This window comes from Canis lupus, chromosome 1, assembly GCF_011100685.1.
Source record: "Canis lupus familiaris isolate Mischka breed German Shepherd chromosome 1, alternate assembly UU_Cfam_GSD_1.0, whole genome shotgun sequence".
In the NCBI taxonomy this organism is placed as follows: domain Eukaryota; kingdom Metazoa; phylum Chordata; class Mammalia; order Carnivora; family Canidae; genus Canis; species Canis lupus.
This window is the reverse complement of record NC_049222.1, coordinates 70,586,094-70,729,947: the sequence shown is the minus strand read 5'-3', so window position 1 is coordinate 70,729,947 and position 143,854 is coordinate 70,586,094. Positions and strand designations below refer to the sequence as shown.

Here is a 143,854-nt window from a genome sequence, read left to right as displayed (position 1 = left end):
TTTGTTGAAAATTAGTTGACCATAGACTTGAGGGCCCATTTCTGGGTTCTCTGTTCTGTTCCATTGATCTATGTGTCTGTTTTTGTGCCAGTACCACACTGCCTTGATGACCACAGCTTTGTAGTACAACTTGAAATCAGGCATCGTGATGGCCACGCATTGGTTTTCTTTTTTAATATTCCTCTGGCTATTCAGGGTCTTTTCTGATTCCACACAAATATCAAGATCATTTGCTCCAAGTCTCTGAAGAAAGTCCATGGTATTTTGATAGGTATTGCATTAAACGTGTAAATTGCCCTGGGTAGCATAGACATGTTCACAATATTAATTCTTCCAATCCATGAGCATGGAATATTTTTCCATCTCTTTGTGTCTTCCTCAATTTCTTTCAGAAGTGTTCTGTAGTTTTTAGGGTATAGATCTTTGACCTCTTTGGTTAGGTTTATTCCTAACCTTTCCTTTGGTTAGGTTTATTCCAAAAATCTTATGATTTTTGGTGCAATTGTCAATGGCATTGACTCCTTAATTTCTCTCTCTTCAGTCTCATTGTTAGTGTATAGAAATGCCACTGACTTCTGGGCATTGGTTTTGTATCCTGCCACACTGCCGAATTGCTGTATGAGTTCTAGCAATCTTGGGGTGGAGTCTTCTGGGTTTTCTATGTACAGTATCATGTCATAGGCGAAGAGGGAGAGTTTGACTTCTTCTTTGCCAATTTGAATGCCTTTGATTTCTTTTTGTTGTCTGACTGGTGAGCCTAGGACTTCTAGTACTATGTTGAGTAATATTGGTGAGAGTGGACATCCCTGTCTTGTTCCTGATCTTAGGGGAAAGCCTCCCAGTGTTTCTCCATTGAGAATGATATTTGCGGGATCCCTGGGTGGCTCAGTGGTTTGGCGCCTGCCTTTGGCCCAGGGCACGATCCTGAAGTCCCAGGATCGAGTCCCGCGTCGGGCTCCTGGCATGGAGCCTGGTTTTCCCTCCTTCTGTGTTTCTGCCTCTGTGTGTGTGTGTGTTTCTATCATGAATAATAAATAAATCTTTAAAAAAAGAGAATGATATTTGCTGTGGGCTTTTCGTAGATGGCTTTTAAGATGCTGAGGAATGTTCCCTCTATCCCTACACTCTCAAGAGTTTTGATCAGGAATGGATGCTGTATTTTGTTAAATGCTTTCTCTGCATCTATTGAGAGGATCACATGGTTCTTGTTTTTCTCTTGATGTGATCTATCACGTTGATTGTTTTATGAGTGTTGAACCAGCCTTGCATCCCGGGGATAAATCCCACTTGGTCAAGGTGAATAGTCTTCTTAATGTACTGTTGGATCCTATTAGCTAGTATCTTGTTGAGAATTTTTGCATCTGTGTTCATCAGGGATATTGGTCTATAATTCTCCTTTTTGGTGGGGTCTTTGGTTTCAGAAACAAGTGGATGGTGGCCTCATAAAATGAGTTTGGAAGTATTCCATCCCTTTCTATCTTTTGGAACAGCTTTAGTAGAATAGGTATGATTTCTTCTTTAAATGTTTGATAGAATTCCCCTGGGACGCCATCTGGCCCTGGACTTTTGTGTCTTGGGAGGTTTTTGATTACTGCTTAAATTTCCTCCCTGGTTATCAGCCTGTTCAGGTTTTCTATTTCTTCCTGCTCCAGTTTGGTAGTTTGTGGTTTTCCAGAAATGCATCCATTTCTTCTAGATTGCCTAATTTGTTGGCATATAGCTGCCTATAACCCGTTTTTAAAATCATTTGGATTTCCTTGGTATTGGTTGTGATTTGTCCTGTTTCATTCATGATTTTATTAATTTGAGTCTTTTCTCTTTTCTTTTTAATAAGGCTGGCTAATGGTTTACTATTGTATTAATTCTTACAAAAAAACCAACTCCTGGTGTTGTTGATCTGGTCTACAGTTCTTCTGGTCTCTATTTCATTGAGTTCTGCTGGGATCTTTATTATTTCTCTTCTTCTGCTTGGTGTAGGTTTTACTTGCTGTTCTTCCTGCAGTTCCTTTAGGTGCAAGGTTAGTTTGTGCATTTGATTTTTTTTCAGTTTTTGAGGGAGACTTCCATTGTGATGTATTTCCCTCTTAGGATCACTTTTGGTGTATCCCAAAGATTTTGAACAGTTGTGCTTTCATTTTCATTAGTTTCCATGAGTCTTTTTAATTATTCTCTAATTGCCTGGCTGACCCATTCATCTTTTAGTAAAATGCTCTTTAACCTCCATGTGTTTGAGTTTCTTCCAAACTTCTTCTTGGGATTGAGTTCTAGTTTCAAAGCATCGTGGTCTGAAAATATGCCGGGGACAATCCCAATCTTTTGGTATTTGTTGAGACCTGATTTGTGACCCATTATGTGGTCTATTCTGGAGAAAGTTCCATGTGCACTTGAGAAGAATGTGTATTCGGTTGCTTTCGGATGGAAAGTTCTGTATATATCTGTGAAATCCCTCTGGTCCAGTGTATCATTCAAGGCCCTTGTTTCTTTGGTGATGTTGTGTTTAGAAAATCTGTCATTTGCAGAAAGTGCCATGTTGAAGTCTCCTACTGTTAGTGTATTATTTTTTTTATTTTTTTATTTTTTTAAATTTTTATTTATTCATGATAGTCACAGAGAGAGAGAGAGAGGCAGAGACATAGGCAGAGGGAGAAGCAGGCTCCATGCACCGGGAGCCTGACGTGGGATTCGATCCCGGATCTCCAGGATCGCGCCCTGGGCCAAAGGCAGGTGCCAAACCGCTGCGCCACCCAGGGATCCCCTGTAGTGTATTATTATCTAAGTATCTCTTTGGTTATGAATTGATTGATATACTTGGCAGCTCCCATATTAGGGGCATAAATATTCATGATTGTTAGGATTTCTTGTTGGATAGACCCTTTAAATATGATATAGTGTCCCTCTTCATCTATTACTACAGTTTTGGGGATAAACTTTTATTTATCTAATATGAAGATTGCTACCCCAGCTTTCTTTTTTTTTTCCCCAGCTTTCTTTTGAATAAAGAAAGACCCATTCTTTCTTTTTCAGGCCAGAGGTGTCCTTATGTCTAAAATAAGTCTCTTGTAGACAGCTAATAGATGGGTCTTGTTTTTTTATCCTGTTGAAACCCTGTGTCTTTGGTGGGATCATTTAACCCATGCATGTTCAGAGTAACTATTGAAAGATATGAATTTATTGTCATTGTAATACCTATTCAGTCCCTGTTTTTGTGGATTATTTGTTTGGGCTTCCTCTTTCTTTTACAGGATCCCCCTTAATATTTCTTGCAGAGTTGGTTTGGTGGTCACATATTCTTTGGTTTCAGTTTCTGCTTATCTTGGAAGCTGTTTATCTCTCGGAAAGATGTATATTAAAATACCTCACATACATATTGCATATATGTAATTGAAAAATAACAATTAGAGAAGGCCAATGTAGCAATATGTTAAGGGTTTCTACCTCTAGTATATGGGTATGTGCCTTTTACTATTTTCTCCTTTTCTGCATGCTTGGGAGTTTTGTATTATGCAACTTATAAAGGGAAGATTTTGAACTGTTTTTTCAAAAGTGTGCCTTTTAACTCAGAGCTGCCAAGAGAAGAAAAAATACATATCAAATAACAAAACTAAAACAGTAACAAGTTTGATGTATTTTATTTAAGGAAAAACAAACCATAGAGCACTGTTCTTAGGGATTTTGGGCAAGAGCGAATTTTATTAATTGAGATTTCCTTATAAGACAAAGGTAAGTTTCCTTATGAAGGTAAAGTCAGCTAGCTAAAGCTGAGTGTTATAAGCATACATTAGGTGTCTTTGACAATGGGATGAGTACCATGAGATCAGGCAGACTTAGGTTTAGATCTGTGACTTGGGCTCCCATTTTGTGGGTACCAGTATACAATTGACTTCATCACATGTAAACAGCTTTTGTGAAGAAAACAGTAAAATGTAACAAATACCAGGAAACGGAGCCTATCATTAACATAAAAGAATAGTATTTGTGTTCCTCAGAGTTTATCTTTGGGGAAAAAAAGAAAAAGTAAATTTTTCAATCTTCCATAAGTAATACCTGAAAGTACACACAATTCAATAAAAAACAATTATCATGCAAATTATGCATCTCTTAGGAATAAACTTGTATTTTCACACTTCTGAAATTAGGAACCTCAACATATTTAGACTGTCTTTGTGTATGGGTGTGTATACATACAAAATGTACCTATAACTATATATAAGCAAACACACTTTTCTTGGTTGTTATTTTGTAATATAGATTATTTTATATGGCAATGATAAAAATAATTTTGATTAGCAAGAAAAAAAGATTAATGTTGCCAGTTAAGTTATTGCAACTTATGTGAATCAAGGTTTAAAACTTTATTCTGTTAACACTTAAAAAACTTCAAAAAAACTTCAATAAATACCGGTTTTCTAGATGGAAACAATATAAAGTTCCAATCAGAATTCTAAAAAAATTTTTCTATGTGTTTTTTTTCTCTTTGACATTTATATATTTTATTTGTTAAACATAAAGGAACAATTCCAACCTTTATTCCAATAAAAATTTTTAGTAATGTTCAAAAGAGAATAGAAAATGTATAGCAATATTAACAAGTACATTGCTAAATATATTGCTGAAATATTTAAAAACTGATCCTGCAAAATAACTTCAAGAAAAAAAGAAAGTAATTAGGTAGTATGTGTTAAAGCCGGGGCTTAAAGCAGTGGAAGGAGGACATTCAGTAATTTTGTTAGAACAATGAGGAAGGTGCTGGAACATAGCAAGGCCGTATCCAATGGAATTCATATTACAATAAATAAATTTCATAGCAATTCAAGTATAAGCAATTAAAATAATTTCTAGAGTTTTAAAGTTTAAGTGTCTGAAGTTCTTTAAGAATACAAATGTTTTAAAAATATAAGGCCTCTCAGTTCCTTTCCTAGGAAACCGTATCTCTTCATTCCTATCCCATGCCTGAGACCCTGCTTCATACCTGAGAAAAACTGGCCTGAGTGTGCTGAGATGGACCACTGATGCCCCACCCCCTGCCCCAAATCCATTGTTGTCAATGTAGATGCAACACCATGACAGTTACTAATAAATATTTGCAGAGGGATACTTTGAGGTTATAAAACATACTGTTTCTCCTTAAAGTATCATTCACCAATTTAGCATTCATCCTTGGGTTTTGCCTGATTCAGTTATTACTCTGGTGTTCTTTTTTTTTTTAAGATTTTATTTATTCATTCACGAGAGACACAGAGAGAGGCAGAATATAGGCAAATTGAGAAGCAGACTCCCTGTGGAGAGCCCAACGTGGGACTTGATCCCAGGACCCTGGGATCACGACCTGAGCCCAAGGCAGATACTCAACTGCTGAGCCACCCAGGTGCCCCTACTCGGTGATTTTTAATTTCACTCATTGTTTGAGAAAGTATACAGCAGCCTGTGTTGTCCAGGAACTGGCCTGACACTTAGAGAGAGCCTGGCTGTGAATAAATGCTGTCCTGGTTCTCATAGCTGAACAGTGGTGTTTTCCTGTAGGTTGTAAACAATATCACTGAACACAAGCAGATAAGGTCATTTTGTGACTGTTATGATTTAATATAAAGAAGACTATTGTTTTGCATGAATAAAGACAAAAACACAGTTGCTCTACCACTCTGAAAATACCAAACATCTTCTTCTCGACTGATACAAGGGACTGTTGCTTTTTTTTTTTTTTAAACAACACCCAATCCTGAACAAATTCAGCTACTTTGGAACTACTGCAAAAGAAACTAACTAAAGCTCAAGTCTTATAATTCCTTTCTAACACCCTCTTACTGAAACACTTTATAATTCCCATGTAATGTGTGCTCTATCTCATTGTGATGACTATTAAAATCTAAATCGTTTAATTCACATGTGTTCTGGTGGTATTTGGCTGAATTACATTGACATATTCTATAGTTATTGATTGGAATTCTGCAAGAAGGATGTGTCCCTTCTCCCCTATGTACTTATTTATTCAATCATTTGTTTTTATCTGTATGAACATGGAGATTTATTTCACTCTTTGGGCTACAATCCATTGCTATACTTATGATTTTGCTGAATACGTGACATCTTTGGCCATTGGGAGCTCTTTCAGGCTGGTTCTGTCTTTTTTTTTTAATAGACCTTATTTTGTAGAACTTTAGGTTCACAGCAAAATACTGCAGAAAATATAGAGTTCCTATATACTTCCTGCTTCCACACATATACAACCCTCTCTGCTATAAACACCCTGCACCAGAGTGTGCCAAACCCAAGATCATCTAGATTTTCTTCTGTGTTATCTTTGCACTTTACATCTAGGCTTAAGATCCATTACAAGTTAATAGTTGTAAAAGATGTATAAAAGCCTGATATCTCTTTTTTTCATGTGGACATCTAGTTGCATCAACACCATTTATTAAAAAATCTGTCATTTCTCCAATGCATTACTTTTGTTCCTTTTCAAAGGTCAGTTGACTATATTTGTGTGGGTCTATTTCTGGGTTGTCTATTCTGTTCCATTGATCTATTAGTCTCTTCTTTCATCTTTCTTTCTACGACATTATCTCAATTGCTGCAACTTTATAGTAAGTCTTGCAGTTGAGTAGTGTCAATCCTCTGATTTTGTTTTTCTTTTTTTATTACATTGGCCAGTGTCTCTGGATCTTTTGCCTCTCTATATTACCTTTAGAATCAGTTTGTTTGTATCCATAAAATATTTATAGTATTTTGATTGAGATTACATTTAGTCTATACATCAAATTGGGATTGACTGACATCCTGGCAATATCGAGTCTTCCTATTCATAAACTTGGAGTATCTCTCCATTTGTCTAGTTGTTCTTTTATTTCTTTCATCAGAGTTTTGTAGTTTTCCTCATATAGATCTCATACATTTTTTGTTAGATTTATATTAAAAATTTTACTTATTCATGAGACACACAGAGAGAGAGAGAGAGAGAGAGAGAGAGAGAGAATGGCAGAGACACAGGAAGAGGGAAAAGCAGGCTCCATGTAGGGCGCCTGACATGGGACTCGATCCCGGGTCTCCAGGATCACATCCTGGGCTGAAGGCAGCGCTAAACCACTGAGCCACCCGGGCTGCCCTGGTATTATGTTTTTAATTTCAAATTCTACTTGCTTATTGCTGGCATATAGGAAAATGATTGGTACTTGCATATATTCTTGTAGCCTACAACCTTGTTATAATTGCTTATTAGTTCCAGGAGTTTTGTTGTTCATTCTTTAAGATTTTCTACATAGACAGTTATGTCATCTGTGAACAAGGAAGCTTTATTTATTTCTTTCCAATCAGTAAGTTTTATTTCCTTTTCTTGTCTTATTGTATTAGTAGGACTTCTAGTATTATGTTGAAAAGGAATAACAAGAGGTGATATCCTTGCCTTGTTCCTGACCTTAGTGGGAAAGCTTCTAGTTATTTGCCATTAGGCATGATGTTAGCTGTAGGTTTTTTGTGGATATTGTTTATTAAGTTTTTTTGTGGATATTGTTTATTAAATTCCCCTCTATTCCTAGTTTGCTGAGAGTTTTTTTTTTTTTATCATGAATAGGTACTAGATTCTGTCAAATGCCATCTCTGCATCTACTGATATGACCGTGTGATTCTTCTTTAGCTTGTTGGTGTGATGGATTATATTACATCACATTGATTTTTAAATATGGAACCAGCCTTCCATATTTGGGATAAATTAGCTAGTTGGTTATATAATTTTTTATACATTATTTGATTCAATCTGATAGTATTTTGAGAATTTTGGCATCTATGGTATTGAGAGATATTGGTCAGCACTTTTCTTGTAATGCTTGTCTGATTTTGGTATTAGGGCAATGCTGTCCTCATAGAATAAGTCAGCACACATTCCCTCTGCTTCTGTCTTCTGGAAGAGATTATAAATGCTTGGTATAATTTCTTCCTTAAATGTTTGGTGGAATTCTTCAGGGAACTCATCTGGGCCTTGGTGCTCTATATTTTGGAAGTTAATAATCACTGATTTAATTTCTTTAGTAGATATAGGCCTATTCAGACTTTTTTTCTTTTGTGAGTACATTCTGTCTTTTGAGGAATTGGTTCATTTCATCTAGCTTATCATATTTGCATCCTTAGAGTTGTCCATAGTTTTCCTTTATTATCTTTTTAATGACCACAGGATCTGTAGTGATGTCCTAACTTTTCATTTCTGATATTAGTAACTAGCATCTTTTTTCTTTGGATTGGGTAGAGGTTAACTAGTTTATCTTTTAAAAGAATCAGCTTTTGGTTTCATTGTTTTTCTCTGTTGGCTTCCTGTTTACAATTTCATTGATTTCCGCCCAGGTTATTGCTTTTCTTTTGCTTACTTTGGATTTTTTCTTCCTTTTCTAGTTTTCTAAGGTGGAGTCTTAGATGATTGATTTTAGAGCTTTCATCTACAAGGCTACAAAATTCCCTCCTAACAGTGTTTTCACTGCATCCTCAATTTTTGAGAAGTTGTATTTTCATTCAGTTAAAAAGAGTGAGAAGAGTTCACGCTTCTATCAAGGTAGGAAGACGGGGGGAAAAAGAAAGAAAGAAACAAAAAGCATCCAAGGGGGAGGAGCCCCGCGAGGAGCCGGGCTAAGGCTGGGGCGAGTGCCCCCAGGACAGGAAAGCCCCGCCTGGAAAAGCAGGAGTTTCACTAATCTTCCTGGACGAAAGGTGCTCGCAGGGAGTTAGAGCAGGATCCCAGGAGGGGCGGGGATCCCCTCAGGCTCCCAGGGGCACTAACAGAGCACCTGCGCCTTGGGAGAGCACACAACACCCCACTGCCGAGCTCCGTAAAGTGCTGCAGCGGGCGCGGGGCTGGACCCGGGAGCAGCTTGGAGGCTGCTCGGCGCGGAGGGGGCTGCACGGCCCTGGGAGCAGCTTGGAGGGGGCTGGGCGGCGGCTCTGCGTGGAGGGGGCTGCACTCCGGGTGAAGCTCCGAGGCGGCTCTGGCAGAGGCTCTGCGCAGAAGGGGCTGGGCAGCCGAGAGCGCGAATCCAACAGCACAGGCCCCGGAGCACATGGCGCCGGGGACACAGCCCAGGATCCGGCGCTCCCCCCAGGAAAGGCAGAAGCCAGGAGGGCACAGGACAGCAAGGACACTCCTGCCCCAAGCTGAATAGATCAGCAGCCCCGCCCCGGGAGCATCCAGACCCCTGCAGACTGAGAGCTCTGTAGTTACTGCAGGAGCTGAGTCCAGGGCTCCAGAGCTGGCCGCCGCCACTGTTGTCCTACCTCTGGGGCAACAACCCCCACCGAGCCTCACAGTGGCCTCACCGGATAAACAGCTCAAACATCTTTCACTGAGCCCAGCATCAGGCAGGGGGTTGAGCAGCTCCCCCAAGTGCTAACACCTGATAATCAGCACAGCAGGCCCCTCCCCCAGAACACCAGCTAGAGGGACAGGGAAAAACAAATTATTGACCAAGCAGCACTGGAAACTTCCAGGGGAAGTTGAGGGATTTACAGAATACAGAATCAGAGGATACTCCCCCTTATTTTTTGTTTTTTGATTTCTGTTTTCTAGGCCCCCCTTTTTTTCTCTTTCTTTACTTTTTTCTTTTTATTTCCTTCTTTCTCTTCTCTCTTTTTCTCCTTTTCCCAATACAACTTGTTTTTGGCCACTCTGCACTGAGCAAAATGACTAGAAGGAAAACCTCACCTCAAAAGAAAGAATCAGAAAAGTCCTCTCTCCCACAGAGTTACAAAATTTGGATTACAATTCAATGTCAGAAAGCCAATTCAGAAGCACTATTATAAAGCTACTGGTGGCTCTAGAAAAAAGCATAAAGGACTCAAGAGACTTCATGACTGCAGAATTTAGATCTAATCAGGCAGAAATTAAAAATCAATTGAATGAGATGCAATCCAAACTAGAAGTCCTAAAGACGAGGATTAACGAGATGGAAGAACAAGTGAGTGACATAGAAGACAAGTTGATGGCAAAGAGGGAAACTGAGGAAAAAAGAGACACACAATTAAAAGATCCTGAGGATAGATTAAGGGAAATAAGTGACAGCCTGAGGTAGAAAAATCTACATTTAATTGCGGTTCCCGAGGGCCCCGAAAGGGCCAGAGGGCCAGAATATGTATTTGAACAAATCCTAGCTGAAAACGTTCCTAATCTGGGAAGGGAAACAGGCATTTGGATCCAGGAAATAGAGAGATCCCCCCCAAAATCAATAAAAACCGTTCAATACCTCGACATTTAATAGTGAAACTTGCAAATTCCAAAGATAAAGAGAAGATCCTAAAACCAGCAAGAGACAAGAAATCCCTAACTTATATAGGGAGAAATATCAGATTAACAGCAGACCTCTCCACAGAGACCTGGCAGGCCAGAAAGGGCTGGCAGGATATATTCAGGGTCCTAAATGAGAAAAACATGCAACCAAGAATACTTTATCCAGCAAGGCTCTCATTCAGAATAGAAGGAGAGATAAAGAGCTTCCAAGACAGGCAGGAACTGAAACAATATGTGACGTCCAAACCAGCTCTGCAAGAAATTTTAAGGGGGACTCTTAAAATTCCCCTTTAAGAAGAAGTCCAATGGAACAATCCACAAAACAGGGACTGATAGGTATCATGATGACACTAAATTCATATCTTTCAATAGTAACTCTGAACGTGAATGGGCTTACTGACCCCTATCAAAAGGCGCAGGGTGTCAGACTGGATAAAAAAGCAGGACCCATCTATTTGCTGTCTACAAGAGACACTTTTTAGACATAAGGACACCTACAGCCTGAAATTAAAAGGATGGAGAACCATTTACCATTCAAATGGTCCTCAAAAGAAAGCAGGGGTAGCCATCCTTATATCAGATAAACTAAAATTTACCCCAAAGACTGTATAGTGAGGGATGAAGAGGGACACTATCTCATACTTAAAGGATCTATCCAACAAGAGGACTTAACAATCTTCAATATATATGCGCCGAATGTGGGAGCTGTCAAATATTTAAATCAATTAATAACCAAAGTGAAGAAATACTTAGATAATAATACATTTATACTTGGTGACTTCAATCTAGCTCTTTCTATACTCAATACGTCTTCTAAGCACAACATCTCCAAAGAAACGAGAGCTTTAAATGATACACTGGACCAGATGGATTTCACAGATATATACAGAACTTTACATCCAAACTCAACTGAATACACATTCTTCTCAAGTGCACATGGAACTTTCTCCAGAATAGACCACATACTGGGTCACAAATCGGGTCTGAACTGATACCAAAAGATTGGGATCGTCCCCTGCATATTCTCAGACCATAATGCCTTGAAATTAGAACTAAATCACAACAAGAAGTTTGGAAGGACTTCATACAAGTGGAGGTTAAGGACCATCCTGCTAAAAGATGAAAGGGTCAATCAGGAAATTAAGGAAGAATTAAAAAGATTCATGGAAACTAATGAGAATGAAGATACAACTGTTCAAAATCTTTGGGATACAGCAAAAGCAGTCCTGAGGGGGAAATACATCTCAATACAAGCATCCATCCAAAAACTGGAAAGAACTAACCTTACACCTGAAGGAGCTAGAGAAAAAACAGCAAATAGATCCTACACCCAGCAGAAGAAGAGAGTTAATAAAGATTCAAGCAGAACTCAATGAAATTGAGACCAGAAGAACTGTGGAACAGATCAACAAAACCAGGAGTTGGTTCTTTGAAAGAATTAATAAGATAGATAAACCATTAGCCAGCCTTATTAAAAAGAAGAGAGAGAAGACTCAAATTAATAAAATCATGAATGAGAAAGGAGAGATCATTACCAACACCAAGGAAATACAAACGATTTTAAAAACATATTATGAACAGCTATACGCCAATAAATTAGGCAATCTAGAAGAAATGGACGCATTTCTGGAAAGCCACAAACTTCCAAAACTGAAAAAAAATGTCCAAAACTGGAACAGGAAGAAATAGAAAACCTGAACAGGCCAATAACCAGGGAGGAAATTGAAGCAGTCATCCAAAACTCCCCAAGACACAAAAGTCCAGGGCCAGATGGCTTCCCTGGGGAATTCTATCAAACGTTTAAAGAAGAAACCATACCTATTCTACTAAAGCTGTTTGGAAAGATGCTGATAGTTTCAAGGGGGCTCTCTTGTAACAAGTTGCCTTTTTTTTGTGGCTTTTAAAATATATATTTTTTACGTTTGACAATTATAGTGTGTATTGACTACCTTTAAAATTTAATTTGGAGACCTTTGACTTTTAAATCTGTGTAACCATTCTCTTTCCATGTTTTAGAAGTTTTCAGCCTTCCTTTCCTCTGCCCTGCCCTGCCCCCTTTTTCTTTCCCCATGAAGGGGGGTTTATGACTCGAGCTGAAGGCAAATGCTTGACTGAGCCCCCCAGGTGCCCCACGATTGTTTCTTTTTTTTTTTATTGGAGTTCAATTGGCCAAAATATAGCATAACACCCAGTGCTCATCCCATCAAGTATCCCCGTCAGTGCCTGTCACGCAGTCACCCCCACCCCTCGCCCACATCCCCTTCCACCACCCCTTTTTCATTTCCCAGAGTTAGGAGTCTCTCATGTTCTCTCTCCCTTTCTAATATTTCCCACTCATTTTTTCTCCTTTCCCCTTTATTCCCTTTCACTATTTTTTATATTCCCCAAATGCATGAGACCATATAATGTTTGTCCTTCTCCGATTAACTCATTTCACTCAGTATAATGCCCTCCAGTTCCATCCACGTTGAAGCAAATGGTGGGTATTTGTCGTTTCTAATGGCTGAGTAATATTCCATTGTATACATAGACCACATATTCTTTATCCATTCATCTGTCGATGGACACCGAGGCTCCTTCCACAGTTTGGCTATTGTGGACATTGCTGCTATAAACATCAGGGTGCAGGTGTCCCAGTGTTTCTCTGCATCTGTATATTTGGGGTAAATCCCCAGAAGTGCAATTGCTGGGTCTAGGGAAGATCTATTTTTAACTCTTTGAGGAACCTCCACACAGGTTTCCAGAGTGGCTGCACCAGTTCACATTCCCACCAACAGTGCAAGAGGGTTCCCCTTTCTCCACATACTCTCCAACATTTGTGGTTTCCTGCCTTGTTCATTTTCCCCTTTCTCACTGGTGTGAGGTGGTATGTCTTTGTGGGTTTGATTTCTATTTCCCTGATGGCAGTGATGCGGAGCATTTTCTTATGTGCTTTTGGCCATGTCTATGTCTTCCTCTGTAAGATTTCTGTTCATGTCTTTTGCCCATTTCATGATTGGATTGTTTGTTTCTTTGCTGAGTTTAATAAGTTCTCTATAGATCTTGGATACTAGCCTTTTATCTGAAAGGTCATTTGCAAATATTGATAATTGTTAAGTCCTCTTGCTGGATAGATCCTTTAAGTATGATATAGTGTCCCTCTTCATCTCTTACTAAAGTCTTCGGGATAAATTTTAGTTTATCTGATATAAGGATGGCTACCCCTGCTTTCTTTTGAGGGCCATTTGAATGGTAAATGGTTCTCCAACCTTTTATTTTTATTTTCAGGCTGTATGTGTCCTTATGTCTAAAATGAGTCTCTTGTAGACAGCTAATATATGGGTATTGCTTTTTAATCATTCTGAAACCCTGCACCTTTTGATGGGTTATTAAGACCATTCACATTAAGAGTTACTATTGAAAGATATGGGTTTAGTGTCATCATGATACCTATTCAGTCCCTGTTTTTATGGATTGTTACCTTGGACTTCCTCTTTCTTTTACGGAGTCCACCTTAGTATTTCTTGGAGAACTGGTTTGGTGGTCACATATTCTTTCAATTTCTGCCTGTCTTGGAAGCTCTTTATCTCTCCTTATATTCTGAATGAGAGCCTTGCTGGATAAGGTATCCTTGGCTGCATGTTCTTCTCATTTAGGACCCTGAATATATCCTGCCAGCCCTTTCTGGCTTGTCAGGTCTCTGTAGAGAGGTCTGCTGTTAATCTAATATTTCTCCCCATAAAAGTTAGAGGTTTCTTGTCTCTTTCTGCTTTAAGGATCTTCTCTTTATCTTTGGAATTTGCAAGCTTCACTATTTTTATTTATTTATTTTTTATTTACTTATGATAGTCACACAGAGAGAGAGAGAGGCAGAGACACAGGCAGAGGGAGAAGCAGGCTCCATGCACCGGGAGCCTGACATGGGATTTGATCCTGGGTCTCCAGGATCACGCCCTGGGCCAAAGGCAGGCGCCAAACCGCTGCACCACCCAGGGATCCCCTGATTGGATGCTTTTAAATACTTTTTTGTGTTTACTAATTCTCCTGCTTGGTTGAGTCTTTTTAAAAATTTTCTATTGAGTTCTTCAGGACAGTCACTCTTTTGTTCACCTGTAGAATTGTGGCTTTTTTGTTGCTTTATGTCTTTAACATTTGTTCATGTATTGTTTTCCTAATTTCATTTAGTTGTCTAACTGCATGTTCTCATAGTTCAGTGAACTTCAAGAGGATTATTCTGAATTATCAGACCATTCATAGATTTCCATTTCTTTAGGGTTAGGTATTAGAATCTTATTAGTCTCCTTTGGTAGTATTAGGTTTACTGGATTCTTTCTAATTCTTATATTCTTGTGTTAGTTTCTGCACACTTGAGGAAATCTCCTCTTCCAGACATTACAGGTTATCTTTGGCAGGGAAAGACCTTCATCAGTCATCTCAGCTTCGGGTTCTGGCCAGGCTAGGTGATAGTGTCTGTGGGCAACTGAGGTTGCTGTCACGGTCTCTAGTTGGGCAACTTTACTGCCTATACTCTGAGGCAGGGGGGAGACGCTGGCTGGGTCCTGCAGTAGGGTGGATTTCTGGTTGTGCTCTGTGTTTAAATGGGACTGATAGCTGTGTTCTGTGGCCAGGTAGAACTATATAATCACTTCTGACTGTGTTTGCAGGTGTTTGTGTTTGTGTTGCCTGGTAGTGCATTGATGTTTCTTGGACACCCTGATTGAGTGAGCTTTCAGACTCTCTTTGCAACTCTTCTGGATTAGATGAGTCTGTAGTCTACCAGCCATATAGTGCTCCTGGCTGGACTCCACATTCAGGAAGAGCCACAGGTAAGGCTTTGTAATTGGACAGGACCTCAGGCTGTGCTATGTGATCAGATGGGGCTGCTGGCTGTACCCTGGGGTTGGGCAGGGCCACAGGTTTGACTCTGAAATTGAGAAGGTTTTTTTTTATGATAGTCACAGAGAGAGAGAGAGAGAGAGAGAGAGAGAGAGGCAGAGACACAGGCAGAGGGAGAAGCAGGCTCTATGCACTGGGAGCCCGACATGGGACTTGATCCCGGGTCTCCAGGATCGCGCCCTGGGCCAAAGGCAGGCGCTAAACCACTGCACCACCCAGGGATCCCTGAGAAGGTTTTTGGGTAAAGCCACTGATAGGCTCCCTGATTTGGGAAGGCCTTAAGCTGTACTCTGCAGCTGGGTGGGACAGGAGGCTGTGCTCTAGTCAAGTGAGGTCACTGTCTGGGCCTTCTGGTCAGGATGGGACTGCAAGTTATGCTTTGCAATTGAGTGGGTAACTGGCAGGGATACTTGATGTGATTGCAGGCTGTATTTGGTAATCAGGTGAAGCCATAAACTGGGATCCATAGCTGACTGTAGCTGTAGGCTAGGCCATAAGTTTGCCTGGGTTCACTATTTGGGCTCTCTGATCAGGCAGGGCTGAAAATTACACTCTGCAATGGAGTGGGGCTGCTGTCTTACTTCCCTGTCTTTTTGGGACCATATAATGGGCTCCATAGACATATGTTCTATTGGCTGAACTCAAGACATGCAGAACTGCCAGTTGAGCTCCATGGGTAGATGGGGTCATCAACTCAGCACTGCAAATAGATAGAAGCACTGGCTGGTGTGTTGGCTAAGGTAAGATACCACTTAACAGCAGGCATGTGGTTTGCCAAGATCTTACTGGTTCTTTAAGTCCTGCCCCCTATCCTCATCTCTGATTCCTAGTGATCCAGCCCCAGTGATTCCTCCAGTGATTCCTATAGAATGAGACCCAGGTGAGCACCTTGGGAAGTATCTTGTAATGCCGGAGGATGCTTCATGCTCACCTTGGGCTCTTTTTTCACTCACTGGAGAAAGTGTAGGCCCAGCAGAAATCTCTAGGCAAGGAGTTATCATGGCCTGGGGGAGAGATGATGTAGTCAAAGGAAAAATGCCCCTCACATCTTTCCAATGTGGTCATTTTCTTTCTCTGTGGTTCAAAGGGGTTTTTCAATCTCACCTCTTGGTTCTGGGATTTTAACAACTGTATTATCTATGAATGGTTGCTATTTAGTCTTTCTGTGAGAGGGACTGATTTTGGAGACCACCTATCCTTTTCATCCTGTTGATGCCACTCAAAATTACATCTTTAATGTAACAGAAACTAGAAAAGTAGTTTCTGTTACATAACTACTTATTTCTTAAATAACAAATGTGACCAACAAATCTCAGTAATTTTACAGGATCCATGACTGTTATTAACAGAAATCAGAGATACTATCATATACCACATATCAATTACTGTACATGAAAATACTGTGTTCATGTCTACTGTGAAATTATAAAATCTAATAAGTCTGACACTAGATTTAGATATTTGATATATTAATGAAGTTCACATTTCTTACTACACTGAAAATCTATATTTAAAAATAATTTTGATTACTTTCTTTTAGTTTTGGTTTTCATTGTAATCCTATATTTTATGCCTTTAAAAACTATTAAAAAGGACCATTGTTTTCACTGAACTACCAAAGTTGTCCATTGCAAAAAATATGTTAAAAAAAAAGCAGACACAAAATTTAGAATGCCATTGCAATAACCATACTAATCCTGAGTTACATTACTCAGTAATATTGGCCTTCACATTTCCCTACTATTTTGGTTTGAAATAAAACATACTGATTTCACACAGTGGACTTACTGTTTTTGTTTGGCAGGGGGAGAGGGGTACAGGTAAACGGAGAGTCTTAAGCAGGTTCCATGTCCAGAATGGATCCCTAAACAGGGCTCAATTTCACAACCCTGGGATCATGATCTAGCCTATATCAAGAGTGGGATGCTTAACCAACAAACAACCCAGGAGCCACTAATTTTAATTAGTACAAGCCAACAAAAAACTTGAAGGAACTATGGTGATTTGTGAAAAAGTAAGAAGGTACTACATTTTCATGAGTTTTTCTGCTCAGTGACTAACAGATATTCACAGGAGTCTTTGGTTTACTATCACTAAACAGCCTTTCCGCAGAAAGGAATGGCACCTGAAGGCCATATCTGATTAGAAAAATAAAAGATGAGTGAGCTACCATAAATAAATTTTACAAGTAGTCTAAATGGGATGCATAAGGTAAAGTGAAATTAATATTAACTGATCGCAAGATTACCAGATAATGGGTAGGAGATTTATCTCTCATAAAATTATTCAATAGAATTAAAATATCTTTCCCAAAGGCCTAAAGAAAAATGTTGTGAGTAAATTAAAGTACTTACAACACAAATAATCTGTCAAATGTTTGACCAAATGGTTTAAGCTTCTTAGAAACAATATACTGGCTTTTCAGTGATTGGGGATATTGACTTCATCTTTCAAAATTTCCAAGCCACAAACTGAAAAATATTCAGAAATAAGCAATAGTACTGAATGCGGCTAAAAATGTTGTTATAGAAAGAAAACAAAACACTGTCCCTAATTATTAACCATACTAAAGTTAAGTAATATGAAAAAGAGGTGGAGCTAGATGGAAGATGATTGGATTAGGAAGAACCAGGAATCTGTCCCCCTGCCTAGAGGGCAATTATGCTAGCAGAATATTCTGATGTAACAGAGGAAGGCTGAGGCCTGTCAATTGCAGTTAATTTCAGTTCTTAGCACCATATCAGGTACCCCTCTCCCCATGCCCCTAAACCCACTGAAGGTAGCCATGAATGTGTTCCTGGAACAGTTGGCATGCATCTTGTGGGTTCAGGGTGGGTGATAAGGACCCTGCCATCCAAATGCCAGGGATCTGTATTTTTATTGCTGATTGCTGGTTCTTATCTCAGAGGTGCAGACACAGAGGTGGACAGCCATTGTTGTAAACCCTAACTCCATTGTTATAAGCCCCTCCACCTATGGCTGAAGGAAACTTCTTGAAGATTTATCGGACAGTACCTTTTTTTCCACTTTCATTCCCCCCCCCATTGTTTTGGAAGCCAGACATTTAAGGAGTAGTACATTCAAAACAACCACATATGTAATGAAATTTAGAAAGTCACCATAAATGCCCAGAGAGAGGGACAGGCTCAGAAAAGCTCTGAGAAGACCTTACTCATACCTCAGGCTGACCCCTAGCATAGAGAAACCCTACAACAATTTAAAAACAAATAATACTGCAAACCAGGAGGAAAGAAAGAGACGTTGATTTCTAGAACTGCTACATTATAAGACATACATATCTAATTTTCAACATAGAAAGTTACAGGACACACACATACACACACAAAAAGAAGAAAGTATTATTCATTCAAAGGAAAAAATAAATCAAGAGAAATTGACTCTAAAACCCCTGGATAGTTGTTATATTAGACAAAGATTAATTTTTTAAGAGATTTCATTTATTCATGAGACACACACACACACACTGAGGCAGAGACATAGGCAAAGAGAGAAGCATGTTCCCTGCAAAGAGCCCAATGTGGGACTTGATCCCAGGACCCTAGGATCACGCCCTGAGCCAAAGGCAGATGCTCAATCACTGAGCCACCCAGGTGTCCTATAATCAAACTTTTGAAAGGCAGAGAGAATCTTCAAAGCAGCAAGACAGTAGCAAATCATCTCATAAAAGGGATCCCAGTAAGACAATAAGCAGATTTCTCACCAGATGGCATTGATATATTCAAAGAGCTGAAGGAAAAAGAAAACTGATAATCAAGAATCCTGTATATGTCACAACTATCATTCAGTAATGAGGCAGAAATTAAGGCATTCCCAGATAAATCAAAGCTAGTAACAAAAGTTCATAACAACTAGACCTCTCTGCAAGAAATGTTAAACGGAGTCCTTCAGGTATAAATGAGACTAGATAGTAACTCAAAGTCAAGTCATATAAACTGAGACCTCTGGTAAAGATAAATAAACAGATAAGTATAAAAAGTATTATATTATTATAATTTTTATTGATATCTCCACTTTTTGTGAGCCATGATTCGAGACTAATGAATAAAAAACCCTTGTTAGAAATATCAGTGAGGGTGACAGAACATGAGAGACTCCTAACTCAGGGAAACGAACAAGGGGTAGTGGAAAGGGAGGTAGGTGGGGGAATGGGGTGACTGGGTGATGGGCACTGAGGGGGGCACTTGTGGGATGAGCACTGGGTATTATGCTAAATGTTGGCAAATTGAATTCCAATAAAAAAATATACCAAAAAACCCCCACAAAACCCTTGGTAGTTTATGGTTTGGGACATACAATGTATGATGAAATTCTGTGACACTAAAAACTGTAAGGGGTTGAGATAGAGTTGTATAGGAGCAGAGCTTTTATATGTCACTGAAGTTTAGCAGATATAAATTAGAGTGGAAGTTAAATGTAATCCTGACAGTAATGACAAAAAAATAGTTTATACACAAAAGGAATTGAGAAGGTAATTTAAATGTTTCACTAAAAATACCCCTTATGAAACAAACAAAATGAATATGGAAAATGAAGGAGAGAAAAAAAGCTATAAATCATGTAGATAACACATAGAAAAATGAATTGAAGTAAAATAGAAATAATTCTTCTTTATCAGTAGTTACTTTAAATGTAAATGGATTACACTCTCTAATCAAGAGAGAGTTTGGCAGAATGGATTTTAATAAAAAACCTTGATCCATCTTCTTTATCCATTCATCTTTTAATGGACACCGAGGCTCCTTCCACAGTTTGCCTATTGTGGACATTGCTGCTATAAACATCAGGGTGCAGGTGGATACAGAAGATGTGGTTTATGTATACAATGGAACATTACTCAGCCATTAGAAATGACAAATACCCACCATTTGCTTCAACGTATTATGCTGAGTGAAATAAGTCAATCGGAGAAGGACAAACATTATATGTTCTCATTCATTTGGGGAATATAAATAATAGTGAAAGGGAATAGAAGGGAAGGGAGAAGAAATGGGTAGGAAATATCAGAAAGGGAGACAGAACATAAAGACTCCTAACTCTGGGAAACGAACTAGAGGTGGTGGAAGGGGAGGTGGGTGGGGAGTGGGGGTGAATGGGTGACGGGCACTGAGAGGGGCACTTGACGGGATGAGCACTGGGTATTATTCTGTATGTTGGAAAGTTGAACACCAATAAAAAATAAATTTATTATTAAAAAAAAACACCCTGATCCAGGTCTATGCTTCAGATGCAAAGACAAGTTGGTCGACAGTGAAAGGATAGAAAAGATATTTTATGCAAACACTAACCAAAGGACAGCAGGGGTACCTGTATTATCAGACAATATAATTATCAGACAATAAAAAATGGTTGTTATGCTAAGTGAAATTAAGTCAATTAGAGAAAGAAAATTATCATATGATTTCATTCATAAGTGGAATCTAAGAAACTGTAAACAGAGGATCAGAGGGGAAGGGAAGGAAAAATAAAATAAGATGAAAACATAGAGGGAGGCAAACCATAAGAGACTCTGAACTCTAGGAAACAAACTGAGAGTGGCTGGAGGGGAAGCAGATGGAGGATGGGGTACCTGGGTGGTGGGCATTATGAAGGGCATTTGATGTAGTGAGCACTGGGTGTTGTATACAACTGAATTCTACCTCTGAAACTAATGATACACAACTAATTGAATTTAAATAAAAATTTTAAAAGGTTGCTAAAAATACATTATATATTAATACAAAGTTCAATACAGAAGAACATATAACAATTACAAACAATTACACATATAAAAACAGATCAAAATATAAGCAGCAAAAATAGGCAGAATCGAGGGAGAAACAGACATTTCATAATAACCAAGAGATTTCTGTCTGTCAATAATGGAAAGTACAACCAGACAGAAGATAAATAAGGAAACAGAGGACCTGTACAACAAAATAAACCCACTAGATCTAACAAACATTTGTAGAATCCTGTACTCAACAAGAGAATACACATTTGTCGCAAGTGCACATGGGGCATTCTTCAGGAGACCAAATATTAGGACACAAATTAAGTCTCAATAGATTTAAAAAGAAAGGTATCATACAAAGTCTCTTCTATGACCATAGAAGGATGAAGTTAGAAATCAGTAGCAGAAGGAAAACTGGAAAATTCAAATTTGTGAAAATTAAACAACACTCTTAGACAAACAATAGATCAAGGAAGAAATCACAAGGGAAATTAGAAAATACTTAGAGACAATGAAAAGCAAAATAATATACTAAAATCATGGGATTCAATAAAACAGGGCTGGCAGGGGGTGGGATGGGGAATACATAGCTAAATAATATAAAAACATTGGAAACGTATGCCAAAGAGGAGGCTGAGCCATATTTTCTTTAAAAATTGTATTTTTTCCACAAAAATATCAAACAATATGAAAACAAATGATGAGTGTATTTGATATTTAGAAGCATCACTGAAGCACTGCTTTCTTTGGTAAATCTTTGTTAAGCAAGGTGCTGTGCCCAAGCTTAACAAATGGACACTTAGATGTATCTGTAGCTGCTCTTCCCTACTTCAGGTACAGGGGCCAGTCTTGCCCTCAAAGACCATAGAGAAAAGAAGGCCCATGAGTGGGACGTGTTGTAAAGCAGCCTTCATCATGCATCAAGTTGACCATCACAGCTGTTATGATCCCCAGGGCCCTGAAGAGCCCAGCACCCTAGCAGCCAGCAAGAAAGAACTCTCTGCTGGTGTCACATGGTTACCAATCCCAGACTGCTCCTCTTCCATGGAGCAGTACCAGAAAACACAGAAATCTGGATCCTCAAGTCTTTTACAGGTATGGTCTGAGAAGTTGCTCAAACTTTGCAGTCTGACCTGTGCTTCCAGAGCAGAGCCATTAGGGCTTCACAGGAAGCCCCCAAAGCCTACAGGGTTGGCTTGTTTGAGGACACCAAGCTCTGTACTATTTATTCCAGGAGGCATAGGTCCTGCCAGGTTCTGCAGTTGTGGCAAGGCTTCTATGGGACAAGCACCTGGTCCGTGGGTGTATGATAAAGTTTATCCGGGAGGCGGGGCAAGATGGCGGAAGAGTAGGGTTCCCAAGTCACCCGTCCCCACCAACTTACCTAGATAACTTTCAAATCATCCTGAAAAACTACGAATTCGGCCTGAGATTTAAAGAGAGAACAGCTGGAATGCTACAGTGAGAAGAGTTCATGTTTCTATCAAGGTAGGAAGACGGGAAAAAAATAAAGAAATAAAAAAGCATCCAAGCTGGAGGGGCCACCCCACAAGAAGCCAGGCTAAGGCCGCACCTCGAGTGCTCCCAGGACAGGAAAGCCCAGGCCCGGAGAAGCAGGAGCTTTACCAGAATCAGGAGCTTTACCAACCTTCCCGGGGAAAGGCGCTCACAGGGAGCTTGCACAGGATCCCAGGAGGGGCAGAGAATGCCCTCAGTCTTCCAGGGGCACTAACAGAGGACCTGCACCCTGGGGGAGAGCGTGCCACACAGCTGGCACCGGAAAGGGCTGGAGTGCACATGGTGGCGGGGAGGAGCCCAAGTGTTGGCTTGGGCAGCAGCTCTGCCCGAAGGGAGCTGTGCAGCCCCGGGAGCAGCTCAGGCAGTGGCTCAGGCGGTGGCTCCGGGTGGAGGGGGCTGTGCGGCCGGGGAGTGCAATTCCAGTGGTGCAGGCCCCGGCGCCCAGGGCACCGGGGGACACATCCCAGGATCCGGTGCTCCCCCGGGATGGGCGGAGGCCAGGAGGACACAGGACAGCAAGGACGCTCCTGCCACCTGGCGCCCCTGAGCTGTGCAGATCACCATCCCCCCACCCCCCAGAGCATCCAGGCCCCTGCGGACTGGGAGACTGCAGTAGTTACTGCGGGAGCTGACTATAGGGCTGGGGAGCTGGCCACCGCCACTGTTGTTCCTACTGGTGTCACCTTGTGCCTCAGACTGAGCAGGTGCCTCACAGGATAAACAGCTCCCACTGAGCCGTGCACCTGGCAGGGGGCAGGGCAGCTCCCCCAGGTGCACACACCTGAGAATCAGCACAGCAGGCCCCTCCTCCAGAAGACGAGCTGGAAGGACAGGGGAAGAGCAAGTTCTTGACCAAGCAGCACTGCAAAGCTCCAAGGGAAGTTGAGGGATTTACAGTATATAGAATCAGAGGATACTCCCCCTTGTTTTTGGTTTTCTGTTTGTTCCCCCCACTTTCTTTCTTTTTTCTCTATTTTTCTCCTTTTTCCAGTACAACTTGTTTTTAGCCACTCTTCACTAAGCAAAATGACTAGAAGGAAAACCTCACCTCAAAAGAATCAGAAACAGTCCTCTCTCCCACAGAGTTACAAAATTTGGAATACAATTCAATGTCAGAAAGCCAATTCAGAAGCACTATTATAAAGCTACTGGTGGCTCTAGAAAAAAGTATAAACGATTCAAGAGACTTCATGACTGCAGAATTTAGATCTAATCAGGCAGAAATAAAAAATCAATTAAATGAGATGCAATCCAAACTGGAGGTCCTACTTCAGTTGCTTCAGCCTTTTAGCTATTGTGAATAACGCTGGTATGAATATGTGAGCAAAAAATAAAAAAATGGATTGTCACATGATCCAATAATTCCACTTCTGGACACTTTTGAGCAACTTCCATACTGTTTTTTACAGTTGTTGCAGGGTTTTACATTCCCATCAAAAATGTCCACATCTTCCAATTTCTCAACATTCTCACCAAAATATATCATTTCCTGTTGCATTTCTTTTTTTTTTATAGTAGCTATCCAAAATTTGTGGGAGGTGGTATATCTAACTGTGGTTTTTGAGTTGCATTCTCCTAATGATTAGTCATGTTGAGTATCTTTTTGTCTGCTTATTAACCATCCATATAAATTCTTTGGAGAAATGTCTATTCGAGTCTTTCACCCATTCTATACTCAAGTTGTTTTCATTGCTGTTACTGATTTTGTTGCTGTTGTTACTGTTGACCTGTAGGGGTTCTTTACATATTCTGGACATTAACCCTCAAATCAGATATAAGACTCAATATTTTTTCCCCATTTCACAGGTTGCCTTTACTCTGTTGACTCTTTCCTTTGACACACAGAATAGAACACATGACTTCTTTTACAAGAAGACTTCATAGGATTTGAGGATGTGGGGAGGGGAGTCAGGGGTTAGATAATATACGATTTTTACTATGCAGAGCTAAATGTTACATACACATCAAATAGAATTCTGCTCCTGACATTGAGGCCAAGGTGAGGGTGAAAACATTAGAACAAACAACATGGACAGCACCTAGAGGCTTTTTGTCATGGTAATTTGTGCTGAACCCTTTGAATCCTGAAAATTTGTATCCTGCTCACTTGGTAGTGATATCTGAGTTATGCGAGCAGCATAACACAGAGTCTTGGTCCTCAGGGATCTCATGGCCAAGGTGAAGAGATAGGAAACAGAGGACACAACAATGAAGAAACTATATCTTTAAAAATACTGTGGAACTACTGGGGTGTCTGGGTGGTGCAGTCAATTAAACAGCCAATTAAAATCTTGGTTTCAGCTCAGGTATTGATCTCAAAGTTGTGGGATCACACCCTGTGTTAAGCCCCACTTCAAGCTCTGAGCTTAACCCGGAGTCTGCTTGAGATTCTTTCTCCCTCGGCATCTCCCACACATGCTTTTCTCTCTCTCTCACTCTCTCTCTCTTCACCAAAATAAATAAATAAAATTCTAAAAAAACAAAAACAAAACAAATACGAACTGGACTGAAGAAAGAGAAATTAAGGAGTCGATCCCATTTACAATTGCACCCAAAACCATAAGATATGTAGGAATAAACCTAACCAAAGAGGTAAAGGATCTATACCCTAAAAACTACAGAACACTTCTGAAAGAAATTGAGCAAGACACAAAGAGATGGAATAATATTCCATGCTCATGGATTGGAAGAATATTGTGAAAATGTCAATGCTACCCAGGGCAATTTACACATTTCATGCAATTCCTATCAAAATTCCATGGACTTTCTTCAGAGAGTTGGAACAAGTAGTCTTAAGATTTGTGTGGAATCAGAAAAGACCCCGAATAGCCAGGGGAATATTAAAAAGGAAAACCATAGCTGGGTCATCACAATGCCAGATTTCAGGTTGTACCACAAAGCTGTGGTTATCAAGACAGTGTGGTACTGGCACAAAAACTGACATATAGATCAATGGAACAGAATAGAGAATCCAGAAGTGGACTCTCAACTTTATGGTCAACTAATACGTGACAAAGACTATCCACTGGAAAAAAGTCTCTTCAATAAATAGTGCTGGGAAAATTGGACAGCCACATGCAGACGAATGAAACTGGATGATTCTCTTACACCATACACAACGATAAACTCAAAATGGATGAATGATCTAAATGTGAGACAAGAAGCCATCAAAATCCTAGAGGAGAACACAGGCAACACCGTTTTTGAACTCGGCCGCAGCAACTTCTTGCAAGATACATCCATGAAGGCAAAAGAAACAAAAGCAAAAATGAACTATTGGGACTTAATCAAGATAAGCTTCTTCACAGCAAAGGGAACAGTCAACAAAACTAAAAGACAACCTACAGAATGGAATAGGATATTTGCAAATGACCTATCAGATAAAGGGCTAGTATCCAAGATCTATAAAGAACTTATTAAACTCAACAGCAAAGAAACTAACAATCCAATCATGAAATGGGCAAAAGACATGAACAGAAATTTCACAGAGGAAGACATAGACATGGCCAACAAGCACATGAGAAAATGCTCTGCATCACTTGCCATCAGGGAAATATAAATCAAAACCACAATGAGATACTACCTCACACCAGTGAGAATGGCGAAAATTAACAAGACAGGAAACCACAAATGTTGGAGAGGATGTAGAGAAGGGGGAACCCTCTTGCACTGTTGATGGGAATGTGAACTGGTGCAGCCACTCTGGAAACCTGTGTGGAGGTTCCTCAAAGAGTTAAAAATAGATCTTCCCTATGACCCAGTAATTGCACTGCTGGGGATTTACCCCAAAGATACAGATGCAGTGAAACGCCGGGACACCTGTCCCGATATTTATAGCAGCAATGTCCACAATAGTCAAACTGTGGAAGGAGCCTCAGTGTCCACTGAAAGATGAATGGATAAAGAAGATGTGGTCTATGTATACAATGGAATATTACTCAGCTATTAAAAACAATAATACCCACCTTTTGCTTCTACATGAATGGACCTGGAGGGTATTATGCTGAGTGAAATAAGTCAATCTGAAAAGGGCAAACATTATATAGTGTCATTTATTTGGGGAATATAAAAATTAGTGAAGGAATAAAGGAAAAGGAGAGAAAATTAGTGAAACTATCAGTGAGCGTTACAAAACATGAGAGACACCTAACTTTGGGAAATGAACAAAGGTAGTGGTAGGGGAGGTAGGCAGGGGGTTGGGGTGTCTGGTTGATGGGCACTGAGGGGGGCACTTGCCGGGTTGAGATTGGGTGTTATGCTATATGTTGGCAAACTGAACTCCAATAAATAAATTAATAAATAAAAAAAGATAAAGTTTTTCCTCTTATGGGGATATAGATGTTAGATTTTCCTTTTCCCAAGGATGTTACTGAAAAAATTGTGCAAATGAGAAAAATAAGGATTGAAAAACCTCATAATATTTGGACATAAAGCATTAATGCAAGGAATAAGGTTTAGCGATTAAAACTAATGTCAACTTAATGGTTTCTGTTGCAGACTTATGTACAGTGGATGCCATCCTTTCACTATAATCTTCTATAGTGTTTCCCTATATCTGGTGAATACTGTCTTCTGCTGTGTTCCAGTAATTTCAACATAAATATAAATTATACTATCAAACAAAGGACTAATTTTGGACTCATGCCATCTGATTTCATCTTCTCTGGCTGCTAAAATATTTACAGGAAGGGTCATGCCCACACCACTGAAATCACTTTTAATACAACAGGGAAAAAAAATACAACAGGGAAAGAGAACTTAGGCAGCAGTGGTATCATATGCTGAAAACATTTAGAGAGTGTGTGTGTTACTAGCACTATGCTTAAGTATGAGTTCTTTCTAGAATGTTTATACATGTGGTATGTATGCCTGCTAACCTGGACTGTAGCAGAGCACCCAAGTGACAAGATACAGTTCAGTTCTGGTTTCTAAAAGCTTCTATCAGAGAGAAGCTTAGCAGGGAAAGGGGAGACATAGAGTCATCGGGGAGAGGGGCTTTTTATGTCTTTGTTCACAAGCAATTTCCTGGGAACTGGACACTTAATGTTTTGGGCTAAGTCATGTCAGTAAGTTAGCAGAGCTGGAGGGTTCAAGCATTCCAGGAATAGTGTTATTATATAGTTAGAAAAATTGTTGCCACCCGTGTGAGGAACTCACATTCAATCAAGGTTGAATCTCCTTTCGGTCTAACTTATCCTTTTGTTTTACTCTAATCTTGCTTTAAGGTTTTTAAAGGAACACATTCACTTTGATTTTTAGTAGAAGTATACACATATACTTGGATATTTAGTATAAAATAATGATTTATTATTATCTATTGCTCATTAACTGTGTGACAGGTATGGTTTTAAGTGATTGACATACATTAACTCAGAAAATGCTCCCCAAATGAACTGTAGGTAATTACTATCATTATGCACCTTTCACAAATGAAGAAACTGGGGAGCATACAGGGGAACTGATTTCTCCATTGTCACAAAGCCATATGGAAGAAGGGAATGAATACCCAAGTAGTCAACAAGCCACTTGGCACATGGTGGGTCTCCTAATATAGCAAAGTTCACCTTTATAATTTTTAAAATCAAATGTACTGACATATAAAGTGAATGCATTTTTTTGTACATTTTGATGAGTTGCCTTTAGCTTTGTAAACACTATCAATCTAAATATAGAACCCTTCATCACACTAAAACATTCCCTTATTCCTCTACCCCTACTCCTAGGCAACCAATCATCTGCTTCCTATCCCTATAGATAAATGTTTTTTTCTAGAATTTCATAGAAATGGAATCATACAGGTTCTTGTGCTTGGCTTCATTTCCCAATTTAATCTTAGTGAAATTTATCAATGTTAATACATCCATTAATAGTTCTTCCTATTACTGAGTACTATTCCATTATAAGGTAATATCACTGTTTACATAATTTATCTGTTGATGGACATTCTGGTTCTTTCTAGTTTGGGATTATTGTGAATAAAAGCTCCATGAACATTTTAATAAACTTCTTAAAGAAAACTTGAAAAAAAATTTGGCACAGTTTATGTTTCTTTGCGGGCAAATATCTAGAAGTAAAACTGATGATTGTAGATTATATCATTAGCTTTAGAAAGATCAAAGGAATTTATAATACTATCACATTAGAATATTAATTTGCACTTCCTTGATGACTAAAAATTTGAACATCTTTTCTAGTACTTATTGGCTGTATATCTTCTTTTGTGAAATGCCTGTTTTAATCTCCTGTTTTGCTCATTTTAACTACTACTGCATTATAAAAATTCTTTTTCCATTCTTAATATTCTTTACATACCGTGGATTCAAGTCCTTTGTTTGACGTAATTATCAGATTAGGGACATTTTCTCCTAAACTGTTTTTTTCCCATTTTCATAATAAAATCTTGAAAAGTACTATTGATAATTCATAAACTCCAATTTATCGTTTTTGCTTTGCTATTCAGTCTCAAATTAAAATACCTTTCTCCTGTTTCCTAACAAATTTTGTACTGATAGCTATCTTGTTTAGGTCTGTATTTTATTTTGAATAAGTAATTATGATGTAAACATGAAGGTATATTTAAAACACATGAATTCCAATTATTTTATCACCATTTTTGAAGACAGTTATCATTTCCCATCAAATTACACTGGAACATTTATTAAAAATCCACTGAAAATAGTTTTAGCTCAGATAAGCAGAGAATAGGAAAGCAGACTGCTCCCATCCATAAAAGAAAACAGCTAGGCAGACTGTAACAAGTTTTCTTAAATGTTACTGAACATTTTCAGAAATTTATCTGAGATTTCAGGGCAAAGAACTAACCTAGACCCTGGAGGGCTAGGTGGCTTCAGGGAGAAGCAAGGGCCCAAGGAGTCAGTTCACTGAGCCAGAGAATGTCAAATGTATGAAATGACTCTATTGGAATAGCTAGACAACATGCTAGATTAGGTAGGTTATTTCAGGAGAGAGATGGAAAGCTTAATAAAATTTAAATGCTAGAAATAAAAACCACAGTATCATAAATGAACAATGCCTTCAAAGGCTCCTCAGTATACTTCTGCTGAGAAAACAGTGACATTAAAGATGTGTGTGTGTTTATGTGTGGGTATACTTAAATGTATGCTTTTTCATTTTACATATTTTAATGTTGACAAGCTTAGTATTTACAAGTGTTTACAAGTATACACTCTTAAAAATATATTTACACGAAGTATCCCCTTACCTGTTTATTTTTTTCCCTTACCTGTTTAATTGTACAATCATGTACTCTTTTATTTAACAAATCAGTATTATGAGTTTCAGGGGTAGAGCTCAGTGATTCATCAGTTGCATATAACACCCAGTGCTCATTACTTAAGTGTCCTCCTTAATGCTCATCCCCCAGGTACCCCGTGCTCCCACTCCCTCCTTTCCAGCAACCTGTTTGTTCCCTGTAGTTTGTTCCCTGAGTCGCTTAGAGGTGCCTGAGTGGGAGGATTACAATTCAATATCAGAAAGCCAATTCAGAAGCACTATTATAAAGCTACTGGTGGCTCTAGAAAAAAGCATAAAGGATGCAAGAGACTTCATGACTGCAGAATTTAGATCTAATCAGGCAGAAATTAAATATCAATTGAATGAGATGCAATCCAAACTAGAAGTTCTAACGACGAGGGTTAACGAGGTGGAAGAACCAGTGAGTGACATAGAAGACAAGTTGATGGCAAAGAGGGAAACTGAGGAAAAAGGAGACAAACGAAAGACCATGAAATTAGATTATGGGAAATAAGTGACAGCCTGAGGAAGAAAAACCTATATTTAATTGGGGTTCCCGAGGGCGCCGAAAGGGCCAGAGGGCCAGAATATGTATTTGAACAAATCATAGCTGAAAACTTTCCTAATCTGGGAAGGGAAACAGGCATTCAGATCCAGGAAACAGAGAGATCCCCCTAAAAACAATAAAAACCGTTCAACACCTCAACATTTAATAGTGAAGCTTGCAAATTCCAAAGATAAAGAGAATACTTTATCCAAGAATACTTTATCCAGGAAAACTCTCATTCAGAATGGGAGGAGAGATAAAGAGCTTCCAAGACAGGCAGGAACTGAAAGAATATGTACCTCCAATCCAGCTCTGCAAGAAATTTTAAGGGGGACTCTTAAAAATAAAAGAGTCTCATAGGTTGCCACCCTCACTTTTCCTCTTATTTTATGTTTATCTTTTTAATTTCTTAAATTCAACATGAGTGAAATGGTATGTCTTTCTCTGATTTATTTCGATTAACATAATATCCTCTAGTCCATCCACATTGTTGCAAATGGTAAGATTTCATTCTTTTTGATGGCTGAATAATACACACACACACACACACATACACACACCCCACCTCTTCTTTATCCATTCATCTGCTGATGGACATCTGGGCTCTTTCCATATTTTGTTATATGTTTTAAATGTACTAGTGACCCTGAGATAATACAAAAGTACACAGAAAACATTGGCTTTTTGAAAAGAAACGGTTTAGTAACAATGGCCTTTCCTCTTTTAAAATTAATTAATTAATTAATTAATTAATTTTAATAATAAGTTTATTTTTTATTGGTGTTCAATTTGCCAACATACAGAATAACACCCAGTGCTCATCACATTCATCTGGGTTTTCTATGTAGAGTATTATGTCATCGGTGAAGAGGGAGAGTTTGACTTCTTCTTTGCCTTGTGAGAATACTCAAGGGATGTTCCGAATCTTTTGGTATGGGTTCAGACCTGATTTGTGACCTAGTATGTGGTCTATTCTAGAGAAAGTTTCATGTGCACTTGAAAAGAATGTGTATTCAGTTTCATTTGGACATAAAGTTCTGTAGATATCTGTGAAATCCATCCATAAAGTTCTGTAGATATCTGTGAAATCCATCTGGTATCATTTAAAGCTCTCGTTTCTTTGGAAATGTTGTGCTGAGAAGACCTATCGAGTGTAGAAAGTACTAGGTTGAAGTCACCAAGTATAAGTGTATTATTATCTAAGTATGTCTTAGCTTTGCTTATTAATTGATTGATATATTTGGCAGCTCACACATTCGGGGCATATATATTGATGATTGATAAGTCCTCTTGTTGGATAGATCCTTTAAGTATGATATAGTGTCCCTCTTCATCTCTCACTAGTCTTTGGGTTAAATTTTATTTTATCTGATATGAGGATGGCTACCCCTGCTTTCTTTTGAGGACCATGTGAATGGTACATGGTTCTCCAACCTTTTATTTTCAGGCTGTAGGTGTCCTTACGTCTAAAATGAGTCTCTTGTAGACAGCAAATAGATGGGTCCTGCTTTTTTATCCAGTCTGACACCCTGCGCCTTTTGATAGGGGTCATTAAGCCCATTCACGTTCAGAGTTACTATTGAAATATACTGTCATCATGGTATTTATTCAGTCCCTGTTTTTGTGGATTGTTCCATTGGACTTCTTCTTAAAGGGGAATTGTATTGTAAGGAGTCCCCCTTAAATTTAAATTGTAAGGAGTCCCCCTTAAAATTTCTTGCAGAGCTGGATTGGAGGTCACATATTCTTTCAGTTCCTGCCTGTCTTGGAAGCTCTTTATCTCTCCTATTGTGAATGAGAACCTTTCTGGATAAAGTATTCTTGGCTGCATATTCTTCTCATTTAGGACCCTGAATATATCCTGCCAGCCCTTTCTGGCCTGCCAGGTCTCTGTGGAGAGGTCTGCTGTTAATCTGATATTTCTTCCCATATAAGTCAGGGATTTCTTGTCTCTTGCTGGTTTAAGGATCTTCTCTTTATCTTTGGAATTTGCAGGCTTCACTATTAAATGTTGAGGTGTTGAACGGTTTTTATTGTTTTTAGGGGGGATCTCTCTATTTCCTGGATCCGAATGCCTGTTTCCCTTCCCAGATTAGGAAAGTTTTCAGCTATGATTTGTTCAAATACATATTCTGGCCCTCTGGCCCTTTTGGCGCCCTCGGGAATCCCAATTAAACGTAATTTTTGGGATCCCTGGGTGGCGCAGCAGTTTAGCGCCTGCCTTTGGCCCAGGGCGCGATCCTGGAGACCCGGGATAGAATCCACGTCAGGCTCCTGGTGCATGGAGCCTGCTTCTCCCTCTGCCTATGTCTCTGCCTCTCTCTCTCTCTCTGTGTGACTATCATAAATTAAAAAAAAAAAAAACGTAGATTTTTCTTCCTCAGGCTGCCACTTATTTCCCTTAATCTATCCTCAGGATCTTTTAATTGTGTGTCTCTTTTTTCCTCAGTTTCCCTCTTTGCCATCAACTTGTCTTCTATGTCACTCACTTGTTCTTCCATCTCGTTAATCCTCGTCTTTAGGACTTCTAGTTTGGATTGCATCTCATTCAATTGATTTTTAATTTCTGCCTGATTAGATCTAAATTCTGCAGTCATGAAGTCTCTTGAGTCCTTTATGCTTTTTTCTAGAGCCACCAGTAGCTTTATAATAGTGCTTCTGAATTGGCTTTCTGACATTGAATTGTAATCCAAATTTTGTAACTCTGTGGGAGAGAGGACTGTTTCTTTCTTTTGAGGTGAGGTTTTCCTTCTAGTCATTTTGCTCAGTGCAGAGTGGCCAAAAACAAGTTGTATTGGGAAAAGGAGAAAAAGAGAGAAGAGAAAGATGGAAAAAAAAAAAGAAAAAAGAAAAAAGGAAGAGAAAAAAGAGAAAAAAAGAAAAAAGAGAATAGAAAAAAAGGGGAAAAAGGGGGTGGGGAAGGAAACAGAAATCAAAAAAACAAAACAAAAACAATGGGGAGTATCCTCTGATTCTGTATACTGCAAATCCCTCGACTTCCCCTGGAACTTTCCAGTGCTGCTTGGTTAATAATTTGTTTTTCCCCTGTCCGTCTAGCTGGTCTTCTGGGGGAGGGGCCTGCTGTGCTGATTTTTAGGTGTTAGCACTTGTGGGAGTGCTCAGCCCCCTGCCTGGTGCAGGGCTCAGTGAAAGATGTTTAAGCTATCCAGCGAGGCCACGGTGAGGCTCAGTGGGGGGTTGTTTATCTTGTGAGGCCCCAGGGGGAACAACAACAGTGGCAGGGGCCAGCTCTGGAACCCTGGAGTCAACTCTTGCAGTAACTAAAGAGCTCTCAGTCTGCAGGGGCCTGGATACTCAGGGGGCGGGGCCGCTGATCTGCTCAGCTCAAGGCAGGAACGTCCTTGCTGTCCTGGGCCCTCCTGGCTTCTGCCTGTCCCGGGGGGGTAGCGTGGGATCTTGGGCCGTCCCAGGCGCCCTGTGCTCCTGGTACCTGTGCTGTTGGATTTGCGCTCCTGGTCCCGCAGCCCCTTCTGCTCGAAGCCTGTGCCGGAGCCGCCTCAGAGCTGCTCCGGGCTGCGCAGCCTCCTCCGTGGGGAGCCGCCACCGGAGCTGCGCCCAGCTGCTCCTGGAGCCCTGCAGACCCTTCCGTGCGGAGCCTCTGTCGGAGCCGCCCGGAGGTGCTCCTGAGGCGGCAGCCCCCTCCGCGGGCGGAGCTGCCGACCGAGCCCCTCCGAGCTGCTTCCGGGTCCAGCCGTGCGCGGGCTGCAGCCCTTTAGGGAGCTCGGCCCGGGGTGTGGTGCGCTCTCCCCGGGGCACAGGTGCTGTTAGTGTCCCTGGGAGCCTGAGGGCATCCCTGCCCCTCCTGGGGTCCTGCTCTAACTCCCTGGGAGCGCCTTTCCTCCCAGGAAGATTGGTGAAGCTCCTGTTTCTCCGGGATGGGGCTTTCCTGTCCTGGGGACACTCTCTCCGGCCTTAGCCCGGCTCTTGCGGGGCCCCTCCCCCTTGGAGGCCTTTTGTTTCTTTCTTTATTCTCGTCTTCCTACCTTAATAGAAGCGTGAACTCTTCTCACTGTAGCATTCCAGCTGTTCTCTCTTTAAATCTCAGGCTGAATTCGTAGATATTTCAGGATGATTTGAAGGTTATCTAGGTAATTTGGTGGGGACAGGTGACTTGAGGACCCTACTCCTCTGCCATCTTGCCCCCAATGGCCTTTCCTATATGCACATGTCCAGAAGACATCAGGAGAAATAAAATGTAGTATGGGATTCTGAGTTTTCAGTTACTTCCTGTAAAGGTTTACTTGTTATTAATCTACATGTGAAAGTATAGCTGATGCCATAACAGTTACTGAGCAAGGGGTACATAATTCTATTACAGTGATGTTTAGTTCCAATACACATATAAATACCTGGCATGCATGAATACAAACTCACATAGATTAAAAAAAGAACTCAGAAAATATTCACATACAGGCAATGCTGTTTAGTTTATGCAATTTATTTATTCATTCTTTTAAAGTGTCTTATTCTAGTGAATGTCTGTTATCAATATTGTGTTTCATTAACTGTTTTAATAATACACATGAAACAACAGTTTTATAGAACAATTTCTATGTAGATGCTATTACTTACCTTTCTCAAATTGATAGATTCTCCCCCTGTAACACATTCTGAGAAAGATTAAAGTTTGATGACTTGTTGAAAACTTTTATACATTTACAATTCAATTATCATATATTTAATGAGATGTTATTTTTTGGTAAATGTTTCCTACATATGTTGAAATGTTGAATTTCTTTCATTGATATTTACCTGACTGATGAGGAGTTGTGGATAAAAACTATTGTCAGGGGTTTCTCCTGTTGTCAGGTTTCTGATATATGTTGAGTTCAGATATCCACAGAAATCATATTCATAGGCTTTATTAGTTAAGGGTTGGTGAGTATATGTCAGTATAAAGTATACTCAAACCTGCAGAAGCTCAGTAGAGAACAAGTTTATTTCCTTGCTGCGAAAAGTCTGTGTATACAGAGGATAAAATTCCATTCCACAGTCACTCTTTACCCTGTTTCCTAGTGTCTTGTACTCTCCGATTTTCAGTGCATGAGCCCAGAGTTTCACTGAGAGTAATCTCCACTCCATTCTGCTAAGGGACAGGAGAAAACATTGAGAATTTGAGGGATGTACTAAGTGAGATGGGTCATTGACCACCACATTCTAGTAGCCAGAGGTTATTAATAGGACCCCATTTGGATGACACTGGTTGAGAAATGTAGACTAGGTGCAGCATGAGGGAGAAGAGGAAATTTTTTTGGGGAACAATTAATAGTCTTTATATGGCATACAGGAATTATTTCTGCGTAAGTCCAATTGAGGGCTGATTTATAATAGAAGAGTTCCCCACATCCATTACCTCATTGTGAGGTCTCTAACCTCCATGTATTTTCTGTTGAACTGAGAAAGATGGCTTTTGGCAAAAGCTTATCAAAATGCTTATTATATATTCTGATTTTTCATTGTATCATTTCTCTGATAAGTAAATTTTGATTACCGACACAAAATTTTCACATTTTTATTACATTACACTACTTTTCTGCAGTGTAAGTTTTCTGATGATTAAGTACAGAGTATTTTTCACATTAATTATCTTTGTAACTTCTTTGCTGAGTGGTCCATAATGAGGACTGCATTCTGGATGAAATACAGCCCATATAAAATATATTCCAAGAATTTCTCTCCTGTGTAAGTTCCCTGATGCAAGGCTGGCATCTTGCAGAGAAATTTGCAATTGTTTATTCATATGGTTCTCTCTCTTTCTCTTTTATATTGTGAGATTTGATTTCTGGTTCAATGGTTTTCCAAATTCTTTACATTCATACGTTTAACTCCCTGTGTGGGCTTTCTGATGTTCTCGTAGGCTTGATTTCTGGCTGAAAGTTTTCCCACATTTATCACATTTATAGGGTTTCTCCCCTGTGTGAGTTCTCTGATGTACTCTGAGGTTTGACTTCTGGCTAAAAGCTTCTCCACAGTGATTACATTTATAGGGTTTCTCTCCTGTGTGAGTTCTCTGATGTTTTCTTAGGACTGACTTCTCACTGAAAGCTTTTCCACATTCATTACATTCATAGGGTTTCTCCCCTGTGTGAGTTCTCTGATGTCCTCTGAGATTTGATTTCTGCCTGAAAGTTTTCCCACAATCATCACATTTATAGGGTTTCTCCCCAGTGTGAGTTCTGTGATGCACTCTGAGGTTTGATTTCTGGCTGAAAGCTTCCCCACAATGATTACATTTGTAGGGTTTCTCTCCTGTGTGAATTCTATGATGTCCTCGGAGTTGTGATTTCTGACCAAAAGCTTTCCCACATTGATTGCATTTATAGGGCTTCTCCCCTGTGTGAGTTCTATGATGTTTTCTGAGACCTGACTTCAGTTTGAAAGACTTCCCACATTCATCACATTTGTATGGTCTTTCCCCTGTGTGAGTTCTCCGATGATTCCTTAGGCCTGACATGTGGCTGAAAGATTTTCCACATTCGTTACATTCAAAGGGTTTCTCCCCTGTGTGAGTTCTCTGATGTACTATAAGGATTGATTTATAGTTGAAAGATTTCCCACATTCATTACATTCATAGGGTTTCTCCCCTGTGTGAGTTCTCTGATGTATTCTTAGACCTGACTTTGCACTGAAAGCCTTCTCACAATCATCACATTTATAGGGTTTCTCTCCTGTGTGAGTTCTCTGATGTTTTCTTAAGCGTGACTTCTCACTGAAAGCTTTCCCACATGCATGACATTCATAGGGTTTCTCCCCTGTGTGATTTTCCAGAGGCTGAATCAGGAAAGAATTCATAGAACAGGATTTTCCACATTCATTACATTCATAGGGTTTCACTGTAATGTGAGTTCTCTGATGTATGTTGAAACCTGACTGGCAAGTTAATGTCTCTGTACATGTGTCATAATCAGAGGATTTGTCTGTCATGTGAGTTCTCTGATGCACTGGGAGGGCCAAATTAGGACTGAACTTCTTTCCATATTCAAAGGGTTCCACTCCTATATGATTTTTCTGATGTTCTCCAATGTGTGAATTTTGGCCGGCAGATTTCCCTTCTGTATCAGTTCTTTGTGTGATCTTGCTGAAATTATTTCTGTTTTCAGTACATTCAAATTCATTAAACTCATAATGATTTTTCTCTGGATTATTGCTATGAGAGATTATAAGAGTTGGTTTATCACATTGTTTTCCCCCATATTTACTGAATTTATAAGATTTCACTTTGGGGGAGGTACTCTCAGATGTAATAAGGGCAGTCTTTTCAAACAAAGTGTTTCCACATTCATTGTACTCAGAAGCCCGCTGCAAAGTCGGAATTGTTTGATGTTGAATGACTTTCTCTTTATAATTGAAGGCTTTCGCATTTTTACTATAAACAAATGATTTCTCTCTGGTATTAATTCTGCCCTCCTTAATACTGAGGAGCCATTTCTCACATACATTAAGCTCATGAACCTTCTTTCTTGAATATTGACAGTGTGGAGCCAATGAGCTGAGATGCAGGTAGGTAGGTCCTGCAGTGTCAAATTTATACGGCATTGTTCTTGCATGTAAAATGTTTATGTCCAGATTACATGGTTTTCCTGAAATCTCTTCCTCTGTAGGCAATGATTTATTGGTGAATAAAACGTGCCACAAATATTTTCCTTGGCTTTCTAGGCTCTTCTTTGAAAGATGATTAGGTTGGGAGTCTTCTAAAAATGAGAAAATTAAAAATACTTTATGATATTTAACACACTTATTATGCAATGGGACTTATAGATATATGCCCTATTATGTATTTGATGCTTTGGTTTCTGGATCAGTTTCCCAACAATAAAGTAATTCTAAGCACATATTCTCTCTTTTTTATTAAAAAAACAACAACAATCCAAACATTTTGTAGTAGAAAGAAAAGAAGCTAGAAATAAATATACACATGTATTTGGCATCATAAAGTATAGTTTTCAAAACTGGTTAAAGAAGAAAATATAAAGGAAAGGAACAATTGATAATTGAGAATATATTCAAGAGAATTGGATCTTGGGAACAGAAAAAACAAAAGTAGTGAATGGGATGAATTCAAAGGTTAATCAGTTCAAAGTAGATTAAAGGTTTCCAATGGATTTATTTGAAACAGAATTTGCATTAGGGAAAAATATGAGTCTAGATTCTTAGTCAAATATAGATTAAAATGGTAGCATAATCATTAGTCTCTATGATTCCCCTTGGAGCTCCATTTTTTTCCAGTCTACAAAACACTAAAATTAATTTATAATGGCACCAACTTCCTCATGGTAAAAGAAAAAAAAATTCTATTTGCCATGCTTTGATTTTCTCTGCGGTATCATTCACAGAAACATTAGTGTAACAGTAGAAGTTAAAAAAAAAAAAAAAAGATGGGAGCTAAGAGTAATTTTTCCACTTATATTGGAGTCAATGCTCTATCCTGGTTCTGGTACCTTGGTATTATAACAGGGTTGTTCAATAGTGAATATCTCTTGGTCATCAAACCTCATCTTTTCTCTTTTTTACTTGCTCATTTTCCCCAAACTACTCTTCCTTGCCCAATCTTCACTTCTGTTTTCCAACCTATCTAGTCTTGACTGTGAGAATCTTAAGGATCATGTTTCAAACTGGCCCTAAAAACTACAAGTATCTTTTATATTTATTCACCATAAGTGTCTTGTACATATTTAACTGTTGTTGCCCTGCTACTACACAGACTCCTAGTAAAAATGTCAGGCCTATACTAAAAATATTTGAAAGCCTTGAATACACTGTCCTAAGCAACAAGAAATGAAAGATTTAAGTGATTCAGGGAAACAAAGTTTAACACTAACTGCATGTTTATTATGCATTCTAGTTACCATTCCACCAGTCCACAGTATTTTCTACTCTAATCTTGATGTCAGTCCTCATTACACTTCCAGTAGTAACTTTATACACACATTCTTTCCCTAATTTACTCTCTATTCTAGCCTTAGGACTATATAGCAAAGCTATCTTCCTAAAACTTAACAAGAAAAAGGCTTCTCATAGCTTCTCACAAATTTAAGCAACATTTATTTTGAAATAGGAAAGAAGTATCATTCTGCCTGTATCATTCATTTTAACAAGAAATATATAGAAAGCACCCATATTTGTGACTCATGATTTTTAAAGTAAATTACCATAATCAAACTCAGGATGCATCTTCAAATTGATGGCAAGTGCATAGGTTAATGGACAGCATATTCTCTTTCTTGGTTGTACTCAAAAGTTATGTGGTTGTACTTTAATCAACAGCCCTTATATGATATGAAATGTATTGTATGCAGCTTTGCCCACTTTTCCAAAATGAAACTCTTACTGTGATATTCTTTGCATCCTTCTGTAGTGTAAGTTAAGTCAGTGGTCCATAAAAAGCAGTGTGCCTCAGAATTACCTAGAGAGCTCTGCATAAACAAGGGCCCAGAACGATTGCTCATCTACACCTAAGGATTCAAAAATCCTAGAAATTTGACTTGGGCATTGCATTTATGAAGAGTGTCTTCTGAATGAATCAATATGAGATAGTTATCTCCACCTAGCTTAAGAATCAATCCACAATGTTATTAAAAATATTTATTATATGATACATACTAAAGTAAGGAAGAATGAAATAGACCATTCTTTTGGAGGAAATCATAATCCAGGTGAGTAAAGAAGCTCATTCAACAACCGTATGTTATCTGGCACAGATATCTCATTGTTTTTTTGACATGTCCATCAAATTAAAGAGCTTACAAAAGAGAGAAAGTCTAGGGTAAAGTATTCCAAAATTATATTACAGAAGTAGGAATCTATCACAAAACTTATAATGAGTTAATAGTGCTTTCTTTCCTTTTTTTAGCTGAGGTTAGTATTTTATTTTATTTCAAGAACTACCTTTTGCTTTATAATTTATACCATTATAGTTTTTATTACATCTTTTACTTTACTTACGCTTTCTTTTACAACTTTCTTGCTTGTTAAAAAAAAAGTATACTTGACCTGTGTTTTCAAGATCAGCTGGTCAAAGAGTGCCAACCACCCCTATGCACAGAGAAAATCTGTGTATGACTTCTGACTCCTCAAAACCTTAACCACTAATAGCCTATGGTTGACCAAAAGTTGATTAACACATATTTTATAATTTACATGTATTATATACTGTATTTCTACAATAAAGTTAACTAGAGAAAAAATGTTATTAAGAGGAGAAAACACATCTACAATACTTTATTGTATTTATTGAAAAAACCAATGTATAAGTAGATCTGTGCAGTTAAAACCTGTGCTGTTCAAGGGTAAACTGTATTTGAGTTAAAAAAATTCTTCACTGCTCTATCTACTGTCCAAAGGTGGTCATTTATAAAAAACATTTTCAATAAAATTTTTTTCTAGATACTGTATAATTTTGATTTACCTTTTGATAAAATACTTTGTTGAAAGATATATATTCATCACTGATTTTAAGATAGAGGGATTTTAACTTTTCTCATATTGCTTGCAATTTACAGTGTTATTGAACAATAGTATCTATACTTTGTGGAATTGGTCTATAATACGTTTACATTTTCTCAATGTTCCAAGGTCATTTTATTTTGTTTCTTAGAAGATTTATTTATTTATTTGACAGAGAGAGAGAGAGAGAGAGAGAGAGTGTGTAAGCATGGGGGTGGCAGGCAGAGGGAGAGGGAGAAGTGGGCTCCCCACGTAGCAGGGGAGATGCTTAACCGACTGAGCCACCCAGGGCCCCCCCCCCAAGGTTATTTAAAAAGAGGTTTTATTTCTGTTTTCAGAAGAGAGTTTTGAAAGGCACTTAATAGGTTCATTTTATAAAATATGCTATGTATAATGTCTAGACCAGAGGCTGGTACACTTTCTATATAAAAGGCCACAGATAATGTTTTGGGATTTGCGGGTCATGCATCTCTGTTGCAACTGTAGTTGACCCTTAAACAACATGAGGATTAGGGGTGCCAACTCCTCCACACACAGTTGAAAATCTGCATTATGACTTGTGACTCACCAAAAATTTAACTATTAATAGCCTGCCATTGACTGGAAGCCATATAGATAACATAAAGTCAATGAACACATTTTATATGTTACATGTATCATATACTGTGTTCTTACAATAAAGTTAGCTAGAGAAAAAAAACCCATAAACATAAAAAATATTTACAATAATATACTTACTGTATTTATTGAAAAAATTCCACATGGAAGAAAACCTGTGCAGTTTAAGCCTATGTTGTTTGTGTAGTTCAAACCCATGTTACTCAACTCTACCTTGGAGTGTGAATACATAAACAAATAGATATGCCTGTGTTTCCTTACAAAAAAAAAGCAGCAGGCAGGATTTGACCTAGGGGTAGTTTTCTGAGCATTATTCTAGAGTCCACTAGAGTCTGTTATGAAATCAGAGGGACATATTAGGGTCTTCTATACCTAATGTATACCTACTTCTCCTTACAACTCCTGCCAGTTTTTGTTTTATGAATCTTGATAATTTATTTGATGTACTAATATTCAAAACTTTTATATGACCTTAAAATAAAAACTTCTTTAGCTTGGGAAAGACACAAAGAGATAGAAAAATATTCCATACTCATGGATTATAAGAATTAATATTGTGAAAATGTCAATGTTACCCAGGGCAATTTACACGTTTAATGCAATCCCTATCAAAATACCATGGACTTTCTTCAGAGAGTTGGAACAAATTATTTAAGATTTGTCTGGAGTCAGAAAAGACCTCAAATAGCCAGGGGAATATTAAAAAAGAAAACCATACCTGGGGGCATCACAATGCCAAATTTCAGGTTGTACTACAAAGCTGTGGTCATCAAGACTGTGTGGTACTGGCACAAAAACAGACACATAGATCAATGGAACAGAATAGAGAATCCAGAAGTGGACCCTCAACTTTATGGTCAACTAATACTCGACAAAAGACTATCCACTGAAAAAAAGACAGTCTCTTCAATAAATGGTGCTGGGAAAACTGGACATCCACGTGCAGAAAAATGAAACTAGACCACTCTCTTGCACCAGACACAAAGATAAACTCAAAATGGATGAAAGATCTAAATGTGAGACAAGATTCCATCAAAATCCTAGAGGAGAACACAGGCAACACCCTTTTTGAACTCGGCCACAGTAACTTCTTGTAAGATACATCCATGAAGGCAAAAGAAAAAAAGCAAAAATGAACTATTGGGATTTCATCAAGATAAGAAGCTTTTGCACAGCAAAGGATACAGTCAAAAAAACTAACAGACAACCTACAGAATGGGAGAAGATATTTGCAAATGACGTATCAGATAAAAGGCTAGTATCCAAGATCTATAAAGAACTTATGAAACTCAACAGCAAAGAAACAGACAATCCAATCATGAAATGGGCAAAAGACATGAACAGAAATCTCACAGAGGAAGACATAGACATGGCCAATAAGCACATGAGAAAATGCTCTGCATCACTGACCATCAGGGAAATACAAATCAAAACCACAATGAGATACCACCTCACACCAGTGAGAATGGGGCAAATTAACAAGGCAGGAAACCACAAATGTTGGAGAGGATGTGGAGAAAGGGGAACCCTCCTGCACTGTTGGTGGGAAGGTGAATTGGTGCAGCCACTCTGGAAACCTGTGTGGAGGTTCCTCAAAGAGTTAAAAATAGATCTTACCTCCGACCCAGCAATTGTACTGCTGGGGATTTACCCCAAAGATACAGATGCAATGATATGCCAGGACACCTGCACCCCGATGTTTCTAGCAGCAATGTCCACAATAGCCAAACTGTGGAAGGAGCCTCGGTGTCCATCGAAAGATGAATGAATAAAGAAGATGTGGTTTATGTATACAATGGAATATTACTCAGCCATTAGAAATGACAAATACCCACTATTTGCTTCAATGTGGATGGAACTGGGGCGTATTATGCTGAGTGAAATAAGTCAATCGGAGAAGGACAAACATTATATGGTCTCATTCATTTGGGGAATATAAAAAATAGTGAAACGGAATAAAGGGGAAAGGAGAAAAAAATGAGTGGGAAATACCAGAAAGGGAGACAGAACATGAGAGACTCCTAACTCTGGGAAACGAACTAGGGATGGTGGAAAGGGAGGTGGATGGGGGGTGGGGGTTACTGGGTGAGGGGCACTGAGGGGGGCACTGATGGGATGAGCACTTGTTGTTATTCTATATGTTGGCAAATTGAACACCAATAAAAAATAAATTTATTAAAAAAATAAAAACTTCTTTAGCTTTATCAAAATGTCCTTTTTCTCATCTGTTTTTGACATGAATTGAACCTTAAGTATTAGCTAGGTGAATAAATATTGAGTTTTATGCCTTTGGCTTAATAATTGATGACTATATTTCATACTTTGTATATTACTTTGTAGGCATATCTCTGATACAATCTGATGGCATATTATTTTAATAGGTGAATTTAATTCATTTCTATTAATTGATATGGCAGGTGTGTTTACCTTATTGTATATTATGTGGTGTGTTTACATAGCTTTTGTATAAAACATTTAACACAGCAGGCCTGAGACTGTTAACCCTTAGATGGTTGGCTTTTAAGATTAGCCCCTGGCTGACAAATGTGAACTTAGATTTTGAGATGGTTCCCAAAAACCTAGTCTCTAATGAATTTTCCAAGTAGACAACATTTCGTATGTGTTGTCACATTCACTGCTCAGGATATTGGAAGTTCACACCTGGTTTCCTCTGGACTTTGTCCCGTTTCTCTTTGCTAATTTTGCTTTGTCCCAATCATTTCACCTTATAAATCTTAGCTCTGAGTATAACTATATGCTGAGTAACAAAGAATCAATGAATGTGATATGTGGTGGTTGTCCTGGGGACTCTTTTCATTTTTGTATTTGATGTATAGTTGACATACAAGATTACTGGGGAGGACTCTTTATTCAGCTTTGTAAGAAACTTTTCTAGTAACAGGTCTATTATCTTTGCTCTGGCAAACATATTTAACTTCTAACAATTAGGAGGGCTACAGTTTGCCCTAGTAGTCATCCTTTCCAATTATACAATTCCTTAATCATCTATATATTTATATGATATCTAGTAAGTCATTATTATATAATGATAAAATTATGGTTCCTTTCTCTTCTCTGATCTGCTGATTCTTAATTTTAGTTGCTTCATTAACTTTTCTTAGTTTTTATCTTTTTACTGTTAAGTATATGGAGTTTATTATTTAACTTTTCAGCTTCAAATGGAATACTTATTTCCCATTGTTACAGATGAGAATATTAACATGCTTACAATCTACTCCTTGTGCAAGCTGACCCCTTCCACATTTTATTAGATCTATTATTTTTATAATTTCAAATGCAAAAGACTCTAAAAGGATAGTGCTGAAAAATTCAAACTGCTCACTTCCAGCTGATTGCTCTGCTTTGTTCTGTTTTTTTTTTTTTTTTTTTTAAGCTAATCACTTTGGATCTAATTTTCTTGGATGTCTTCTACCAGTATTCAATAACTCACCTGGGGAACTTTCTCTTAGAAATTCTTTCTTTAGTAACCATGGATCTTCTCCTTGTTCCAATGTGAAGATCAGTTCTGGTTTTGTAAAGCAGTACCCTGTAAATGGAAAATAATTTAACACTTGAATTTGCTGCAAAGGTTTCACTATTTCTGAAAATGAAGGAAGATTCAAAAATGGCACATTCAGGGTGCTCACTACAACTTTTCTGGGAGGCGATCATAAAAATGTTTTCTAATGTTTATAAAGGATCAATCTTCTTAAACCCCCAAATCACAAGCCTAAGTAATGTTAAATTCTAAAATGGTCAATGTCTATGTTTTAAATAAGAGATTTCAGAAGAACTTCCTAAACTGGTCCAGTAGAGTAAAAGGAATTGATTTACCTCTCCATATCACACATCTAGCATACAAATTATATACTAATGGGATTTAAACTTTAGACACCAGGCAGTGCAAACAGGGATACTTGAAAACAGAAAAACGAATGAGGTGAGTCCTATTGATTATCGCATGTTGATGTAAAATGAACATAAACTTTAAACAATTTTAAAGAGAAAGGAAGAGGTTTTTTTGAGCCCAAGTCAGGACAATTGCTAGGGGTGTACAATCTTTACAAGCAAGAGAGTGGTCCAGAGAATGAACATTTAGTGCAGGGTTCTTTACATAGAGTTACAGATCCTCAAGAAGGATATTCCAGAAGGTTACAGATTGCATCTTATGTTTTTATTATATTCAAGGCTATGTGATTTGAATCTTATGGGAACCAGGGAGAGTTTTTGTTTTGTTTTTTGTATTTTTATGTTTGGAATGCTCTTTTTTTTTTTTTAAGATTTTATTCATCCATTAATGAAAGACACAGAGAGAGACAGAGAGAGAGAGAGAGAGAGAGAGAGAGAGAGGCAGAGACACAGGCAGAGGGAGAAGCTGGCTCCACGCAGGGAACCTGATGTGGGACTCAATCCCAGGACTCCAGGATCACGCCCTGGGCTGAAGGCCAGCGCTAAACCACTGAGCCACCCAGGGGTCCCCCCACCTTTTTAAAGCAGATGTACAATGTGTGCATGGGGCAGAAATAGAGCCCAGGTTTTGAAGTTTTGCTGAGTCATTCTGGCCTTAATAAATGTTAAAGCATAACTTTCCTGAGAGCTCAGGAGCAGGGCCCATAAACATTACAAACTGAAAATTTCCCTTATCACACAGCCGACTGCAAATAAGAATTTACAGCCTACAAACAATAAAAACCAAAAAAGCCTACCTGATTCAGTAACCTAAAATAACATAAATGAATTAAAGGAAGCCATGACAACTGGAATTGTTAAGGATGAAATACTAAAGAAGGAAAAGGAGCACTGATACTGAGTCTTAAATATTTGCAAAAGAGTCTCCTAAATACTAACTGGTGTAAATTAACAAAAATACTCAAGGATGAGGAAAGACCAGTGAAAAAGAGCAGACTTAAAAAAATCATCAAAGCCATACACAGATGTAAGAAGTTTCTGTTGCCACTAGCCAAGGTAGAAAAATCTACTTCATGGCCAATGGAAAATACCAGAAAGATGTTTATTGCTTAATAGTGGAGCCAAATTAGTCTTAAAATGAGCTCTAATCTAACAAAACAAAGCTTAAAGCAACCGTTAAAATGATCAAATCAATTCCAAGTAACTTAACTAATTAACCAGAAAAGGCCTCAAAAGATTTAAAATAATAAAACAAAAGTAGTAGCTAATAATCTAAAATTCACAACACTCTTCACCAATAAAAAAAATACCTAGTTATGAATAGAAGTAGGGATATACAACCCTTACTGGAGAGAAAATTAATTAGTAGCGACAGAGTAGGAAATGCATATGATAAAGCTAATAATAAAGGCTACTTGAAACAGTAAATATGTATCATATGTTCAAGAAGAGAAAGAAAACATTAACATGATGAAAACAAGCAGGAACTTACTTAAAAAGTTCCTGTTTGAAGAATATATGAAATGAGAAAACTAACCAACCAACAAGAAACAAGGAAACATTAAAGAGGATTAAGATACCATATAAGAAAAGATAAATAACATAATGGATGACTTTAAGGCATGAAAGAAAAAGAAACCCACAGTGAAAAAAGACTGTAAATAATAGTAATAATAATAATAATAATAATAATAAACAGAATTCTGTGACCCATGTGATAATAAATCAAGTAATTTAACACATACGTAATAAATATTTCAGAAGAAAAAGATAAAAACATTTGAAGAAATAATGGAAAAGTGTTCAAACTTTGATGAAGTGTACAAAAAAATCCTAAAAGCTTAATGAATTAAGGAGAAGAAACATGAAGAAATCCACACCAGGGTATACTGTAATCAAACTGCTAAAAACCACTGATAAACAGAAAATCAGCAATTCTATATGTTATTGAGTGCTAAATAAAATAAATGTTCTCTTGATCCCTGTTATCAATTTCATCCTTCTCCTTACCTACCTCCCTTCTGGCAACCACTAGTTTCTTCTCTGTATTTGTTTGTTCTTTTTCTTTGTCCTTTTTTGGGCTGTTCATTTGTTTTGTTTCTTAAATTTCAAGATGAGTGAAATCATATGATATTGATCTTTTACCTGATTGTTTCGTTTCACTTAACATTATACCCTCTCGATCTATCCATGTAATTGCAAATGGCAAAATCTCATTTGATGAAGAGAAAACTTAAAGAAGGCAGAGAAAGGTATAGTGTATATTAAGGAAAAAAGAATGCTTACTTCTTGTCAGCAATTATATATGCCAAAAGACAATGAAGTGACAATTTTAAAGAACTAAAAGAAGTCAACCTATAATTCTATATTTAGCAAATATAAGACATTTTCAGACAAAAGCTGAATTTATAACCAATTGACAAACATTACAGGAGAAGCTTAAAAACAAAAAAGAGCTTCAGACAGAAGAAACATGGTATCAGGTGGAAATTTGGATTTCTACATAGAAATACAGAGCACCACAATCTGGAAACATGATGATAAATATAAAATGCACTTTACTCGTTTTTAGAAATTTTTATTTATTTTTTAGTTTTTAAAAATATTTTATATATTTTTTAAGATTTTATTTATTTATTCATGAGAGGCACGGAGAGAGAGAGAGGTAGAGACACAAGCAGAGGGAGAAGCAGGCTCCATGCAGGGAGCCCGATGTGGGATTCAATCCCGGTTCTCCAGGATCACACCCCTGGCTGCAGGTGGCACTAAACCACTGCGCCATCGGGGCTGCCCCATTTTTAGAACTTTTTAAAAAATGGTACATTATCTTTTAAAATAACAACAGCAATATACTGTAAGGTTTGTAACATATATACATATCATGTATACGTATGTGTATGTAAAATATATGACAACAGCACATAAGATGAAAGGTAAAAAGTGGGCAATTACAAAATTTTCATAAATGAAATAATTTGAAGGTAGATTGTGTTAAGTAAAATTATTTGAAGGTAGATTGTGTTAAGTAAAAGTTGTATGCTGCAAATGTTAAAGCAAACACATATCCATAGGAGAGGCAAAGCTAGTTAATTACTGATATAAATGTAATGAAAGCATTAAGAACATACAGTTAGGGGATTCCTGGGTGGCTCAGCAGTTTAGTGTCTGCCTTTGGCCCAGGGTGTGCTTCTGGAGTCTCGGGATCGAGTCCCACATCAGGCTCCCTGAATGGAGTCTGCTTCTCCCTCTGCCTTTGTCTCTACCTCTCAATCTCTCTCTCTCTCTCTCTCTGTCTCTCATGAATAAAGTCTTTTAAGAAAAATAAATAAAATCATACAGTTAACCCAAAGAAAGCAGCCAAAGCAGAAAAATGGGGAAAAATAGATAGCAAAAATAATAAATAGCCATATATGGTACATTTACTATAAAATGGAAGTGGTCTGATCATTATTTTTTTAATAATAAATTTATTTTTTATTGGTGTTCAATTTACCAACATACAGAATAACACCCAGTGCTCAACTTTTCAAGTGCCCCCTCAGTGCCCGTCACCCATTCACCCCCACCCCCCGCCCTCCTCCCCTTCCATCACCCCTAGTTTGTTTCCCAGAGTTAGGAGTCTTTATGTTCTGTCTCCCTTTCTGATATTTCCTACCCATCTCTTCTCCCTTCCCTTCTATTCCCTTTCACTATTATTTATATTCCCCAAATGAATGAGAACATACAATGTTTGTCCTTAACCGATTGACTTACTTCACTCAGCATAATACATTCCAGTTCCATCCACGTTGAAGCAAATGGTGGGTATTTGTCGTTTCTAATGGCTCAGTAAAATTCCATTGTATACATAAACCACATCTTTATCCATTCATCTTTCGACGGACACCAAGGCTCCTTCCACAGTTTGGCTATCGTGGACATTGCTGCTATAAACATCGGGGCGCAGGTGTCCTGGCGTTTCACTGCATCTGTATCTTTGGGGTAAATCCCCAACAGTGCAATTGCTGGGTCGTAGGGCAGGTCTATTTTTAACTCTTTGAGGAACCTCCACACAGTTTTCCAGAGTGGCTGCACCAGTTCACATTCCCACCAACAGTGTAAGAGGGTTCCCTTTTCTCCGCATCCTCTCCAACATTTGTGGTTTCCTGCCTTGTTAATTGTCCCCATTCTCACTGGTGTGAGGTGGTATCTCATTGTGGTTTTGATTTGTATTTCCCTGATGGCAAGTGATGCAGAGCATTTTCTCATGTGCATGTTGGTCATGTCTATGTCTTCCTCTGTGAGATTTCTGTTCATGTCTTTTGCCCATTTCATGATTGGATTGTTTATTTCTTTGCTGCTGAGTTTCATAAGTTCTTTATAGATCTTGGAAACTAGTCCTTTATCTGATACGTCATTTGCAAATATCTTCTCCCATTCTGTAGGTTGTCTTTGAGTTTTGTTGACTGTATCCTTTGCTGTGCAGAAGCTTCTTATCTTGATGAAGTCCCAATAGTTCATTTTTGCTTTTGTTTCTTTTGCCTTTGTGGATGTATCTTGCAAGAAGTTACTGTGGCCGAGTTCAAAAAGGGTGCTGCCTGTGTTCTCCTCTAGGATTTTGATGGAATCTTGTCTCACATTTAGATCTCTCATCAATTTTGAGTTTATCTTTGTGTATGGTGAAAGAGAGTGGTCTATTTTCATTCTTCTGCATGTGGATGTCCAATTTTTCCAGCACCATTTATTGAAGAGACTGTCTTTCTTCCAGTGGATAGTCTTTCCTCCTTTATCGAATATTAGTTGACCATAAAGTTCAGGGTCCACTTCTGGGTTCTCCATTCTGTTCCATTGATCTATGTGTCTGTTTTTGTGCCAGTACCACACTGTCTTGATGATCACAGCTTTGTAGTACAACCTGAAATCTGGCATTATGATGCCCCCAGATATGTTTTTCTTTTTTAAAATTCCCCCAGTTATTCCGGGTCCAACTCCTGGTTTTGTTGATCTGTTCCACAGTTCTTCTGGTCTCGATTTTGTTGAGTTCTGCTCGAATCTTTATTAACTCTCTTCTTCTGCTGGGTGTAGGATCTATTTGCTGTTTTTTCTCTAGCTCCTTCAGGTGTAAGGCTAGCTTTTGTATTTGAGTTCTTTCCAGTTTTTGGATGGATGCTTGTATTGAGATGTATTTCCCCCTCAGGACTGCTTTTGCTGTATCCCAAAGATTTTAAACGGTTGTATCTTCATTCTCATTAGTTTCCATGAATCTTTTTAATTCTTCCTTAATTTCCTGGTTGACCCTTTCATCTTTCAGCAGGATGGTCCTTAACCTCCACGTGTTTGAGGTCCTTCCAAACTTCTTGTTGTGATTGAGTTCTAATTTCAAGGCCTTATGGTCTGAGAATATGCAGGGGACAATCCCAATCTTTTGGTATCGGTTCAGACCCGATTTGTGACCCAGTATGTGGTCTATTCTGGAGAAAGTTCCATGTGCACTTGAGAAGAATGTGTATTCAGTTGAGTTTGGATGTAAACTTCTGTAGATATCTGTGAAATCCATCTGATCCAGTGTATCATTTAAAGCTCTCGTTTCTTTGGAGATGTTGTGCTTAGAAGTCCTATCCAGTATAGAAAGAGCTAGATTGAAGTCACCAAGTATAAGTGTATTATTATCTAAGTATTTCTTCACTTTGGTTAATAATTGATTGATATATTTGGCAGCTCCCACATTCGAGGCATATATATTGAGGACTGTTAAGTCCTCTTGTTGGATAGATCCTTTAAGTATGATATAGTGTCCCGCTTCATCTCTCACTACAGTCTTCGGGGTAAATTTTAGTTTATCTGATATAAGGATGGCTACCCCTGCTTTCTTTTGAGGACCATTCCAATGGTAAATGGTTTTCCAAACTTTTATTTTCAGGCTGTAGGTGTCCTTCTGTCTAAAATGAGTCTCTTGTAGACAGCAAATAGATGGGTCCTGCTTTTTTATCCAGTCTGAAACCCTGCGCCTTTTGATGGGGTCATTAAGCCCGTTCACATTCAGAGTTACTATTGAGAGATATGAGTTTAGTGTCATCATGACATCTATTCAGTCTTTGTTTTTCTGGATTGTTCCACTGAACTTCTTCTTAAAGGGGAATTTTAAGAGTCCCCCTTAAAATTTCTTGCAGAGCTGGTTTGGAGGTCACATTTTTTTCAGTTCCCGCCTGTGTTGAAGCTCTTTATCTCTCCTTCCATTTTGAATGAGAGCCTTGCTGGATAAAGTATTCTTGGTTGCATGTTCATCTCTTAGGACCCTGAATATATCCTGCCAGCCCTTTCTGGCCTGCCAGGTCTCTGTGGAGAGGTCTGATGTTAATCTGATATTTCTTCCCATATAAGCCAGGGATTTCTGGTCTCTTGCTGCTTTAAGGATCTTCTCTTTATCTTTGGAATTTGCAAGCTTCACTATTAAATGTCGAGGTGTTGAACGGTTTTTATTGATTTTATGGGGGGATATCTCTATTTCCTGGATCTGAATGCCTGTTTCCCTTCCCAGATTAGGAACGTTTTCAGCTATGATTTGTTCAAATACATATTCTGGCCCTCTGTCCCTTTCGGTGCCCTCGGAAACCCCAATTAAACGTAGGTTTCTCTTCCTCAGGCTGTCGTTTATTTTCCTTAATCTATCCTCATGGTCTTTTAATTGTTTGTCTCTTTTTTCCTCAGTTTCCCTCTTTGCCATCAACTTGTCTTCTATGTTACTCACTCGTTCTTCCACCTCGTTAACCCGCGTCGTTAGGACTTCTAGTTTGGATTGCATCTCATTCAATTGATTTTTTTCATTGAATTGACTTTTAATTTCTGCCTGATTAGATCTAAATTTTACAGTCATGAAGTCTCTTGAGTCCTTTATGCTTTTTTCTAGAGCCACCAGTAGCTGTATAATAGTGCTTTTAAATTGGCTTTCTGACATTGAATTGTAATCCAGATTTTGTAACTCTGTGGGAGAGAGGACTGTTTCTGATTCTTTCTTTTGAGGTGAGGTTTTCCTTCTAGTCATTTTGCTCAGTGCAGAGTGGTCAAAAACAAGTTTTATTGGGAGAAGGAGAAAAAGAGAGGAGAGAAAGAAGGAAAGAAAAGAGAAAAAAGAGAAAAGAGAAAAGGAAGAAAAAAAAAGAAAAAAGAGAAGAAAAAGACAAAGATAAAGAAAGAAAGGAAAAAAGGGGTGGTAGAAGCAAACAGAAATCAAAAAGCAAACACACACACACACACACACACACACACACACACAAAACACGGTGATGTATCTTCTGACTCTGTATACTTTATGTCCCTTGACATCCCCTGGAACTTGTTCGTTTAGCTGGTCTTCTGGGGGAGGGGCCTGTTGTACTGGTTTTCAGGTGTTTGCACTTGGGGGAGCTGCTCTGCCCCCTGCCTGGTGCAGGGCTCAGTGGGGGTTGTTTACCCCGTGAGGCCCCAGGAGGAACAACCACAGTGGCCAGGCCAGCTCTGGAGCCCTGGATTCAGCTCCCACAGTAACTACGGAGCTCAGTCTGCAGGGGCCTGGAGGCTTCAGGGGAGGGGCCGCTGATCTGCTCACCTCGGGGCAGGAGTGTCCTTGCTGTCCTGGGCCCTCCCGGCCTCTGCGTGTCCCGGGGGGAGGCCGGATCCTGGGCTGTGTCCCGGCGCCCTGTGCTCCCGGGCCTGCACTGTTGGATTCGTGCTCCCGCCTCGCAGTCCCCTCTCCGCGGAGCTGCCACCCGAGACTCTCCGAGCTGCTCCCGGAGCCGAGCAGCCCCCTCCGTACGGAGCCTCTTCCTCTGCCCGAGCCCCTCCGAGCTGCTCCCGGCCGCGTAGCCCCCTCCGCAAAGCCGCCCCCCGAGTCCCTCCGAGCTGCTCCCCGTCCCGCCGTGCGCGCTGCAGCCCTTTAGGGAGCTCAGCGCACTCTCCTGGGCACAGAGGTGTTAGTGTCCCAGGGAGCCTGAGGGCATCCCCGCCCCCCTGGGGTCCTGCTCTAACTCCCTAAGAGCTCCTTTCTGCCCGGGAAGATTGGTGAAGCTCCTGCTTCTCAGGGCGGAGCTCTCCTGTCCTGGGGTCACTCGCCTCGGCCTTAGCTCGGCTCCTTGCAGGGCCCCTCCCCCTTGGATGCCTTTTGTTTATTTATTTCTTTTTCCCCGTCTTCCTACCTTGATAGAAGCCTGAACTCTTCTCACTGTAGCTTTCCAGCTGTTCTCTCTTTAAATCTCAGGCCGAATTCGTAGATTATCAGGTGATTTGAAGGTTATCTATGTAATTTGGTGGGGACAGGTGATTTGAGGACCCTACTCTTCCGCCATCTTGCCCCTCCCTCCTGGTCTGATCATTACAATTAAAAGGCAGAGATTTATAGACTGAATATAAAAGCCAGATGCAAATGTATGCTGTCTATGAGGATAGAAAGCAAAATTCCTTAATATACTGTACCCAATTTTCTCTACTGTTAACATTACTAGCAGATTTGTCACAACTAATAATAAAATGTTGGCAATTATTAAATAAAGCCCATACTTTATTCAGATTTTTCCCCTTAATCTCATTTTTCTGTTCCACAATTCCATCAAGGGTATCACATTACATTTAGTTATCATGTCTCCTTAGATTTCTCTAGATTATGAATGACTTGCCTTGGTTTTGGTACCCTCACAGTTTAGAAGATATTGTAGAAAATCCTACACTGTAGTCTTGTCTGAAGTGTTTTGGGGATAAAAATGGAGTTAGTGTTTGGGGATAAAGACTAGAGGCAAAAGGACTGCTATCCTTATCCTGTCTTATGTTATCAACATGACATCATTTTCTTTTAACTTTTTATTTAAATCCTAGTTAGTTAACATACGGTGCAATACTGCATTCAGAAGAAATCAGTGGTTCATCACTTACACACAATACTCAATGCTCATCATAACAAGTGCCCAGCTTAATACCCAACATCCAAATGGATGAGGCTATCGTCTGCACACTTCCCTCTATCAACCCTGTTTGTTGTTGTTGTTGTTGTTGTTTTTAGATTTCATTAATTTGAGAGGGGGAGAGAGAGAGTGAGCAAAGCAGGGGGAGGGAGAAGCTGACTCCACACTGAGCAGGCAGCCCCATGCAGGGCTGGATCCCAGGATTCCAAGGTCATTACCTAAGCCTAACGTAGATACTTAACTGAGCCACCAAGGCTCCCGTCTTTTTTAAGGTATATGTTCACAGCTACAAATTTCCATCTTAGTGTTACTGTGACCACATCCTGTAAGGTTTTGTATGCTGTGTTTTCATTTTTATTCTGTTAAGGTATTTTCTATCTAATTTCCCTGGTGATTTTTCTTTGACTCATTGGTTGTTTAAAAGTGTGATGTTTATTTTCCATTTATTCATGACATTCATTTTCCTTCTGTTATGCTTTAGTTTCATTAATTGATTGGAACAAAGAACTGCATGTGATTAAAATTTTTAAAATGTATTAAGACTTGTTTTGGGGGGGCACCTGGGTGGCTCAGTGGTTGAGTATCTGACTTCATCTCAGGGCATGATCCTGGGATCGAGGCTGACATCAGGCTCCCCATGGGGAGCCTACTTCTCCCTCTGCCTATGTCTTTGCTTCTCTGTGTCTCCCATGAATAAATAAACAAAATCTTAAAAAAAAAAAAAAGGCTTGTTTTGGTCTATTGCAGAGAATGGACCATATGCACATGAAAAATACGTAGTGTACTGTAGCCGACTGGAGTCTTCTATACATCTGTTAGGTCCAATTAGCTTCTAGTGTTGTTCAAGGCCCATTTTTGGTTGTTCAATCCATTATTGAAAGTGATGTATTAAAGTGTTTATTGCTGTACAACTATGTGTTTCTCTCTTCAGTTATGTTTATGCTTGCTTATATAATTGGTTCATAGTTCTTGTATCTTCTTTGTGAATCAACACTTCTATCAATATATAATGTTCTTTTCCATCTCTTGTAACAGCTTCTTACTTAAAGTCTACTTTGTCTGATATTATTATAGCCTCTACTCTCTTTTGGTTACTCTTTGCATAATATATCTTTTTCCATCTTTCATTTTCAACTTCTTTGTGTCTTTAACTCTAAATTGTCTCTTGTAGACAACACAGTTTGATCATTTGAAAAAAAAATTCTGCCAATCTCTTAATTTTTTTTCATTTAAATTCAACATACAATGTATTATTAGTTTCGAGGGTAGAATTTAGTGATTCATAATTTGCATGTGACATCCAGCACCCATTACATTAACTGCAATCCTTAAAGACCATCGCCCAATTAACCTACCTTCCTGCCCACCTCCCTACCAGCAACTGTTTGTTCCCTATAGTTAAGAGTCTCGTATAGTTTGCCTCTGTTTTTATCTTATTTTTTTCTTCCCTTCCCGTATGTTCATCTGTTTTGTTTCTTAAATTCCACAATGACTGAAATCATATGGTATTTGTCTTTCTCTAACTAACTGATTTCACTTAGCATAATACATAGTGGTTCAATCCACATCACTGCAAATGGCAAAGCTTCATTCCTTTTGATGGCTGAGGAACATCCCACACATACTCCCTCCTCCCACATCTTTATCCATTCATCTGTTGATGGACATTTGGGCATTTGGCTACTGTGGACATTGCTGATATATACACTGGAGTACTTGTGCCCCTTTGAATCTCTATTTTTGTATCCTTCGGTTATATACCAGTACTGCAATTGCTGGGTCGTAGGGAAGATCTACTTTTAACTTGTTGAGGAACCTCCACACAGGTTTCCAGAGTGGCTGCACCAGTTCACATTCCCACCAACAGTGCAAGAGCATTCCCCTTTCTCCACATCCTCTCCAACATTTGTGGTTTCCTGCCACGTTAATTTCCCCCATTCTCACTGGTATTAGGTGGTATCTCATTGTGGTTTTGATTTGTATTTCCTTGATGGCAAGTGATGCAGAGCATTTTCTCATGTGCTTGTTGGCCATGTCTATGTCTTCCTCTGTGAGATTTCTGTTCATGTCTTTTGCCCATTTCATGATTGGATTGTTTGTTTCTTTGCTGTTGAGTTTCAAAGGTTCTTTATAGATCTTGGATACTAGCCCTTTATCTGATACGTCATTTGCAAATATCTTCTCCCATCCTGTAGGTTGTCTTTTAGTTTTGTTGACTGTGTCTTTTGCTGTGCAGAAGCTTCGTATCTTGAAGTCCCAATAGTTCATTTTTGCTTTTGTTTCTCTTGCCTTCGTGGATGTATCTTGCAAGAAGTTCCTGTGGCTGAGTTCAAAAAGGGTGTTGCCTGTGTTCTCTTCTAGGATTTTGATGGAATCTTGTCTCACATTTAGATCTTTCATCCATTTTGAGTTTATCTTTGTGTATGGTGCAAGACAGTGGGCTAGTTTCATTCTTCTGCATGTGGATGTCCAATTTTCCCAGCACCATTTATTGAAGAGACTGTCTTATTTCCAGTGGATAGTCTCTCCTGCTTTGTCAATTATTAGTTGACCATAGAGTTGAGGGACTACTTCTGGATTCTCTACTCTGTTCCACTGATCTATGTGTCTGTTATTGTGCCAGTACCACACTGTCTTGATGATCACAGCTTTGTAGTATAACCTGAAATCTGGCATTGTGATGCCCCAAGTTATGGTTTTCTTCTTTAATATTCCCTTGGCTATCGGGTTATTCTTGACTGCATGTTCTTCTCATTTAGGACCTTGAATATATCCTGTCAGTCCTTTCTGGCCTGCCAGGTCTCTGTGGAGAGGTCTGCTGTTAACTTAATACTTCTCCCCATAAAGGTTAGGGATTTCTTGTCTCTTGCTGCTTTAAGGATCTTCCTTTATCTTTGGAATTTACAAGTTTCACTATTACATGTCAGGGTGTTGAACGGTTTTTATTGATTTTAGGGGGTGATCTCTGTATCTCCTCGATCTGAATGCCTGTTTCCCTCCTCAAGTTAGGGAAGTTCTCAGGTGTGATTTGTTCAAATACACTTTCTATCCTGTCCCTTTCGGTGCCCTCTGGAACCCCAATTAAATGTAGATTTTTCCTTCTGAGGTTGTCATTTATTTCCCTTAACCTTTCCTCATGATCTTTTAATTGGTTTTCTCTTTTTTCCTTAGCTTCCTTCCTTGCGATCAACTTGTCTTCCAAGTCACTCACTCGTTCTTCTACCTCATTAACCCTCATTGTTAGGACCTCCAATTTGGATTGCGTCTCATTTAATTGATTTTTAAATTTCAGCCTGATTAGATCTAAATTCTGCAATCATAAAGTCTCTTGATTCCTTTATGCTTTTTTCCAGAGCCACCAGTAGCCTTGTAATTGTTCTTCTGAATTGGCTTTCTCACATTGAATTGTAATCCAAATTTTGTAACTCTGTGGGAATGAGTACTATTTTTGATTCTTTTGTGGTAAGTTTTTCCTTCTAGTCATTTTGCTCAGTGCAGAGTGGCTAAAAACAAGTTGTACTGGAAAAAGGAAAAAGGTAAAAAAAGAAAGGGGAAAACAAAAACAAAAAAATAAGGAGGGGTATCCTCTGATTCTATATACTGTAAGTACCTTGACTTCCCCTGGAGCTTTCCATCACTACTGCTTGGTTAAGAACTTGCTCTTCAAAAAAAAAAAAAAAAAAAAAAAAAAAAAAAGAAAGAAAGAAAGAAAGAAAGAAAAAGAAAAAATAAAGAAAGAACTTGCTCTTGTCCTTCCAGCTGGTCTTCTGGGGGAGGCGCCTGCTGTGCTGATTCTCAGGTGTGTGCACCTGGGGGAGCTGCCCTGGCCCTGACAGGTGCACCGTTTAGTGGAAGCTGTTTATCCTGTGAGGCCCCTGATCACTGGCGGCTCGGCTCAGACCCAGGCACAAGATGACACCAGGAGGAAGAACAATAGTGGCAGCAGCCAGCTCTCCTGCCCCCGAGTCAACTCCAGTAGTAACTACTGCAGTTGGCAGTCCACAGGGGTCTGGATTCACTGGGGGTGGGGGCGGAGATCTGCACAGCTCAGGGGCGCCGTGAGGCAGGAGTGTCCATGCTGTCCTGTGTCCTCCTGGCCTCCGCCTGTCCCAAGGGGAGTGCCTGATCCTGGGCTGTGTCCTCTGGTGCCTTGGGCTCCCAGGCCGTGGGGCCCCCTCCACACAGAGCCACCGCCTGAATTGCTCTCAGGCCACGCAGCCCCCTCTGTGAGGAACTGCTGCCTGAGTTGCTTCCAGGCACGGCAGACCCCTCCGCAGACCTGCTGCCTGAGCTGTGGCCTGAGCTGCTTCTGGGGCACACAGCCCCCTCCGCAGGGAGCCACCGCCTGAGCTACTCCCAAGGTACCACGGGGCGGGTGCTCCAGCCCTTTCAGAAGCTCGGCTGGCGGTGTGTGGTGTGCTCTTCCCAGGGCACAGTTTCTGTGTTATTGACCCAGGGAACCTGGGGGCTCCACTGCCCCTCCTGGGATCCTGCCCAAGTTCCCTGCGAGCGCCTTTCCCTCCGGGAAGATTGGTAAGCTTTCTGCTTCTCTAGGACTGGACTTTCCTGTCCAGGAGGCTTTTGCCGCCCTGCCTTATCCCGGCTCCTTGCGGGGCCCCTCCCCCACTGGATGCTTTTTCCTTTCTTTCTTTCCGTCTTCCTACCTTGATAGAAGCACGAACTCTTCTCACTGTAGCATTCCAACTCTTCTCTCTTTAAATCTCAGGCCAAATTTGTAGGTTTTAGGGATGACTTGAAAGTTATCTAGGTAAGTTGGTGGGGACAGGTGACTTGGGGATCCTACTCTTCCACCATCTTGCACATATAGTGTAATTATTGAAAAGTATGTACTTACTGCTATTTTGTTGCTTTTGTTGTTCTTTGTTCCTTCCTTCTCTTGCTCTCTTCTTTCACTGCTCACCAGCTTTCTTTAGTGATATACTGGGATTCCTTGCTCTTTCTTTTTTGCATATGTTACTGGTTTCTTATTTGTGATTACCATTCAGTGTGTACATCATGTCCTATGTATATAGCAGTCTATATTAAATTGATATTTTCTTAAGTTTGAACCATTCTTGACTCCCTCCCACTCACCTACCTCCCTTTTTAGGTATATGGTGTCATACTTTATCTCCTTTTATTTTCTAAGTTTTTTGACTGATTTTTATAGATACTTATTTTTATTGCTCCTGTGCTTCCTACTGTTCTTACTCCTACTTATGGCCTCTCCCCTTGACTCAAAGTCTCCTTTAACATTTCTTGCAGAGGTGTTATTGAATTCCTCTAGCTTTTGTCTTACAAACCCTAATTCTTCTTCTATTCTGAATGATAGCCTTACTGGATAGAGTATTCTTGGCTGCAGATTTTTTGTTTTTTAGCACTTTGAATATGTTATGCCAATCCCTTGTGGCCTCCAGAGTTTCTGCTGAAAACCCAGCTAATAGCCTAATGGGGTTTCCCTTGTAACTGTTTTTACTCTTGCTGCTTTAAAAATTCTCTCCTTATCACGACTTCTTGCCATTTTAATTACTGTGTTTCTTGGTGTGGACCAACTTGGGTTGCTTTTGTTCAAGGCTCTCTGTCTCCTGGATCTGTATTTCTGTTTTCTTCCCAGATGTAAGAGATCTCTTCAAGATTTCTGCCTTTTCTCTCTCTTCTCCTTCTGGGATCCATGTAATGGGAGTGTTATTATGTTTCATGGTGTTGCTGAGTTCCCTAAATCTATTTTCATTTTCTCACCTTTTCAGCTTGATTGCTTTCCTCCAGATTGCTGATCAATTCTTCTGCCTCCTGTGGTCTACTATTAATTCCATCTAGTCTATTTTTTTATTTCATTTATTGATTTCTTCCTCTCTGATTAGTTATTTTTTATGTTTTCTATCTCTATTAAGGTCATTCTTAAGTCTTCCACTTTTTCTTAAATCAATCCATTGAGTATTTTATAATCATTAATTTTTCCATCAGACATAATAATTATCTTCATTTTGCTTATGTCTTTTGCTGTGATTTTGTACTGTTCTCACATTTGGAACATATGCCTCTATGTCCTCATTTTGTCTTTCTGTGTCTGTTTCAAGGGATTAGGAAAGTCAACTACATTTTGTGCTTTTAAAAGTGCTTCCCTTATAAAGAAGAAGAGATTCTGTAGTGCCCTGCAGTGAAGTTTCCCTGGTCACCAGAACCTATGTGTGTTCCTTGTGCTTTCTTCTGTGGATGAGGCACCTTTTCCTTTAGTCCAGTTGTCTGCAATGTCTCTCTGCCTCTGGTGGGCAGGGTTTAGCTTCTATGGTGATAGTGGTCACTTTGGGGCTGCTGTGGGCTTGATCTGAGTTAGACCAAGTATTTGCTGGAGATGCAGTAGCACTGAAGTGCAGGGCACTTTCCGTTTTGTCCCCTGAAAAGTTTTCCTTGGTGGAGGGGCCTGCTGTCAGACCAGCTGTCTGTCCCCAGCCCACGGCTGGGGCCATAGTTTGACTGCTGTTATGTGGTTATCTTTCCCGCCCCATTGCTGGCCTTCGTTGTGGCTGTTTGCACTCTGCCAGGCTTGTCACAGTGATTTGGTTGGGCTCTAGCCAAAAGTGTAGTGGAAGGGGTGGATCCGCAGAGGTGCAGAGGGTGGAGGTTGAGGGCGGGGATGCATAATGTTAACAAGGGTTGGGAGGATCCTGTCTGGAGGGGGCATGTCCATAGGGAAACCTGTGTGTGGGGACATTGTTAGCAAGTTAGGTAGCAAGTATTGACACTGCGCTGGTTCCCATAGGTTGCTATGCTGGGGGTGGGGGTGGGGGAGGGAAATGGTGCTGGCCAACTCCTTTATTCCTGGAGAAGGCTCTGAATGATCCCTATCTCTCCAGCACAGGCTCTGACATTATTAAACAAATCTCCCTCCCATATACCCCAGCATATTTTCAAACTGCTACTCTGTTTTTTCATACACGCATTTTTTATTGGTGTTCAATTTGCCATCATACAGAATAATACCCAGTGCTCATCCCATCAAGTGCCCACCTCAATGCCCACCACCCAGTCACCCCTACCCCCTGTCCACCTCCCCTTCCACCACCCCTAGTTCGTTTCCCAGAGTTAGGAGTCTCTCATGTTCTGTCTCCCTTTCTGGTATTTCCCACTCATTTTTTTCTCCTTTCCCCTTTATTCCCTTTCACTATTTTTTATATTCTCCAAATAAGTGAAACCATATAATGTTTGTCTTTCTCTGTTTGACTTATTTCACTCAGCATAATACCCTCCAGTTCCATCCACGTCAAAGCAAATGGTGGGTATTTGTAGTTTCTAATGGCTGAGTAATATTCCATCGTATACATAAACCACATCTTTTTATCCATTCATCTTTCGATGGACACCGAAGCTCCATCCACAGTTTGGCTATTGTGGACATTGCTGCTATAAACATTGGGGTGCAGGTGTGCCGGCGTTTCACTGCATCTAAATCTTTGGGGTAAATCCCCAGGAGTGCAATTGCTGGGTCTAGAGAAGATCTATTTTTAACTTTTTGAGGAACCTCCACACAGTTTTCCAGAGTGGCTGCACCAGTTCACATTCCCACCAACAGTGCAGGAGGGTTCCCCTTTCTCCACATCCTCTCCAACATTTGTGGTTTCCTGCTTTGCTAATTTTCTCCATTCTCACTGGTGTGAGGTGGTATCTCGTGGTTTTGATTTGTATTTCCCTGATGGCAAGTGATGTGGAGCATTTTCTCATGTGCTTGTTGGTCATGTCTGTGTCTTCCTCTGTGAGATTTCTGTTCATGTATTTTGCCCATTTCATGACTGGATTGTTTGTTTATCTGCTGTTGAGTTTTACTCAGGTTCCTGCTTTGCCATCAACTTGTCTTCTATGTCACTCACTCGTTCTCTACCTCGTTAACCCTCATCGTTAGGACCTCTAGTTTGGATTGTATCTCATTTAATTGATTTTTAATTTCTACCTGATTAGATCTAAATTCTGCAGTCATGAAGTCTCTTGAGTCCTTTATGCTTTTTTTCTAGAGCCACCAGAAGCTTTATAATCATGCTTCTGAATTGGCTTTCTGACATTGAATTGTAATCCAAATTTTGTAACTCTGTGGGAGAGAGGACTGTTTCTGATTCTTTCTTTTGAGGTGAGGTTTTCCTTCTAGTCATTTTGCTCAGTGCAGAGTGAACAAAAACAAGTTGTATTGGGAAAAGGAGAAAAAGAAGAGAAAGAAGAAAAGAAAAAGAGAGAGAAAAGAAAAAAAAAACGGGGGGGGGGGGAAGCAAACAGAACTCAAAAAACAAGGGGGAGTATCCTCTGATTCTGTATACTGTAAATCCCTCGACTTCCCCTGGAACTTTCCAGTGCTGCTTGGTTAATAATTTGTTTTTCTCAACCGTCTAGTTGGTCTTCTGGGGGAGGGGGCTCCTGTGCTGATTTTCAGGTGTTAGCACTTGGGGGAGCTGCTCAGCCCCCTGCCTGGTGTAGGGCTTAGTGAAAGATGTTTATCCTGTTTATCCGGTGAGGCCACTGTGAGGTTCAATGGGGGTTTATCCTGTAAGGCCCCAGGAGGAACAACAGTGGCAGCGTCCAGCTCTGGAGCCCTGGATTCAGCTCCTGCAGTAACTACAGAGCTCTCAGTCTGCAGGGGCCTGGATGCTCCGGGGGCAGGAGCCGCTGATCTGCTCAGCTCCGCTGCCTGTAGGCTGGAGCGTCCTTGCTGTCCTGTGCCCTCCTGGCCTCTGTCTGTCCCAGGGGGAGCGCCGGATCTTGGGCTGTGTCCTGCGCGCCCTGTGCTCCTGGGCCTGCGCTGTTGGAGTCGCGCTCCCGGCTGCGCAGCTCCCTCCCCGCGGAGCCTCTGCCTGATCCGCTCCCAAGCTGCTCCCGGGGCGCGCAGCCCCCTGCGCACGGAGCCGCCACCTGTGCCGCCTCCGAGCTGCTCACGGGTCCAGCAGTGCGCTGCAGCTCTCTAGGGAGCTCAGCAGCGGATTGTGGCGCACTCTCCCCGGGCGCAGGTGTCTGTTAGTGTCCCTGGGAGCCTGAGGGCATCCACGCCCCTCCTGGGATCCTGCACCAACTCCCTGTGAGCGCCTTTCCGTCAGGGAAGATTGGTGAAGCCCCCGCTTCTCCAGGACAGGGCTCTCCTGTTCTGGGGGCACTCGCCCCGGCCTTAGCTGGGCTCCTCACGGGGCCCCTCTCCCCCTTGGATGCCTTTTGTTTCTTTCTTTTTCCCCACGTCTTCCTACCTTGATAGAGGCATGAACTCTTCTCACTGTAGCATTCCAGCTGTTCTCTTTAAATCTCAGGCCGAATTCCTAGATTTTCAAGATGATTTGAAGGTTATCTAGGTAATTTGGTGGCGACAGGTAACTTGGGGACCTGACTCTTCCACCATCTTGCCCCGCCCCATCAAACTGCTAGTCTTATGTTTTATCACTGCAGGCTGCTTGTGTTGTTGTCTGTAAAAGGGTGGGGAGACTCAGTCCCTGATCGCTAGGAGATCAGCTACTGATTTTTAAAGTTCTGAGTGTTAAGTCCCACTAATTTTAAGAACTCAGGAAATTTGGTCCTCTGGTTTTCAAAGCCAAGTGTTATGGGCATTAATCTTTCCTGTGTGTCCTCCTCAGTGTGAGAGTCTGTTTCACTCCCCTCTCCACACCCTCGGAGAGGGGCATCCTTCCCTTCCCATAGGCAGACCCATGGGCTGTTTAGCTCCATACTGCACCTTTGGCTTTTGTATCCTCTTTGATATGGCCTCTTCTCTACTTTCTGCCAGTCTTCAGTTTGTTTTCTGGGTTATTTACATTGATGTGAGCATCATCTCGTTGTATCCATGGGATGAGGTAAGCTTAGGGTCTTCCTACTCTGCCATGTTCCCTGAAGTCCTAATGAAGATTTCTGAAATATTTTAATAATTACCAAAATGCAATACAGAAAATGCTGTTGGAAAAATGGCACCAACACACTTGCTCAGTGGAGGGTTGCTACTAGTCTTCAATTTATGCAAGAAGCAGTATCTGTGAAGTGCAATAAAGTAAAGCACAATAAAATGTAGTATGCCTGTATTTGTGTGTGTATACACACAGACTCTAATGTTAGGTGTGTATTTAATTGTTACATCTTCCTGTACAATTGATCCTTCCCTTATATAATGACATTTGTTTCTAGAGAGTTTTTTTACTTTATGTCCATTTTGTTGATATTAAGTATAGCAGCCATGCTTTTTTCTGGTTACTATTTACATGAAATACCTTTTCCCAACCATTCTCTTTCAGTCTGTATGTGTCTTTAAGTCTAAAATGAGTCACTTGTAGACAGCATTATCCTGTTTTTTTAAAAATTATTCAGGTATCCTATGCCTTTTACATTGGGGCTTTAATCTGCTTACATTTACCTATTGGTAGGTGAGGACTTATGCCATGTTATCAGTCATTTTCTGTTTTGCAGGGTTTTTTTTTTTTTCTTTTCTTACTGCCTTGCTACCTTTATTAAACATTTTTTTTATGTTGATTTGCTTTGTTTCTTTCTATCTTTTGTGTATCTATTACAGGTGTTTTGTTTGAAGTTACCTTGACTATCACATACAATGCCTTGTAATCATAACCATCTATTTTAGTAACAGCTTAACATCAGTTGCTTATAAAAATTCTGTACAATTTATGTTCTTATAATCAGAGTTATTTTTATATTATGTATCTATTTAATTTTTAAAGTAATTTAGATACCACTATTGCAGTGTTACATTATTCTATATTTGACTATTTTTATTCATGAGGTTTATGCTAACATATACTTTAGTGTTTTCATTTTGATTTGAAGAACTCTGGTTAAGCATTTATGTAATGCAGGTCAATGGCAATAAACTCCCTTGGTTGTTCTTTCTGTGAGAAAAACTTTTAGCTCTTCTTCATTTGTAAATGATAATTTTGCCAGGTATAGTATTCTTGGTTGGAAGGCTCTTTTTTTAGTGTTTTGAATATATCATCCTACTGTCTCCTATCCTGCAAGGTTCCTGCTGAGAAATCTAAGTCTTATGCATGTTAACTTCTATTTGATGAGTCACTTTTTGCTTGCTGCTTTCAAAATTCTCTTTATGACTTTTGATAGTTTGATAATAATGTGCCTTGGTGTGCTCTTATTTAAGTTTATCTCATTTAGGGATCCCTGGGTGGTGCAGCGGTTTGGCGCCTGCCTTTGGCCCAGGGTGTGATCCTGGAGACCTGGGATCGAATCCCACATCGGGCTCCCGGTGCATGGAGCCTGCTTCTCCCTCTGCCTGTGTCTCTGCCTCTCTCTCTCTCTCTCTGTGACTATCATAAATTAATTAATTAATTAATTAATTAATTAATTAAGTTTATCTCATTTAAGTCCTTGGAGCTTCACAAATCTGGATGTCCATTTCCCTCTGTAGATTTGAGAATGTTTTAGCCATGATTTCTTTAAATAAACTTTGTTTTTTTCTTTTTTCCTGAGACTCCTAGAATGTGTGTACTGGTTCTTTTGGTGGTATCCCCTAATTCCTAAAGGTGTTCTTCATTCTTTTTCATTGCTTTTTCTCCTCTGACTAGATAATATCAAATGACCTATCTACATATTTACAGATCATTTCTTCTTGATGAAGCTATTACATTCATTGTGTTCTTCAGCCCCCCAATTTTTTTTTAATGATTTCTATCTCTTTGTTGAACTTCTCATTTTGTTCATGAAATGTTTTCCTGGTTTTACTGAGCTAGTGGTCTGTTTTTTTGTAGCTTACTGATCTTCCTTAAAACAATTACTGTTAGTTCTTTCCCAGCCAATTTGTGGATCTCCATATCTTTGGGGTAGATTACTGTAAATTTATTCTTTTCCTTTGGTAGTATAATGTTTGCTTGGCTTTTATTTCCTTTAGTTTTGTGTTGATGTCCTTTGTTAGGATCATTCACTTATTTTAAACTCTACAGACTGGATTCAGTGAAGAAAGACTTTCACCTAAGGGTGGGTATGAAGGAGCTAGTTAGGTCAAGTGTGGCAGCTCCATCTCTGTGAGGGGCAGCAAGGTGTGGACTTCAGGAGCTCCATCAGCTAAAGTCAGCAAGTCAGCACTGGGGTTTGTTAGCAGTGAAGGCTGTAGGTATCTACAGCAGCAGCAAAGGCTGCTGGACTACTGGTCTCCTGTGCCCCATAGACGGATGTCATGGGCAAGAGATTCTCTCATGGTGCCAGGGTGCAGACACACAGAATGGCAGCATCAATGTTCAGGACTCGAGCATGTTCATGATGTTTCCAAGGTGTCATGGCTTCACCCCCAAAGAGAACACAATAGTGTCTTCTGTTCCAGAGGATCACAGCAGCATGGACTCCAGGCAGCTCTATCAGCTAGGGTAACCATAGGCAAAGACTATATGTGTCCTCATTAAAGAAAGCTGCAAGGTGTCTTGTGACAGTGAAGACTGTTAGAGTCCTTGGTAACAAAGGCTGCAGGGGCCCTTCTGCTCTTCTTTCTCCCAACAAAGGAATATAGGTAACAGAAGTCCTCTTGGCACCAAAGGCTGCCAGGCTGGGACATGGGTGGTACGTGTAAAATGTTTTCTATGCTTTTCTAAGCCACTGTCCTCAGTTTTGCACTATGCTAGGTTGCTGCAATGTGTTAATTGTACTCTAGAGATGACCCAGGTCTATTTTCCTCAGTCGATAGTTGTTAGATCATTACTGGGGAACAAGAGCTGGGAACTCCTAATCCGCCATCTTACACTGGACTCTCCTTCACTTTTTTCTATGATTACATTCTCATAACTTATTTTGTAAATGGAGGTTTGTACCTTTTAACTCCCATCATATATTTCAAGTTCCCCTACCACCTGCTGCTGGCAACCACCAATTTGTTCTCTGTATCTATGAGCTTGGTTTTTGTTTTTAGATTCCACATGTGAGTGAGATCATATGCTGTTTGTCTTTCTATGTCTGAATTATTTTACTTAGCATAATGCCCTTAAGGTCATGTCACAGATAGCAAGATTTCATTCTTTTTGGGGGGCTGAATAATAATTCACCATAAACAAATAAATACAAATATATATAAATATACATTTCTTAAAGTCCATTTACCTGTCAGTGGACACTTGGGTTGTTTCGATTATCTTGGCTATTACAATGCCACAGTGAGGGATACCTTGGTGAATCAGGAGTTGAACATCTGCCTTCAGCTTGGGGCATGATCCCAGAATCCTGGAACCGAGTCCACATCAGGATCCCTGTGGGGAGCTTGCTTCTCCCTCTGCCTATGTCCCTGCCTCTCTTTCTCTGTTTCTCATAAATAAATAATAAATCTTAAAAAAAAATCTACAGTGAACATGTAATATATCTCTTTAAGTTACTGTTTTCATTCAGATAAAGACTCAGAAGTAGAACTGCTAGATCATATGGTAGTTCTATTTTTAATTTCAATACTGCTTTCCATAGTGATTGTACCAATTTACATTCCCACCAATAATGCAGAAGAGATTTTCTTTTCTTCACATCCTGGACAACACTGTTATTTCCTGTCCTTTTGATAAAAGCCATTCTAAGTAGTGTGAGGTGACACCTCGTATTTTTTATTTGCATTTCTTCAATGATTAATGATGTTGAGCACCTTTTCATGTACTTGTTGGCCATCCAAAATGTCCTCCTCAGAAAAAGATGTATTCAGATGCTCTGCCCATTTTATTTTTTATTTTATTTTAAATATTTTATTTATTTATTCATGAGAGACACACAGAGAGAGGCAGAGACAGAGGCAGAGGGAGAAGCAGAAGGAGAAGCAGGCTCCATGCAAAGAGCCCAATGTAGGACTTAATCCCACTCCCGGATCATGCCCTCGGCCAAAGGCAGACACTCAACTGCTGAGCCACCCAGGCATCCCATCTGCCCATATTTTAAATGAATTGTTTGGTTTTTGCTGTTAAATTACAGAAGTTCTTTAAAGACATATGGTTTTCAAGTATTTTCTCCCAGTTAGGTTGTTTTCATTTTGTCGATGGTTTCCTTATTGTGCCGAAACTTATGTTTTATGTAGTCCCACTTGATTTTTGCTTTTGTTCCCCCCAAAAAATCATCACAAAGACCAATATCAAGGTACTTGCTGCCTTTGTTTTCTTCTAGGAGTTTTATGGTTTCTAGCCTTACAGTGAAGTTTTTAAATACATTATGAGTTAACTTTTGTGTATGGTATAAGATAATGTCCATTTCATCCTTTTGCACGTGGCTGTCCATTTTCCCAACATCTATTTTAGAGATTGTCCTTTCTGTATTGTATTCTTGGCTACTTTGTCATAAGTTAATTGACCATATATGCATAGGTTTATTTCTGGGCTCTCTTTCATTGATCTGTGTGTGTTTTTATGCCAGTACCATATTACTGTGATTACTACAGCTTTGTAATATAGTTTGAAATCAGGGGGTGTGATGCCTCCAACTCTGTTCTTTCCCAAGACTGTTTTAGCTATTTTTTATCTTTTTATGGCTCCATGCAAATTTTAGAATTGTTTTAACATTGTTTTTGTTTTAACAGAACTAACATTAGTTCTGTGAAAAATGTCACTGGAATTTTGATAGTGATTGCACTGAATCTGCAGACTGCTTTGGGTAGTATGAATTATTTAATGATATTAATTCTCCCACTCCACAAACACAGAATACTTTTCTATTTATTTCATTTCTTCAATTTTTTTCATCAATGTCTTGTTGTCAGTGTACAGGTCTTTCACCTTCTTAAATTTATTTGTAGATATTTTATTTTTTGTAAGTGAGATTGTTTTTTTTTTCTTCTGATAGTTTCTGTATATAAACACAACAGATTTCTATACAGTGATTTTTATATTCTGCAGCTCTATTGAACTGATATATTAGTTTTTCTGTAGAGTCTTTAGAGTTTTCTATGTGTAGTATCATGTCATCCGCATATAGTGACAGTTTTACTTCTTCCTTGCCAATTTGAATCCCTTTTATTTTTTTTCTTGCCTAATTGCTGTGGCTAAGCCTCCCAATAGGATGTCAAATAAAAATGGTGAGAGTGAGTATCCTTGTTCCTGATCTTAGAGGAAAAACTTTCAGCTTTTCACCATTCGGTATGTTAGCTGCGGGTTTGTCATATGTGGCCTTCGGTATGTTTAGATACATTCCCTCTATACCCATTTTGTTGAGAATTTTTATCATAAGTAGATGTTGAATTTTGTCAGATGCCTTTTCTGCATATTGATATGATCACATGATTTTTATCATTTTGTTAATGTGGTATGTCTTGTTGATTGATTTCCAGATAGTGAAACATCCTTCCATCTCTGGAATAAATTCCACTTGATCATGCTATATGATCCTCTTATATTGTAAATTAAGTTTGCTAACATTTTCTTTAAAACGATTTTATTTATTTATTTGAGAGAGAGAAAGGGAGAGAGACAGTAAGAGTAGGGGCAGAAGTAGAGGGAGAAGCAGAGTCCCTGTTGAGCTGTAAGCCCGATGCAGGACTCAATCCCAGGACCTGAGCTGAAGACAGACACTTAACCTACTGAGCGACCCAGGCACCCCATCAGTTTGCTAATATTTTGTTAAGGACTTTTGCATATATGTTCAGGATACTGGCCTGTAATTTTCCTCTTTGTGGTGTTTTGTCTGGTTTTGGTATCAGAGGAATGCTGGCCTAGTAAAATGAGTCTGGAAGTGTTCTAGCCACACTCCTTCCTTCACATTGTTTAACTGGATTTTTGTTTTTTACCTTTGAATTTTATGAGTTTATAGTAAGTTTACTGTGATATATATGATTTGCATATTTCATATTAGTCTGTGACTTGTCTTCTCATCCTTTTTTTGCAGTCTAAATTTTTAATTTTTTAAAAAAGATTTTATTTATTTATTCATGAGAGACACACAGAGAGAGGCAGAGACAGAGGCAGAGGGAAAAGCAGGCTCCATGCAGGGAGCCGAATGTGGGACTCAATCCTGGGACCTCAGGATCATGCCCTGAGTTGAAGGCAGAGACTCAACTGCTGAGCCACCAAGGTGCCCCTAAATTTTTAATTTTGATGAAGTCCAATTCATCAGTGTTTTTGTTGTTGTGTATCTAAGAATGCATCAAGTTTTTGGTCCAAAGATTTTCTCCAAAAATATTAAGATTGTATTTATTTATTCATGAGAGATACACACAGAGAGGCAGATACACAGGCAGAGGGAGAAGCAAGCTCCCCAATGCAGGACTTGATTCCCAGGCCCCAGAATCATGCCCTGAGCTGAAGGCAGATATTCAACTACTGAGCCACCCAGGCATCCCTGATTTCCTCCAAATTTTAAAAATTATGTCATTTTATATTTACATTTAAATTTATGGTGCATTTTGAGTTAATTTCTATATAGTGAAGTTTAAGTTGAGATCATTTTTTTGCCTGTGGATATGCATTTGCTTTGTAACATTATCTTTCTTCCACTGAATTGTTCTTTCCTTTGTCAAAAATCAGTTGGCTGTATTTTCATGGGTTAATTTCTGGGTTCTCTAAATCCGGTAGAGTGATACTTCCCACATTATACTTCTTGTTCGACATTATTTTATCTGTTCTAGTTACTTTGGCTTCAATTGTAAATTTGGAATAATGTTGTGATTTTTAAAATGTTGCTTGGTCTAAGATTTACATTTAATGTATCAGTTACCAATTTTGTGAGATTTAATCCCTTTACTGCAATCCATAAACTATATACACTTATTTAGATATTTGATTTTTTTAAATCAGGGTTTTGTAGTTTTCAGCATTAAAGTCCTATACATGTTTTTTTCAATTTATATCTTAGCATTTGATTACTTTGAGTGACTGTAAATGGTGTTGTAAGTAACTTTGTTTTCTCATCAGTTGCTAGTTTATAAAATATTTTTATATATTTTTTTATGCTGGCAACTTGGTGAACATTCTAGGGAAGCTCAGCATTCATGGGGTAAATTAAAATTAATCTACATAAACAAACGCAGCTCTGCAAAATTGTTAAGCACCAGGAAACAAAAATATACAATCCAACTTGACTTCAGGGAGCTCAAAGAAACCTTTCTATAAAAAATGTGTGCCATTTTTTGAAGTTGGGTGGGGAGGGATTCACTGGACTATTTACTATTTTGTGAAAGTTTTCAAACTCAAAGAAAAAAAATGTTAAGATAAAATGAAGCTTGAGTAAATCTTTAAGGAAAGTATAGGAATAACTGAAATAAGGAAATATGAGTATTCCAGAGAAAAGAACAAGTACCAAGATCCTTGTAAGAAAAGGAGACAGTGTGTACATGGTTCTAAAAACAGATGAGTAAGGCTGGAACAAAGAAAGCAAGAGGGCATATGGTAGAAGATTCTCTTGAGAATCAAGAGAATATATTTTCTTGAAGCCATATTTTGACATTTTTAAGCAATCAACAGCCAGTGAGTGTTCTAAGTAAGGTAGTAATACAATCACATCTATCTTTAAGAAATATAAATTTGGGGCACTAAAATATTTTCAGATTCATTAGCTTTTACCCAACATCTCATTTCTAGGAATTTATCTTAAAGGTATACCTGCACAGGTACAAAATGATATATGTACAAGGTTATTCAATACAATATTGCTGGTAACAACAGCAAAATATAAAAACCTCAAATGTTCATCATTGACTAGTTAATAAACTTGTGTTGCATCTACCCACAAGTGAAGACCATAAATTCATAATATAGACAAGAGCTTATACATAGGCAATGAGTAATATTCAGTATAAAATAAAAAAAAGAGAAGCAGAATACTGTGCAGAGAAAGCTCTCCTTTGATCAAGAAAGGAAGAGAGACAGGAATTATATAATTGCTTATATTTGCAAAAAGGAAACACTGGCAGAAAAATCAGAAAGTAATAAAAGTAGGACAGGAGGGGAAAGAATGAAGGGAAGAAGAATGGAAATGAGGCTTTGACCTTATCTTTGAATATAGTTTGGGTTTTTGAACTACATATATATTTCACATATTTAAAAATTACACTAAACTTAAAAGCAATTCTTAAGTGAAAATTTCGGAGGCTGATGGTTCCAGATAAGATTAATTAGACATACTTTATTCTGTCCCTCCCCTTAAGACCATCTTATATCCTAGACACTACATATAAAGCAAAAATACAGAGACTTTGGACAGTGGAACAAAGGAAAGAGATTGGCTAATGATCCCTGAATCTAAGAATGAACACCTAGTTTCCTGAGTTTTATTTTTGCCTAACATATCTAAATTCAATACTGGATAAAAGCAACCCAAACAACCCAATCTGTGCAAGCAAATGTACACAGAAAAAAAAATCCCATTAAAGACTGCTTTCTCTACACAAGTAAAAGGAAAGGGGTAGCCTAGAAAGAAAATTTTAGACAACTGCTTTACTTCAGCTGTATACCATGAGAAAACATTGATGCCTACCTCTATCAGTAAAGACAGATTTCTACCACCATTCTGCAGTAACAAAGTACCCTTCCACCTTTCCAGTGGGGTGATGTTAGAAGAGGACTAGTACAGAGCCAAGACTTTCACCACAGACCAGCAGCAAAAACTGGCCCCAATCCCTAACTCATGGTGTCTACACAGGCTAAGTAGAGAATCTGGACTCCAAACCTTACCTGGCAGTAAGAAACAGTATTTTCCTGTCTCCAGCTGCCAGAATGCCAGAGGAAGGTGAAACTGAAGGTGAAAAAGATTTAGAATCTCATAATTCCTAGAATGTCCAAGATAAAAATAATGATAACAATAACAATCTATGAGATGATTATAGCATAGGAATAACTTAATGATAACATTAGCAGAAGGGATGGCAAGGGCCACAGTTATGGTACATAGCTGTTATATGTCCACTATGTGTGAAGTGGTGTGGTTATGTGTGAAGTGATAGTCTTACGGTTAGAAGATGGACATAGATTACTTAAAAAGGTATAATGTAAATATCAAACAACCACTAAAAAGATTTTAAAATAAGTATATGTGATACATTAAGAAAAGGAATAAATTGGAGTCATATAAAATGTTCCTGAAGGCAAAGAAGGCAAGAAGAAAAAAAGGAACTGGTAGGGAAAATCAAAGAATAAATTCAATGAAAAGTTAAAAAATTTAATGCAACTACATCAGTTAGTCATCATAAATATGAATGTCTAAAAACACCCAATGAAAGAGCCTGTCAACACGATTTAAAAAAAGGTAGAAGGGAACTCTGTGCTGACTGTAAGAAATATGTTTTATATACAAAGACTCAGAATAGTTAAAAGTTAAGAGATAAAGAAAAATATGCCATGCTAATACTAATCAAAGAAAGAAAACTGAAATGCATTAACTCAGAGAAAGTGAAACTTCCAACTCAAAACATGGAAGATTACCAAACATCATACACATTACCAGGATATTACCCTCTATAAAAGGGTCTACTCTCTATGAAGACACAACAATTCTAAATATTTATTCACCTAAAAACAGAGCTTGAAAACATATTGGGCAAAAAACTAAAACAACGTATACACAAAACTTCCTGTTAGATTTGGATCCTTGAACTCTGCTCTGTCAGTATTAACAAATCAGGAAGGCAGATCTTTACTAAGGATGTGGACAGCTTGAATATCACTAGCAATGAACATGGACCTACTGACATATATTAAGGGTATTCCAACAATAGAAGAACACACATTTGTCCAAAGTATACATGAAATATTCATCAAAATAGAACATATTCTAGGTCAAAAAGCATATTTTAACAAATGTGCGTAGAAATTAAAAAATATGTCCTCAGATTACACCAGAAGTAGATAAGAAATCAAGTACAGAAAGATAGCTAGAATATTCCTAAATATTTGGAAATTAACCAATATACTTCTAAATAATGCATCAAATAATACAGGAGAAATTCTGAAATTATTTTTAGATGAAAATAAATTCGTGTGATGCAGTTAAGCAGTACTCAGAGAATAGTTTATAGCACTAAATGCACATAATAAAAAAGAAAAAAATAAATAACCTAAGATTTTTTTTTCTTTTTTTCTTTCTTTCTTTCTTTTTTTTTTTTTTTAGATCAGGCTCTTTTTTTTCTTTTCATCTTTCCCCCCTCCTCTTTTTTTGGAATCAGGCTTATAGTTTTTCTGATTGTCTGCCTGGGTTTTTGTTGTTGTTGTTGTTGTTGTTGTTCCTTTTCCTTTTCTCTTTTTTAGGATCAGGCTTTTTTCTCTTTTTTCCTTTCTCTCCTTTTCAGATTTTTTTTTTCAACAAATCAAAGCCACCTAGATGAACTGCAAACACTTCCCACTGCAATCAAGGAGGAACTCTGCAGGGGATGGGCCAGTAGGAAAGAACAGCCAAAACACAACAGCAGAGTGCACATAGTATACACCAGAAACACTTCCCAAATGGCAGGGCCCTGCACAGTGTTTGACCTCTTTTTAATATAGCATTACTCTGAGATGCAGGAAACATAATAAGCTTCCAAAACATGAAACAGATAGAAACTTAGCCAAAATGACAAGATGGAGAAATTCTCCCCAGAAGAAAGGTCAGTAAGATATCACAGCCAGGGACTTGCTCAAAGCAGATATAAGCAATATACCTGAACAAGTATTTAGATCAACAGTCATAAGATTACTAGCTGAACTTGAAAAAAAAATATAGAAGACACCAGAGAAACCTTTGCTGAAGAGATAAAAGACCTAAAAACTAGCTGGAGAGAAATAAAAAAAATGCTGTAACTAAGATGCAAAACAGACTGGATAAAATCAGTATGAGGACTGAAGTAGCAGAGGAGAACATAGGTGATACAGAAGATAAAATTATGAAAAAAAAAATGAAGCTGAAAGAAAAGGCGAAGAAAACTATTAGGTCATGAAGGTACACATAGAACTCAGGGATTCCACAAAGTGAAATAATATCTATATCATAAGAGTCCCAGAGGAAGAAGAGCAGGGAAAAGGGGACAGATGGTTTATTTGAACAAATTACAACTGAGAAATTCCCTAATCTAGGGAAGGAAACAGGCATTCAAGTCCAAGAGGGACAGGGAATGCCCCTAAAAATCAACAAAAGTAGGTAAACACCATGACATAGCATAGTGAAATTTACAAAATACAAAGATATAGAGAGAATTCTAAAAACAGCTCAGGAGGGAAGGGCTTTAACCTATAAGGGTAGGCATATAAGGCTGGCAGCAGACCAATCCACAGACACCTACCTGGCAGGCCAGAAAAGATTGGCAAGATATATCCAATGTACTAAATGGAAAAAACATGCACCCAAGAATAATTTATCCAGTAAGGCTGTCATTCAGAATAAGAGAGATAAGGAGTTTCCAAGACAAACAAAAACTAAAAAGGAGTTTGTGAACACTAAACCAGCCCTGCAAGAAATATTAAAAAGGATTCTGTGAGTGGAAATAAAGGCCAAAAGAAACAAACACTAGGAAGGAACAGAAACAATCTACAGGAATAGTAACTTTATAGGTAATACAATGGCACTAAATTCACATCTTTCAACAATTACTCTGAATTGCAAATTGACTAAATGCTCCAATCAAAAGACATAAGGTATCAGAATTAATACAAAAACAAGACCCATGCATATGGGTCACAGATTAGGACTCATCTGGTACAAAAAATCAAGAGGATACCATTCATGTTTTTGAACCACAGTGATATGAAACTTGAAATCAATCACAAGAAAAAATTTGGAAGGACCATAAATACATGTAGGTTAAAGAACATCCTACCAAAAAATGAATGGGTCAACCAGGACATTAAAGAATTAAAAACATAAATGGAAGGAAATGAAAATGAAAATACAACAGTCCAAACCCTTTAGGATGTAGCACAGGTAATCCTAAGAGGGAAGTATATAGCAATACAGGCCTTCCTCAAGAAGCAAGAAAAGTCTCAAATATATGACCTAAACTTACACCTAAAGGAGCTAGGAAAAAAGGGCAAATAAAGCCTAAATCTAGCAGCAGAAGGGAAATAATAGGGTAGAAATCAACGATACAGAAATTTTAAAAACCCAGTAGAACAGATCAATGAAACAAGGAGATAGTTCTTTGAAAGAATTAACAAATTTGATAAATCTCTAGGCCAGCTTTATTAAAAAGAAGAGAGGACTCAAGTAGATAAAATCATGAATGAAAGAGGAAAGATCACAACCACCACCACCGATACCCAATTACAAAAGAATATTATGAGCAACTATATGCCAACAAATCAGGCAATCTGGAAGAAATGGATGCACTTCTGGAAACATATAAACTACCAAAACTGAAACAGGAAGAAATAGAAGACTTGAATAGACCCATAACCAGCAAAGAAACTGAAGCAGTAATAAAAAATCTCCCAACAAATAAGAGTCCAGGGCTGGATGGTTTCCCAAGGGAATTCTACCAAATATTTAAAGAAATTTAATACCTGTTTTTCTGACACTTCCAAAAATCAGAAATGGAGGAAAATTTCCAAACTCATTTTATGAGGAAAGCATTACCTTGATCCCAATACCATACAAAGACACTAAAATCAAGAATTACAGACTGATATCCCAGTGACCATGGATGCAAAAATTTTCAACAAGCTACTAGCTAATTGGATTTAACAGTACATTATAAGGATTATTCACCAAGACCAAATGGGATTTGGTCTTGGACAAACGGGTACAAGGGTGGTTCAACATCTGCAAATCAATCAACGTGATACATCACATTAAAAAAAAAAAGAAGAAGAAGGGATCCCTGGGTGGCGCAGCGGTTTAGCGCCTGCCTTTGACCCAGGGCGCGATCCTGGAGACCCGGGATCGAATCCCACGTCAGGCTCCCGGTGCATGGAGCCTGCTTCTCTCTCTGCCTGTGTCTCTGCCTCTCTCTCTCTGTGTCTATCATGAATAAATAAATAAAATCTTTAAAAAAAAAAAAAAAAAAAGAAGAAGAAATAAAATGGGCACCTGGGTGGCTCAGTGGTTGAGCATCTGCCTTTGGTTCAGGTTGTGATCCCAAGGTCCTGGGATCAAGTCCCACATCAGGCTCCCTGGACGTAGCCTGCTTCTCCCCCTGCATATGTTTCTGCCTCTCTCTGTGTCTCTCATGAATAAATAAATAAAATCTTTAAAAAAATAAAAATTTAAAAAAGAAAGGACAAGAACCATTGTGCCTCTCAGTAGATGCAGAAAAAAGTACTTGACAAAATATAGCATCCTTTCTTGATAAAAACCCTCAAGAAAGTAGGGGTAGAAGGAATATATGTCAACATCATAAAGGCCCACAGCTACCATCATCCACAATGGGAAAAAACTGAGAGCCTCCCCCCTAAGGTCAGGAACACAACAGGGATGTCCATTCTTACCACTATTTATCAACATAGCACTGGGAGTCCTAGCATCAGCAATCAGGTAACAAAAAGAAATAAAAGGCATCTAAATTGACAAAGAAGAAATCTAATTTTCACTCTTCACAGATGACATGACACTATGCAGAAAACCCAAAAAACTACACCAAAAAAACTGCTAGAAATGATACAGGAATTTAGCAAAGTTGCAGGATATGAAATCAACATAGAGAAATCTGTTGTATTTCTATACATCAATAATGAAGCAGTACAAAGAGAAATCAAGGAATCCATCTCATTTACAACTGCACTAAAAACCATAAGATATCTAGGAATAAACCTAACCAGCGAAGCAATGACTCTATTTATACTCTGAAAACTATAGAGCACTTATGAAATAAATTGAGGAAGACACAAAGAAATGGAAAAACATCCCATGCTCATGGTTTGGAAGAACAAATGACACATTCAATGTAATCTCTATCAAAATAACAGCATTTTTCACAGTGCCAGAACAAACAATTCTGAAATTTATATGGAACCACAGAACACCCCAAACAGCTAATACAATGTTGAAAAAGTAAAACAAAACTGGAGGCTTTATAATTCCAGACTTCAAGCTATAATATAAATCTGTAATCATGAAGACAGTATGGTATTGGCAGAAAAACAAACCCATAGATTGATGCAACAGAATAGAGAACCCAAAAATGGACCCTCAACTCTACAGTCAAGTAATCTTTGGCAAAGCAGGAAGGAATATGCAATGGAAAAAGAAGTCTCTTCAACAAATGGTGTTGGGAAAACTGGACAGCCACATGCAAAAGTATGACACTGGACCACTTTCTTACACCATATGCAAAGATAAACTCAAAATGGATGAAACACCTAACTGTGAGACAGGAATCCATCAAAATTCTAAAGGAGAACATAGGCAGCAACCTTTTTAACCTCAGCCACAGCAACTTCTTGCTAGACAGATTTCCAGGGGAAGGAAAACAAACAAAAATGAACTATTGGGAGTTAATCAAGATAAAAAGCTTCTGGACACTAAAGGACACAATCAACAAAAGTAAAAGGCAATCTACAGAATGAGAGAAGATATTTGCAAATGTTTTATCACATAAAGGGCTAGTATCCAAAACCTATAAAGAACTTATCACACTCAACGCCCAAAACCAAAAAATCCTGCCAAGAAATAGGCAGAAAGTATGAACAGACATTTCTCCACAGAAGACATATAAATGGCTAACAGACACATGAAAAAATACTCCACATCACTCAACATCAGGGAAATACAAACGAAAACCACAGTGAGATACCATCAGTCAGAATGGCTGTCAGAATGGCTAAAATTAACAACTGAGGAAACAACAGATGTTGATGAGTGTTAGAAAAAAGGGGAATCCTCTTACACTTTTGGGGTAATGCAAACTGGTGCAGCCACTCCAGCAAACAGTATGAAGGCTCCTCAAAATGTTAATAGAGCTACCCTAAGACCCAGCAACTGCACTCATAGGTATTTATTCTAAGGATACAACAGTGATTTGGAGGGGCATATGCACCCCAATATTTATAGCAGCAATGTTCACAATGAGCAAAATATGTAGAGAGACCAGATATCCATTGAGTGATGAATGGATAAAGAAGAGATGGTATATTTATACAATAGAATATTACTGAGCCATCAAAAAGAATGAAATACTGCCATTTGCAATGATGTGGATGGCACTAGAGTATATTTTGCTAAGTGAAATAAGTCAGTCAGAGAAAGATAAATACCGTATGATTTCATTCATAGGTGGAATTTAAAAAACAAACAGATTGAACATAGAGGAAGGGAAGGACAAAATAAAGTAGGATGAAAACAGAGAGGGAGACAAATCATAAGAGACTTTTAACTCTAGGGAACAAACTAAGGTTGCTAGAGAGGAGGTGGGGTGATGGGGTAATTGGGTGATGGGCATTAAGGAGGGTACTTGATGTAATGAGCACTGGGTGCTCATTATATGAACTGATGAATCACTAAACTCTACCCTTAAAACTAAGATAAAAAATAAAGTAAAATAAAATAAAATAATATTGTTATAATTTTAAAAATAAAGGTAAGAGCAGAAATAAATATCATGGAGACTAGAGAAAGCAGCAAAGCCAATAGTTGGTATTTTGAAATAATAAACAAAATGAACACACCCTTAGGCTAGACTAAAAAAAAGAGAGATGACTCTAATAAAATTAAAAATGCAAAGAGGAGGGATCCCTGGGTGGCGCAGCGGTTTGGCGCCTGCCTTTGGCCCAGGGCGCAATCCTGGAGACGCGGGATCGAATCCCATGTCGGGCTCCCGGTCCACGGAGCCTGCTTCTCCCTCTGCCTGTGTCTCTGCCTCTCTCTCTCTCTGTGACTATCATAAATAAATAAATTTAAAAAAAAAAAATGCAAAGAGGAACTCCAATAAGAAAATATACAAAAATAATGCAAAGAGGAGATATTATAACAGATTTCTCGGAAATAAAAAGGATCATGAGGGACTAATCTAAATAAATGTCAACATAAAATAAAAAAAATAAAAAATAAAAAAATAAATGTCAACAAACTGATTAATGTAGAAGAAATAGATAAATTCCTAGAAATATACAATCTATCACACTTGAATCAAAAAGAAAGAGAAAGCCTAAACAGACTTATGACAAATAAGAAGATTGAATAATTAATCATAAGCCTCTTGACAAAAAAAAAAAAAAAAAGGCTCAGGGTCAGAGGGCTAAACTGCAGAATTCAGTCAGACATTTAAGGAATACCAATCTTTCTTCAGCCTTTTCAAAAAATGGAACAAAGAACATTTCCAAATTCATTTTGTGTGGCCACCATCACCTTGATTCTAAAACCAGAGAAAGACATCACAAGAAAACTACAAGCTAATATCCCTGATGAACATAGATTAAAAAAATTCTCAAAAGACTAGCAAACTGAATTTAACAGCATATTTAAAGGGATCATATATCATGAACAAGTGATATTTATCCCTAGGATGCAAGGTTGTTTATATGCAAATCAATCTATGTGATACAACACATAAAGAAATGATAGGAAAAAAACCCCCATGTGATCATACCAAAAAACAAAGAAAAATCATTTCACAAAGTTTCATTTGTAAACATTCATTCATGATTAAAATTCTCAACAAAACAGATCTAAATACATCAATTATGCTCAATACAATAAAGCATATATGAAAAGCCCACAGTAAACACCATAATCAATGGGGGAATACTACGTTTTCCCTCTAAGATCCAGCACAAGGCAAGTATGCCCACTCTCACCAATTCTATTCAATATAGTATTGGAAACCTTATCCAGTGCAATTAGGTAAGAAATAAAATGCATCTCAACCTGAAGGGAAGAAGTAAAATTATCTGTCTGCAGACAACACAATTCTCTATGTAGAAAACACTAAAGACAAAAAAGAAATGTTAAAATTAATAAATTCAGTAAAGTTAGAGGATGTAAAATCAACATAGTTTCTATATACTAACAATGAATTATCTGAAAAGAAAATTTAAAAGTACTTAGGAATAAATTTAACCAAAGAACTGAAAGACTTGTATACTAAAGATTACAAAACATCAATAAAAAAATTTAAAGAGGATACAGACAAATGGAAAGACATCCCATGGATTGGAGAATTAATACTGTTAAAATGTCTATACTACCCAAAGTGATCTACAGATTTAATGCAATTCTTATTCAAATCCCAATGGTATTCTTTACAGAAGTAGAAAAAAATCCAAAAATTCATATTAAACAACAAAAGACCCTGGATAGCCAAAGCAATCTTGAGAAAGAACAATGTTAGAGGCATCACACTACCGGACTTCAAAATATATTATACAAAGCTATAGTAATAAAAACATTATGGTACTGGCATGAAAACAGGCATATAGACCAATGGATTAGTACAGAGGCCCAGAAATATATTCATACGTATAGAGTTGACTTAAACAATGGTGCAAAGAATATGCGATGGAAATAGAACAGTTTGTTCAATAAATGGTGTTGGGAAAACTGGATATCCACATGCAGAAGAATGAAATTGGGCTGTTATTTCAAACTACATACAAAAATCAACTCAAAATGGATTAAAGACTTTAAGCATAAGACTGAAAAATCATAAAATTCCTAGAAGAAAACATAGGGAGATGGCTCCTTGGCATCAGTGTTGGCAATGGTTTATTGGATATGATACCAAAAGCACAAGCAACCAAAGCAAAATTAGAGAAGTGAGACTACATCAAACTATAAAGCCTCTGGAAGCCTTTATAGTTTATAAAGACAGCCTTCTTTATAAACTATAAAGGAAACAAGAGTGCAAAGGCAACCTATGGAATGGGAAAAAATATTCAAAAAGTAATGAATAAATCAAAATATACAAAGAAGTCACAAAGTCATACAGCTCAATAGCAAAAAACAAAACAACAAATAATCAAATTAAAATAATGGGCAAAGGACCTGAGCTGACATATCTCAAAAGCAGCTATGCATATAAACAAGTTAATGAAAATGTGCTCCACATCACTAAACATTAGGGAAATGCAAATCAAAACCACAATGATATATCACTTCACACCTGTTAGAAAATAGTGATTATCAAAAAGACAAAAGATAACACATGTTGGATATGGAGAAAACATAACCCTTGGGCACTACTGGTGGGGATGTAAATTGGGACAGCCCTTATGGAAAATAGTAAGGTGGTTCCTCAAAAAGCTAAAAAGAGAACTACCCTGGGGTGCCTGGCTGTCTCAGTTGGTGAAGTATGTGACTCTTGATCTCCAGGTTGTAAATTCAAGCCCCATGCTGGGTGTAGAGATTATTTAAAAATAAAATCTTTAAAGATTTTATTTATTTATTTATTCATGATAATCACAGAGAGAGAGAGAGAGAGAGGCAGCGACACAGGCAGAGGGAGAAGCAGGCTCCATGCAGGGAGCCCGACGTGGGATTCGATCCTGGGTCTCCAGGATCGCACCCTGGGCCAAAGGCAGGCGCCAAACCACTGTGCCACCCAGGGATCCCAAAATAAAATCTTTTAAAAAAGCAGAATTACTCTATAATTCAGCAATTCCATTTCTGGATTCTATTTCTGGATTCCATTTCTGGATATATCCAAAGAAAATGAAATCAGGATCTCAAAAAGATATCTGCATTCCCATGTTCTTTGCTGCTTTATTCACAATAGCCAAGACATAATCTAAATGTCTGTTGATGGATAAATGAATAAAGATGTGTGTACACACACACACACACACATTATTCAGCCAAAAAAGGTGAAGGAAATTTGTTCAACATGGATAAATCTTAAAGGCATTATGCTAAATGAAATAAACCACATATAGAAAGACAAATATTGATCTCACTGGACCTAAAACAGTCGAACTCCTAGAAAATAAAAGTAAAATGGTGGTTGTCAGGGGCTGGAAGATGGGGAATGGGGAGATGTTGATTAAGGGGTGCAAAGTTCAGTTATGCAAGACGAGTAAATTAGGAGATCTAATGTAATCTGAGTTAATAATACTGAATTGTTTACTAGAAATTTGCCAAGAGGGGAGATTTTTAAGTGTTGTCATCACAAAGAAAACAAAGGTAACTAGGTCAATTAACATGGATATGTTAATTAGCTTAATTGTGGCAATTGATTCACAATGTGTACATCTATCAAAACATCAAATTGTATACCTAAGATACATAATTTTTGTAATTATATATCAATAAAGATGGAAAAAATGCACAAAAGCCATAAACAGATATTTTCCTAAGGATATATAGATGGCATAGGAACATTAGGAATATTTAACATCACTAGCCATTAAGGAAATGCAGATTAAGACCATGATGGGCTACCATTATATACCCATTACAACCACTAACACAAAAAATAGTGATGATACCAAATACTAAGAAAAATAGGGAGTAACTGGATTTCTCATACACTGCTGGTGGAAATGCAAAATGGTGGTAAGCCATTCTGAAAAACAGTTTGGCAGTTTCTTTTCTTTTTTTTTTTTTTTTTTTAAGATTTTATTTATTCATGAGAGAGACGGAGAGAGAGGCAGACACACGGGTAGAGGGAGAAGCAGGCTCCCTGTGGGAAGCTCGATATGGGACTTGAACCCCAGACCCTGGGATCATGACCTGAACCAAAGGCAGATGCTCAACCACTAAGCTACCCAGGAGTCCTAGTTTGGCAGTTTCTTAAAGACTGAAACATATATTTACCATACAACCCCAATCATACTAGGCATTTATCCCAGAGAAAAATAATTTATGTTCATGCAAAAACTTGAACAGGAATGTTTACAGCAGCTTTATTTATAATAGCCTCTAATTAGAAACAACTAAAATACTAAAAAAAATTCAAATGACTAAAAATGTTTTTCAACAGGTGAACGCCTAAATAAATGTTATATATTAGGGGATCCCTGGGTGGCTCAGCGGTTTCACACCTGCCTTTGGCCCAGGGCGCGATCCTGGAGTCCCAGGATCAAGTCCTGCACCGGGCTCCCGGCGTGGAGCCTGCTTCTCCCTCTGCCTGTGTCTCTGCCTCTCTCTCTATGTCTATCATAAATAAATAAAAATAAATCTTAAAAAAAAAATAAATGTTATATTCATACAGCAGAATACCAGGTAGATGAAGAGTATATTAGTAGCTGGTAGAGATTAGGGATGGTGTGGGATAGGGGATGGGTATGATTATAGAGGTGGCATGAAAGAAATCTTTAGGATGATAAGACAGTTCTGTATCTTCATTGTTGTGGTGTTTACATGAATTTCCACATGATATAAAATGGCTACAGCTATTCATACACACTGTATCAATGTCTATTTCCTGGCATTGATATAGTATAGTTATGTAAGATCTAAGCATTAGAGGAAACTTCTGAAGAATAAAACTGTGCCATTACTATCATATAAAGTTTCTTCAAAACTATATGTAAAATAATTGGAAAATATTTTTTTCTTAAAAAGGCAAGACAAGGGCAGCCCCAGTGGCCCAGCGGTTTAGCACCGCCTTCAACCCAGGGTGTGATCCTGGAGACCGGATCGAGTCCCACGTTGGGCTTCCTGCATGGAGCCTGCTTCTCCCTCTGCCTGTGTCTCTGCCTCTCTCTCTCTCTCTCTCTGTGTGTGTGTGTGTCTCATGAATAAATAAATAAAATCTTAAAAAAAAAAGGCAAGACAAAGTTTGCAAAACATATATTAGACAAAGGTCTGAACTTCTGAGAAGATGAAAAAAAACCAAAAAACTAAGCTAAAAATGGAACTGAAAATGTGATCACTTCATTAAAGAAGATTATTACTGGTAAAAAAGCACATGAAAAGAGGTTCCATACTGTTAGTCATAAGGGAAACACAAATTAAAATGTCATTATGATATAAGTGATACTAACTAGAATGGTTAAAAATAGTAAGACTTACCAAACTAAATGTTTGTAACCGAAGAACATGAGAATCTTCAGACATTGCTAATAGGCATGAAAAACAGTAGAGCCAACTTGGAAACATCTGGCAATTTCTTATGAAGTTATATATAAGCCTACCAGAAGACCCAGCAAACCCACTCCTCAGTATTTACACAAGGAATGAAAACATGTTGATACAAAGACTTATATAGATCATTCATAGTTTTATTCATAATAGCCCCAAACCGGAAAAAAACCCACGTATTTATCAACTGAAAGAATGACACACATGTCCATGAGTCTCAAAAGCATTTACGCTAAGTGAAAGAAGCCAGACAGAATACAGTATATACTTTATGATTCCACTGATATAAAATTTGAGAAAAGGCAAAGTGCTTACTTTAGAAAGCATGTCAGTGACATAGCTGAGGGTCTGAGAGTTAGGGATGGGTGTAGGGGACTCACTGCAAAGGGGTACAAGAATCTTTTAGGGGTGATGGAAACATTCCAAATTATGTGTTTGACGATGAAAATATACTATATAATTTTTCAATATTCACTGACTTGTACACTGAAAAGTCCTAAATGTTATTATCTGTTAAACACACCTCAACAAAAGTGATTAACATTTTAAAAAGAAAAAAGAAAAACTAGGACATGCAGTCAAAAGGGAGTCACATAGTAAGGTCTGCTCACCCACTGAGACAAGGTGGCTGTAATTCTCCAGCATCACATCTCTGTACAGGGTCCTCTGAGCAGAATCCATCTGCCGCCACTCCTCATGGGTAAATTCCACAGTCACATCCTTGAAAGACACTGATGCCTGTAACAGCACAATTGTGGTCAATCTGAGGGCCAGAATCAGGGACATGGAAAAATATTTTTGGAAACTAAATGTTACTATGTTTAGCATTTAGAGTTTAAAACAAAATACTATAAAGGATGACTATCACGGTCCTAACTCTGTCTTACACGTTGGGGATATGTACACGATTAGTTAAAAAAAAAAAAAAAAAAAAAAACTCATATTCTGATTTATTTATATTAACTTTTAATTTATACACATATATTGTCACTTAATATAATAAGAAAACTTAGGGCCTTGTTTTTTTAGGTAAGGTTATTATAAATAGGATTCCTGTATACATTTCCCACACACCAACAGATTATGCTGAGCACTCTGTACAGTATACAATATCAATCTGGAGATCTCTGCTGGGGTAACAGAAAACTAATGAAGAGATACATGTAAGACTGGGGAAGTATTTACATACTACCAGATTCATATTTCAGGAGCAATGCTTTAGAACAGGATTTTTTCAACTTGGCACTACTGACACTATGGATAATGCTATTTTTGTGGAAGACTGTCCTGTGTACTTCAAGATGTTTATCAATATCCCTGTCTCCTACTGATTAGATGCCAGCAATAATCCCAGTTGTGACTACCAAAAATATCTCCAAACGTTGCCAAATGTCTCCCGGGGAGCAAAATCAACTCTAGTTAGGAACTACTGCTCCATATGAAAGGTGGACAGTTTTAAGTAGCAAAACAAAAGACCAATTTAAGAGATGACTTACATTAAGGCCAAGATAAAGAAGGGGAAACTAATCTTTTACAGGAACAAAATCTGGTCATTATTTTCCTGTGCAGCTATATACAGAAATGCTGCAAAAGCAACTGGGTGGATACGGATGTCATATGTAGAGATTGGAAGAATAAATAAGAGTCAGAGGTTGGGTCATCATGAGGTAGATGTTCTTCAAAATATCTGTGGAAAATAGAGATGGAATTATTTAATTCATTGTTGATTGCATGATCTGGGGCCAGGGTCCAAAATGAAAATAAGGATCTAGGAGATACCAGTTATTAAGATGGCTAACTGAAGTCATTTGAGAAAAAGGGACAGCTCAAAAATGACAGAAACAGGAGAGAAAAGGACCAAGTAGAGAATTCAAGGGAAGAGTAAAATTTAAGAGGAGAAAAAGAGAAAAAGAAAGTACATGAAGGCTGAGAAAGAATTCTGGAATAGTAGAAAGAAAAATTGGAAAGATTATAGTACTAGAAATTAAGAGAAGACAGAATTAAAAGTATGATTCCTGTAGTTTAAGGGAATAGATGGAACATACACATTTACTTCCATGCCTCAGAAAACACACTCAGGTAAAATACGAAACCTACTATAAAAGTTCGACAAAAGGGGAATACTGAGAAACATCCCAGCAGAAGGCCCCAAAATTTGAACAAATTCTGGAAAATAGAGGATAAAACAGTATTAGATAAGCAAAAAGGACAATGTTGGCCACAATCTAACACAAACACAGAAGTGAGCAGAAGGAGCAGGGAAGTGATGAGAGCCTAAAAAGACATCCTAGCTTAAACTGAACAGGACCTAGAACCAAGTGTGTAATAGGAAGAATGATTAACAAAATACATTTCCTATTTGAATATAGGTGAGACTCAAATGCATAAGGAACGTATGGACACAAAAATGTCACGGGGTAACTAGCTGGCCATCTGGGAAAAGAAATATCTTGTACCACAGAGCAGGACAAAAATTAAAATATATTCAAGACCTAAATGTAAAAAAAATAAGATCAAATTCCAGAAGATCACACAGAACAATTACTTTACAACATCAGAGTGGGAAATGCCCAATTAGGACTGAAAATCCAGGAATGTTAATGAAAAAACTGCTAGATTTGACACAAAAATCAAATGCTTTTACAACCAAAAAAAAAAAAAAAAAAATCATGAGCAAGTCAAAATTACAAAAAACTTCAGGGAAGTTGTGCAATTTATATCACAGGAAAAGGGCAATAACAATAATAGTGATACAGTAATTAAAATCAGCACATCAATAGGAAAACAGGTAAGGGATAAATAGTTCAACAAAAAAGAAATATAGGTTATTACAAACAAAAAAAGATGTTCCACATCTCACTTATGAGAAAAGCTTTTAAAACTAAACAGATTGTTTTAACCACATTGGTAAAAATTCAGAATTTGACAGCACACTCTATTTGCAAAGTTGTGGAAAAGAAACACACATTCTCAGACTGTTGGCTCTACCTTTAATTACATCCAGAGTTCTATCACTTCAAAATCACTAACACCGTTACGATCATCCTTTCTTGCTAGGATTATAGAAATAAGCTCCTATATTGTTCCTGCTTCTAGTCTAGAGTCTATTTTCAGACAGCAGACAGTGTTATTTTTGTAAACTATAGTCAAAACTATCTTTTTAACACAAAAGGATAAAACTCAATACCCTCAAAGTCCTCCATATCACCTAAGTGAATGAAGATAGACACTGTATTCATGAATTGGAAGACTCATTATGATCAAGATGTTAACTCTGACCAACCTGATCCCTGCACCACAGGATTCTATGGATTCAGTGCAAGCAAAATCTCAGCAGGCTTTCTTGAGACAGACAAGAGGATTTTCAAAACTTTCTATAATGAAACAAAGGACCTACAATATCCAAAACAGTTTTTAAAAAGAAAAAAGTTGGAAGACTCACATTGTCTGATTTCAAGAATTACTGTAATGTATGGCACCTTGGTAGCTCAGACAGACGGTTGGGCATCTGCCTTCAGCTTTGGTCCTGATCCCAGGATCCTGGGATGGAGCCCCATGTGGGTTCCCTGGTCAGCAGACAGTCTGCTTTTCCCCCTCCCTCTACCCCTCCCCACTGTTACTGGGTACTCTGTCTCTCAAATAAATAAAATCTTAAAAAAAAAAAGGGGGTTACTGTAAAGAGACATTCATTAAGATACTGTGGTATTAGCAAATGCATTAATAACGAGGATCAGAAGTGAACAGAGTCCAGAAACAGACCCTACATACATACTAATTGTTTTCCCACAGAGATGCCAAGGAAATTCAATGGACAAAGTATATTTTTGCCAACAAATAGTGCTGACAGGTGGGTATGCAAAGGTAGAGAGTACAAATATGACAAGTATATGTCCGTCAATTCCCAATATTTGGAGTCTACTGCCCAGAGTCCACAGAATATTAAGACCTTCAGACCCTGAAATTTTAGGTTTCAGATTGAGACAACTGGAACATATTTTGTCTTTTTCTGATCAGCCTTTATGCCAAAATAAAATTAAGCTGATCAAAAAAGGAACTACTGATAGAACAGATAAACACCTTGAAATCCTAAGAAAATGCTATTAACAAGCTCATGAAAGTACATTTAAAAATGTAAATAAAAATGAATAATTTTTTAATGAAAATGTAATGTCAGAAGTTATATTAAGAAAAAGTACATGAGTACCTGGGTAGCTTAGTCAGTTAAGCATCCAACTCTTAATTTCAGCTCAGGTTATAATCTGTGTTGTGGGATTGAGTCCTACATTGGGCTCTATGCTCAATAGGGAGTCTGCTTGAGATTCTCTCTCTCTCTCCCCCTCTCCCAATGCTCCTCCCCACCCATGCTTTCTCTCTTTCTAAAATAAATAAATAAATCCAGAAAAAAAATACAAATCCAATATAAGCTTATGACTAATAAATCAACAACCAAAGTCTTCATACAAAATGCCTTCTAAAGGTCCAAATCTATATGTAATTTCACAAAAATCCTCACGCATTACAATTTTCTCATCTAAATAGCTAGAAAAGGAGCAGAAAAGTTCTCTGTTTCCTTATGAGACTATGACCATACTACCATAATTGGACAGAGAAACAAGAAAGTATAGTCTGATCCAACTTGTGGATACAGAAATAAAAACACTGAATATAGTATTAGCAAAAGGCCTGAGGAAAATATGTAAGAAGCAATTTACCACACTTATTAGCAACTAGGGTCTTTACAGGAATTTAAATTAATATTAGAAAATATGTTACATTATTTACAGTATTCACAGATGAAAGAAATAAGCTCTAGTTTTATTCCAATACATACACCAGAGGCAATCAATAATTCAATGCACGTTCATGACTAACATGAAATTTTAGCAACCTGGTATATGGAGGGAACTTAACCGTACTCTAACCATGGTTACCTACCAAAAGCTGAAAACAAACCACGGCTGATAGTCAAACAGGGTATATTTTTGCTCAAGAATGAGGTTTCTATTTCTCCTTTTCCATTTAATGCATGGATCCTTCTAAATCTCATAAATCCATTCCAATACAAAGTGGGGAATAAATGAAGAGCTCACCTGAGGTGTGTTCATTTTCTGTGGATCTTGGGAGAATGTAGAGACCTGTGGTGCAGCTGAGGGGACAGAAAGAAGACAGGGGTCACCAGATCTGTCCTAATAGCTCTTACATTCACCTCCCCAAATTCAGTACCCCAGTAGAGCATCAACCTCCCCATGGGCATGGGGCCCTCTGGACCTTGAAAAGGAATGAGAAGAATCATGTACAGGCAGTACCACCTATCTTTATGTAACTCTGAAATGATCATGGGCTTAAATCTGCAGTTTTTTAGTGAGCAAACATTAAAATTTTCTTGACTGATTTAATAATAATAATACATGTGTCCTTCTGACTAAACACAAAACAGAAGATTATTTGAATTAGAGTACACCAAAGGATGAGACACTATTCTTTCAGTAAAATTAACTTAGCAGACAAATACTCTCAGCATGCATCATTTGCATATTTTTCTCAGTAATGTTTAATCCCTGGTATAGAAATCATGGCAAGCCTAGTTTAAAAAAAAAAAAAATGAGATGCTTCAAGACAGGAATTTTTTATTGTTTCAGCTGTGATGTAGTTTTCTTTTTTTTTTTTTTTTTTAATTTTTATTTATTTATGATAGTCACAGAGAGAGAGAGAGAGAGGCAGAGACACAGGCAGAGGGAGAAGCAGGCTCCATGCACCGAGAGCCCGATGTGGGATTCGATCCCGGGTCTCCAGGATCGCGCCCTGGGCCAAAGGCAGGCGCCAAACCGCTGCGCCACCCAGGGATCCCTGTGATGTAGTTTTCAAAAGTCCCCTTTGATAAGATGCTTTTGGTGACTTACTTGAGAGAGTAAGCTACACTCTTCCTCCTGACTCTCTCACAAACCAACTAGGTTTTCCCCAGTAAGTCATTGAACCTTTCAGGTTCAATATCTTAAAGCTTTCAAAAGAGAAGTAGATGACTTTGGAAAACACTTCCCTTATCAGCATTCTGGGATCTTGTGAGGTCACAATAATGTCACTAGTGTCACATGTGGTGATGGACAATTGGAACAGCAGTGCAACCTCTGTAGCATGGGGGCCATTTAAGGGGAGTGGAGACAGAATCTCCTCCCTCTGCCTGGTTATCCCTTACTCCCCACCTCACCCTCACAAGCTCTCCAAGTGTGGCCTTTCCTGAGCAGCCTGCCCCTGGACCACCCTAGCTCATTTCACTCTTCTCAAGGCTGGCCCCAATTCCCCTATCACATAGTGAGGTGGCTTCTGAAGGTGATGTGACCACTAAATCTAGCTTATTCTGGACAAGGGTATCAGGAACTGCTTCTGATCTTGCAAACCTATGATCTGCTCTTTTTTGGGCCCTTCTGTCTCTTCTCTGAAGCTCTGGAGAGAGGTCAGAGGAGTCCTCTCTTCCACGTAAGACTCCTAGTCACAGAGGTCCCCTGCTTCCTACCTACCTCTAGAGGCTTGCTTTGTTTCAAGGTAATTGGGAAACGCACCTAAGAAATAATTCATTTTAGTGGCAAAACTATGACTCTTGGAATTCATTATAATATCAGACTTAATAGACAGCCTGATAATACAGAAGGGGCCAGGAACCTGTGTCTGACCCAAGGGACCTGACATATGGTCAGATTCCATCTACATTCATCTTCTTTTATATCCTTGGGGACCTGGGGTCAGGCTACACTTACTAAGTGCTCTGAAGGCTCTGAATTGCTAGTTTTAGGCAGCCGTGGTGGTTAGACAATGCCTGAGGTTGGAAGTAAAACACATCTGCCCTTGAATCCAGACTCACTCACTGCTAGCTTGTGACCTGGATGTATCGTTCCCCTAACCTGAGCTTCGGTTGTTTTTTTTGTTGTTTTGTTTTTGTTTTTTGTTTTAAGTGGTCGTGAGGTTATGTTAGATCACCCAACGAAAAGAACGGTGTCTTTTAATGATAACTCAGGGCTAGTGCCCGGCAATTGTCTAAATACTTTACAAGTAAGGACTTAGAAGTTCAAACAAGCCCATGGAACAGTCATATTAATACAGTTTTGAGATGAGAAAGCTGACTCTCACCCGGTTTCCTCCTATCGCCTCTGCTGGAATTTCCCCGGCCTTTCCTGGCTCCCGAACTCAGGCTCTCACCGCAGACGCACGGTCGCCATCAGCGCTGTAAACGTACGTTCCCTCCCACCGCCACTAAGTCGGGCTGCAGGCGTGTCCAAGCATGCTGTCCGCACGCACCCAGGCCTGCACCCAGCACCTGCTCAAGACGGGCTCAGCCCCGCGGCCCGCCCGAAGCCCGAGGGCCGGGGCTCTTCCCCTGACACCCCCACCAGCCTCCTGTTGGCCGAGGGCCGGCCGGGCGCCTCCCAGAGATGTCCCAGAGACTTCCCGCTCCCATCCCCAGACACCAGCGCGCCCTCAGAGGAGGTTCCGCAGCACTCTCACCGCAGGCGCGCATCCTTCTCTTCCCGAGACCTTCGGGCTCCAAGACCACTTTCCCGCAGTCCGGAGCGGACGAATGAGGAGGCGGGGCTACGACTGCGCTCGCGAGAAGGAGCCCAGAAGCCCCTTCCCAGAGTGCCCCGCAGTGAGGCCTAAGGATTCAGGACTACATTTCCCATAGACCTCCGCAGCAACGTTGAAGTCACTCTTTCGGCATTTCCGCGTTTTAGAAAACTGGAGGCTGCTGTTCTTGAAAGTCTCCCGCCCATCTGAGCCAGAAGAGGTTGAGGATGAAACTTGAACTCTTCTGCCAAATACAAAGAGCGCCCCTCTCTTGGCTCCGTATTGAAATGGCATTTTCTCCCTTAGGTTATTTGTAAACAATAGGAAAACTTGAATATGGATGGGATACTAAAAATACTAAAATTACGGTTAAGTAGGTGAAGTGTGAAAAAAAAAAAACTTTGAAGTTATGTAGGAAAATTGATTTTGCAAAAAAAGAAATGTTATGACAACTGAGGTATTTAGGATTCAAATAATAAAGCTGTAAACCTGTAATCTTCTAATTTTTCAGCCTGAGACTTCCACCCTGTCCAAACCACAGGACTGACCAGTCTCTGAGGCTCTGTCCTGGTGCCCTTGGAGTCCAGTGTGGAGTCAAGATGGGTGCTGCAGGTGTAGATGTATATAGGATGTTTTTTGATGAATTATCTTTTTCAACAAATTTTTATATTAATTATCTTATATTTCCATGTGCATAACGACAAATTTGCTTTTTTGCTAACATTTATAATTCTTTGTCATTCTTCAAGGAATGACAAAGAAAAGCACAAAAATGCTGGTCAAACTAGATTAAATCAATAATAATTTACTTTAGCATAGAGATCACTAATAGAGGGAAAGTAGTCACTACATATGTTTATTTAAGACACATTTATCTTGGGCGCCTGGGTGACTCAGTGATTGAGCATCTGACTTTGGCTCAGAACATGATACCTGGGGTCCTAGGATCGAGTCCCATATCAGACTCCCTGCAAGGAGCCTGCTTTTCCCTCTGCCTATGTCTCTGCCTCTCTTTCTTTATCTCTCATGAGTGAATAAATAAAAAAAGTTTTTTTAAAAAAAGAGACATATATCAAGATGCTGGGATAACAACCTCAGATAGAAGATTAAATTCCCTATCCCAGATCATATCAACAAGAGAAAAAACAAGAACCATATGATCCTCTCAATAGATGCAGAGAAAGCATTTGACAAAATACAGCATCCATTCCTGATCAAAACTCTTCAGAGTGTAAGGATAGAGGGAACACTCCTCAGCATCTTAAAAGCCATCTACGAAAAGCCCAGAGCAATATCATTCTCAATGGGGAAACACTGGGAGCCTTTCCCCTAAGATCAGGAACAAGACAGGGATGTCCACTCTCACCACTGCTATTCAACATAGTACTAGAAGTCCTAGCCTCAGCAATCAGACAACAAAAAGACATAAGAGGCATTCAAATTGGCAAAGAAGAAGTCAAACTCTCCCTCTTCACCCATGACATGATACTGTACATAGAAAACCCAAAAGACTCCACCCCAAGATTGCTAGAAATCATACAGCAATTCGGCAGTGTGGCAGGATACAAAATCAATGCCCAGAAGTCAGTGGCATTTCTATACACTAACAATGAGACTGAAGAAAGAGAAATTAAGGAGTCAATCCCACTTACAATTGCACCCAAAACCATAAGATATGTAGTAATAAACCTAACCAAAGAGGTCAAGGATCTATACACTAAAAACTACAGAACATCTCTGAAATAAATTGAGGAAGACAAAAAGAGATGGAAAAATATTCCATGCTCATGGATTGGAAGAACTAATATGATGAAAATTTCTATGCTACCCATGGTAATTTACACTTTTAATGGAATCCCTATCAAAATACCATGGACTTTCTTCAGAGAGTTGGAAAAAAACATCTGAAGATTTGTGTGGATTCAGAAAAGACCCTGAATAGCCAGGGGAATATTAAAAAAGAAAACCATAGGTGGGGGCATCACAATGCCAGATTTCAGGTTGTACTACAAAGCTGTGGTCATCAAGACAGTGTGGTACTGGCACAAAAACAGACACATAGATCAATGGAACAGAATAGAGAATCGAGAAATGGCCCCTCAACTCTATGGTCAACTAATATTTGACAAAGCAGGAAAGACTATCCACTGGAAAAAAGACAGTCTCTTCAGTAAATGGTGCTGGGAAAATTGGACAGCCACATACAGAAGAATGAAACTAGACCACTCTCTTACATCATCCACAAAGATAAACTCAAAATGGATGAACGATCTAAATGTGAGACAAGAAGCCATCAAAATCCTAGAGGAGAACACAGGCAACACCCTTTTTGAACTTGGCCACCACAACTTCTTGCAAGATACATCTATGAAGGCAAGGGAAAGAAAAGCAAAAATGAATTATTAGGACTTACTCAAGAAAAAAAAAAAACTCTGGGGAGATCATTTTCTGCACATTTTAGAACCACCCCTAAGTGAGACTGCAAATGCAGCAGCCATAATTTCCCAAGATGACACTATATACTCTTGGGTTAAAGGAGATTCGACTGGCCTCCTTGGGGATTTGGGGGTACAAATAAATTGTATACACTTATGACTAAGTTATGAGGAATTCTGTCAAAGTAACTCAGTTTGCCCTTCAGTCAAAGCCTCATATATATAAAGCAGGATATATCAAGGACTAGGAAAGAGGATCTGAAGCCCTATTATAATGACTTGTGTTAGTTTCTCCCCATGAGATCCAGAATTTTATATATAGATATATATCTTAAGAAACATCTTAGTATGGGGCACCTGGGTGGCTCAGTGGTTGATTATCTGCCTTCAGCTCAGGTCGCGATCCCAGGATCCGGAATCAAGTCCCACATCAGGATCCCTGGACGGAGCCTGCTTCTCCCTCTGCCTATGTCTCTGTCTCTCTCTGTGTGTCTCTCATGAATAAATAAATAAAATATTTTAAAAAGGAAGGTATTCTTGTATTCAAACTTTATCTAAATGGGTACTTGACATAAATTCCATCTATCAAGAGCCCAAGTGTATTGGATCATTTTTAAACTGTTCAGACACCTCCATCTGGGAACTCTTCCTTTTGATTTCTGTAACTACAAATTTGTTTTGTCTTCTCCAGAATTTCATAAAAAAGAAATCACATAGTGATACTCTTTTCTAGTGGCTTTTTAAAAAATCAGGGTAATAATTTAGAAATTCATCTGACAGTTGACTTCTAGCAAGGCAGTTGACTTCTAACAGAGACACATAAAAAGAAAAAACTGCTTATGAGATCAAGGGGTACTTAAGGTGCCCAAAGATTAAGGCTATATCTGGATCCAAGATATGTAAGCATTCCAATTGTCTGGTTCTGAGACTTTCCCAATAAATGTCCCACATTTCATCTAATATAATTCCTCAAATTGTGGGTCCAATAGCTATAATTTTTTGAAGAAATAGGGAAAAATGAAAAGACAATGGAATGAAAATATTTTTCAAAATACTGAAAGAAAAAAACTGCTAATGGAGAATTATTTATTCAGTGAATATCTGCCAGTTATAAAGGTAAAATAATGGCATTCCAAAATTTAAAAAGATTGAGAGGACTCCTTGATATCAGAACTGATTTATGACAAATACTAAAGAAAATTCTTTGGAATCGGGAAGAAAGTGACACCAGATGGTAGCTCAAATTAACTAAAAGAAATGAAGAGCATGTTAGTAATAAATATTCATGTATAAAATAAAATAATCTAAATATATTTCATATTCTGGTAAATTATTAAAATATGTAACTTTGTGTAAAGAGATAACACTGTAATATTGGTTTTGTAAGATATAGATGCAATACATATGAAAATAATAAAACAGGAAGGGAAAAGAACTGAGTTATTTTGGAGAAAATAATTTATATTTCATAAGAACCAAGTTGACATTAATTTGGAATAAACTATAATGAGGTTAGATGCATATTGGAATTTCTAGAGCAGACATCAGTAAAATAGCTTACAAATATAGTAAAAAATAATCAAGAGAGGAATTAAAATGATATACTAGGGCAGCCTAGGTGGCTCAGTGGTTTAGCGCCACTTTCAGCCCAGGGCCTGATCCTGGAGACCCGAGATTGAGTCACATGTCAGGCTCCCTGCAGGGAGTCTGCTTCTCCCTCTCTCCCTCTCTCTTTCTGTGTCTCTCATGAATAAATAAATAAAATCTTTTAAAAAATAAAAAAATGATATGCTAAAAGATTGATTTAATACAGAAGAAGGTAGTAAAGGAAGAACAGAGGAACAAAAAAGGCTAAAGACATGGAAAACAAATATCAAATTGGCAACTGTAACTCTGACACTATTTTTTTTACGCTGACATTATTAATAACTGCACTAAATAGGAACAATCCAAACAACCCAATTAGAAAGTAGACATTGGAAAAATAGATAAAGTAAGATCTAAATATAATGATCTACAAAAGACAGACGTTAGATTCAAAGAAACATAGGTTGAAAACAGAAGAATGCAAAAGAAGGGAAGATGATGGAAGAGTAGGGGAGCTTTGTTTTATCTGGTCACTTGAATTCAGCTAGATACCTCAAATCATTGTGAAACTTATGAATTCAACCTGATCTGGGAACAGAATAGCTGCAATTCTGCAACTAGACAAGCAACCACTTTTTTTTTTTTTTTTTTTTTTTTTGCAACCACTTTTTTACAATTGGCACAGAAAGTCTTCGGGGAACAAAAGCCACATAGAGCAACCTGAAGCAGCTTACACTGAGCCTGGCCCACGGGCAAGGGGTGGTGTAACTTACCCCAGGTAGACACCTGAGAATCAAAGCAAGAGGCTTCTCTCCCAGAAGACCAATAGGAACATCAGGCTAATATCAAGTTTATGGATCACAGAACTGAAAAACTCCTATGATAGGGGAAAATAGTACATAGAATTTCTCATGATTCTTTTTTTTTTTTTGGTATGTTTTTTTATTGGAGTTCGATTTGCCAACATATAGTATAACACCCATTGCTCATCCTGTCAAGTGCCCCTTCAGTGCCCATCACCCAATCACTCCATCCCCCTGCCCATCCCCCCTCACTAACTCTTGTTTGTTTCCCAGAGTTAGGAGTCTCTCATGTTCTGTCACCCTCTCTGATATTTCCCACTCATTTTCTCTCCTTTCCCCTATAATCCCTTCCACTATTTTTTATATTCCCCATATGTGTGAAACCATATAATGTTTGTCCTTCACCGATTGACTTACTTCACTCAGCATAATACCCTTCAGTTCTATCCATGTTGAAGCAAATGATGGGTATTTGTCATTTCTAATGGCTGAGTAATATTCATTGTATATATAGGCCACATTTCATGATTCTTTAGTCTTTCAGATTAAAATTTCCTTTTTCTTTTTTCATTTTATTCCCTTTTCAACTAGTTTCTAATTTTATCAATTCCTTTTTAAAAAATCTTTTTAAAATTTTCACTTTTACATTTACATTTTACAGATATATAATTCATTTTTGCCTTCCTTTCACTGTAATCAATTTTATTTTTGTATATATATATATATAGTTTTTATATATAAAAATATGTAAAATTATATATATATATATACACATAATATAATTTTATATTTTTTTTTTCTTGACAATTTTGGGATTTACTGTCTTCTCACAAATAGATCAAAATATACCCAGGATCAAGTGTATCACCCTATTTTGTCCACCTGTGAGATTAAATTCTGTCTTCTTGGGAACCCCCTTTTTTCATTTTTGGTTTCTGATCTCTTTGTATTTGTCTAGGATATATTTTGCTGAGGTCAGAGTTGATAGTTTTGAGTTTGTTCTCTCCATCTATGATTCTCTGGAAAAATGACTAGTCGGCGAAATTCACAGCAAAAGGTAGAACTACTTTCTGCCATAGATTTAATCAGTATGGATATAAGTAAAATATCAGACCTAGAATTCATAATGATTATAAATACTCTAGTTGGGCTTGATAAAAGCATACAAGACACTAAAGAATCCCTTAGTGCATAAATAAAAGAACTAAAATCTAATCAGGCCAAAATTAGAGATGATTCAACTGAGATGCAGTCTAAAGTGGACACTCTTATGCCTAGGGTAAATGAGGCAGAAGAGAGAGTCAGTGACACAAAATGCAAAATGATGGAAAGTAAGGAAGCTGAGGAAAAGAGAGAAAAACAACTAATGGATCATGAGGGGAGGCTTCGAGAAATCTGTGATACCATAAAGCAAAACAATATTAGAATTATTGGGGTCCCAGAAAAAAAGAGAGGGAGAAAAGGTATATCCAAGCAAATCATGGCTGAGAATGTCTCTAATCTGGGGAAGGAAACAGGCATTCATATCCAAGAGGTAGAACACCCCTTCAATATCCATAAAAATAGGTCAACACTCCAACATATAATAGTGAAGCCTACAAGTTTCAGAGATAAAGAGAAAATTCTGAAAGCAGTTTGAGACAAAAGTTCCTTAACCTACAAGGGTAGAAACATTAGACTGGCTGCAGACCTCTCCACAAAGACTTGGGAAGCCAAAAAGGGGTGGCATGATCTATTCAGGGTAATACATGAGAAAAACATGCAGCCAAGAATATTTTACCCACCAAGGCTGTCATTCAGAATAGAAGGAGAATTAAACAGCTTCCAAGACAAATAGAAACAAAAAGAACTGTGATCACTAAATAGCCCTGTAATAAATATAAAGGGAATTCTGTAAGCAAAGAGAGAGCCCAAAATAACAGATCAGAAAAGAATAGAGACAATATACAGAAACAGTGACTTTAAAGGTAATGCAATGGCAATAAATGAATATCTTTCAATGTTTATTCTGAATGTAAATAGGCTAAATGCTCCAATCAAAAGACACAGTGTATCAGATTGAATAAAAATGAGAAGACTCATTCTAGATCCAAAGGTACATCCAGATTTAAAGTGAGGGTGTGGAGAACCATTTATTATGTGAATGGACCTCAAAAACAAGCTGGGGTAGCAATCCTTATATCAGATAAATTCAATTTTAAATAAAAGACTGTAGTAAGGGATGAAGAGGGACACTATACCATACTTAAAGGGTTCATCCAACAAGAAGATCTAACAATGACAAATATTTATGCTGCTAATTTGGGAGCAGCCAATTATATCAACCAATTAATAACCAAAGTAAATAAATAGATAGATATTAATATATTAGTAGTAAGGGACTCCAACACCCCACTCACTGCAATGGACAGATTAAATTCCTCTCTAATTTCCTGGTTGACACATTCGTTTTTTAGTAGGGTGCTCTTTAAACTCCAAGTATTTGATTCGTTCCATATTTCTTCTTGTGATGAGTTCAATTTCAAAGAATTGTGGTCTGAAAATATGCAGAGAATAATCCCAATCTTTTGGTATCTATTCAGATCTGATTTGTGACCCAGTGTGTGATCTATTCTGAAGAAGGTTCCATGTGCACTTGAGAACAATGTGTATTCTGTTGATTTTGCATGGAATGCTCTCTATATATCTGTGAAGCTGTTCTAGTCCATTGTGTCATTCAAAGTCCTTTGTTTCTTTGTTGATTTTCTGTTTAGATGATCTGTCCATGCAGTGAGTCTTTCCTCATTTACCCTAGCTGTTAGATGCAGTCTAAACTGCAGTCTAAACTGACTCCAGTTTAGACTGCATCTCAGTTGGAGTATTTTTAGTTTGGCCTTATCCTGTTTCTGCACAAAGGGATTCTCTGGATTCTTTTATGCTTTTTTCAAGCCCAGGTAGTAATTTTGTAATTGTTATCTTGAATTCCATTTCTGACATTTTACTTTAATCCATATCCTTTATATCTGTGCAGAGAGTATTACTTCTGGTTCTTTCTTTTGTTGTGAATTCCTCTTTCTAGTCATTTTGTCCAGAGAAGAATGGATGAACAAGTGAACAGAAGCAAAAATATCAATCAGAACCCAAGCAAAATACACACTAACCAAATCCAAAGCAGTCAGAAACAAAAACATAAAAGCAACATTAAAAAAAAGAAGAAGGGAGGGGAATAGATAATATAATCTCACTGGATGGTCAAAACAGGTAATCCATTTGTTCCTGAGTGTATTTTCTTCTGTGTGTTCAAGGATGCTAAATCCCCAAATTGTAAAGAAAGAAAAATATATACACAAAAATATAATTGAAAAGATTGAAAGGAAACCAAAAATTATGCATAATCTATAAAATATAAATGTAAAAACGAAAGGTAAAAAAGGACTTAAAAACAGAGAGTTGATAAAATATAAAACCAGTTGGATAGGGAAGAAAGGGAAAATTTTAATTTGAAAGATAAAGAATCATGAGAAAAACTCCTCAAATTCTATATACTATGTTTCCCTAGTGCTGGAGTTTTCCAGTCTTGTGGTGTCTGTAAATAGGCTGTGCACTTGTTCTTCCAGTTGGTCCTCTGGGGGAGAGGCCTGCTGGGCTGTTCTCAGGTGTTTTTGCTTGGGAAGACTTGCCCTACCTCTTGCCAGGGGGCTGGGCTCAGGGTAAGCTGGTTCTCAGTGTGGCTTTTCTTTCCCTGAAGGCTTTCTGTGCCTCTTTATTTATTTTTAATTTTTACTTTTTAATATTTTATTTATTTATTCATGAGAGACACACAGAGAAAGGCAGAGACAGGTAGAGGAAGAAGCAGGCTCCCTGTGGGGAATCCATTTCAGGACTCGATCCCAGAACCCTGAGCCAAAGGCAGACGCTCAATTACTGAGCCATCCAGGTGCCCCCTGTGCCTCCTTAGAGGATTAAAAAACCTCCCTGATCTCAAGCCCCAAAGCTGATAGCTCATGGTCCCCTCTCTTCAGCAAACCCCCAGGGATAAACAGGTTCACTTTTTTGCATGCCATGGTCTGCAGACTCCTGCAGTGCATGCCTACACTTATATTCCTAAGGGGGAGTAGAGTGTCTCACCTTCAGCAATTTATAGGGCACTGACACTGACAGTAGTTGCCGGATAGTCTGTGCACCTGCTCCCCCCTTGCTAAGGGCAGGTGGAGAGTTAGCTGGTATTGTCTTTTACAGGGCCCTCCCCTGAGACATGGTGGCATGAGCACCATCCCTGGAGGGGATGGTGGGTGCTCCCCAGCTTCCAGGCCTCTGTAGGACCCCCAGGGGAGAATGGCCCCCTTATCCAGCACCTGCTCACCATCCATGGCAAACCTAGTTGAGAGTCCCTCCTGGACTCACCCATCTCAACCAGTTTCCCTGCTCTACTCTCTGGGAACTCAATTGGCTCACACACCCTGACTAATTCTGTGACTCCAAAGATCCTGAGACCACACTGTTCCACATAGGAACCTTTCAGGCAGGGGTGCCTCTCACTGGAGCAGATTTCTAAGGGTTCCAATTTTGCCTTCTGGGGCTATATCACTTTCCAGTAGCCATCTTATAGAGGCCCCCTCCCTGCCATTGTCTTCCCATATCTCCCCTCATATTCACTTTTTTGCACCTCTTACATTGCAAATAGTAGTCACTTTTCTATTTGTAGAGTTCCAGATATTTCTTTCTTACATCCCAGATTGAATTTATGGATGTTCAGAATGCTTTGATAGTTATGTAGCTAAATTCAAGGGTTCAGATAAAAGGAGGTCCCCCACTGTTGCCTGTATTTGCTAATAGGATGTCCTTTAACTTCCATGTATTTGTGGTCTTTCCAATTTTTTTTCTCGTGGTTGACTTTAAGTTTCACAGCACTGTGATCTGAAAATATGCATTATATTGATCTCAATCTTTTTGTTGTTGTTGAGGGCTGATTTGTGACCCCATATGTGATTTATTCTGGAGAATATTCCATGCACACTTGAGAAGAATGTGTATTCTGCTGCTTTAAGATGAACTGTTTTGAATATATGTTAAGTCCATCTGGTCCAGTGTGTCATTCAAAGGCATTGTTTCCTTGTTGATTTTCTACTTAGATTAACTGTCCATTGTTGTGAGTAGGGTGTTAAATTCCCAGTAGTTAGTTATTGTATTACTCTTATTGTAAAACTGTTATTGCATTATTATCAATGAGTTTCTTTATGTTTGTTATAATTTGATTGATATATTCAGGTGCTCCCAAGTTAGGGGCATAATATTTGCGATTTTTATATCTTCTTGACAGATAGACCCCTTCATTATGATATATTGCCCTTTTTCATCTCTTGTAGTTTTTATATCTAGTTTATATAGTAAGGCTACTCCAGCTTTCTTTTGACCTTCATTAGCATGCTAGATGGTTCTCCATCTCCTCACTTTCAATATGTGGATGTTGTTAAGTCTAAAATGGGTCTCCTGTAGGCAGAATACAGATAGTTCTTGGTTTTTTTTCTCCTTTCTATTATCTTAAGTATTTGATTGAAGCATTTAGTCCATTTACATTCACAGTGATTATTGAAAAATGTGAATTTAGTGCCATTGTATTACCTATAAAGTTGGTGTTTCTGGTGACATTCTCTGTTCCTTTCTAGTCTTTGCTGAGTTTGGTCTTTTTTCCCCCCACTGAAAGATTCTCCTTTATTATTTCTTTCAGTGATGGTTGAATGGTCAAGAATCCCTTTGGGCTTTGTTTGTTCAGAAGTCTTTCTCTTTACTTCTATTCTAAATGACAGCCTTGCTGGCTAAAGTATTCTTGACTGTAACTTTTCCCCATTCAGCACATTGCATGGGAAACCCAGCCTGCCACGTTTCCTGGACAGATCTACTATGATCATAATCCGTCTTCCCTTGCAGATAAAGACATTTTCTCTTGCTGCTCTCAGGATGCTTTACTTGTCTGTGTATTTTGTGAATTTGACCATTCTATGTCTTGTTGATGGCTGGCTTTTGTTAAACTTAATGGGAGTTCTCTGTGGTTCTTGAATTTTGATGTATATTCTCTTCTCCAAATTCGGGAAGTTTCAACTTCTTTTGTTGAAAGAAGCTATAATTTGCTCAAATAAACCTTCTCCTTTTTCTCTCTGTTCTTCTGGGACTCCTATGATACAAATGTTATTATGCTAAGGAGTCACTGAGTTCCTTAAGTCTACATTCCTGGCCCATTACCTTCCTTTCCCACTTCTTTTCAGCTTCATTCTTTTCTGTAATTTTATCTTCTATATCACTGATTTGTTCCTCTGTTTCATCCATCCTTGTCATGACATCCAGTGAGGTTTGCATTTTGGTCACAGCATTTTTAATTCCAGCCTTACTAGTTTTTAGTTCTTTATGAAATTCTGTATTTTTTAGAGAACTTAGGATATCATAAGCTTGTTTAAATTTAAATCATCCAGAAAATTCCTCATGCATAATAAATCATGATTAAAAAGATGAATTAGAAAATATATAAAAGAGGGATATATGGATGCCTCTGTGGTTGAGCATCTGCCTTTGGCTCAGGTTGTGATCCTGGGATCCTGGGATTGAGTCCCACATCGGGCTCCCTGCAGGGAACCTGCTTCTCCCTCTGACTATGTCTCTGCCTCTCTCTGTGTCTCTCATGAATAAATAAACAAAACCTTAAAAAAAGAAAGAAAATATAAGAAATATACAGGGTTAAATTATTGCATTGACTTCTCATATTATTATTTAATTACATCTATTTACCTTGGATTTATTCCCTCTTCTTTTTCTAGCGTCTTAAATGGATCAATGAGTTTAACACTTTGTTTTTTTTTGTTTTTTTTTTAAATTTTTATTTATTTATGATAGTCACACACACACACACACACACACAGAGAGAGAGAGGCAGAGACATAGGCAGAGGGAGAAGCAGGCTCCATGCACGGGGAGCCCGACGTGGGATTCGATCCCGGGTCTCCAGGATCGCGCCCTGGGCCAAAGGCAGGCGCTAAACCGCTGCCCCACCCAGGGATCCCCAACACCTTGTTATTTAAGCATTTTTCACTCACTATTTCCTTAGGTAGATATCAACGTTTTTTATGGTCTTTTTTCATTATCGCTTAGTTCAATACATTTTTTACTTTCTACTGTGGTATCTTCTAGCATCCATGGATTATTTGGAAGTCTGTGGCTTACATTTTAATATATATGATTTTCTTAGCATCTTATTGTTATTGATTTTTAATTTTAAGCTCAGACATATGAATGGGTTTTATCTTATAAAATATACTGAAGTTTGTTTTTATGCTTCAGCCTAAGAACTAGCATAGTAAACATTTCATTTGCACTTAAATGTATTGTGCCATTTTGTGGTGTAACATTCTATTAAGACCAACAAAGTCAAATTGAGTTATTGTATTATTTAGTTGTTCTATATTCTTCCCGATTTTTTTATTATTTCATTAATTCCTGATTGAATGGCATTGAAACATCCAACTATGATTTGTGTTGGTATATCTGTTGGTATATCTTTCATTTAGTTCTGACAGATACAGATTTTACTTATTATGCAGCTCTGTTATAGGTAAATGCACATTCAGAATTGCTATGATTTCAATTAAATGACAATTTTATAATTATGAAATGTTTCTCTTTTGCTATGTCAATCTAAATTTTCTTGAAGTGTATTTTATTTGAATTTAACATAGCCACACTAATTTTCTTTCTTTTTTTAATTTTTTATTTATTTATGACAGTCACACACAGAGAGAGAGAGAGAGAGAGAGAGAGGGGCATAGACACAGGCAGAGGGAGAAGCAGGCTCCATGCACCGGGAGCCCAACGTGGGATTCGATCCCGGGTCTCCAGGATCGCGCCCTGGGCCAAAGGCAGGCGCTAAGCTGCTGCGCCACCCAGGGATCCCCCACCTTTTTATTTTTAACATCACTGTGTCTTTATATTTAATGTTTAAGAGACTATGTGTGCAGGTTTTATTTTATAAGCCAGTACTATTATCTCTGTATTTTATTTAGAGACACAGTTTACATGTATATACAGTTGAGTGGCAGTTGAAAATCCATGTATAGTTTTTGACTCTTCAGCCTAATGACTGAAACTTAACTACTAATAGCCTCCTGTTGACCAGAAACTTTACCAATATTATAAACAGGCAATTAACACATATTTTGTATGTTATATATAATATATTCTATATTCTTATAATAAAGTAAGCTAAAGAAGTGAAAATGTTATTGAGAAAATGATAGGGAAAAGAAAATACATTTGTAGTACTGTATTGTATTTCCCAGTACCCTAATTTTACATCATCTCTTTACAAGATGAATCATCTGTCAGTACCTACACCAATATTGTCTTATATGATACAGAACACTGTAGATGTTATACATATTACTGACACTAGACTAGCTTTTGGATTTCTCCAAGATCCATATCTTAAAACCCTGCACCCCCACCTTTTTTTGCCACGTCCATAATCTCTCTCATAATTTCCCAGATTAGCTCTGTTGTAAATCTTGTGAGGAATCTTCATACTTTTTTCTATAGTGACTGCTCCAGAATATAATGCTTAGTGAAATAAGTCAGTCAGAGAAAGGCAGAAGCTCTGTGATTTCACTCATTTGTGGAATTTAAGAAGCAAAACAAGCAAAGGAGAAAAGGGGAAAAAATGAGAGAGAAAGAGAGAGAGAGAGATAAAAAATAGACTCTTATAGAGAATAAACTGATGGACACCAGAGGGAAGACGGGTGAGGGAAGAATGAAATAGATGATGGGGATTAAGGAGGGCACTTGTGATGAGCACAGGGAGATGTATGCAAGTGTTGAATTACTATATTGTACACTTGAAACTAATATAACACTATATTAACTAACTGGAATTAAAATTGAAAAGAAAGAAAAAAGCCCTTTTGTAAAAGTGCATGCACACACACACACAGACACATTTCACAAAAAGTGAAGGATTTTGTGCCTGCTGGCATAGCTGCAGCAAAAGCTTCACCAATATTCTTTGTTTTTTAGAGCTGGCCTTATGCTGGATTTATCTATCTTGAAATTGCAGGCAACTGCTGTGGCAGCCCTCAGTCTATGGTAATAATAACATATCAAGGAATTCAACTTTTTCTTACAATGTCATGAACTTTGCTTCTTGGGAGCACTTCCAGAATCATGTTAGCACTTTCTATGGATCTCTTGGTGTTATTTAAGGTTTATGGTATTGCACTAAATATGATGAAAAATACACAAAAAGTGGGAAATATCAATCTTCTAGAGATAAGCTGCTCAGGCAGAGATGATTATGAGAGTCCTAAGGCACTTTAAGCAGGTGCTCACATTTCTTTACCTCTCTGCGTTAGCAAAAGAACAAAAGAAAGTGGCTACAAAATTATTACTGTTGCACAGTACTGTTGTACAGTATTACTACAGTTAATTTTATGTGGCTATGATTTAATACTGCATCTTTACATTTGTTTACATTTCTCTCAACTGTGAATAGTGTAATGCAATGGACTAAATGCATGAGCAAATTTTGATAAATTTCAAATTTTATAATAATATATTTGTGTACATTTTATGGTAGTAAAGGATAAAATAGATTAGTATCTACATATATTCTACGTGTTTATGACCTACTTAATTTTTTCTTATTTTTCCCTATTACTAGTCTCCATGTTCTTTCAAATTGTCACAAATCTCCAAAAAAATTTCCAATATATTTATTGAAAAAAATCCATGCCTGATTTAATCTGTGCAGTTCAAATTTGTCTTCTTCAATGGTCAACTGCAATGTAATTATTAATATGGTTCAGTTTAAATCTATCATCTTGCTATTTACTCTTCCTCATATCTGATCATGTCCCATGAAGTCATGTCAGCTCATGTCTTTTGCTTTTTTTCTGTAACATTTTATTCTCTATTTAAAAAATTTACATATCTGGGATATTAACCAATTATCTATGGTATATGTTACTAATATTAAATTTCTCATATGTACTTTTTAACTTGTCCTGAAGCCTTCATGGAGCAAAATAGCACCACCTAGTGGAGGCTGGCGCAGTCTACACCAAGCCCTGCCCCCCTGCGCCCTGGAGATGCATTTCCCCAGAAACAAGTCAGCCTTAAAATCAGCCGTGCAGTGCAGGCCCCTCTCCCAGAGTAGTAGCACAAACAACTTATAGCACAAATTTTATTGATCATAGAGTCCTGCAAAGCTTCAGCTCTAGAGGAAATAGGATCTATTTTCCAATTACTTTTTAGATTTTTATTGTTAAATTTAAAATATTTTATTTATATTTTTTGTTTTAGGGTCTAGATTCTTTTAACAAGCAGACCAAAACACACACAGGATCCAAGTGTCTTTTTTTTTTCTTGCTTATTGTTTTTGTTTTCTTTGGTTTTCTCTCTCTTTCTCTCTCTCACTCCTCTCTCTTTTGTTTGGTTTGTTTGTTTTTGTTCTTTTTTTCTCTTTCTTATCTTCTTTTCTGGACAAAATGATGAGATGGAGGAATTTACCCTAAAAAAAAAAAGATGAGGTAGAACTCATGACCAGGGATTTAGTCAATACAGATATAAGTAAGATGTCTGGAGTAGAATTTAAAACAATGATTATAAGGACATTATCTGGGATCCCTGGATGGCGCAGCGGTTTGGCGCCTGCCTTTGGCCCAGGGCGCGATCCTGGAGACTCGGGATCAAATCCCACGTCGGGCTCCCGGTGCATGGAGCCTGCTTCTCCCTCTGCCTGTGTCTCTGCCTCTCTCTCTCTCTGTGACTATCACAAATAAATAAATAAATACCTTAAAAAAAAATTAAAAAAAAAAAAAGGACATTATCTGGGCTCAGGAAAAGCATAGAAGACACTAGAGAATCCTCTACTACAGAGATAAAAGAACTAAAATCTAGTCAGGCCAAAATAAAAAATACTGTAACTGAGATGTAGTCCCAAGTGAAGGCCATAAAAATGAGAATGCATGAAGTGGAGGATTGAATCGTGATATAGAAGATAAAATTATGGAGAATAATGGAGCTGAAAAGAAGAGGGAAAGAAAGGTAATGGACCAGGAAGGTAGAATAGGGAACTCAACAACTTACTAAAATATAATAACATTCATATCATAGAAGTCCCAGAACATGAAGTGAGAGATAAAAGAGCTGGTTTATTCAAACAAATTATAGCTGAAAACTTCTCTGATGTGGAGAAGGATACAGACATCAAAATCCAAAAAGCACAGACCTATTCAATTCCACAAAATCCAGCCTTCTTCAAGGCATTTGATAGTCAAATTCACAAAATACACAGACAAGGAAAGAATCATGAGAGCAGGAAGGGAAAAAAAGGTCTTTAACCTACAAGGGAGGACAGATCAGGTTCACAGTGAACCTGTCCACAGAGGCTTGGTAAGCCAGAAATAAGTGGAAGGAAATCCTCAAAGTGCTGAATTGGAAAAATATGCAGCCAAGAATTACTTATCTGGCTATCATTCGGAATAGAAAGAGATAAAGAGTTTTCCAGACAAAAACTAAAAGAATCCATGACTGTTAGACCAGCCCTGCAAGACATTTTGAAGAGGACTCCTCTGGTGGAGAAAAAAGACCAAAAGCAACAAAGACTAGAAAAGAACATCACCAGAAACACCAACTCTATAGGTAACACCATAGCACTATATTCACGTCTTTCAATAATCACTCAGAATGTAAATGGACTAAATGTTCCAATCAAAAGACATAGGGTATCAGGACTGATTAAAAAAACAATATCTAGGGGAGGCGGGGCAAGATGGCGGAAGAGTACGGTCCCCAAGTCACCTGTCTCCACCAGTTTACCTAGATAACTTTCAAATCATCCTGAAAACCTATGAATTTGGTCTGAGATTTAAAGAGTGGACAGCTGGAATGCTACAGTGAGAAGAGTTTGCGTTTCTATCAAAGTAGGAAGACGGGGGAAAAAAAAGAAATAAAAAAGCATCCAAGGTGAAGGGGGCCCCGTGAGGAGCTGGGCTAAGGACACGCAAGTGCCCCCAAGACAGGAAAGCCCAGCCCCAGGGAAGTAGGAGCTTTACCAACCTTTCCAGATGGAAAGGCAGGGAACTGGGGCAGGATCGCAGGAGGGGCAGGGATGCCCTCAGGCTCCCAAGGGCACTAACAGAGGACCTGTGCCCTGGGGGAGAGCGCACCACACCCCACTAGCCAAGCTCCCTAAAGAGCTGGAGCACACTGCCGGCTGGGCCCAAGAGCAGCTCTGGAGGCTGCTACGACGGCGGCTCTGTGCAGAGGGGGCTACGCAACCCCGGGAGCGGATTCCAGCGGTCCAGGCCCCAGAGCCTGGGCGCTGGGGGACGCAGCCTGATATCTGGCTCTCCCCCAGGACAGGCGGAGGCTGAGAGGGCCCAGGACAGCCAGAGGCTCCTGCCGCCAGGCGGCCCTGAGCTGTGCAGAATGGCGCCCCACCCCCGCCCCCGGAGCTTGCAGGCCCCTGAGGACTGGGACCTGTGGTAGTTACTGCAGGAGCTGACTCCAGAATTGGAGAGATGGCCACAGCCACTGTTGTTGTTCCTTCCGGTGTCACCTTGTACCTGAGACTGAACAGGGGCTTCACAGGATAAACAGCTCCCAATGAGCCATGCACATCGCAGGGAGGCTGCGCAGCACTCCCAGGTGAATACATCTAAGAAACAGCACAGCAGGCCCCTCCCCCAAAAGACCAGCTAGAAGGACCGGGGTAAAGCAAGTTATTGACCAAGCAGCACCCGAAAGTTCCAGAGGAAGTCATGGGATCTACAGTATATAGAATCAGAGGATACTCCTTACTGTTTTTTGTTTCGTGTTTGTTCCTGCCCCCACCCCTGTCTTTTTTTCCTTTTCTTTCTCTTTTTCTCCTTTTTCCAGAACAACTTGTTTTTGGCCACTCTACACTGAGCAAAATGACTAAAAGGAAAAACTCACCACAAAAGAAAGAATCAGAAACAGTACTGTCTCCCACAAAGTACATAATTTGGATTATAATTAAATGTCAGAAAGCCAATTCAGAAGCATAATTATACAGCTACTGGTGGCTCTAGAAAAAAGCACAAAGAATTCAAGAGACTTCATGACTGCAGAATTTAGATCTAATCAGGCAGAAATTAAAAAGCAATTAAATGAGATGCAATCCAAATGGGAGTTCCAAATGAGGAGGGTTAACGAGGTAGAAGAACAAGTGAGTGACACGGAAGACAAGTTGATGGCAAGGAAGGAAGCTGAGGAAAAAAGAAATAAACAATTAAAAGACCATAAGGAAAGGTTAAGGGAAATAAATGATAGCCTCAGAAAGAAAAAAATCTACATTTCACTGGGATTCCAGAGGGCGCCAAAAGGGACAGAGGTCCAGAAAGTGTATATGAATAAATCATAGCTGAGAACGTCCCTAACTTGGCAAGGGAAACATGCATTCAGATCCAGGAGATAGAGAGATCCTCCCCTAAAATCAATAAAAACCGCTCAACACCTCGACATTTAATAGTGAAGCTTCCAAATTCAAAAGATAAAGAGAAGATCCTTAAAGCAGCAAGAGACAAGAAATCTCTAACTTATATGGGGAGAAATATTAGATTAACAGCAGACCTCTCCACAGAGACCTGGCAGGCTACACAAGGCTGGCAGGATATATTCAGGACCTAAATGAGAAGAACATGAAGCCAAGAATATTCTATCCAGCAAGGTTCTTAATCAGAATAGAAGGAGAGATAAAGAGCTTCTAAGATAGACAGGAACTGAAAGAATATGTGACCTCCAATCCAGCTCTGCAAGAAATTTTAAGGGGGACTCTTAAAATTCCCCTTTAAGAAGAAGTCCAATGGAACAATCCACAAAAACAGGGACTGAATAGATATCATGATGACACTATCTTTCAATAGTAACTCTGAACGTGAATGGGCTTAATGACCCCTATCAAAAGGCGCAGGGTGTCAGACTGGATAAAAAAGCAAGACCCATCTATTTGCTGTCTACAAGAGACTCATTTTAGACATAAGGACACCTACAGCCTGAAAATAAAAGGTTGGAGAAGCATTTACCATTCAAACAGTCCTCAAAAGAAAGCAGGGGTAGCCATCCTCATATCAGATAAATTAAAGTTTATCCCAAAGACTGTAGTGAGAGATGAAGAGGGACACGATATCATACTTAAAGGATCTATCTAACAAGAGGACCTAACAGTCATGAATACTTATGCCCCTAATGTGGGAGCTGCCAAGTATATCAATCAATTAATAACCAAAGTTAAGACATACTTAGATAATAATACACTAATACTGGGAGAGTTCAACCGGGCACTTTCTGCAAATGACAGATCTTCTAAGCACAGCATCTCCAAAGAAACAAGAGCTTTAAATGATACACTGGACCAGATGGATTTCACTGATATTTACAGAACTTTACATCCAAAAGCAACTGAATACACATTCTTCTCAAGTGCACACAGAACTTTCTGCAGAATAGACCACATACTGGGTCACAAATCAGGCCTTAACTGATGCCAGAAGATTGGGATCGTCCCCTGCATATTTTCAAACCATAATGCTTTGAAACTAGAACTCAATCACAAGAAGAACTTTGGAAGGATTTCAAACTTGGAAATCCTTGTTGTTTGGATTGGAGGCTAAGGACCATCCTGCTAAAAGATGAAAGGGTCAACCAGGAAATTAGAGAAGAATTAAGAAGATTCGTGGAAACTAATGAGAATGAAGACACAACCATTCAAAATCTGTGGGATACAGCAAAGCAGTCCTGAGGGGGAAATACATCGCAATACAAGCATCCATCCAAAAACTGGAAAGAACTCAAATACAAAAGCTAACCTTGCACCTAAAGGAGCTGGAGAAAATATAGCAAATAGATCCTACATCCAGCAGGACAAGAGAATTAATAAAGATTTGAGCAGAACTCAATGAAATAGAGACCAGAAGAACTGTGGAACAGACTTACAAAACCAGGAGTTGGTTCCTTGAAATAATTAATAAGATAGATAAACCATTAGCCTGCCTTATTAAAAAGAAGGGAGAAAAGACTCAAATTAATAAAATCATGAATGCGAAAGGAGAGATCACCACCCAAAGCAAGGAAATACAAACGATTTTAAAAACTGATTATGAGCAGCTAGCTATACGCCAATAAATTAGGCAATCTAGAAGAAATGGATGCATTTCTGGAAAACCACAAACTACCAAAACTGGGAAAGGAAGAAATAGAAAACCTGAACAGGCCAACAACCAGGGAGGAAATTGAATCATCCATCAAAAACCTCCAAGACACAAAAGTCCAGGGCCAGATGGCTTCCCTGGGGAATTCTATCAAACATTTAAAGAAACCATACCTATTCTACTAAAGCTGTTCGGAAAGATAGAAAGAGATGGAATACTTCCAAACTTGTTCTATGAGGCCAGCATCACCTTAATTCCAAACCAGACAAAGACCCCACCAAACAGGAGAATTATAGACCAAAACCCTTCTTGAACATGGATGCAAAAATTCTCAACATGATACTAGCCAATAGGATCCAACAATACATTAGGAAGATTATTCACCATGACCAAGTGGGATTTATCCCCGGGATGCAAGGCTGGTTCAACACTCGTAAAGCAATCAATGTGATAGATCATATCAGCAAGAGAAAAAACAAGAACCATATGATCCTCTTAATAGATGCAGAGAAAGCATTTGACAAAATACAGCATCCATTCCCGATCAAAACTCTTCAGAGTGTAGGGATAGAGGGAACATTCCTCAGCATCTTAAAACCATCCACGAAAAGCCCACAGCAAATATCATTCTCAATGGGGAAGCACTGGGAGCCTTTTCCCTAAGATCAGGAACAAGACAGGGATGTCACTCTCATCACTGCTATTCAACATAATGCTCGAAGTCCTAGCCTCAGCAATCAGGCAACAAAAGGAAATAAAAGGCATTCAAATTGGCAAAGAAGAAGTCAAACTCTCCCTCTTTGCATATGACCTGATACTGTACATAGAAAACCCAAAAGACTCCACCCCAAGATTGCTAGGACTCATACAGCAATTTGGCAGTGTGGCAGGATACAATATCAATGCCCAGAAATCAGTGGCATTTCTATACACTAACAATGAGACTGAAGAAAGAGAAATTAAGGAGTCGATCCCATTTACAACTGCACCCAAAACCATAAGATATGTAGGAATAAACCTAACCAAAGAGGTAAAGGATCTATACCCTAAAAACTACAGAACACTTCTGAAAGAAATTGAGCAAGACACAAAGAGGTGGAAAAATATTCCATGCTCATGGATTGGAAGAATTAATATTGTGAAATGTCAATGTTACCCAGGGCAATTTACACGTTTAATGCAATCCCTATCAAAATACCATGGAGTTTCTTCAGATAGTTGGAAAAAACCATCTAAAGATTTGTGTGGGTTCAGAAAAGACCCCGAATAGCCAGGGTAATATTAAGAAAGAAAACCATAGCTGGGGGCATCACAATGCCAGATTTTAGGTTGTACTACAAAGCTGTGGTCATCAAGACAGTGTGCTCCTGGCACAAAAACAGATATAGATCCATGGAACAGAATAGAGAATCCAGAAGTGGGCCCTCAACTTTACGGCCAACTATTATTCTACAAAGCAGGAAAGACTATCCACTGGAAGAAAGACAGTCTCTTCAATAAATGGTGCTGGGAAAATTGGACATCCACATGCAGAAGAATGAAACTAGACCATTCTCTTACACCATCCACAGAGATAAACTGAAAATGGATGAACTATCTAATATGAGACAAGAAGCCATCAAAATCCTAGAGGAGAACACAGGCAACACCCTTTTTGAACTTGGCCAGAGTAACTTCTTGCAAGATACATCCACGAAGGCAAGAGAAACAAAAGCAAAAATGAACTATTGGGACTTCCTCAAGATAAGAAGCTTTTGCATAGCAAAAGGAACAGTCAACAAAATTAAAAGACAACCTACAGAATGGGAGATGATATTTGCAAGTGACCTATCAGATAAAGGGCTAGTATCCAAGATCTATAAAGAACCTGTTAAACTCAACAGCAAAGAAACAAACAATCCAATCATGAAATGGGCAGAAGACATGAACAGAGATCTCACAGAGGAAGACATAGACATGGCCAACAAGCACATGAGAAAATGCTCCGCATCACTGGCCATCAGTGAAATACAAATCAAAACCACAATGAGATGCCACCTCATATCAGTGAGAATGGGGAAAATTAAGAAGACAGGAAACAACAGATTTTGGAGAGGATGTGGAGAAAGGGGAACCCTCTTGCACTGTTGGTGGGAATGTGAACTGGTGCAGCCACTCTGGAAACCTGTGTGGATGTTCCTCAACGAGTTAAAAACAGAACTGCCCTAGACCCAGCAATTGCACTGCTGGGGATTTACCCCAAAGATACAAATGCAGTGAAATGCCGGTGTCCATTGAAAGGTGAATGGATAAAGAAGATGTGATATATGTATACAGTGGAATATTACTCAGCCATTAGAAACGACAAATACCGCTTGATGTGGTTGGAACTGGAAGGTATTATGCTGCGTGAAATAAGTCAATTGGAAAAGGACAAACATTTTATGGTCTCTTTCATTTGGGGAATATAAAAATTAGTGAAAGGGAATAAAGGGAAAGGAGAGAAAATAGTTAAAATATCAGTGCGCGTGACAAAACCTGATTGACGCCTAATTCTGGGAAATGAACAAAGGGTAGTGTAAGGGGAAGTGGGTGGGGGCTTGGGGTGACTTGGTGACGGGCACTGAGGGGGGCACTTGATGGGATGAGCACTGGGTGTTATGCTATATGTTGGCAAATTGAACTCCAATAAAATATAAGTTAAAAAACAAACAAACCCAGCAAACCTCTCCACAGAGACCTGGCAGGCCAGAAAGTGCTGGCAGGATATATTCAGAGTCCTAAATGAGAAGAACATGCAGCCAAGAACACTTTATCCAGCAAGGCTGTCATTTAGAATGGAAGAAGAGAAAAGAGCTTCCAAGATAGGCAGAAACTGAAAGAATATGTGACCACCAAACCAGCTCTGCAAGAAATATTAAGAGAGACTCTGTAAAAGAAAGATGATGCCCAAAGAAATAATCCAGAAAAACAGGGGTTGAATAGGTATTATGATGACATGAAATTCATATCTTTCGATAGTAACTCTGAATGTGAATGGGTGTAATGATCCCATCAAAAGACACAGGGTTTCAGAATGGATAAAAAAGCAAGACCCATCTATTTGCTGTCTACAATAGACTCATTTTAGACATAAGGACACCTACAGCCTGAATATATAAGGTTGGAGAACCATTTATCATTCAAGTGGTCTTCAAAAGAAAGCTGGGGTACCCATCCTCATATCAGATAAATTAAAGTTTATCCCAAACGCTGTAGTGAGAGATGAAGAGGGACACTATATCATACTTAAAGGATCTATCTAACAAGAAGACCTAACATTCATGAATACTTATTCCTCTAATGTGGGAGCAGCCAAGTATATCAATAAATTAATAACTAAAGTTAAGACATACTTAGATAATAATACACTAATACTGGGATAGTTCAACATGGCACTCTCTGCAAATGACAGATCTTTTAAGCACAGCATCTCCAAAGAGACAAGAGCTTTAAATGATACACTGGACCAGATGGATTTCACTGATATTTACAGAACTTTACATCCAAAAGCAACTGAATACTCATTCTTCTCAAGTGCACATGGAACTTTCTGCAGAATAGACCACATACTGTGTCACAAATCAGGCAACCAATACCAAAAGAATGAGATCGTCCCCTGCATATTTTCAAACCATAATGCTTTGAAACTAGAACTCATTCAGAAGAAGAACTTTGGAAGGATTTCAAACACATGGAAGTTAAAGACCATCCTTTTAAAAGATGAATGGGTCAACCAGGAAATTAAGGAAGAATTAAAACGATTCATGGATACTAATGAGAATGAAGATACAACCGTTCAAAATCTTTGGAATACACCAAAGGCAGTCCTGAGGGGGAAATACATCACAATACAAGCATCCATCCAAAAACTGGAAAGAACTCAAATACAAAAGCTAACCTTGCACCTAAAGGAACTGGATAAAGAACAGCAAATAAAACCTATACCAATAAGAGGAGTTAAAAAGATTCAAGCAGTACTCAATGAAACAGAGACCAGAAGAACAGTGGAACAGATCAACAACACCAGGAGTTGGTTCTTTGAAAGAATTAATAAGAGAGAGAAACCATCAGCCAGCCTTATTAAAAACAGAAGAGAAAAGACTCTAATTAATATATATTGTGCATGCAATCAACATAAAATGTTGTTTTCTGGCAAATATTTTATCACTCTTATTGGTTGATAAAAATGCCCTGGGGTCAGGAACATCTTCGATTTTTAGCACATGTCTAGCATTGTTTATGGAATGTGAGTAGCACCAGCACAATAATAGCCAAACTTATTAAAGAACTTTTATGCTAAATAAGCTGTATGCTAATAGTTCTAAATTTCCTTGGAACAGTATGGAATATGATTCTTAAGATTATAGATAATAAAGACTATATATATTGAAAAGTAGATGGGAATCAAAGTTAAGAATTCGAAAGGCAATTTATCTTTGACAGACTTATTTTGCTTAGCATTATACTCTCTAGATCCATCCATGTTGTTGCAAATGTTAAGACTTCATTCTTTTTTTATGGCTGAATAATATCCATTCTATAAATGTACCACATATTCTTTATCCATTCATCTATCATGGACAGTCAGGCTGTTTCCATAATTCGTCTGTTGTATAAATAATGCTGCTATAAACATAGGGGTACATATATCCTTACAAATTAGTGTTTTTGTACTCTTTGGGCAAACACCCAGTAGTGTGGTTAGTGGATCTATTTTTTGGAGAACATCCATACTGTTTTCCACAGCAGCTGCACCAGGTGGCATTCCTACCAACAGCTCAAGAGGGTTCTTTTTTCTCCACATACTCATGATTTGTTGTTTCTTGAGGTTTTGATTTTAGCATTGTGATGGATGTAAAGAGATTGTGGTTTTGATTTGCATTTCCCTGAAGATGAGTGATGTTTTTGGGGTATTGACTTTGATATGCTCTTTGTAGATTTTTGGATATTATCCTTTATCAGATATGGTGTCTGAAATATCTCCTCCCATTCTATAGGTTGCCTTGTAGTTTTATTTTTCCTTCACTATAAAAAAAAAATTTTTATCTTGATGAAATCCCAATAGCTCATTTTTGCTTTCATTTCTCTTGTCTCCAGTAAGATGTCTAGCAAGAAATTGCTGCAGCTGATTGCTACCTGTGTTCTCCTCTAGGATTTTGATGGTTTCCTGTCTCACATTTAAGGCATTTACCCATTTCTAATTTATTTTTGTGTATGGTATAAGAAAGTCCAGTTTTACACTTCTGCATGTTATATCAGTTTTCCCAAAACCATTTGCTGAGGAGATTGTTCTTTTTTACCATTGTACATTCTTTCCTGCTTTGTCAAAGATTAGTTGATCATGGAGTTGAGGTCCATGGGTTCTCTATTCTGTTCCATTGTCTGTTTTTGTGCCAGTACAGTACTGTCTTTACCATAGCTTTGTACTATATCTCAAAATCTAGGATTGTCATGCCTCCAGTTTTTTGTTTGTTTCCAGAATTACTTTTGCTAGTTGAGATCTTTTGTTTTATTTTTTTTATTTTTTAAAATTTATTTATGATAGTCACACACAGAGAGAGAGAGAGAGAGAGGCAGAGACATAGGCAGAGGGAGAAGCAGGCTCCATACACCAGGAGCTCGTCGTGGGATTCGATCCCGGGTCTCCAGGATCGCGCCCTGGGCCAAAGGCAGGCGCTAAACTGCTGTGCCACCCAGGGATCCCGAGATCTGTTGTTTTAAATACAAAGTTTGGGATTATTTGTTGTAGCTGTGTGAAAATTGCTGGTGGAATTTTTATAGGGATTGCATTGAATGTGTAGATTGCTTTGTGTGGTATGGACATTTTAACAGTGTTTTTTCTTCCAATCCATGAGCACAGAATGCTTTTCCATTTATTTTTGCTCTCTTCAATTTCTTTCATAAGAATTCTTTACTTTCAGAGTACAGAACTTTTACTTCTTTAGATTTATTTCTAGGTATCATTTTTTAATTCCTAGATATCTTAGTGGTTTTGGTGTAATTGTGAAGGTGACCAATTCCTTGATTTCTTTTTCTTCTGCTTTGTTATTGGTTTACAGAAAGGTAACTGATTTGTGTCCATTACTTTTATATCCTTCAAGTTTGCTGAATACTTGTATGAGTTCTAACAAATGCTTTGGCATAGTTCTTCAGGTTTCCTACATAGAGTATCATGTTGCCTGCAAATAGTGAAAGTTTGACTTCTTCCTTGTCAATTTGGATGCCTTTTATTTCTTTTTGTTGTCTGGTTGCTGAAGCTAGGACTTCCATTACTGTTAATTGGTAATGTGAAAGTGGACATCCCTGTCTCGTTCCTGACTGTAGGGGAAAGGCTCTCATTTTTTCTTGATTGAGGATTATCAATGGGTCTTTTGTATGTATGGTGTTTATGATGTTGAGGTATGTTCCATATATCCCTATTTTGTTGAGGGTTTTTTATCAGAAAAGGATGCTGTATTTTGTCAGATGGTTTATATACATCTATGGAGAGGATCATATGGTTCTTAAATTTTCTTTTATTGATATGGTGTCTTATGTGATTGATTTGTGAATATTGAACTGGTCCTGCAGCCTAGAAATAAATCTCACTTGATCAAGAGGAACAATTCTTTTTTTTTAAGGTTTTACTTATTTATTTCAGAGAGAGAGAGAGAGAATGAGCAGTGGGAAAGGGCAGAGGGAGAGGTAGAAGTAGAATTCTTTTTGAGCAGGAGACCTGATGGGGGTTCAGTCCCAAGACCTGGAGATCATGACCTGAGAAGAAGACAGACATTTAACCAACTGAGCCCCAAGAGGAACAACTCTTTTAATGTACTGTTGGATTTGATTAACTAGTATCTTATTGAGAATTTTTGCACCCATGCTCATCAGGAATACTGGCCTATAATTATCCTTTTTAGTGGGGTCTTTGGTTTTGGAATCAAGATAATGCTGGCTTCATAGAATGAGTTTAGAAGTTTTCTTTTCATTTCTATTTTTTGGAAAAGTTTGTGAAGAGTAGGTATTAACTCTTCTTTAATGTTTAGTAGAATTCCCCTGTGAAGCTATCTGGCCCTGGACTTTTGTTTATTGGAAGATTTTTGACTACTGATCTAATTTCTTTGCTGGTTATGGTCTGTTCAAATATTATATTTCTTCCTGTTTTGGTTTCAGTAGTTTGTATGTTGCTAGGAATGTGTCCATTTCTCCAGGTTGCCCAGTTTGTTGGCATATAATTTTTCATAATATTCTCTTATAATTGTTTCTATTTCTATGTGTTGGCTATGATTTCTCTCATGATTTTATTTATTTGGGTCCTTTCTCTTTTCTTTTTGATAAGTCTGGCTAGGGGTTTATCAATTTTATTAATTCTTTCAAAAAACCAACTCTTAGTTCTATTAATCTGTCCTACTGTGGGTTTTTTGTTTTTTTCTATATCATTTATTTCTGCTCTGATCTTTATTATTTTCCTTCTGCTGACTTTATGCTTTATTTGCTGTTCCTTTTCTAGCTCCTTTAGTTACAAAGTTAGGTTGTATATTTCAGACTTTTCTTGCTTCTTGAGGTAGGCCTCTATTGCAATAAACTTCCCTCTTAGGACAGCCTTTGTTGCATCCCAAAGGTTTTGGCCTGTTGTACTCTCATTTTCATTTGTTGTGGTCTGATCATATACATGGACAATCCCAATCTTTTTGTACTTGTTAAGGGTTTACTTGTAACCCAGTATGTAGTCTGTTTTGGAGAATGTTCCATGTGCATTCGAGAAAAATGTGTATTCTGCTGCTTTAGGATGAAATGTTCTGAATATATCTGTTGAATCTATCTAGTCCAGTGTGTCACTCAAAGTCATTGTTTCCTTGTTGATTTTCTGCTTAGATAATATGTCTATTGCTGTAAGTGAGGTGTTAAAGTCCCCTACTATTATGGTATTATTATCAATGAATTTCTTTATATTTGTTTTAATTTGATTGATATATTTGTGTGCTCCCAAGTCGGGGGCATAAATATTTACAATTGTTATATCTTCTTGATGGATAGGCCCCTTCATTATGATATGTTGCCCTTCTTCATCTCTTGTTACAGTTTTTGAGTTTAAGTCTAATTTGTCTGATACACATATGGCTGCTCCAGCTTTCTTTTGATGCCCATTAGCATGATAGATGTTCTCCATCTCACTTTCAAACTGAGGATCTATATGAGGACTAAAATGAGTCTCCCATAAGCAGCATATAGATAGATATTGGGTGTTTTTTTTTTTTTTGAGGAGAAAATACTTCAAGATTTATTATATAAAACCAGCATTATGCAGACACTAAGCCAAAGACATTAAAACTAAAGAAAACTCAGATCACTGTTTCTCATAAACACAAATGTAAACATTCTAAATAAAAGGTTAGCAAATTGAATCAAAGAATGTAACAGGAGGATGATACATTGGGGCAGTTTTTCCCAGGAATGCAAAGAAGGTTCAATATTTGAAAATCCGTCTAAGTAATTCATCATATTAACAAAATTTTTAAAAAATTTTAGTGAACGTTTATATACCCATTATTTACATGCTGCAGTTACCAGTTTTCTGTACTTTATCACATATTTGCTCATGTACACATCACTCTCCCCTTCCATCCATCCCTCTTACATTTTTGATGTACTTCAAAGTCAATTACTGATGTCAGTATACTTAACCCCAAATACCACTTAATTGTGTTTTTTAATTTTTAAATTAATTAATTAATTTATTTATTTATTATTTTATATTGGAGTTCAATTTGCCAACATATAGCATAACACCCAGTGCTCATCCCATCAAGTGCCCCCCTCAGTGCCCGTCACCAAGTCACCCCAAGCCCCCACCCACTTCCCCTTACACTACCCTTTGTTCATTTCCCAGAATTAGGCGTCAATCAGGTTTTGTCACGCGCACTGATATTTTAACTATTTTCTCTCCTTTCCCTTTATTCCCTTTCACTAATTTTTATATTCCCCAAATGAAAGAGACCATAAAATGTTTGTCCTTTTCCAATTGACTTATTTCACGCAGCATAATACCTTCCAGTTCCAACCACATCAAGCGGTATTTGTCGTTTCTAATGGCTGAGTAATATTCCACTGTATACATATATCACATCTTCTTTATCCATTCACCTTTCAATGGACACCGGCATTTCACTGCATTTGTATCTTTGGGGTAAATCCCCAGCAGTGCAATTGCTGGGTCTAGGGCAGTTCTGTTTTTAACTCGTTGAGGAACATCCACACAGGTTTCCAGAGTGGCTGCACCAGTTCACATTCCCACCAACAGTGCAAGAGGGTTCCCCTTTCTCCACATCCTCTCCAAAATCTGTTGTTTCCTGTCTTCTTAATTTTCCCCATTCTCACTGATATGAGGTGGCATCTCATTGTGGTTTTGATTTGTATTTCACTGATGGCCAGTGATGCGGAGCATTTTCTCATGTGCTTGTTGGCCATGTCTATGTCTTCCTCTGTGAGATCTCTGTTCATGTCTTCTGCCCATTTCATGATTGGATTGTTTGTTTCTTTGCTGTTGAGTTTAACAGGTTCTTTATAGATCTTGGATACTAGCCCTTTATCTGATAGGTCACTTGCAAATATCATCTCCCATTCTGTAGGTTGTCTTTTAATTTTGTTGACTGTTCCTTTTGCTATGCAAAAGCTTCTTATCTTGAGGAAGTCCCAATAGTTCATTTTTGCTTTTGTTTCTCTTGCCTTCGTGGATGTATCTTGCAAGAAGTTACTCTGGCCAAGTTCAAAAAGGGTGTTGCCTGTGTTCTCCTCTAGGATTTTGATGGCTTCTTGTCTCATATTAGATAGTTCATCCATTTTCAGTTTATCTCTGTGGATGGTGTAAGAGAATGGTCTAGTTTCATTCTTCTGCATGTGGATGTCCAATTTTCCCAGCACCATTTATTGAAGAGACTGTCTTTCTTCCAGTGGATAGTCTTTCCTGCTTTGTAGAATAATAGTTGGCCGTAAAGTTGAGGGCCCACTTCTGGATTCTCTATTCTGTTCCATGGATCTATATCTGTTTTTGTGCCAGGAGCACACTGTCTTGATGACCACAGCTTTGTAGTACAACCTAAAATCTGGCATTGTGATGCCCCCAGCTATGGTTTTCTTTCTTAATATTACCCTGGCTATTCGGGGTCTTTTCTGAACCCACACAAATCTTTAGATGGTTTTTTCCAACTATCTGAAGAAACTCCATGGTATTTTGATAGGGATTGCATTAAACGTGTAAATTGCCCTGGGTAACATTGACATTTCACAATATTAATTCTTCCAATCCATGAGCATGGAATATTTTTCCACCTCTTTGTGTCTTGCTCAATTTCTTTCAGAAGTGTTCTGTAGTTTTTAGGGTATAGATCCTTTACCTCTTTGGTTAGGTTTATTCCTACATATCTTATGGTTTTGGGTGCAGTTGTAAATGGGATCGACTCCTTAATTTCTCTTTCTTCAGTCTCATTGTTAGTGTATAGAAATGCCACTGATTTCTGGGCATTGATATTGTATCCTGCCACACTGCCAAATTGCTGTATGAGTCCTAGCAATCTTGGGGTGGAGTCTTTTGGGTTTTCTATGTACAGTATCAGGTCATATGCAAAGAGGGAGAGTTTGACTTCTTCTTTGCCAATTTGAATGCCTTTTATTTCCTTTTGTTGCCTGATTGCTGAGGCTAGGACTTCGAGCATTATGTTGAATAGCAGTGATGAGAGTGACATCCCTGTCTTGTTCCTGATCTTAGGGAAAAGGCTCCCAGTGCTTCCCCATTGAGAATGATATTTGCTGTGGGCTTTTCGTGGATGGTTTTAAGATGCTGAGGAATGTTCCCTCTATCCCTACACTCTGAAGAGTTTTGATCGGGAATGGATGCTGTATTTTGTCAAATGCTTTCTCTGCATCTATTAAGAGGATCATATGGTTCTTGTTTTTTCTCTTGCTGATATGATCTATCACATTGATTGCTTTACGAGTGTTGAACCTGCCTTGCATCCCGGGGATAAATCCCACTTGGTCATGGTGAATAATCTTCCTAATGTATTGTTGGATCCTATTGGCTAGTATCATGTTGAGAATTTTTGCATCCATGTTCAAGAAGGGTTTTGGTCTATAATTCTCCTGTTTGGTGGGGTCTTTGTCTGGTTTGGAATTAAGGTGATGCTGGCCTCATAGAACAAGTTTGGAAGTATTCCATCTCTTTCTATCTTTCCGAACAGCTTTAGTAGAATAGGTATGGTTTCTTTAAATGTTTGATAGAATTCCCCAGGGAAGCCATCTGGCCCTGGACTTTTGTGTCTTGGAGGTTTTTGATGGATGATTCAATTTCCTCCCTGGTTGTTGGCCTGTTCAGGTTTTCTATTTCTTCCTTTCCCAGTTTTGGTAGTTTGTGGTTTTCCAGAAATGCATCCATTTCTTCTAGATTGCCTAATTTATTGGCGTATAGCTAGCTGCTCATAATCAGTTTTTAAAATCGTTTGTATTTCCTTGCTTTGGGTGGTGATCTCTCCTTTCGCATTCATGATTTTATTAATTTGAGTCTTTTCTCCCTTCTTTTTAATAAGGCAGGCTAATGGTTTATCTATCTTATTAATTATTTCAAGGAACCAACTCCTGGTTTTGTAAGTCTGTTCCACAGTTCTTCTGGTCTCTATTTCATTGAGTTCTGCTCAAATCTTTATTAATTCTCTTGTCCTGCTGGATGTAGGATCTATTTGCTATATTTTCTCCAGCTCCTTTAGGTGCAAGGTTAGCTTTTGTATTTGAGTTCTTTCCAGTTTTTGGATGGATGCTTGTATTGCGATGTATTTCCCCCTCAGGACTGCTTTGCTGTATCCCACAGATTTTGAATGGTTGTGTCTTCATTCTCATTAGTTTCCACGAATCTTCTTAATTCTTCTCTAATTTCCTGGTTGACCCTTTCATCTTTTAGCAGGATGGTCCTTAGCCTCCAATCCAAACAACAAGGATTTCCAAGTTTGAAATCCTTCCAAAGTTCTTCTTGTGATTGAGTTCTAGTTTCAAAGCATTATGGTTTGAAAATATGCAGGGGACGATCCCAATCTTCTGGCATCAGTTAAGGCCTGATTTGTGACCCAGTATGTGGTCTATTCTGCAGAAAGTTCTGTGTGCACTTGAGAAGAATGTGTATTCAGTTGCTTTTGGATGTAAAGTTCTGTAAATATCAGTGAAATCCATCTGGTCCAGTGTATCATTTAAAGCTCTTGTTTCTTTGGAGATGCTGTGCTTAGAAGATCTGTCATTTGCAGAAAGTGCCCGGTTGAACTCTCCCAGTATTAGTGTATTATTATCTAAGTATGTCTTAACTTTGGTTATTAATTGATTGATATACTTGGCAGCTCCCACATTAGGGGCATAAGTATTCATGACTGTTAGGTCCTCTTGTTAGATAGATCCTTTAAGTATGATATCGTGTCCCTCTTCATCTCTCACTACAGTCTTTGGGATAAACTTTAATTTATCTGATATGAGGATGGCTACCCCTGCTTTCTTTTGAGGACTGTTTGAATGGTAAATGCTTCTCCAACCTTTTATTTTCAGGCTGTAGGTGTCCTTATGTCTAAAATGAGTCTCTTGTAGACAGCAAATAGATGGGTCTTGCTTTTTTATCCAGTCTGACACCCTGCGCCTTTTGATAGGGGTCATTAAGCCCATTCACGTTCAGAGTTACTATTGAAAGATAGTGTCATCATGATATCTATTCAGTCCCTGTTTTTGTGGATTGTTCCATTGGACTTCTTCTTAAAGGGGAATTTTAAGAGTCCCCCTTAAAATTTCTTGCAGAGCTGGATTGGAGGTCACATATTCTTTCAGTTCCTGCCTGTCTTGGAAGCTCTTTATCTCTCCTATTGTGAATGAGGACCTTTCTGGATAAAGCATTCTTGGCTGCATGTTCTTCTCATTTAGGTCCTGAATATATCCTGCCAGCCTTGTGTGGCCTGCCAGGTCTCTGTGGAGAGGTCTGCTGTTAATCTGATATTTCTTCCCATATAAATTAGGGATTTCTTGTCTCTTGCTGCTTTAAGGATCTTCTCTTTATCTTTTGAATTTGGAAGCTTCACTATTAAATGTCGAGGTGTTGAGCGGTTTTTATTGATTGGGGGGGGGGATCTCTCTATTTCCTGGATCTGCATGCCCGTTTCCCTTCCCAGATTAGGAAAGTTTTCAGCTATGATTTATTCAAATGTATATTCTGGACTTCTGTCCCTTTTGGCGCCCTTGGGAACCCCAATTAAATGTAGATTTTTCTTCCTGGGGCTGTCACTTATTTCCCTTAACCTATCCTCATGATCTTTTAATGGTCTCTTTTTTCCTCAGTTTTCCTCTTTGCCATCAACTTGTCTTTTTTGTCACTCACTCGTTCTTCTACCTTGTTAACCCTCGTCGGTTAGGACCTCCTGTTTGGATTGCATCTCATTTAATTGATTTTTAATTTCAGCCTGATTGATATAATTTCTGCAGTTATGAAGTCTCTTGAGTCCTTTATGCTTTTTTCTAGAGCCACCAGTAGCTTTATAACTGTGCTTCTGAATTGGCTTTGTGACCTTGAATTATAATCCAGATTTAGTAACTCTGTGGAAGAGAGGACTGTTTCTGATTCTTTCTTTTGAGGTGAGTTTTTCCTTCTAGTCATTTTGCTCAGTGCAGAGTGGCCAAAGACAAGTTGTATTGGGAAAGGAGAGAAAGAAGAAAAGAAAAAGAAAACGAAGAAGGAAAAAAAGAGAAGAGAAAAAAGAAGAAAAAAAAGCAGGGGCAAGCAAACAGAAAACAAAAAACAAGGGGCAGTATCCTCTGATTCTATATACTGTAAATCCCTCAACTTCTCCTGGAACTTTCCAGCGCTGCTTGGTCAATAATTTTTTCCCCTGTCCATCTAGCTGGTCTTCTGGAGGGGGGGGAAGGGGCCTGCTGTGTTGATTCTCAGTTGTGAGCACCTGGGGGAGCTGCTCAGCCTCCTGCTTGGTCACGGTGAAAGTTGTTTAACCTGTTTATCCTGTGAGGCCACTGTGAAGCTCAGTGGGGTTGTTTATCCTGTGAGGCCCCAGGAGGAACAACCACAGTGACGGTGGCCAGCTCTCCAGCCCAAGAGTCAGCTCCTGCAGTACCTACCGGATCTCTCAGTCTGCAGGGGCCTGGATGCTCCAGGGCGGCGCGCTGATCTGCAGAGCTCGCGGGCTGTCAGGCAGCAGGAGCGTCCTCGTTGTCCTGTGTCCTCCCGGCCTCTGCCTGCTGGGGGAGAGTGCCCCCAGATCCTGGGGTGTGTCCTCCGGCACCCTGAGCTCTGGGGCCTGCACTGCTGGAATCGGGCTCCCCACTGGGCCATGCAGACCCCTCTGCACAGAGCCGCCTCGAGCTGCTCCCGGGTCCAGCCGGGAGCGCGCTGCAGCCCTTTAGGGAGGTGGGCCTCGGCGTGTGGCGCACTCTCCTGGGGTGCAGGTCCTCTGTTAGTGTCGCTGGGAGCCTGAGGGCATCCCCGTCCTCCGGGGATCCTGCTCCAACTCCCTGCAAGTGCCTATCCCTCCGGGAAGATTGGTGAAGCTCCTGCTTCTCCCGGACAGGGCTTTCCTGTCCTGGGGGCACTCGCCGGGAGGCCTTAGCCCGGCTCCTCGCGGGGCCCCTCCCCCTTGGATGTCTTTTGTTTCTTTATTTTTTTTTTCTCCCGTCTTCCTACCTTGATAGAAGCGGGAACTCTTCTCACTGTAGCATTCTAGCTGTTCTCTCTTTAAATGTCAAGCCAAATTCGTAGGTTTTCAGGATGATTTGAAAGTTATCTAGGTAATTAGGTGGGGACAGGTGACTTGGGTACCCTACTCTTCCGCCATATTGCTCCGCCTCCGAGAGGTTTGCTGTTAATCTAACATTTCTCCCCATATAAGTTAGGGATCTCTTGTCTCTTGCTTGCTGCTTTAAGGATCTTCTCTTTATCTTTGGAAATTGCAAGTTTCACTATTAAATGTCGAGGTGTTGAACGGTTTTTATTGATTTTAGGGGGGGAAATCTCTCTATCTCCTGGATCTGAATGTCTGTTTCCCTCCCCAAATTAGGGAAGTTCTCAGCTATGATTTGTTCAAGTATGCTTTTGGTCCTCTGTCCCTTTCAGCCCCCTCTAAAACTCCAATTAAATGTAGATTTTTCCTTCTCAGGCTTTCATTTATTTCCCTTAACCTTTCCTCATGGTCTTTTAATTGTTTTTCTCTTTTTTCCTCAGCTTCCTTCCTTGCCATCAACTTGTCTTCCATGTCACTCACTCATTCTTCTACCTCATTGACCCTCATCCTTAGGACCTCCAGTTTGGATTGCATCTTATTTAATTGATTTTTAATTTCGGCCTGATTAGATCTAAATTCTGCAGTCATGAAGTCTCTTGATTCCTTTATGCTTTTTTCAAGAGCCTCCAGTAGCTTTATAATTGTGCTTCTGAATTGGCTTTCTGACATTGAATTGTAATCCAAATTCTGTAACTCTATGGGAGAGAGTATTGTTTCTGATTCTTTCTTTTGTCATGAGTTTTTCCTTCTAGTCATTTTGCTCAGTGTAGAGTGCCTAAAAATGAGTTGTACTGGAAAAAGGAAGAAAAAAAAAACCACAGGTAGGTATCCTCTGGTTCTATGTAATGTAAATCCCTCGACTTCCCCTTAGTGTTGCCCAGCTAAGAACTTGCTCTTCCCCTGTCCTTACAGCTGGTCTTCTGGGGGAGGGGTCTGCTGTGCTGATTCTCAGGTGTGTGCACAGCTCACAGTGGGGGCTCTTTATCCTGTGGGGCCCCTGTTCCCTGGTGGGAATCCCTGGGATGGATCCCAGGCACAGGGTGACACCAGGAGGAACAACAACACTGGCGGCGTCTAGCCTTCCAGCTCCAGAGTTAGCTCCTGCAGTAACTACTGCAGTTTCCCACACTGGCCTGGATGCTCCCAGGGTTGGGGGGTGCTTATCTGCCCAGCTTGGGGGCACCCTGCGGCTGGAGAATCCTTGCTCTCCTGTGCCCTCCCCACCTCTGCCTTTCCCCAGGGGGAGTGCAGCATCCTGGGCTGTGTCCCCTGGCGCCCTGGGATCTGGGGCCTGTGCTGCTGGAATTGCACTCCTGGGGCCACAGCTCCCAAAGGCAGCAGGGCACAGACCCTCCATCCAGAGCTGCCACCTGAGCTTCCTCTGAGGCCCCGCCAGGTGTGCGTTCCAGCTCTTTACTGAGCTCGGCCCACAGTCTGTGTGGTGCGCTCTCCTCTCCGGGCACTTCCTCTGTTAGTGACCCGGGGAACCTGGAGGATCCACTGCCCCTCCTGTGGTTCTGCCTGGTTTCCCTGTAAGTGCCTTTTCATCCAGGAAGAATCTGATGCAGATCTTTAAAGTCCTGCTCCTTCAGGACTGGGTTTTTCCAGTCCTGGAGGCTTTCACCGTCCAGCCGTAGCCCAGCTCCTCACAGGTCCCCTCCCCCACTTGATTCTTTTTAATTTTTTTCCACCTTCCTACCTTGTTAGAAGTGCAAACTCTTCTCTCTGTAGCATTCCAGCTATTCTCTCTTTAAATTTCAGGTTGAGGGGCAACTGGGTGGCTCAATGGTTGAGCATCTGCCTTTGGCTCAGGTTGTGATCCTGGGGTCCCAGTGTCGAGTCCCGCATCCGGCTCCCTGCAGGGAGCCTGCTTCTCCCTCTGTCTATATCTCTGCCTCTCTCTGTGTGTCTCTCATGAATAAATAAAATCTTAAAAAAAATCTCAGGTTGAATTCGTAGGTTTTCAGGATGATTTGAAAGTTATGTACGTAAGTTGGTGGGGACAGGTGACTTGGGGACCCTACTCCTCCGCCATCTTGCCCCGCCCCCTCATGCACAGTAGATAAATGACTGTTTCACAAGTCTACCAGAACCCACTTTCTTGACCTAATTTCCAGTACCATACTTTCTATCTCTATGATTATGAGTACTCTAGATATGTAAGTGGAGTTCTACAACATTTGCCTTTTTGTGAAGCTTATTGTGCCTCACATAATGTACCCAAGGTTCATCTACGTTTACCATGTATTAGAATTTCCTTCCTTTTTTCCCCAAAGATTTTATTTTTAAGTGATTTCTACACTGAACATGGGGTTCAAACTTATAAACCTGACATCAAGAGTTGCATGCTGGGATCCCTGGGTGGCGCAGCGGTTTGGCGCCTGCCTTTGGCCCAGGGCGCGATCCTGGAGACCCGGGATCGAATCCCACGTCGGGCTCCCGGTGCATGGAGCCTGCTTCTCCCTCTGCCTGTGTCTCTGCCTCTCTCTCTCTCACTGCGTGCCTATCATTAAAAAAAAAAAAAAAAAAAGAGTTGCATGCTCTTCTGAGCCAGCCAGACAACCCACAATTTCCTTTCTTTTTAAAGCTGAATAACATTCTATTATATTTATATACCATTTAGGTTTATTCATTCATATATCAATAAATATGTGAGTTGCCTTCATCTTTTAAGTTTTGTGAATGCTGCTACTATGAATGTGGGTGTACAAATATTTCTTCAAGGTACTGATTTTGATTCTTTTGTGTATATACCTGAAAGTGGAATTGCTGAATCAATAAAAATTTTACTTTAATTTGTTGAGAAACAACTGTTCTGATTTTCATCCCAGCCACACCATTTTACATTCCCACCAACAGTGCACAAGGATTCCAATTTTTCCACATCTCTGGTACCACTTATTGTTACCATTTCTTATAGGTATCCTATTGGATGTGAAGTGACATCTCATTGTAGTTAACAAATTTTTAAGGCAGTGACTAGAGAGAAGTAAATCATTTTTAATATTCACACTCTTAAAAAATATTACTGTATAATACTATAAAATTTCCTTTAAACATTGCTTAGCCTGAAGTTCTAATATATATTTTACTTGCTTATATGTATAGTCTGAAATTTTTATTTTTGTTGATGATTCCAAAGAATACGGTTTTAACATTTAACATTTTATTTTGATAAAATATGCAAAACAGAAAATTTTAATCATATTTAAGTATACAATTCAGTGGGCATTAAGTTCATTCATATCATTGTACAACAATCACTGTATATAGTCTAGAAAATTACTATCATCCCAGACAGAAACACTGTATTCATTAAACAATAATTCCCCATTCCTTCTTCTTTTCCCCCTAATAACTTCTATGTTCCTTTCTGTCTCTATGAGTTTGCATGTTCTAAATATCTCATATACATGGAATCATACAGTATTTGTCTTTTTATGTTTGATTTATTCCATTTAGTATAACATTTTTGACTTTCATCTATGTTGTAGCATGTATCAGATTTTCATTCCTTTTAAGGCTGAATAATCCATTGTATGCATATACCAGATTTTCTTTGCTCATTTATGTGTTGGTGAATATTTGGATTCTTTCCACCTTTTGTCTATTGTGAATAAAGCTGCTATTAACTTGGGTGTACAATTCAATTTGAGCCCCTTATAATTCTTTTGGGTATATATCTAGGAGTGGAGTGCAGGATTATAAAATAATTCTATATTTACTGAGGAACCACCTAACTGTCTTCCACAGCTCCTGTACCATTTCTCATTCCTACCAACAATATACAAGGATTCCAATTTCTCTACATCCTTGACAATAATTTTTCTTTTCCATTTTTTGTTTTATTTTATTTATTATTTATTATTTGTTTTTAAAGTAGGTTCCATGCCTAGCATGGAACCCAGTGCAGGGCTTGATTTCATGACTGTGAGATCAAGATCTGAACTGAGATGAAGAGTCAGACGCTTAACCAACTGAGCCAATCAGGCACGCCTTTGTTTTCTTTTTTTTTTTTAATTTTTATTTATTTATGATAGTCACACACAGAGAGAGAGAGAGAGGCAGAGACACAGGCAGAGGGAGAAGCAGGCTCCATGCACCTGGAGCCCGACATGGGATTTGATCCCGGGTCTCCAGGATCGCGCCCTGGGCCAAAGGCAGGCGCCAAACCGCTGCGCCACCCAGGGATCCCCTTTGTTTTCTTTTAATAAGGCCCATCCTGATGGATATAAAGTCATATCTCACTGTGGCCTCAATTTGCATTTTTCTAAAGTTAAGTGATATTGAACATCTTTCCATGTGCTTATTTGCTAGATCTTCTTCAGAAAAATGCCATTTCAAGTTCTTTGTTCATTTTATAATCAGGTTATGTTGTTGCATTTTAGAAGTTCTCTATATATTCTAGATATGAATCCCTTATCAGATATATAACTTGCAGGGATGCCTGGGTGGCTCAGTTCGTTGTGCATCTGCCTTCAGCTCAGGGTGTGATCCTGGATCTGGGGATGGAGTCCCACATTGGGCTCCCTGTGAGGAGCCTGCTTCTCCCTCTGCCTGTGTCTGCCTCTTTCTGCATCTCCCATGAATAGATACATAAATCTTTAAAAAAAGATATATAACTTGCAAATATTTTGTCCATTCTGTGAGTTGCCCTTTCACTCTTTTGATTATTTCCTATAATGTACAAAAATTTAAAATTTTGAAGTCCAAAATTTCTTTTCCTGTTTTCTTTTGTTGTCTGTGCTTTTGGTATCATATCCAAAAAAATCATTGCCAAGTTTAATGTCCTAAGATTTCACCCTATGTTGTCTTCTAAGAGTTTTGTAGTTTTAGATCTTAGATTTAGGTCTTCAATCTATTTTGAGTTAATTTTTGTGGTGTAAGTTAAGGGTCTGACTTCATTCTTTTGCCCATCATTTTCTCTGTACCATTTGTTAACTTTCCTTTACCTATTAAATGGTTTTGTTTCCCCTGTCAAAAATAGCTTGACTGGCATACATAACTGGGTGGCTCAGTTGCTTAAGTGTCTGCCTTCAGCTCAGGATCCTGGGATCAAGACTGGTGTGAGTCTCCCTGCTTGGTGGGGAGTCTACTTTTCCCTCTCCTTTTGCCCCTCTGCTCATGCTCCCTCTCTCTCAAATAACTAAATAAATACAATTTTTAAAAAAATACTAAAAAATAACTTGACCATAAGTTGAGGATTTATTTCTGGGCTCTTAGTGCTATTCTCATCCTTATGCCAGTACCACAGTGTTGTAATTACCAGAGGTTTGTAGTAATTTTTAAATTAGAATGTGTAAGTCCTCCAACTTTTTATCTTCTTTTTCAATATCATTTCGGCTACTTTGAGCTTCCATATGAATTTTAGGATGTGTTTTTCATTTCTGAAAAAATATGCTGTTGGGATTTTGATAGTTAGCATTGAATCTGTCATTTTGGGTAGTAGTGTCATCTTAATAGTATTAGGTCTTCCAGTCCATGAACACATGCCTTTACACTTATCTTTGTCTTTAATTTCTTTCAGCAATGTTTTGTAGTTTTCAGAGTACAACTCTTTTGCCTCCTTGGCTAAATTTATTCCAAATGTTTTGTCTATTTATTTTCTGATGCTGTGCAAGCGGAATTGTTTTTTTTTCTTTTTTTGATTTTTCATTGTTCTAGTGTATATAAGTGCAATTGAGTTTTAGATCTTAATTTGGATTTGGCAACTTTTGTGAATTAGTTTATTAGCAACTTTCCTGATTTAGTTGTGTGTGTGTGTGTGTGTGTGTGCGCGTGCGTGCTCACGCATGTGTAATCTTTGGAGTTTTCTACATGTAAAATCATATCATCTGGAAACAAAGATAATTTTACTTCTTCCAATCCAATTTGGATGCCTTTTAAAAGTTCTTTCCTTGCCTAAGTGCTCTATATAGAAGTTCCAGTACTATGTATGTTCAAAAAAGTGGTGAGAGGAGCCACCTTTGTCTTGTTCCTGATCCTGGGGGATTTAAAAAAATGTTGTATTTAGGGATCCCTGGGTGGCTCAGCGGTTTGGCCCCTGCCTTTGGCCCAGGGTGCGATCCTGGAGACCCAGGATCGAATCCCACATCCGGCTCCCGGTGCATGGAGCCTGCTTCTCCCTCTGCCTGTGTCTCTGCCTCTCTCTCTCTCTCTCTCTCTCTGTGACTATCATAAATAAATAAAAATTTTTTTAAATGTTTTATTTATTTATTCATGAGAGACACACAGAGAGAGGCAGAGACACAGGCAGACGGAGAAGCAGGTTCCCCGCGGGGAGCCTGATGCCAGACTCAATCCCAGGACCCTGGGATCACAGCATAAGCCAAAAGCAGATGCTCAACCACGAGCCACCCAGGCATCCAGCGGAGGGTAGGGAGGGAGGATTAAAAAAATATTTAACCATTGAGAATGATATTATTTGTGGGGTTTTCATTTATGCCTTTTATCACATTGAGAAAGATGCTTATGATTCATAGGGGGTTTAATGTTTTTATCATGAAAGTTCATTGAATTTTTTTCAAATGTATTGTGCTTGCTTTGGTAGCACATATATCAAGTATTTTGCACCATTTGAGATGATCATGTGTTCCCCTCCTCATTCTATTAATGTACTTATCACATTGATCAACTTTCATATATTGAATCATCCATGCAATCCAGGAATAAAACCCGTTTTGTCATGCTGTATAATCTCTTTAATATAGTGTTGGATTGGGTTTGTTAATATTTGTTGAAGATTTTTGCATCTATATTCATAGGGAATATTGGTTTGTTGTTTATTTTTTCTTATGGTATCTTTGTCTGGCTTTTGTATCAGGACAAATTGGCCACATAGGATGAGTTAAGAAGGGTTCCCTCTTCTTTATGTTTCTGGGAAGAGTTTGAGAAGGACTGGTGTTAATTCTTTTAAAAATATTTGGTCCTGGGCTTTTCATTGTTGGTAAATTTTTGATGACTAATTCAAACTCCTTACTAGTTATAGGTATATTTAGGTTTTCTATTTGTCCATGAGTCAGTTTTGGTAGATTTTCTATTTCTAGGAATTTGTCTATTTTTTCTAAGTTATTTAATTTGTGGTGTAGAACATCATTGTTTCCTCAGTCATTCTAGCTTAAGGTCTGTCGATTTTGTTAATCTTTTAAAAAAACCAACTATTGTGTGTTTTTAAAAATTATCTCTATTGCTATCCTAATCTCTGTTTAATATCTATTATTTCCTTCCCTCTTCTAGCTTTGGGTTTCATTTGTTCTCCTTTTTTGTGTGTGTGGTCCCTTAACATGTAATACTAATTTATTGATTTGAGACCTGTCTTCCTTTCTAATATATGCATATACAACTATAATTGTTTTAAAATTCCAGCATAGTTAATATGCAGTGTTATATTACTTTCAAGTATACAACATAGTGATTCAGCAATTCTATACATTACTCAGTGCTCATTGAAATGACTGCAATCTTAATCCCCTTCACCTATTTCACCTATTGTCCCACCCACTTCCCCTCTACCAACCATCAGTTTGTTCTCTATAGTTAAGAGTCAGCTCTTTAGTTTGTCTTTTTTTTTAATTGATGATTTGTTTTGTTTCTTAAATTCCATATATGAGTGAAATCATATGGTATTTTTTTCTGACTAACTTGTTTTGCTTAGCATTATACTCTAGCTCCATCCATCTTATTGCAAATTGCACGATTTTATCCTTTTTGTGGCTAATACTCCATATATATATATATATATAGGTATGTATTTCACATCTTCTTTATCCATTCATCTACCAGTACACATTTGGGTTGGCTCCATTCTTTGGCTCTTGTAAATAATGCTGCAATAAATATAGGGGTGCGTATATCTTTTCAAATTAGTGTTTTTATATTTTTGTATTCTTTGGATAAATACGCAAAGTGTGCTTACTGGATCATAGAGTAGTTCTATTTTTAATTTTTTTGAGGACTTCCATACTGTTTTCCACAGTGGCTGCACCAGTTATCAGTCCCACAGTTTCTGGGGGTTCCTTTTTCTCTGTATCCAAACCGATACTTGATGTTTCTTGTGTTGTTGATTTTAGCCATTCTGGCATATGTGATGTAGTATCTCACTGTGGTTTTGATTTGCATTTCCCTTATGATGAATGTTGTTGAGCCTCTTCTAATGTTGGCCATCTGGATGTCTTCTTTGGAAAAATGTCCGTTCATGTCCTCTGCCCATTTTAAAATAAGATTATTTGTTTTGGACGGTGTTGAGTTTGATAAGTTCTTTATATATTTTGGATACTAACTCTTTATCAATACGTCATTTGCAAATATTTCCTCCCACTTAAGAGGTTGTCTTTTAGTTTTGTTGATTTTTTTTTCTCTACCGTGGAGGAGATTTTATTTTGATGTAGTCCCAATAGTTTATTTTTGCTTTTATTTCTCTTGCCTTGGGAAACATATCTAGAAAATTGTTGCTATGGAAGATGTCAGAGAAAATATTGCTTGTTCTCTATTCTAAAATTTTTATGGTTTCAGTCTCACTTTTAGGTACTTAATGCATTCTGAGTTTATTTTTGTGTTTGATGTAAAAAAGTGGTACAGTTTCATTTTTTTGCATATAACTGTCCAGTTTTTTCAACAGTGTTTGTTGAAGAGACTCCTTTTTTTCATTGCATATTTTTATCTCCTTTGTCAAAGATTAATTGACCATATGATTAAGGATTTGTTTCTAAGTTCTCTATTTCATTTTATCAATCTATGTGTTAATGTTTGTGCCAGTACATTTTTGTGTTTTGATTACTATAGCTTTGTAGTATAGTATAACTTGAAATCTGGGATTGTGATATCTCCAATTTTCTTCTTCTTCTACTTCAAGATTTCTTTGGCTCTGGTTCCATGCAGATTTTAGGATTATTTGTTCTGGTTCTGTGAAAAATGCTAATGTATTTTGATAGGGCTTTCATTAAATCCATAGACTGCATTAGGTAGTATGGCATAGTAACAATATTTTTCCTTCCAACCCATAAGTGTGAACTATCTTTCTAAATGTTTGTATTACCTTTAATTTCCTTCATCAATGTTTTACACTATTCAGAATACAGAGGGGTCTTTTTTGCTTCTTTTGTGTTACAAGTTTTTATTTAAATTCTAATTAGTTAACATATAGTGTGGCATTAGAGTCAGGAGTAGAATTTAGTGTTTCATCATTGACATATAATACCGAATGCATATCAGAACAAGTGCCCACCTTACTACCCATCAATCCTTTAGCCCATCTACCTGACCACCTCCCTTCCAGCAACCCTGTGTTTTTCTATTGTTAAGAGACTTTTTAAATTATTTTCCTCCCTCTCTACTTTTTCTTTTTCCTATGTTCTTCTGTTTTGTTTCTCAAATTCCACATGAGTGAAATAATGTGATAATTGTCTTTCTCTGACTGATTTATTTGCTTAGCATAATACCCTCTAGCTCCATCCATATTATTACAAGTGGCAAGATTTCATTCTTTTTGATGGCTGAGTAATATTCCATTGTATATACATCCTACAATTCCATTGTCTCTTCAACATTGATGTACATTTGGGCTCTTTCCATAATTTTGCTATTGTTGATAATGCTGCTATAAAACATTGGAGTGCATGTGTCCCTTCAAATCAGTATTTTTGTATACTTTGGGTAAATACCTCATAGTGCAGTTGCTGGGTCATATGGTTGTTCTATTTTTAACTTTTTAAGGAACCTCCATACTGTGTTCTGGAGTGGCTGCACCAGTCTGCATTCCCACCAACAATGTGAGAAGGTTACCCTTTCTCCACATCCCTGCCAAACCTATTATTTTCTGTGTTGTTAATTTTAGCTACTCTGACAGGTAAAATGAAAATGAAAATGCAACAGTCCAAAACCTGTGGCATGCAGTGAAAGTGGTCATAAGGAAGTATATAGCCATACCGGCCTACCTAAATAAGCAAGAAAAGTCTCAAACACACAATCTAACCTTACATCCCAAAAAAGACAAGTAAAGCCTAAGGTCAGCAGAAGGGAAATAATAAAGATCAGAGCAGAAATAAATGATATAGAAACAAACAAAAAACCCACAGTAGGACAGATGAAAGGAACTAAGAGTTGGTTCTTTGAAAGAATTAATAAAATTGATAAACCCCTAGCCAGACTTATCAAAAAGAAAAGAGAAAGGACCCAAATAAATAAAATCATGAAAGAGAGAGGAGAAATCATAGCCAACACATAGAAACAATTAAAGAGAATATTATGAAAAATTTTATGGTAACAAACTGGGGAACCTGGAAGAGATGGACACATTCCTAGCAACATACAAACTATTGAAACTGAAACAGGAAGAAATAGAAAATTTGGACAGACCCATAATCAGCAAAAAAATTCAATCAATAGTAAAAAATCTCCCAAAGAATAAAAGTCTAGGCTTCTCAGGGAACTTCTATCAGACATTTAAAGAAGAGTTAATACCTACTCTTCACAAACTGTTCCAAAAAATCAAAATGGAAGAAAAACTTCCAATCTCATTCCATAAGGCTAGCAATACCTTGATCTCCAAAACCAAAGACCCCACAAAAAAAGAGAATTATAGGCCAATATCTCTGATGAACATGGATGCAAAAATTCTCAACAAAATACTAGCATACCTCAGCCACAGCAACTTTTGCTAGACATGACTTCAAAGGCAAAGGAAACAAAAGAAAAACTGAATTATTGAGACTTTGTCAAGATGAAAATCTTTTGCACACCAAAGGAAACAGTTGACAAAACTAAAATGCAACCTACAGAATGGGAGAAGATATTTGCAAATGGCTTATCAGATAATAGGCTGGTATCCAAAATCTGTAAAGAACTCATCAAACTCAATCCCTGAAAAACAAATAATCCAGTCAAGAAATGGGCAGAAGACATGAACAGACATTTCTCCAAGAAAGACTTATACATGGCCAACAAGCACATGAGAAAATGCTCCACATCACTTGGCATCAGGGAAATACAAATCAAAACCACAATGAGATACCACATCACATCAGTCAGATGGCTAAAATTAACAACTCAGGAAACAACAGATGTTGGTGAGGATGCAGAAAAAGGGAGACCCCCTTGCACCATTGATGGGAATGTAAGCTCCACTTTGGAAAACAGTACAGCAGTTCCTTAAAAAGTTGAAAATAGAGCTACCCTATGACCCAGCAATTGCACTACTGGGTATTCATCTAAAGGATACAAACATAGCGATTCAAAGAGGCACGTGTGTCCTAATGTTCATAGCAGCAATGTCCACAATAGCCAAAATATGGAAAAAGCCCAGATGTTCATTGACAGATGAATGGATAAAGAAGAAGTGATACAATAAATAAATAAATAAATTTATATATTTATTTATATTTATGTATTTTATACACACACACACAGAGAGAGAGAGAGAGAGAGAAATAATGCAATAATACTCAGCCATAAAAAAATGAAATCTTGCCATTTGCAGTGATGTGGATCCAACTACAGGGTATTGTGCTAAGAAAACTAAGTCAGTCAATGAAAGACAAATATATGATTTTACTCACATGTGGAATTTAAGAAACAAAACAGATGAACATAGGGGAAGGGAGGATAAAATATAATAATACAAAAACAGGAAGACAAAGAATAAGAGATCCTTAACTATAGGAAACAAACTGAGGTTGGCTGGAGGGGAGGTGGGTGAAGGAAGAGGGTAACTGGATGATGAGCATTAAGGAGGGCACTTGATGTAGTGAGCACTGGGTATTATATATTACTGATGAATCAGTATATTCTACCTCTGAAACTAATAATATGCAATACTCTAATTAAATTGAATTTAAATAAAAAATTGAAAAAAATACTAGCAAATAAAGTCTAACAGATCTTTCAACTTCTTGGTTAAGCCTATTCCTAAGTATTTTATTCTTGTGGTGCAATTGTAAATGGGAAATATTTTTTAAATTCCCTTTTCTGCTACTTCTTTATTAATATATAGAAATGCAAAAGATTTCTGTACATTGATATTGTGTCCTGTAACCATAATGATCACCAAATTCATAAATTCTAGTTGATTTTGTTAAGGTCTTTAGGATTTTCTTTTTTTCTTTTTTTTTTTTTTTGGTCTTTAGGATTTTCTATATATAATATCATGTCATCTGCAAATAGTGAAAGTTGTACTTCTTTACCAATTTGGATGCTTTTTATTTCTTTCTCTTATCTGACTGCTGTGGCTTGGGTTTTTGATACTATGTTGAAGTAAAGTGATGAGAGTGGACATTCCTGATCTTAGAGGAAAACCTATGAGGTTTTCTCTATTGAGTGTTAATAGTTGTGGGTTTTCATAAATGGCCTTTATTTTGTTGAGCATTTGTTGAAGTTTTTAACATGAATGAATATTATACTTTCTCAAATAACTTTTCTGCATCTAAAGAAATAATCATATGGTTTTTATCCTTTTATTGATGTGACATCACTTCAATTGATTTCTGAATATTGAACCACACTTGCATTCTGCAAATAAATACCACTTCATCATGGTGAATGACTTTTTTAATGTATTGTTGAATTTTGTTTGCTGATATTTTATTGGGGATTTTTCCATCTATGTTCCTCAGAGATATTGGCCTGTAGTACTCTTGTTTTGTGGTGTCTTTATCTCATTCTGGTATTAAGGATAATGCTGGCTTCATAGAATGCTTTCTGTCAACATTCATTCATTCATTCATTTTATTTGGAATAGTTTGAGAAGCTCAGAATTAAGAAGTTCTGAATTTTTGGAATAGTTCTTCAAATGTGTCTTAGAATTCACTTGTGAAATCATCTGCTCCTGGACTTTTTGGGAGTATTCTGATTACTGAATATGTTTCATTGCCAATAATTGGTCTCTACATATTTTCTATCTTTTTCTGCTTCAGTTTTGGGACATTATATATTTCTAGGAATTTACCCATTTCTTTACATGGTTCAATCTGTTAGCATATATTTTTTCATAAAATTCTCTTATGATCCTTTGTATTTCTGTGGTGTTAGTTGTTATTTCTCTTCTTTTATTTCTGATTTTGTTTATTTGGGTTCTCTCTCTCTCTCTCTCTCCCCCCCTCCTTTTTGGGTGAGTCTGGATAAAGATTTATCTTTTTTTTTTGATCTTTTGAAAGAACCAGCAACTGGTTTCATTATTCTACTGTCTTTTTGTTTTTGTTTTTGTTTTTCAGTTTCAATTTCATATTTCTTTTTAAAATTTAATTTAATTTAATTTTATATTTAAATTCAATTTGCCAACATAAAGTAACTCCCAGTGCTCATCCCATCAAGTGCTTTCCTCAGTGCACCTCACTCAGCTACCCTAACCCCCCAACCACCTCCCCTTCCACAACCCTTTGTTCATTTCCCAGAGTTAGGAGTCTCTCATGGTTTGTCTTCCTCTCTAATTTTTCCCACTCAGTTCCCCTCCTTTCCCTTACAATTCCTTTTGCTATTTCTTATATTCCACGTGTGAGTGAAACCATATGATGATTATCCTTCTCCAATTGACTTACTTTGCTCAGCATAATACCCTCCAGTTCCATCCATGTCAAAGCAAATGGTGGGTATTCATCCTTTCTGATGGCTGGGTAATATTCCATGGTATATATAGACCACATCATCCCTTTCATCCATTCATCTGTCGAATGACATCAAGGCTCCTTCCACAGTTTGGCTATTGTGGACATTGCTGCCATGAACATTTGGTGAAGGTGTCCTGGCGTTTCACTACATCTGTATCTTTAGAGGAAATACCCAGTAGTGCAATTCCTGGGTCATATGGTAGCTCTACTTTTAACTCTCTGAGGACCCTCCACACTGTTTTCCAGAGTAGCTGTACCAGTTCACATTCCCACCAACAGTGCAAGAGGGTTCCCCTTTCACCACATCCTCTCCAACATTTGTAGTTTCTTGTCTTGTTAATTTTCCCTATTCTCACAGGTGTGAGGCAGTATCTCATTGTGGTTTTCATTTTTATTTCCCTAATGGCAAGTGATATGGAGCATTTTCTCATGTGCTTGTTGTCCAGGTGTAGACCTTCTTTGGAGAAATGTCTGTTCATGTCTTCTGCCCATTTCATGATTGGATTGTTTGTTTCTTGGGTGTTGAATTTAATAAGTTCTTTGTAGATCTTGGATACTAGCCCTTCATCTGATGTCTCATTTGCATATATCTCCTCCCATTCTGTAGGTTTAGTTTTGTCAACTGTTTGTTTTGCTGTGCAGAAGCTTTTTATCTTGATTAAGTCCCAATAATTAATTTTAGCTTTTTTTCCGTTGCCTTCATAGATATATCTTGCAAGAAGTTACTGTAGCCAAGTTCATAAAAGTTCTTCCTGTGTTCTCCTCTAGGATTCTGATGGATTCTTGTCTCACATTTAGATCTTTAATCCATTTTGAGTGTATCTTTGTGTATCGTATAAGAGAATGGTCTAGTTTCATTCTTCTGCACGTGGCTGTCCAATTTTTCCAGCACCAGTTATTGAATAGACTTTTTCCAGTGGATATTTTTTTCTTGCTTTGTTGAATATTATTTGACCATAGAGTTGAGGGCCAATTTATGGGTTCTCTGTTCTGTTCTATTCATCTATGTGTCTGTTTTTGTGCCAGCACCACACTGGCTTGATGATCACAGCTTTGTAGTACAGCTTGAAATCTGATGTTGTAATGTCCCCAGTTTTGGTTTTCTTTTTCAATATTCCCCTGGCTATTTGTTTTTTTTCTAATTCCACACAAATCTCAAGATTATTTGTTCCAACTCTCTGAAGAAAGTCCATGGTATTTTGATAGGGATTGCATTGAACGTGTACATTGCCCTGGGTAGCAGAGAAATTTTCACGATATTTACAGTGATAATTTCTTACAGTCCATGAGCATGGAATGTTTTTTCATCTCTCTAAATCTTCATCAATTTCTTTCATAAGTGTTCTGTAAGTTTATAGGCTATATACCATTTATCTCTTAGGTTAGGTGTATTCCTAGGTATTATATGCTTTTGGGTCCAATTGTAAATAGAATTGACTCCTTAATTTCTCTTTCTTTAGTCTCCTTGTTAGTGTATAAAAATGTCACTGATTTTTGGGTATTGATTTTGTATCCTACCACACTACCAAAAAGCTGTATGAGTTCTAGCAAACTTGGGGTGGAGTCTTTTGGGTTTTCTATATACAGTATCATGTCATCTGCAAAGAGGGAGAGTTTAACTTCTTTGCCAATTATAATGTCTTCTATTTCTTTTTGTTGTCTGATTGCTGAGGCTAGGACTTCCAGTACTACACTGAATAACAGTGGTAAGAGTGGACATCCCTGTTTTGTTCCTGATCTTAGGGGAAAGGCTCTCAGTTTTTCCCCATTAAGAATGATATTCACTGTGGGCTTTTCATAAATGCCATTTATAATATTGAGGTATGTTCCCTCTATCCCAACACTCTGAAGAGTTTTAATCAGGAATTGATGCTATATTTTGTCAAATGCTTTCTCTGCATCTATTGAGAGGGTCATATGGTTCTTGTTTTTTCTTGTGATCTATCACGTTGTTTGTTTTTACAAGTGTGAACCACACTTGCATCCCAGGTATAAATCCCACTTAGTTATGGTGAATAATCCTCTTAATGTATCTTGGTGAGAACTTTTGCATCTGTGTTCATCAGGGATATTGGTCTATAATTCTCCTTTTTGGTGGTGTCTTTGTCTGGTTTTGGAATTAAGGTGATGCTGGCCTCCTAAAATGAGTTTGGAAATATTCCATCCCTTTCTATCCTTCGGAACAGCTTTAGTAGAATAGGTATGATTTCTTCTTTAACCATTGATAGAATTCCCCTGGGAAGCCATCTGGCCCTGGACTTTTGTGTCTTGGGAGGTTTTTGATGACTGCTTCAATTTCCTCCCTGGTTATTGGCCTGTTCATGTTTTCTATTTCTTCCTGTTCCAGTTTTGGTAGTTTGTGGTTTTCCAGAAATGCATCCATTTTGTCTAGATTGTCTAATTTGTTGGCATATAGCTGCTCATAATCAGTTTTTAAAATCGTTTGTATTTCCTTGGTATTGGTTATGCTCTCTCCTCTTTCTTTCATGATTTTATTAATTTGAGTCTTTTTTCTTTTAAATAAGTCTGCAAGGGGTTTATCTATATTATGAATTCTTTCAAAGAACCAACTCATGGTTTTGTTGATCTGTTCTACCGTTCTTCTGATCCCTATTTCATGGAGTTCTGCTCTAATCTTTATTATCTCTTTTCTTCTGCTTGCCTTGGGCCTTATTTGCTGTTCTTTCTCCAGTTCCTTCAGGATTTTGAGGTTAGGTTTTCTATTCGAGATTTTTTCCAATTTTTTGAGGGAGGCTTGTATTGTGATGTATTTCTCTCTCAGGACCACTTTTACTGTATCCCAAGATTTTGAACAGTTGTGGTTTCATTTTCATTAGTTTCCATGAATCTCTTTAATTCTTCTCTAATTTCCAGGTTGACCCATTTACTTTTAGTAGGATGCTCTTTAACCTCCATGGGTTTGAGTTTCTTCCAAATTTCTTCTTGAGATTGAGTTCTAGTTTTAAG

At 38.4% G+C, this 143,854-nt stretch overlaps 1 protein-coding gene and 1 long non-coding RNA gene across 2 annotated transcripts; one reads left to right on the top strand and one right to left on the bottom strand.

Moving 5' to 3' along the window:
• Positions 1 to 34,626: 34,626 nt before the first annotated feature.
• On the bottom strand, positions 34,627 to 92,537 carry ZNF782 (zinc finger protein 782). Its single transcript, XM_038526809.1, has 5 exons — positions 92,413 to 92,537; positions 90,006 to 90,061; positions 85,527 to 85,653; positions 44,718 to 44,813; positions 34,627 to 37,896 (listed from the first exon to the last, which is right to left on the bottom strand). Exons 1-5 carry the CDS (start codon positions 92,423 to 92,425, stop codon positions 36,026 to 36,028), a joined length of 2,163 nt encoding a protein of 720 aa, XP_038382737.1. The 5' UTR covers positions 92,426 to 92,537; the 3' UTR covers positions 34,627 to 36,025.
• On the top strand, positions 91,035 to 92,930 carry LOC119870806. The gene is made up of 2 exons (XR_005353937.1): positions 91,035 to 91,455; positions 92,099 to 92,930. It is a non-coding gene; the product is annotated as an uncharacterized LOC119870806 (long non-coding RNA).
• Positions 92,931 to 143,854: the final 50,924 nt, after the last annotated feature.

What these genes read in the sequence shown, in the direction of transcription:
- ZNF782 (XM_038526809.1), bottom strand. An exon ending in AGAAAATGAACACACCTCAG is followed by an intron (nt 85,654 to 90,005) that starts GTGAGCTCTTCA and finishes GTGCTGTTACAG; the next exon opens with GCATCAGTGTCTTTCAAGGA. An exon ending in CAGCCACCTTGTCTCAGTGG is followed by an intron (nt 44,814 to 85,526) that starts GTGAGCAGACCT and finishes TTCCATTTACAG; the next exon opens with GGTACTGCTTTACAAAACCA.